The sequence below is a fragment of the Punica granatum genome, chromosome 1, assembly GCF_007655135.1.
Source record: "Punica granatum isolate Tunisia-2019 chromosome 1, ASM765513v2, whole genome shotgun sequence".
Taxonomy (NCBI): domain Eukaryota; kingdom Viridiplantae; phylum Streptophyta; class Magnoliopsida; order Myrtales; family Lythraceae; genus Punica; species Punica granatum.
This window is the reverse complement of record NC_045127.1, coordinates 45,763,166-45,903,078: the sequence shown is the minus strand read 5'-3', so window position 1 is coordinate 45,903,078 and position 139,913 is coordinate 45,763,166. Positions and strand designations below refer to the sequence as shown.

The 139,913-nt window shown below is 38.2% G+C and overlaps 14 protein-coding genes, 1 long non-coding RNA gene and 1 other non-coding gene across 23 annotated transcripts; 9 read left to right on the top strand and 7 right to left on the bottom strand.

The window, feature by feature from the left end:
• The first annotated feature begins 5,350 nt into the window (after nt 1-5,350).
• LOC116196489 (cationic amino acid transporter 6, chloroplastic-like) lies at nt 5,351-9,809 on the top strand. The gene is made up of 5 exons (XM_031526234.1): nt 5,351-5,809; nt 6,103-6,325; nt 6,817-7,147; nt 7,730-7,958; nt 8,955-9,809. Exons 1-5 carry the CDS (start codon nt 5,410-5,412, stop codon nt 9,521-9,523), a joined length of 1,752 nt encoding a protein of 583 aa, XP_031382094.1. The 5' UTR covers nt 5,351-5,409; the 3' UTR covers nt 9,524-9,809.
• Nucleotides 9,810-14,279: 4,470 nt separating this feature from the next.
• LOC116206672 (protein FIP2-like) lies at nt 14,280-15,389 on the bottom strand. The gene has a single exon (XM_031539471.1). It carries the CDS (start codon nt 15,387-15,389, stop codon nt 14,280-14,282), a length of 1,110 nt encoding a protein of 369 aa, XP_031395331.1.
• A 447-nt stretch (nt 15,390-15,836) lies between these two features.
• Nucleotides 15,837-15,908, top strand: TRNAQ-UUG. Its single transcript has one exon. It is a non-coding gene; the product is annotated as a tRNA-Gln (tRNA).
• Nucleotides 15,909-16,087: 179 nt separating this feature from the next.
• LOC116199641 lies at nt 16,088-19,067 on the bottom strand. Its single transcript, XM_031530095.1, has 5 exons — nt 18,469-19,067; nt 17,763-17,861; nt 17,541-17,585; nt 16,746-16,883; nt 16,088-16,668 (listed from the first exon to the last, which is right to left on the bottom strand). Exons 1-5 carry the CDS (start codon nt 18,904-18,906, stop codon nt 16,315-16,317), a joined length of 1,074 nt encoding a protein of 357 aa, XP_031385955.1. The 5' UTR covers nt 18,907-19,067; the 3' UTR covers nt 16,088-16,314.
• Nucleotides 19,068-19,576: 509 nt separating this feature from the next.
• On the bottom strand, nt 19,577-23,144 carry LOC116199648 (serine/threonine-protein kinase SAPK3-like). 2 transcript variants are annotated; one of them, XM_031530107.1, is made up of 9 exons: nt 22,706-23,143; nt 21,869-21,943; nt 21,501-21,602; nt 21,185-21,238; nt 20,984-21,076; nt 20,794-20,886; nt 20,337-20,441; nt 20,145-20,243; nt 19,577-20,047 (listed from the first exon to the last, which is right to left on the bottom strand). In XM_031530107.1, the coding sequence occupies exons 1-9, from the start codon at nt 22,829-22,831 to the stop codon at nt 19,781-19,783; spliced, it is 1,014 nt and encodes a 337-aa protein (XP_031385967.1). In that variant the 5' UTR covers nt 22,832-23,143; the 3' UTR covers nt 19,577-19,780. The 2 variants fall into 2 exon arrangements, with proteins under 2 accessions (XP_031385967.1, XP_031385976.1); XM_031530116.1 differs by lacking the exon at nt 20,145-20,243 and having other exon boundaries at nt 22,706-23,144.
• Nucleotides 23,145-27,755: 4,611 nt separating this feature from the next.
• LOC116192079 (calcineurin B-like protein 1) lies at nt 27,756-30,673 on the top strand. Of its 3 annotated transcripts, none has more exons than XM_031520506.1 (9): nt 27,756-27,917; nt 28,613-28,741; nt 28,858-28,940; nt 29,163-29,222; nt 29,403-29,511; nt 29,759-29,811; nt 29,975-30,055; nt 30,165-30,277; nt 30,364-30,673. In XM_031520506.1, exons 2-9 carry the CDS (start codon nt 28,660-28,662, stop codon nt 30,425-30,427), a joined length of 645 nt encoding a protein of 214 aa, XP_031376366.1. In that variant the 5' UTR covers nt 27,756-27,917; nt 28,613-28,659; the 3' UTR covers nt 30,428-30,673. The 3 variants fall into 3 exon arrangements, with proteins under 3 accessions (XP_031376366.1, XP_031376364.1, XP_031376363.1); XM_031520504.1 differs by having other exon boundaries at nt 27,756-27,975; nt 28,574-28,741; XM_031520503.1 differs by having other exon boundaries at nt 27,757-27,917; nt 28,574-28,741.
• An 84-nt stretch (nt 30,674-30,757) lies between these two features.
• LOC116192078 (pentatricopeptide repeat-containing protein At4g17616) lies at nt 30,758-33,483 on the bottom strand. The gene has a single exon (XM_031520502.1). The coding sequence runs from the start codon at nt 32,956-32,958 to the stop codon at nt 30,916-30,918; it is 2,043 nt and encodes a 680-aa protein (XP_031376362.1). The 5' UTR covers nt 32,959-33,483; the 3' UTR covers nt 30,758-30,915.
• Nucleotides 33,484-34,634: 1,151 nt separating this feature from the next.
• LOC116194193 (decapping nuclease DXO homolog, chloroplastic) lies at nt 34,635-39,121 on the top strand. Of its 3 annotated transcripts, none has more exons than XM_031522962.1 (14): nt 34,635-35,379; nt 35,920-36,167; nt 36,441-36,506; nt 36,613-36,691; nt 36,853-36,932; nt 37,024-37,047; nt 37,128-37,252; nt 37,408-37,624; nt 37,720-37,773; nt 37,866-37,912; nt 38,231-38,315; nt 38,438-38,501; nt 38,598-38,713; nt 38,832-39,121. In XM_031522962.1, exons 1-13 carry the CDS (start codon nt 34,893-34,895, stop codon nt 38,699-38,701), a joined length of 1,680 nt encoding a protein of 559 aa, XP_031378822.1. In that variant the 5' UTR covers nt 34,635-34,892; the 3' UTR covers nt 38,702-38,713; nt 38,832-39,121. The 3 variants fall into 3 exon arrangements, with proteins under 3 accessions (XP_031378822.1, XP_031378814.1, XP_031378806.1); XM_031522954.1 differs by having other exon boundaries at nt 38,806-39,121; XM_031522946.1 differs by having other exon boundaries at nt 38,598-39,121.
• Nucleotides 39,122-39,826: 705 nt separating this feature from the next.
• Nucleotides 39,827-44,006, top strand: LOC116194213 (casein kinase II subunit beta-1-like). The gene is made up of 5 exons (XM_031522974.1): nt 39,827-40,333; nt 42,140-42,358; nt 42,523-42,632; nt 42,738-42,903; nt 43,554-44,006. The coding sequence occupies exons 1-5, from the start codon at nt 40,114-40,116 to the stop codon at nt 43,682-43,684; spliced, it is 846 nt and encodes a 281-aa protein (XP_031378834.1). The 5' UTR covers nt 39,827-40,113; the 3' UTR covers nt 43,685-44,006.
• A 6,250-nt stretch (nt 44,007-50,256) lies between these two features.
• Nucleotides 50,257-53,310, top strand: LOC116214644. The gene is made up of 3 exons (XM_031550046.1): nt 50,257-51,528; nt 51,989-52,247; nt 52,770-53,310. The coding sequence occupies exons 1-3, from the start codon at nt 50,555-50,557 to the stop codon at nt 52,947-52,949; spliced, it is 1,413 nt and encodes a 470-aa protein (XP_031405906.1). The 5' UTR covers nt 50,257-50,554; the 3' UTR covers nt 52,950-53,310.
• A 189-nt stretch (nt 53,311-53,499) lies between these two features.
• LOC116214650 (60S ribosomal protein L37a) lies at nt 53,500-55,667 on the bottom strand. Of its 2 annotated transcripts, XM_031550065.1 has the most exons (5): nt 55,532-55,667; nt 54,603-54,642; nt 54,070-54,158; nt 53,876-53,958; nt 53,500-53,745 (listed from the first exon to the last, which is right to left on the bottom strand). In XM_031550065.1, the coding sequence occupies exons 1-5, from the start codon at nt 55,532-55,534 to the stop codon at nt 53,682-53,684; spliced, it is 279 nt and encodes a 92-aa protein (XP_031405925.1). In that variant the 5' UTR covers nt 55,535-55,667; the 3' UTR covers nt 53,500-53,681. The 2 variants fall into 2 exon arrangements, with proteins under 2 accessions (XP_031405925.1, XP_031405916.1); XM_031550056.1 differs by lacking the exon at nt 55,532-55,667 and having other exon boundaries at nt 54,603-54,648.
• Nucleotides 55,668-56,907: 1,240 nt separating this feature from the next.
• Nucleotides 56,908-60,193, top strand: LOC116199387 (novel plant SNARE 11). Its single transcript, XM_031529723.1, has 10 exons — nt 56,908-57,404; nt 57,554-57,646; nt 58,215-58,308; nt 58,429-58,466; nt 58,707-58,795; nt 58,951-59,030; nt 59,268-59,324; nt 59,424-59,516; nt 59,641-59,715; nt 59,791-60,193. Exons 1-10 carry the CDS (start codon nt 57,328-57,330, stop codon nt 59,878-59,880), a joined length of 786 nt encoding a protein of 261 aa, XP_031385583.1. The 5' UTR covers nt 56,908-57,327; the 3' UTR covers nt 59,881-60,193.
• A 6,989-nt stretch (nt 60,194-67,182) lies between these two features.
• Nucleotides 67,183-99,976, bottom strand: LOC116199374. 2 transcript variants are annotated; one of them, XM_031529704.1, is made up of 64 exons: nt 99,718-99,976; nt 98,829-98,932; nt 98,314-98,448; nt 98,176-98,226; nt 97,113-97,207; nt 96,899-97,016; nt 96,644-96,745; nt 96,352-96,540; nt 96,099-96,259; nt 95,725-95,895; nt 95,423-95,512; nt 95,018-95,339; nt 94,832-94,936; nt 94,653-94,748; nt 94,434-94,501; nt 94,167-94,287; nt 93,871-94,074; nt 93,531-93,734; nt 93,351-93,451; nt 92,841-92,937; nt 92,648-92,746; nt 91,995-92,159; nt 91,843-91,917; nt 91,190-91,675; nt 90,774-91,118; nt 90,507-90,638; nt 90,045-90,158; nt 89,785-89,969; nt 89,503-89,611; nt 88,822-88,965; nt 88,444-88,731; nt 87,474-88,121; nt 87,191-87,382; nt 86,954-87,063; nt 81,205-81,494; nt 80,728-80,812; nt 80,329-80,643; nt 79,851-80,204; nt 79,055-79,541; nt 78,461-78,624; nt 78,118-78,280; nt 77,732-78,001; nt 76,883-77,077; nt 76,675-76,717; nt 76,101-76,225; nt 75,511-76,011; nt 74,186-74,950; nt 74,013-74,086; nt 73,577-73,919; nt 73,403-73,501; nt 73,149-73,304; nt 72,868-73,049; nt 72,236-72,757; nt 71,656-71,833; nt 71,435-71,571; nt 70,965-71,091; nt 70,494-70,715; nt 70,054-70,413; nt 69,299-69,457; nt 68,918-69,202; nt 68,622-68,837; nt 68,444-68,496; nt 68,170-68,278; nt 67,183-67,849 (listed from the first exon to the last, which is right to left on the bottom strand). In XM_031529704.1, the coding sequence occupies exons 1-64, from the start codon at nt 99,812-99,814 to the stop codon at nt 67,475-67,477; spliced, it is 13,077 nt and encodes a 4,358-aa protein (XP_031385564.1). In that variant the 5' UTR covers nt 99,815-99,976; the 3' UTR covers nt 67,183-67,474. The 2 variants fall into 2 exon arrangements, with proteins under 2 accessions (XP_031385564.1, XP_031385571.1); XM_031529711.1 differs by having other exon boundaries at nt 95,018-95,333.
• Nucleotides 99,977-111,371: 11,395 nt separating this feature from the next.
• On the top strand, nt 111,372-112,192 carry LOC116192639. The gene is made up of 2 exons (XR_004154119.1): nt 111,372-111,530; nt 111,644-112,192. It is a non-coding gene; the product is annotated as an uncharacterized LOC116192639 (long non-coding RNA).
• A 189-nt stretch (nt 112,193-112,381) lies between these two features.
• Nucleotides 112,382-113,599, bottom strand: LOC116192637 (FCS-Like Zinc finger 1). Its single transcript, XM_031521231.1, has 2 exons — nt 113,138-113,599; nt 112,382-112,996 (listed from the first exon to the last, which is right to left on the bottom strand). The coding sequence occupies exons 1-2, from the start codon at nt 113,458-113,460 to the stop codon at nt 112,807-112,809; spliced, it is 513 nt and encodes a 170-aa protein (XP_031377091.1). The 5' UTR covers nt 113,461-113,599; the 3' UTR covers nt 112,382-112,806.
• An 18,290-nt stretch (nt 113,600-131,889) lies between these two features.
• On the top strand, nt 131,890-133,430 carry LOC116192021 (xylulose 5-phosphate/phosphate translocator, chloroplastic). Its single transcript, XM_031520415.1, has one exon. The coding sequence runs from the start codon at nt 131,983-131,985 to the stop codon at nt 133,162-133,164; it is 1,182 nt and encodes a 393-aa protein (XP_031376275.1). The 5' UTR covers nt 131,890-131,982; the 3' UTR covers nt 133,165-133,430.
• The last annotated feature ends 6,483 nt before the right edge of the window (nt 133,431-139,913 follow it).

Here is a 139,913-nt window from a genome sequence, read left to right as displayed (position 1 = left end):
AGTAAAAACTAGCAAGTCTATGGAAACTACAAACATTACTTACACTTGTGGAACTTGGCCACTCTTGGATTGCACGTACCTTCTCTTCATCAACCTATATACCTTGTGCTCTGATACCAAATGATGGGATTCCCATCAAGAATGATGAGACCCGACAACAAAAAGATCCCACCAAAAAATTGCATAATCCGAGAATTCCATGGCTGTCAATTTGACTTTCTTAAGCTCCGAATAACTATAACAATCAAATACAAACTCCACATTTTTCTCTCACTCAAGGTATGCTTCGGGATCACTCTTTCCTTTGAACGATGGAATTTTCATCTCAATACTACCCAAGTTATTATCTTCCCGATTCCTAACTTCTCTAAACCACCCTCCACGTCCCCTATTACTCACAACCAAATCCCGGTCAACATCTTCAACAAAACCAGCCCCATAATTCTCTTCATCTTCAACCCTCACTTCTCTCGATTGAACTCTTTTCCTCCTACGTGCATTAGGAGCGTTTCGTGGCTACTCCACACATGTATTCTCCATTTGATCTATATGTTCATGATGCTGCTCCAACTCCAACCTCATCACACGCCTCATCTCACTCATCATGGCCTCCATAAGTACTTTCATATCAGCCAATTCCGTAGCACCTTCGGGAATACTCTTAGCATTGTTGTGAGACATGATTGCTGCAAAATAAAGTTAGAAAAAAATGGCCTCACAATTCTCTCCCTTACGTGTTTACACTCAAGAATATGAATCACTCTACACTCGTGTTTTCACTCAAAAAAACATACATGGCTGTTAATCCTCTAATGTTCTCACCACTCTTGCCATTTTTCACTCGATAATTCTCTTTCAATTCTTTTGGAACTAAACAAACAATACTCCAAAAACTCCAACAGCAATTCACTAAGAATTCATCAAGGAAAATTAATTATCAAAGGAAATTTAAGGAAGAAAGGAAACAAGAGAAAAGGAAACTAGTATGAAGGATGAAATATATCAAAATGTTATATGGATTGAAAGATATGGAGGATTATATAGGGAAGGAAATATGGTAGAAGGGATATTATGTAATTCTGGGAATAGAATCAATGTGGATCAGTAAGAAAGAGAAATAACAACTTTAGAATGATCTTATGCAAAGAATTTAGATCAAATTGACAACGACAACTTCTTTCTTTTCTTTCGATCTTTTTTTTCAGCTCTAAATTTTTTTTTTTGTTTTCTTTTTTCACTAATAACAATCCAGAAAGAACAAATTTGACGAAACGAAACTCAGCAAATTGAAATAAAAAGGATAGGATAAACCTGATTTGGAGCCTGATGCTCTAATACCAAATGATGGGATTCCCACCAAGAATGACGAGACCCGACAATAAAAGGATCCCAAGATCATTCTATAATCAGAATTGATTGACAAACCTTCAACCCGTTGTTTAAGATATAAATAAGAACCTTAGTATAACTGACCTCAACCCGTTATTTATTGCGAAACAAGAATCTCGGTATAGGAAGACGCCACAAACGATGGTGGAAATTCGTTTGATAAGTCGATGATGAACGCCACGGAAATTTTCGATAAGTTCGAATTAGTTCTTCAAGAACCAAATAGAATACTCTCACAATTTTCGAAATGTTCCTCCTTTTAAAAATTGACCAAGATGAGTATATATAGACCAAAACTAATCCTAATCTGGCCATATCTCCTCGTAAAGGTAAGGAAAATAAAATCTAAAGTATCGATAGAGATATGACTTAATCTATAAAGATATGAAATCTAAATATTCCTAGAATACTCCATGAGATTTAAACTTTAAACAAATCTGATTATATATTCTCTTGGTCTTCAACAAATATTCTAGAAACTTCTAGAAAATGGCATTATCATGGGATTAATCATCTGCATCATAGACTTTGCTGGAATCTTCTAGAACTTGAATCATGTTGATGCATCTTTGTTGATCATATAGTTCATGTCCAATGGGCCTCCAAGAATTTGCTTGAGCCCAAACTTCTTAAATCAGGCCGTTGAGTACATCTTTAAACTTCTTTGTCCGTGCTCGGGTAACCGGTCCAATTGGAACTTGAACTAGATTCCTTGAAGTTGTGCTACGATTTGCATCACCTTTCTTGTTTACATTTGTATCGATGGATTTCAAAATTTATATTAAGAATTTTTAAAAATTATTTTATAAATGGATAATTTTAGTGAGTTGCTGACATTTATCATGTGATTAATTTCTTTTGAAAATACTAAAGAAATTCAAACAATTTTTCGAAGAACTTTTCAAAATTTATATTAATTTATTTAAAAAATTATTTAAGACATTATGCCATCAGTCATTTGTTTCAAAGTCCCAATCAAATTTTTTTATGGGATTCTATGGATACAAAAGTACGCATTTGAAAGAATAAAAAAGAAAGAAAGAAAAGAAAAGAAATGTTTCAAAGAAAAGGGATATCATATCATTAATTTCTTTTTTATTTTATTTTATTTTCTCTTGTCTCAGATTTCTTCTTCTTTCTCTATTTTTATTCTCTTCTTTTTCTTCTGTCAACAAACATCTGCGACCGTTCTATCCATTGCCACTATAGTGCATGTCACCAACACTTGCTAACAATGTTGCACAAGCTTAGAGTCCATATGTTGTCAATGTCTTACCTTCACGAGCTCTAGGTACATTTTCACTCTTGTTCCTCAAGGGTACATGTGTAAAAAGGGAGAGATAAGTTGCTTCCAATATAAATCTAATATCGATTATCAGTACAACTTATAAGTTTGCAACTAAAATTAAATTCACTCTTGTGCCTTAATGGGATCTAAAGTGTATTGTTTATTTTCTTACTTTATGTATTAAGTATAAATTATAATATACAATATGAATTACTAAAATAAATTATATATACATAAAATCAGGTCCCATCAACTGCCTTTCAATTTTATTTCTTTAAAACTTAAACCAGACCCTTAAGGTCCTTAACTTTCGGAATTTTTTTTATCGATTTGGTCTGGTTTATCTGAATTTCGAGTTATGGGTGTCATTGCAAGACTATTGGTGGAAATAATATTTCTATTAATTATTATGTAAACTTTTATTGAAAATTTGAATTCACTTCTCTATTTTTCCTTTAGGATATTCTATTGAAATGAAAGATCAAGCAAGAAAAATATATCAACTAGAAATATTTTTTTGAAATAAATTATTTTTAATTGTATTAATTTCATCTTTTTAAAAATTGTTTCTATTATTTTAATTGTACTTATCAAATTTTATTATTCAAACACTAGATTTTGCACCAGCGCTACACGCAGTGTGGAAAAAAATGTAATTCTACAAAGTTGTGTCATTATTAAAAAAATTTAAAAATTGTGATAAAATTGAAAAAAAATAATTTTTTTTAGTGAAAGAAAAGAAAAATAACTTAGGTTGAGATAAAGATAGAGTGGGGTTTAAGAGAAATAAGTAAAAAGCAGAGTGGAAGATGACCACCTATGAATTGACGGAGGAGCGAGATAAGATAAATTAGTTTAAAATTTGAGCGGTTTTATTATTTTATTCTCGCATTCAGTTTTACTTTTTTCTTCAATAGAGTAAAAAATATTGGGGATAATTTCGTAAAATTGTACAAAAAGTGATACATATACTTAGATATAATGACTTGTCATTAGTACGCTAATTTGTATAAACTTTTTAATGTTGCACATATGTAAATACTATTATCAATATAAATACATATATATGTTTCCATTGAAATTATTATTATTTATTTATTTAACTAAATTACATGAAATATTTTTTGTGAATACTATAAGTTACTTTTAATAATTTTTATTTTGAATTTAATATTTAAATACCCATGGGGTCCACTTGGTGGATTTTCATGTGTCATGTCTATAATGTCAGTGTCATGTTAGAAAAATCCATTAAAATTGATAGGAAAGTGATGGCATGGCAGACGTGATATGAAACTCATAATTTTTAATTTTTCATGGAACTAAAAGAATTCGCAATAGAAATAATAAGAAGGGTAATTTTTTTGCTTTTTTTATCACCTACCCTCATAGATATTGTTAACTATTTTTTATTTTATTTATTTATAAATTAAAGTAAGAACAAATTTCTGATTAGAAATTGTCACGAATCCATTCAAAAGAAGATACTATTAATTTACTTATAATTTATATATTTCTTATTTTTTAAAAAAAATTCTTGATTTTGAACTCATGAACATCTTGTATCCCATTAATTCTTGTATCCCTTTACAATAATATATTATATCATTCGAGTATTATGTATTTTAACATTATCAAAGAATGTTTCACATGCAGCACACATGTAAATCCATTAGTATATATATATATGTGCGCGCGCGCTTAGTATATATATGTGTGTGCGCGCTAGGTAATATTGATTGCACCCAAAAAAAAAAAGAAGTCCACCCAAAGAAGTCATTATTAGTTTAAGGAGATTATCACCAGAAAATGTCAAAATTTTGTAGAAAAGGGAATTCAAAAAAAAAAGGCAAATGTGTAGGAGTAATAACAAAAGGGCAATTTTCTTACATAAATTCATCCACATGGAGAAAAAGTAGTGTACGGAACTGGGTTAAGATGGTGATTTTGCATAGATATATAGATATAACTTTTTCTTGTTTTGGTGAACTACATAGATTTTACTTTTATCTTATTTTTACAAGATGAAAACCGTGTACGTATATGTGTTATTTGATCAATGATCATATTATCCAATGAAAAAGAAAAGAAAATTCCGCCGCCGTCCAAAAGAAAAATCTTTAACATAAAATAAAATATGGGTTTTTATATAGTGACACGTAATACTTTTAGTTATACGGTGTGGTGCTTTTAGTTATATGGAGAATTTTCTGAGTACCACATATATAACTAGAAGTACTACCATGTAAATAAATGTACCATATCACATAATTAAATGTATACCGTGCATCACGATCACATTATGTCACCATATAAAATCCCACAAACTATATACCATCCCACCACAACACCAAATGTCATATGGGAAATGATATCATAATACTATGTTATTGTGACATGATTAGTACTATATTTGGCATGTGTGGTACTACTCCCTTTGAAAAGTATAATACTTGCGTAGGACTTTGAAAATTTGTTATAGTATTGTATTCAATTTCAAAGTGAATATTACACCTTTTAAAGGAAGTACCTACCATTTCAAATGGAGTACTATATCTTTTAAATAGAGTACCACCCATGTCACGATGACATCGTATCAGGATATCATATCCCTATTAAATATTATATATACAAGGCCTTCAGCTTTCACTCTCTCCCATGAAGCCAAAGGCGCAAAAAACCTTAACAGACATTTTTCCTCTCCCTCTCTCCCAACTGATCATCTCTCTCCCATGGCTGCTGCTGCTGATCTCCCACCCAGCTTATGCAGCTGCTCCTCCTTCACATATTACCTTCACTCCCTCTCCCAGACACCTCACCGGCTCCGGAAGAGAATGTTCGCGACATGGACTCCCAACCAAGAGATGAACCAGGTGCGGCTTCGGTCGGGTGCAGACATGAAAAGGAAGCTCCAGTGGTATGAACTAACTGCCCTTGGGGTTGCCGGGATGCTCGGGGCTGGTGTGTTTGCCACCACTGGGCAGGTGGCCAACTCTGTGTCCGGACCCTCTGTCTTCATATCATATCTGATAGCAGCTGTCTCGGCCCTTCTATCTTCTTTATGTTACACCGAGTTCTCGGTCCAGGTCCCGGTCGCTGGAGGAGCATTCAGCTACTTGAGAGTTACTTTTGGTATGGGTTCGGTTTGCCAAACCCTCTCCTATATATATATGTGTCCTTCATTCCTCATTTCATGTATATACCTAATTAATTAGTTAATCAAATTCCATGTGTCACAAATTATATATGACTTCACACACATATATATGGTTTCATGCATGGACAATTTTTGATGTATTCCGATGGAATGGCACGCGCACATCGGAATATAAAAAATTTAAAACATTTCTTCCATCGATTTTACTGGTTTGCTAATTAATAGCTATAATTTTTTCCTAATCGACCGGTTGCTGTTTCATGATCAGGAGAGTTTGTGGGATATTTTGCTGGGGCAAACATCCTGATGGAGTACGTGTTGTCGAACGCCGCTGTTGCCCGAACCTTCACCAATTATCTGAGCCAAGCAGTGGGAGAAACTGACCTGAACCATTGGAGAGTTAAAATGCCCGGTTTGGCTCACGGCTCAGTTATGTTGGACTTCCCCGCCGTCGCCCTCACTCTTCTCCTTACCCTCTGCCTCTGTCACAGGTCCCATTATCTTTCTTTTTCATTTATTTGCTTATTTTTTTAATCTTTGCTTCTTCTTTTTTTTTTTTCTGTCATCCAATCTCATTTACAACTATTTTAATTGGTCTTGAGTTCAAATGCTTCTACGAGACTGGCTGGAGAACGAACAGTAGAATAGACGCAACACGCATATATGATTTGCTTGGACTGGTCAGAACGAACATTAATCTAATGTGGAAAACTTATGACGGGTTTGGCATTTATGGGGAATTAGTAGTTAGATGATATTTAGATGATATGATTGGGTTTAAGTCCCATCACAATCTAGTCTAATTGAAAGCTTGTGAAAAGTAATCCATGATCAATTGTTCAATGAATCAAATAATTAAGCATTTTGCTCGAATTTCTCTTCATGGATGCGTTAGGCCCGACATAAATTGCCTACTTGGACTGATCCAAGGAGGTATCTGTTGTGTTCAAAGAAAAATTAAAGCTTTGAACTGCGCATGCAGCACAAAGGAGAGCTCTATACTGAACCTGGTAATGACGGTGCTCCACGTTGTGCTGTTCGGGTTCATAATAGTGGCTGGGATCTGCAAAGGGAATACCGAGAACTTGATCAAGCCCAGAGGCTTGGCCCCATTTGGCACGAAAGGCATATTTGATGGGGCAGCGCTCGTCTACTTCAGCTACATAGGCTTTGATACCGTCTCGACGCTGGCTGAGGAGATCCAAGAGCCTGTGAAGAGCCTCCCGATGGGTATTGTGGGCTCCATGCTCATCGTCACTTTTTTCTACTGCCTCATGGCGCTCTCCTTGTGCATGATGGTTCCTTATGACCAGGTCATTAATGTCTTCTACTTTAGCTACTTCCAGTATCAGCTCTTCGGAGCTTGGGCCCAAGGACTCGATATCCATCAATTCCAGATCCACATAGTGAACCATCGGGTTTAGGTTGACTATTCGATCTTGACTGCTTTTATCGATTTTCTCTCATGCTTCTACTAAGAAACTATTCCATGTGCATTGCAGGTCATTCTTATTTATTATTGTTCTTTAACTAAATATAGAAAAGGAAAATGCTAAACTAAAATATTTCCAAACATTTCGAAATTTCTGAATTGGGTTGCTGTATGGGTCATAATTCAATGCAATTTTATGGTAATGAGAGTCTCTGCTCGATTATGATCATGCATGTTCTATTTAATGTCTTCACAAGACTTTCACTTGATTAGAAACATGAACATCCTAGGGCAAGAATTGTCATTTTTGCATATTTGCATTATAAATCGAAGCCACTTCATGAAAGGTTTATTTATCTCCTTTGAATTGATGAAATATGGCAAGATTTTTTTTCTTTTTCTTTTTCAGTCAATAATATGGCAAGGATTTTCTTATCTTATAGATATATAATTCGCTCAGCAGATACTCTCTGAAGTGGCATTCGCAGCTGCTTTCGAGAAGAATGGGTGGAAATGGGCGAGCAACCTAGTTGGGGCCGGGGCAAGCTTGGGGATATTGGCATCTCTTCTGGTAGCAATGCTAGGGCAAGCAAGGTACCTTTGTGTCATTGGAAGAGCCCGACTCGTGCCCTCTTGGTTGGCCCGGGTTCACCCTTCAACCGGTACCCCATTAAACGCCACTATTTTTCTCGGTAAGCACTAAGCAAAACATTCTTTTTCTCTCTCGTCATCTAATTATTACAGTGAGTTTCTATTATTACTTTAAATATTTTTACCTGGCCTCTAATAATGAGCGAAAATATTGATCAAGAGAAGTGATAGTCCAGTCCTTCAAAAGTGATTTCCCCGAATGATGCCCTTTTTGACTTCCTCAGAATATCATAACCTCATTAGCCATTGAAGACATTTTTTTCTTTGCTCTCTTTTGTTTTGTTTTATGTTGTCGGGTTCGGTTTTTGCCCTTTTGGCTCTTTCCCAAGTGGATCCCAATTGTACAGAAGCCATCAGGATCCATATGGTTTATTATTAACATGTGCGAAGTGAAGTATGAGATGTGACACATCAAATGATCTTCTACAGTTCTTTCCGACATTCCCTACCGGACAAGACACATTATTAGAGTGATTAACATTATAAATCCCCTATAAAACACAACGAGGAATTTTGTCCTCATTGGCAATTGAATACGTTAGTGGAAATTTATGTTTTCCATTGAGAATCATGTCCTTTGGGAGTTTAAACTTCAATCTTGAGATGTATAAGCTTCTGAATGTTTATATAAACTGTCTCATTTACATTATCGATCGAATAAGCGGAAGGTTAATAGAGATCAAATTCGGTCAACCTTCGTATATCTGGAAATTTTAAGTATCAATCAGAGTTTAGAGAAAAATAAGCTCTGGAACCACCACATTAAGCCTTCAAAATTTAGAGAGATAATGATATTACAATTGTGGACCCTTTACCCTTCTCTATACTTCAGTGATACGCAGTCTTAGGCCAAAGTTCCATAATCGACCACAAATCTAAATACTTCGTGATATTGTGATTTCTAAGTTTACTAATCATTGAGTTACCTAATGATGAAGTTTATCCAAAGATTTTCATGTCACAATATCGTCTGGAAAGTCAATCTATTTACTTTCTGAATTATATATCTATACATATATATATATATATATATGCAGGGATTTGCACGGCGATGATAGCTTTGTTCACTGATCTGACGCTGGTCTTCGAAATGATTTCCATTGGCACCCTCCTGGTGTTTTATCTGGTGGCGAATGCTCTTATCTACCGCCGCTACGTTATCACCGGGACTAGCCAACCCCTCCACGCCCTTCTCTTCCTCTTCCTCTTGTTGTCGGGATCACTCGGATTCTCCATCTCATGGAAGCTCGATCAACTGTGGGGCCTGACCTTGTTTGGAGGGTTCGTACTTGCCTTGATCACCTTCTTCCACTACGGCCTGGGCAGCTCCATGGGAAGTTCCACCATGTGGGCCGTCCCACTCATGCCGTGGCCAGCAGCGATATCGATCTTCATGAACGTGTTCCTGATGACCACACTAAAGGTGCTTTCGTTCCTAAGGTTTGCGATATGGGCTTGCCTGATTACTTTGTTCTATGTGCTATACGGGGTCCATTCAACTTACCAAGCTGAAGAAGTGGAGATGACCGTCAGACCTGATCCCGTGGCGGTGAACACAACCCCGTGCCTCCATCAAAATAAAGTGGACATCATTCAAGTGCTATAGCCTTAATAGATTGAGCTTGGCTTCTTCTTTTTTCTTTTTTCTTTTTTTTTGTGTGCACGTAATATCGGATCTTTGTGATTAAATTCCCTATAAGGTTTTGGGCAAGATGTAATTACATTGGTATTCCCACACCAAGCAAATAGAATATGCCGACCACCTCAAAGGAGTTGGTTTGGTGGCTTTGATGTATATTCTTTGTGAGATATAATCAATTATATTCGTGAAACTATACAGTATTTGGATGAAACAAAAGCATGATCGTCTAATATATGAGAAATGGCAAGAGAAAGAGATGGATTTGACTTTTTTATGGTCTATTCAGCCAAAAAAATGGATTTGTCGTTTTTATGCTTTTTCATTTATATTTATTTTTATTGCGATGTAAGGGCATGATGTGATGCATTCCAAATTTGAAAGTAAAAAGATTTTCTAGAGGTCAATTTCGAATTGATTGTCATCATTTGAAGTGATACTATCCCATGATGAATTGAACATAACTCAACCTTCTTTCAGAGTCTATACGCATTTTTTAACACGTTAAAAACAATAGTTATGTTTTGGACATTAAGTAAACTTTCTTTTCATTAGAAGGTCAATTTCGAATTGGTTGTTGTCATTTCAAGTTATACTATCTCATGATGAATTAAACATAACTCAACCTTCTTTCAGAGTACATACGCATTTTACCACGTTAAAAACAACAGTTAATTTTTTGACATTAAGTAAACTTTCTTTGCATTGGTATGCCTGTAAATTTTTTCCCATTCTAATCATAGTTATTGGGCTTAATTTGCTTCCTCATTAACTCATTAAGTATGAGCGTTGACATGCGGGCACACTCATATGCCACTAGGCAATTTTCCCTACAATCTTTAACATGTGGTCTTATTGAAAAGGATCCAGAACCCCAAAAATATAAATTAACTTCGATATGCACCATGTAATTTGATGGCAGTCTCAATATGCACATTGTAATTTAATGCGTCTCAAAGTGCTCCCTAAGAATAGTCGAACCGTCTCAATCCACTCCAAATTAAGTATTAACGTACCCCGTTAACGTTTGGATGTAAATAGGGTCATACAATTCATGTGTCTTTTTATCCTGTGTAGAATATGAAATTTAACATCTGCGGGACCTAGAAGATTTTTATGTTTCAAAGTCAAATTATTTTTTTGAGTGTAAACTCTGGTATTTGGGAGTACTAAGAGTCTCGACTAATCCAATTCGATTCGGGTAGGTCCACGAAGAGGACAAAACTCTCGCGGCGAGGATTTTCTCAATTCACAAGCGTCAAATCTCTTGAATCTATCCATGTTGACAAAGCCAAATTTTTTCTTCTTCAATTTGTCAACCTTACCGAGAAAGAAGAGAGGCAGTAGAGAATGTCGCTGACAACTCTTGGTTAGGAAAATCGAAGAATCTGTCGTGAGATAAAAGATCATCTCTCAAGGTATTTGGATGTTTTTATCCCTTTTTGTTGAACTAGAGGAGAACGCGCCCCCTAAGAGCGAAAATTTTAAAAAAAAAACAATAGTTTTTTAGTTAACTTGGCTAAAAATGACATTATTTATATCAATAAATTGTAATATAAGTCTCATCTCCGTACACAGAAAAGTAAAAATAATTTTATTTTTGAATCGTGAATGTTCTTATTATGGTGTCACATGGTAATGTTTTTGAAATATTAATTTAAGAGTTAATATACACTATAGATTTAATATACGGTATTATATTTTTCTCTTTCTATAATGTATTATTTTGATGATTCATAAAAAGATATAGACATTGATTTGCGCTATACGTGAAAATTATCTGGTAATTCTCTTTCATTAATTATGAGATGAATTTATGAAACTTAAATCTCTGCCACGCGATTTTTGGAGGAAACACTTTTTTTAAAAGTTTCTAAAATATATTACGTAAGTTGATGCAAACTTAAATCTAGGGAGAAAAAAGTTTAAACATCAGACAGTTATTAACAAATACAAAAGTAAATTTGATGCATTCTATATTTTTTTTTCTAAAATAAAGAAAAAATGAACGAAACTTGGACAAAGAGAGATAAAAGAGGAGAGAGGGGGTGAGAGAAGAGGAAGTGGGAGACAAATGGGACTGTTATTTGAATATATTTACAACCGGTAGTAACTTTTTATTTTTCTTTTATATAAAAATAAATAATAAACACATATAACTTATAAATGAATATAGAAAAAATAGTAGTTGAATAAGTAAAATTATGATGACAATAAACATATACGTACTGTAGACATATAAAGCAAATAATATACTTATAGAGAGACCTTAATTCTATAATATATATAAGTACTAATGAAAAGTGGAGATATCATATATAGTGTAGAAAAGAGCATAGTGAATAGAAAGACGATAGATAAAATGAATTTTGGCAAGTATTTAAAGAGAATTCATTACACTTAACTTGAAGAATATCGCATAATTCTAGCAGTTCTTTTCGATTATTAAGGAAATTTTTAATTTTTTAGTTTTAAATTGTTTTAATCATATAATACTACATGCAAATTATCTAGACATATTTCTAACATCTATTGAATATAATACCAATATATGCCAAATGCATGAACCTCGGTCAATATACATCGAATTTCTATCAAATGGAGCAACTCAAGAGACACATTTATGAGGAGCAGAGGGTTATCAAATGGGCTTATTTAAGCCACTAACGACATTTAACCAAGAGTTGGAGTTCTCAAATCGAATGCTCACATTCCGCTCTTCTGTTTTTATATATTATATATAGATTACAACCTTAATTATGTGATTGTTATTAATTATACATATTTTATGATTAGTTTTTCAGAAAAATAAAAGTGAGATAAAAAAAAATTTTCATTTTTGGTTTTATATAATATTATAGAAATTGATAAATTCTTTCTTCTTTTATCATTGTCCCTCCTAATGAGAGCTTATTTGGATTTTGAAAATGCATATTTTTATTTTCATCAGCAGAGGGGGGTAAAAATTAAAGAGGAAGCCATTGCTCTGTAATATAAGACGATTCCCGGGAGTCCCCAAAATGAAGCGGGGTGCATCCATCCAAACGTTAACGGTGTTAACGGCGTCAGTGATATCTGGAACGGATTAAGACAATAATTATCCTTGGGGAGTTCTTTGAGACAAGTTCAAATTGCAAAGTGGATATCAAAATTAAATCCGAAAATAAATCCAGCTATATAAAACCGGTGCGTCTCCCTCCATTTCCCGTCCTCTTCGACATAGGGTAAAAGATTGTATCCGACGACCGATGGCGATGGTCCACATTCAACCGTAGGAAAACAAGAGAGAGTGGGGGAGAGTCTAGTGGTAGTTCGTCTGACATCGAGTCTAACCTGGTCCAATCTGAACAAGACGACCACCGTAACTGGCTTTATCGGTTGGATAAGGGACTAGTATTAGAATGGATATATATGACTGCGCCCAAGAAATTTGATAGGATTGTCGTGCGTCGATCGTGGGTCAGTTGCCTGCTACGACATGGGGTAGTGCCGTGAAAAGATTTGCACTAGCGAAGGAGATTTCTTCATCGAAAGACTGCGTCGGTCCTTCATAATTGATCAGATCAGTTGGTGCTCCCACCACTTTGAATGAAGTGATGGCCCTCTCCTCCACTTCTTGTGGTAAACGTTTATGTGTGAGCTTCCCCAGCCAACTCATGCATGCTTCCAAAAATCAATTCGAGATATTCTTGGCAAAGTTCGATTCTAACCGTAATATTCTTTCTTCGTTCCTCTCCGCTGAGGTTTACATTCGATGTGAGGGAGAGTGAGACCGAGAGAATCTCGAAAGCAGACGATAATGGCGGTGGCAAACCCCTTAGGCCAGTTGTGGCTTTAATGGGGCCCTAAGAACAGCTGACATATTAATGGGATGGACATAATCAGTGCAAGGCTTGAGCTGAGACTCATCAGAGGTTAGCTGTGATCAATGAATTCAGGTTCCACAATTCCCAGCACATCTTCCAACCTAACTTCTCCAGATATCATACCAACCCTTCAAGCAAAATGCGATCAAGCCGGATACTACAATACCTGCAATGTGATTACTGCATTACCTAGGCCTTCAATGGGATCGAACTTAAGCCTCTGTTCGTTAGGAGGCTTCCTCCCAGTTCCAACGTGTCTTTCCGCTTCCTGGGTCTCCTTACTGTGTGGATATATGTCGAGGCAGATAATGCAGCAGCTACTCAAAGGCAACAGTGGCAAAGGTTACCTTGCTGTACTGATGTTCTCAGACCAGACAATGATGTACAGAATCATCAAATGCGACATAATCTTCACAAGTAAAAGGCAGCTCTAGTGCAATAAAAAAATCAGAGACTCCAAAAAAGTTGCAGCATACCTCAAAACCAGTAAGATCGACAACATATGAAACCCGCGATACAATTTTCGTTGAAACTTTAGTTATACATTTCCTTTTGCTGGGATATCGGGCACTTGCTTGTTTATGTGAAGATTATGTGAAACTTCGACAGCGCACTTGGCCAAAAGTTATTGAGCAGCAGAAGACAATAGCCAACAATAACCCAGAGGTGCTCACTTGTTTATATTGCTCTAATCATGAAATTCATTGATCAGCAAGAACCAGTTAACTCTACCTGGAGGGCGGTATTTTCGGTTTCAAACATCTCTGGAATCTAACAGAGCGAACCCGAGAAAAACTACATGGTAAAAGAACACACATACAAAGAACGCTACAATGCTACACACATCCCTCAACCTGCTACGTTTCAGGCGACACTGCCTTCCCCACCTTCTTATTCTCATGTACTGCCTCGATGACGGCACTAATAATCATCTGCTCGGACTTGATTATCATCTCATTCCTCTTCATCTCAAACCTCATCCGCGTCTTCTCAAACTCCCTCGCCATCTCCATTTTCATCTTCTCCATCCTCACAAACTCGTCCCCTAACATCTTGATTGATGATGCTATCTCAGTGAATGGATTGATTTTTCTCCCCACAGGAGCTTGGGCACGCCCGTTCTCCGGCCTAAAACTTGAGCTCGGTCGAAACGCCATTTCTTCATCACTTTCAACAGAGTCATCGTCATCTGAGTCAAGCATCTCATCAGTTCTCCTGTGCTTCTTCGGCCTCAACCCTAAAGACCCCATATTGCCACCGCCAATTGCCTTCGAAGGGTATCTGCTCCCATGATAATCAGGATCAAGACTATCAGCTGTTCTATGCCTGAGCCTAACCCCAAGAGGGATCGGACTAGCGTAATCACGACCACCACCATAATCGTAATCGCTAACAGCTCTATGAATTCTGCCGCCTCGATTTTGCCCGACATTGAAATTGGATACGAAATTCCTATCAATTTTGGGAGGATTCGTCGCACTAAGCCCTAGAACTACCTCATTCCTATCAGCCGGGGTCTTTGCCCCGCCTCCGAAACTGGAACCGAAATCGTAGCTCGGGTCAAAGTCATCATCTCCATCCCGAAGGTTCTTCTTGCCGCGGGTCTTTGGCACGAGGATTTCGGGCTCGGATCCTGCTTCGATGGAGTCTATGAGGTGAAACAGATCCCAGGAGCTGAAAACCCTACCTGAGTAGCTGGCGCACCGCTGCTTCTCGGCGCGGTAGCGGCGGCGGAGCTTCTCGATCTTGTGGCGGCACTGCACAGAGGACTTTGGGGAGGGGGAGGAGGGGCAGTGGAGGGCGACGACGGAGGCGACATCGTCCCAGTCGGGGGAGCGTAGGGTGCGGCGGCCGAGGGAGAACCACTTGTCGCGGTAGGCGTGGATCAGGGCGACGGTCTCCTCGTGGTTCCAGCAGGGGGCGGGGAAAGACCGGGGAGGCTGCTGCGGGGGAGGAGGGCTGGACATGACGACGGCGACGGCGGCGGCGAGGGAAGGAGATGTGAGAAGAGGAGGGTTTGGTTGTCGTAGGAGAGAGAAAGGGAGTGGTAGGGGGCAGGGAGCATAGCGGTTGGTTGTGAGAGAGAGAGAGAGAGAGAGAGAGAGAGAGAGAGAGAGTGGGGGTGAGGGGGACGGCACGGCACGGCACGGCCACTTAGCTGTAAGGGGCAGAAGGGGGATTGCATGAGGGGGCCTGAGGTGGCGGTGGGAGGAAAATGCTCCGCCGGCCGTTAAACAGGCGCCGCTGACCGGGCCCCTTGCCCCGCCGACCGGGTCACGGCCCCGCCGACCGGGCCCCGGAGCCGTTACGGAGCCACCTCTCTTTGTAACGCCTCCGTAACGGAATTGACGGTTCATTCTTTACTGGGTAGATAAATGTTTAAAGATAATATTTTCCGAAATGCACATCAAAATGGTTCCATGGTGTAGTGGTTAGCACTCTGGACTTTGAATCCAGCGACCTGGGTTCGAATCCCGGTGGGACCTTTCTTTCTCTTTTTATTTTTATATTTTCATCATATATATATTTGTTTTGTTCTTTTCCGTCGGGATGGAGTTCGGGAGCCTGAGCTGATCGCTGCTCTTCTTTTTCTTTTATTTTATTTTTCATCATATGTATATTTGTTCTTTTTCACCGGGCCGATTCATGGAGTTCGGGAACTGAGTTGATCGTGACAAACAACTACCGGTTGTATAATTAGGGATGATAAAATGGGAGCCTTGTCTCAATTTCCAGTCCCCGACGAACAGGACCTACAAGAAATTCTAAATTCTGTACAGGTAGTAGATATCTCTGATTCTGAAACAATCCCACAGAAGAGAGAACGCCGCGAAATCTGCAGCATCAGCAACAAACTACATATAACGTAATTTGTTCTATCAGCCTTGTTCTTCATTTCGATGTTAAAACGCCTTCATGACCGATCTTCCTTCTCCGCAAGAGCAATGAAACAGGAGTTTCCAAGACAGAGACGCTAATGTTGTTCCAAACATCGGACACAGTAGGACGTTGAGCGATTTTCTCCACAATGCTCATGTCTTTAGGAAGAACCGACCCGAATACAGTGTATGAATTCCTCCACTCCTCGTGGTTCGCCAGGCTTATGAAGAATTCTGGGCCTTTTCCAACCCAAGCAACTGAACCTCTTTTAATGGTGGGACAGGCTTCGGTGGGGATCTTTGGGGATGCAGTTCCTTGGGCTCCAAGGGTTCCTTGGATCAGCGCAAACGGAGGGCCAAATGGTGCCTGCCAATGAAAATTCTCAAGTTAGCAATGCTAAAACCTCAAGTTCTTTTCACAGGGTTGAAAGTGAAATAACTCACGTTTTTCAGGTGGTTGCCATTTGGATCCCAGAACAGGCCCCGACTTTCGGCACGATAGAATTGACAACCGGCACAGTGCTTCAGCGCCAACAACTCAAGAATATACTCCACCGAATGCGGGGCACAATCAGGGAAAAGCTTCACAATGTAAAGACATACAATCCATCAACTCCGCCAAACAAGTATCTTTCAATTATACTATTACAGCAACATATATACTACTAGAACATTGGATGGGGCTTCTTTTTTTTTTTGTGTCATGAGGTGACGAACGTGGCTGAGTATCCAAAAAGCTGCTCAAATTTCCAGCATGATTTGTTTGCTTTCATTATAGAAATCTCATGGAGACAGTCCCAGATAGTTCCAATCAGATAAGAAATTTATCGAGAATGTGCTCCTGAAGCGTAGTTAGAGAAGCAGACTTTTTCCCCTTGAAAATTGAAATAGTCTCCACTACATTACATATTATTCAGCTCTCCCTGACACAAGGCTGAATATAAACTATCGTAGAATATGATTTCTAGTTGAACAGGTTGCATTAAGTGGAATCTCTCTTGCTCCAAAAATTAACAATTTGAAAACGGAAAGTCTTTGACATGTCACGCTCCTTCAAAAAGGCAATTTCTCCGCATATCCATTTCAAGAAGATCATGGCTTGGTTTACCATAAAAATAAAGTCAGCACCGAAGTTGTTAATTTCCAATGCTAAATTTAACTATTGATACATGTTTTTTGCTAGGACTAAGGACAAAAATAGTATATACATGGAAATCTAGAGAACTATGAGCCACTTACCTTTATGTGGATGGTACCATATTCTGTTTCCAAGCCAATGATGCCCTGAGAACAAAGGGATAGTGAACAAACGAAAAATGGGGCATGCTTTAGAATTTTAAACTCCGAGGACATAGCCAAAACACCGAAACCTTAATATCAGTCTTCCATTCAAGAAAAACAATGTTTTGAAAGCCTTAAAAATGTTGGCCCAAATAAGACCTACTGCTTTCTTGGTCTTACCTGTCCTTTCCCAAAGATGAGCCCTGAAGTCCACTTAACCAGTGGCCCTGCTGCTTGCCTCTCTGGAGCTAAGGAATCCTTTTGTTTCTTCAACCAACACTGAAATGGGATGAAATATTTGACGTAATCGACGATGGTAGAAATACACTTTTCGGTAAAGACAGTATTCATTGTTATATAGCAACGCTCAAATTGATTCCAAGAAATTGTGCATTCTCGGGATAGTGCTACAGTACGTAACTGCCAAGTATGTACCAAGGAAGAGGCAAAAATTCAGGGAATAATCAAACTCTCATCAGCAATCGAAGAATTAAACAACTCAGCTCAAACCATTTTTCCTCAGTCAAACGCCGGAGAATTGCATAATACAACCTCATCCATCAATGCGGCCTCCAGAGGAAACAAAAAGCAGGTTCTACATGCTATATAAATATACTAGCAAAAAGTCGGCACTTCCAAGTAGACTACCCCATTTCTCAAAAGGAGCACGAATCATGCTTTCATCTCAATTTTTTTAATAGATTACTTCAAAACTCAATGCCTAAATTCTATACTGCAAGGATACAAGACACGACAGCATCACATGTTGTTACCCTAACGAACTACGTTAATCAAGTTGATCACAACCACATCAGTTCTTGGCATCGCATGATAAATGTTTCATGGGGCAAGAAGTAAACTGAGCAGCTCCTGTCACAGTAATCACCTCACCGAATTGCGAACCGCAAGCCTCCCTGTCCCCGCAGAAGACCCAGCTATCGCACAAGCAGGGACCCCCGTTCCCGCCGCACATCGCCTCGCATGCCCTGCAGCACTCCGCCGGTGAATTGAGCTTAAAATTCGCCCCCCATTTCACCGCCGGCCCCCACAGCTCCAAATGCTCGATCCCTCGGCAGCATTCGCCTCCACCACCACTCGCCTCATCGGCCGTCGCCATCTTATAGAACCCATAATCACCATCACCGTTATCATCAAAATGCGAAGAAGAAGCAGAAGAATGGGTTGTGGGTCTGCGCACGTTCGACATGAAGATGTAGACGGCGGTACAGGAGACCGCGCCAATCATGAGGAGCGCCAGGGACGCGAAACCCGCCGGCCCGGCGTCGCTCTGCCTTCGTGCCATGCGGGTGGCGCTACTATGCATAAAGAAGTGGAAATGTGGGGATCGGAGGAGCGAGGAATGGGGCGGGATTGGAGAAGAATCTGAGGAAGAGTAGTCATGGAGGAAAGCCGAAAGATAAATAAAGGCGCCGGGGGAGGGGCTTCCTCGGACCAGGCAGGCCAGTCAAGGTGGTAGAGAAACAAATGGCGACCTTTTTATTATTTTCTCCGAATTTTTCTTTTTCTTCGATTTGGCTGAAATTGTTTTTCTTTTCTTTTTTTTTTCTTGCTCTTATTTTGACATTTTCTATTTTTCCAGTTACAACAGAATCGTAAATTCTATTATCAGGAAAAAAAAAGGCAAAATAAAATGACACGAAAATTCTCATTACCGATGATGATCGAATCAACCAACACCTCTTCATCTCGGCTTGTCCCACTTCACTTAGCGCCTTTCTCATTAACACATCGTATTTCACACAAAGTAACTCTCTTGGCTCCGACTTGTCTCGCTTTCTTGAACCGCTTCCTCTTTGGCATATCATACTTCATGCATACTGATTTTTACGTTCACCCGGTGTAATTGGTTGGGTTGCATAAGCCTTAATGATAATGCCTTATCACAATCGGATTTTAAATTGTCGTCGTCAATAAGGTTTTGCCCGTTTTGTCATGAGACGAGTTTAAAATGGCAAACTTGAGTGACTACAAAGTTATTGTAGAAGTGCAAATTTTCCATATAGAGAATCTATCAAACCAACATTTGATGTGTGGTCTTAGAACAAAACCTTTAAGCAAACACTTTCATCTACTGTACAGAAGCAATCAAACCACGCTCATCCAATGCGAAAAAGTGTATATATAGGTCCATCTCATCTGCCAAATTGTCGATCTACCTCGGGGCAGCGGGTACCATTCTAAGCAACATATTCCCCGCTAACATCGATGTCGGACTCCAAGTCCTCGTCTTCATCGGGATTTGAGGGCCCAGCAGTGCTTTGAACCCCAGATTTAGAACCTTCCCCAGGAGTCCTTGCCTCCTGGATGATCCGCATTATTTCCTCCACGCTCTGAAGGGGTTTGTCCAGCTCTGTTTCGTAGTTTGTTCTCTCGCCCTCGATCAGCTCCTTCGGCAAGTTCTTTAGAAACCATGGGTGCTGCTTAATCTCCGGGATAGTGATCCTCTATGGAAGAAAAAAGAAAAAGGAAGGTAACTTCAGGTTATTTCGTATAAAATGATGGAAGGGCCTACCAGTACGTACTTTATGAAGGGAAAACTACCTTTGCGGGATTGGCAACAAATATATGAGAGAGGAGGTGCCTGCATTCTGCAGAGACGCGTATATAATCTGGTATAGAGTATTGAACGCTCATGATTCTCTGCACAGAAGTATGAGGAGGTCCTAACTAGTTAGCAGATATTTTCCTACAGAAGAAGAAAGCTTCTACTTTGCAATGGTTCTGGTTACTCACCCCTATGGTCTTGCGGAAATTTCTAGGATCTTCGGGATCCTCAAACGGGTACGCCCCTACTAGCATCACGTACAAGGTCACACCACATGACCAGACATCCGCTATCTACCAGACACAAAACCAGCATTAATTACTAAGGGACATAACTTTGCCTGCTATCATGTATTCATGTCAAAATACAATATAAAAGACACAACTGAGTACCCACCCAAAAAAAAAAAAAAAGGATACACAAGCCCTGAATGAGCGAGCCCAGGGCTCGGGAGCCTGGGCTCGAAGAGAGAGAAACACTTAACAACCGATTCTCCAAAGATGCACCAACAGACGTATGGTTTAACTTCGATAGAGCCCATCCAGATTGAATCAGAGATGGGAAACAAATATAAACAGAAACTTGGAGTTCCAAAGCAAGTATGGATGAGCAGAACGCATTAGATCATAGAAGAAATTGGTGTACCTTTCCATCATATTCCTTCCGAGATAGGACCTCTGGAGCTATATAGGCTGGTGTTCCTACGGTCGACTTAGGTTGTGAATGCAACAAAGCCGACTGCACGTTTTAAAATATATTTAAGTAGACCAATGTGGAAAATAATAGGACATTAATATGGTGTCAGAGCAGCAGACTAATTCAGATTCAGACATACCTTTGAGTAACCGAAGTCGCATATCTTAAGTCGTGGTGTTGGGCTACCATCTAAAAGTGTGTTCTCCAGTTTCAGGTCCCTGTGACAAATTTCCTACAGATGAAGAACATAAAATATTAGAACCAACAATTGAGGTAAAAGCAATCTTAAGAAAAGCAAAAAACAAGAGTAACAAATGATGCAAATAAACAGGAGAAGTACCATGGAATGGCAGTAGCTGACTCCTGATATAAGCTGCTGGAAGAAAAATCTTGCCTACCGTACAAGGACAGAGGTATAAGAAAATAGGAAATAGCAGTAAATATCCACAGGAAGCTACGTACAGAATGGAAGCAGTGAAACATAGGGAACATGATGAAAATTTTGGTTCGGATTTTTAAAAATAAAGATTCCTCGAGAGCGAATCAATCATAACGACGATTGTTGTGTGGCTCATAACAATCAAAGATTATGATTGACCTCATTCAGGAGGGCTCTTTTGTAGTCCACGTCTAAGGTTAGAATTTGGAGAAGATACCTCATCTTCACTGAACCGACCGGCGCTGCATATTCTCTCAAAGAGTTCACCACCAGCTGCATACTCCATGACTATAGCCAAATGAGTTGGGGTCAGCAAGACCTGAAACCCCAGGTTCATGAGGGCAACAAAAACCGATTGCATGAGATAAAGGACTTCTAAGCATCTTGCACACGTCCCAAATGTGCTCTGTCCCAAGTGCAAGAAAACCGAAAATCTATATCTAATTGAGGTTTTGGTTGCTCCTCTTACATATTGAGTGGTCTGTCAAGCCTAGAAATCTATAAGAGTAACACTATCCAATGTTATGAATTCTGTCGTCCAAAACAAACCATAAGAATCTTGTGAAATTGATAACACTGCTCTACCTCTTTGAACCTGATGATGTTGGGATGCCTCAGAGATCTATGATTGATGATTTCCCTCTGAACATGCTCATCAATCTGAAACAGAAACATAGGTTGGTGTTCATAATTATAATACCATATAGAGATTTCCCAACTTAATAAATCAAAAGGACACGAAAAGACCAAGTTCCGGAGACGAGGGGAAACAACTAGGAACAAAGATTAAAAAGCTAAACCAAATATTTCTTAATTATACTGAAAAAACCATACATCTTGTGTTGCTGATGCAGCAAAGCTTCAAAGTAAACTAAAAATCACATTTTGACAGTTTGATGGAATGCTCTCTTCGAGGAACATATCGGTGTCGATTCCGGTAAAACAAAAATACAGACTCAAGGACCACCGCTTGCACTGGACTATGATTGTCCTGTTTGCGTGACATGTTTTCTTTTGTCTTCAAAAAGTTCCCCTGTGGCGGATCTCAAACTCATTCAACAACACGGTATGGTATGGGAAACTACAAAAATCCGAGAATTGCAAATAAATGCACCGCATCATAAAAACCAGTCCGCGCAACTTTATTCAACAATTTGGTGCTTCTTGGCTTACTACACAAATTTAACATCGTTCACTCATTCAACTAGTGAAAGGCCACGGCCAAGCAGCTAGAAGGACATCTGCAAGAACTCTGCTTTTCAAGAAATTCAATCAAAGCTTTTTAGGCTAATCTCGGAAACTAACACTAAGGTAACGCGATCGCCATGGCCCATCCGTCGGCCAAGAAGAAGAACTCGAGCACAATCCAAGCATCACCCAACAATCATAAAACAAGAAAATCTCGCATTCAATTCCTATTACCTTCTTCCCCCTTTCAATGTATTTGACAGCAACGAGCTCCTTGGTCTTCTTATCCCTCACCAGCCTCGCCACCCCGAAGTTCCCGGAGCCGAGCTCCTTCATCGGCTCGTACCTCTCCTCCATCATTCCGCCGGAGAAGGGCAATCGTGTTTTTCCACAGACGAACAACCCACTTCTCCTCCTCTGCAACAGCACACAAACAAACAGGGCCACACAGAACAGAACACTAAACACTTCCACGCTCAGTCAAAGAAACTCGATCGACAGACACGTATGCCGTAGAGGGCTTTGCTTCAAAGTGTCGGGTCGCCTTCTGAAGAGACTTGAGGAGTGATACCGACTGGCCAGCTCAGAGAGAGCGAAAAAGTCTTACCCAGATTATCCAACACACACGCGGAGCGTATCTGCCGGTTAAAACATGCCGGAAACGCCAAGTCGGTGTGTCACTGTTCGCTGTCCGGTTTTGGCAATGGGAGAAAAGGCCGACAACGACGTGCGTGGGCCCCGCCCTGTTCAGTGACCCCCCCTCGCTTCGTTGGCGAAGATTCACACTTGAGCTACACATTTCATTGTCGGTTACCCCTACCCTTTCCTCTAAATACATATGGGAAAAAAAAAAAGTACACTAGGTATTAACATAAATAATAAAAAAGGATTATTATGACTTTATGAATACTTTTATAAAATTATAATTAAAGTGGGGCGTCTGCTTCCCCCAATTAATCTCCATTCGAATGCCTGCAAATGCACATGACAAGATGGACCTAACTAAAGGTACCGGGTTTCAAATCTAGAAAGAGGTGAAAATTTATGTCCCTTATTATTATCAAGTCAAAATATAATAGCATATTTCTCGGAGTGTACTCTAATATTCGAAAATTTAATGAAATTCAACTAATTTAGTTCGAATCAGATCAGGATCCACTACGAGATAAAACTCTCGTATCATGAATTCTCTCCATTCACAAAATTTAAATCCAAAATCTTATTTACGATGAATAAATAGCGAACTAGTTAAACTAATTCACATTGGTTATTAATTATTACATTAGGATAATTGATTTGAGGATTCTTTTCCTTAATAATTATGAAGAATATGAAGAAAAATTCTTATCACGTCGCCTCATTTTCCATTTTAAGATTTTTCTGGAGGTTTGATTGAAATTTCAGATGATATATTGGAGTGGTCTCCTAATATTTTCTCTTGCTAAACACGTGGGCTCATCCGACGCCGGACCGGAGAATTTCTCCGCCGTCCGTTGCAATTAAGGTGTGAGCGACACGCGCCATACAGGGCGGTGGGAATCAGCAGCCGGGAAGTCGTTAGTTCAGAAATATCTGTCATAGGCCGTAGCCGTAGGGCCCCCTTCGGTTGGCCGGAGGTTTATCTATCAAATTAAATTTACCGTCTCAGTTACAACCTGCACCGTCCGATCGTGCAGGCGGTGGCGGGGCTTGAAGAACATTGGCCGTCCAGATGGGGTACTCTCCCTTGAAGACCATCCAGGAATGGGATTGAGATTAACTGAATTTAATTAATATCTTTGCGTATTAACTAAAGAAGATTTGATGTGATTGGACAGAAAGCAAAGTGGTGGCTCACGTATTAAAGATAGTGACATCCCTAATCCCTTGGTTGGGTCAGCAGAGACTGAAACAGGCTCTCCCTAATTTTGGTTCAAATTGATGTTTAAAGAGGATGACCCAATTCTGCCAAAATCCAAAAAGAATTATTATGTATTATTAAGTACTAAGTACTAAGTATGACATAAAATCAGGTCCGTGTGCAGGAAATGTTGTCACGTGTCCCGTTTAATCTTATATGGCCTTTTATAAGAGAGAAAAATGATAAGCAAGTCGGATTAGTTGAGGTGATATGATGCTCTTTGATTTGCATCGCTGCCCCAAGATCGAATCGCTTTTTGCCAGCTTCTCTCTTCTGCAACAAGTGAAAAAAAACGAAAGCGTGATAATAAAAGTAGTTAAATGAGAAAGGTTGGTCGATATAGTTAAATGAGAAAGGTTGGTCGATATGGTATGTTGTTGTTTGTTTTGTCCAAATTTCCATCGTGATTTTATTGACCCTATCAGGGAATTTTTTATGATATCCTATACGCTCCTAATTGAAATATTAAATTCTAATCGACTAGATTAAATTTAAATTGATGTCGGTAGAATTAGTGAACCAACATCCTGAAAGAGACCTCTTATTACTTGAGCAAATGGAATGATATCTTAGGCTTCTGCTATTTCTATTCGTGTTTTCTCTTCTCTTTTGTACTTCTCTCTTTTTTGTTCTTCTTTTGTTCCAACTCCTTTCTCTTCTTCTCACCTTTTTTGGGGCAACGAATTCCTCCTCTCTTTTTTCATCTCCCAATTTTTCTACTATAAAGAAATGTAAATTTTTCTCTACTATAAAGAAATATAAGGGCGAAAAGATTATATGTATACGTATATATACTATATAAACTCGGCATAGTGAAAAGGATTTAGATACTGAAATTCAATATTAATGATGTAAGTCGATATTAACTCAATATGAATGATTTATTGAAGTTTGAGAAATATATACGTGCGTACTTATACACACTTATACACAAATATGTATTATAAGTTGGTAATAAAAATCTCATAATTAAATTTATACTGTTCTCAGATATAATCAAATAAGAAAATTAAACCATTTAACTCAAAGATTCATTGAAAAATTTAACATTATATACAAACTTAAAATAAATGTGCAGAAGTACGAAGGAGCGGTGATAAATTTGAGTAATTGGGTCATATAATTTGATAAGATAACTTTTCATAAATTATATCAAATGAAAACTAAAACGACATATAACACTAACGCCTTGTTTGGATAATGAGGTTTGATGGAGTGGGGGGTTAGGGTTTGAAAACCCCATGTTTGGCAAACAAAATTTTAAGGAGGGGGAGGGGTTTGGCGGGCTTCTAAACGCCACTCAACCCCATGAAACTCCCATTTGTGAATGACACCAATTCGGTGGAATTCCATGGGGTTTGATTTTTATTTTTATTTTTTGATTTGTAATGCAATTAGAAAGATATGTTAGTCCTTGCACATTATGAGATATTACATCCAAACCAACACTGGCTCTTTCTTCTACTTCATTTCTCCCCTAGCATAGAGGCTCTAGTCGTGCCGTCCATCTCGCGCAACTCACCCCAAAGTCTCTCTCGGTCGGTCCTACCCTTCCTGACATTCTCCGATAAGGTTGTTTTAGTCATTTTCATGATATCCAAATAAGGGATTTGGTGTCCTTCACTAGGCCACCTTGCCCCGTTCCTCCAAACCTCACAATCCAAACAAAGAAGGAATGTGAAATCTTTATATTTTATATTACTATCATCATAAAAACAATACGTTTTTCTAAATAAAAATTGTATGTATAAACTAATAATTCTCAAATTGCGATTTAAGTTTTCTCAAATTGTTGGTACAAATTTGCAAAAATGTCTCGAGTCGTTCTAGTCCACTAATAGCATTAAATTTCCCATCCTCAAGAAATCATTTTTATTTTCAATAATTTATCGTTCAAGTCAACATTTGAATGATTATACCTTTTTTTTTGGGTAACTAAAATTGTAGGATAATACTTTACTTTTGAAATCATTTAATTAGGATAATATTTTGAATTGCTCCATGACGCAAATCCTTTAAGTTATATATATAAATAGATAAACCGCCTTACAAGATCTTATCATCCTTGGTCGGATTCTGCAATCCGATCCTCACAGTCATTAGCACATCTTAGCCGACCTTAATTGACAACCTTGTTTATAAAAATTCAGGAAGAAATAAAATTTTAAAAAAACTTAATTAAGTGGTAAATCAGCTATAATAAAAAGTTCTAGAAGGTAGAAAAATTAAGGGCAAATTCTATAATGGAGTCAAATTATATTTTACGGTGAAACGTTAGTTTTTTTCATAGTCCTTTTAATATTATTAATGACAACATTTTGGCTCATAGATCTTTTAATGGTGTCACAAAAATGCATCGGACCACATGTAAAGTACAATAAAATTGAAAAGTCGTTTACGTGTCAATGGCGTGTCATTGACGTATCTATAAATTGAAACCCGCTTACATGTTGATGACATACTGCTAACATGTTCTACTTATATTAGATCGATTTTCTTCAAAAATTGATTTTTATGGTCCGGTTCATTGACGTGGTGGAAATATTTAGGATTAGTGGTATAATATTGTCAGCGGAAATGTTGAAATAAAAATATGAAGGATTAAAAATACTTGGGGCAAAATATATAAATAATGGACATATGATATTAAAAGTTGATGGGATTAATGGCTGAAATTAATGTTTTATCGTAGAGCACAAGTTGAAGTTCCATTGTAGAATTTATCAAAATTAATGTGAAGTTATAGCCTAATATTTTAAGTGTCGATTAACGAATTCTTAAATATCAAGCGGAAGTTTGAGTTTTACACCCCAAAGTTTGATATTTAGTCCACTCTGCACCTTGAAAGTTTTGATTGTCCTATCATGCACCCCGAAGTTTGGTAGGTATTTATCTATGCATCACGGTGCAAAAATCTATCAAATGCCTACCATACTACAACATAATCAGCAATCCATTATACTATGTTTTTCTTTAAAGCTGCTTAGCTTTAATTTTTTTAATTTTAGAACAGTCATTCACATCAGACCTAACACATTAACGGGAATCACTTTTCACGATGAGTTAAGCACGAGACTTCAAAGAGATGAGTGAATTATCTCGTGACCATGAGCCAACCTGTTGTTCGTAACTCTAATCCTTTACCCTTGCCAGCTGCCTTTGGTTGATTAAACGCGTCGAAGGTTGGCGAGATAGCAGATAGGTTGGGACAAAACAGAAGTTCAGGGATCAAAATCGGGCATAATTCAAAACTCAGGGTGCAAAATGAGATTTCTTGCCCCCAACGAAAATCAATCAGGTCCGAGGATTCTATTGGAAAGATATTGTCCGTTGGATCAAACAGCGTCTCATTGGCCTTCACCCGCCAAAAGAGAGAATCGCGGGAAACGCGGGCTGCCTTTCACACGTCCAACAAAAACTGGGGGCACTCTTCAACGACACCCCCCACCCATCTCGCCAGGCGGAGGCGGTCTCTCTAGAAAAATATCTCTCGCAGCTCTCACCGCTGCTCGGCGGACAGCTTTATCCGGCCAAGCGTCTTGGTCGGTGAGCACCAATATCTCTGTTTCCTCTCAGCACGGTGGCATAGGCAAATTACTGCCTTGTAAATTGCCTTTAGCTCAACTTTTTTTTTATTTTATTTCCCCCTTGTGCATAATTTTTGTTGGCTTTCTGCCCTTTCTGATTATAGCAAAAAGGTTTTTTCTCTTTCTTTTTGTAACATTATTGTTGGTAATTTGATGGGAACGACGAAGGGAATTTTTGGGAACGAAAATGGAAAAGCTTGTGACATTCACGTTAAATCCTGCCGGTCGATATGGTTTTGGGATGGGGTTTTTCATTCCCTTGTGTTGATGGTTCATTTAAACGGGACATGCGGGGAACAACATTGCTTTGATTTCTCGGATTGACGAGATTCGAAGGGAAAGATCATTTCAGGTCAATGAAAAAAAAACTTTTGGGTGGATTTTGGTGTCTTGGGTCTATAAATTTCCCCTTGGACCTAATTTATTGGTTTTTCGATCCATCATAGTATCGTGATGATTGAGCTGCTGGTTTTTAATACTGATTATTGTTTTATAATGATGGAGGCAATATCTTGATCAGCATTAGGATCTTTTTTTATTTTAACATTATGATTTATTCTAATCAGTGATATCGTTCTTTTGTTGTTGTTCTTCGTTTGGTTTGCAATTTTGAAGGTCAGGATGGTTCTGATGATTTATTTTAGTAAAGTCTAGGCACCAGTCTAGAAGGTGTGCCATTCATCTCCCACCTCATCCGTAAGATGGGCTGCTTCCCATCTAGACAGAGAAGAAGAAAGGTGTGGGGAATCGAGGATCCCATTCTCCTCGCTTCGCAAACGGCTTGTAAGTTCTTTAACTTATCGAGGTTTCCAATTGCAGTATAAATCTTGTTTTTTGATTACGCATTCCGTGGTTACAAGCTATATCCGATTGCTAGAATGAAATGTTGTTTTTGGCAGTCAGCGTTAGTGAAGTTGAAGCTCTGTACGAGCTATTCAAGAGAATCAGCAGCTCTGTGATTGATGATGGCCTGATAAATAAGGTAATCATATATATTGAGGTCTTACTTTCTCAGTAATTTTCCTGCATGAACTGCTGCATCGGTTGTTGTACTGCAGAACATTCTTGCATTAAAAGTCGTCACCTTTCTCTAGATTGAGTTTTATTTCTTTGCCCATTAACATGCATGTAACCATTGCACTGTACAAGGTCTCTAACTGGGGATGCATGATGTAACATTGGATTATCTTTTTTCTTCGCGCAGGAAGAGTTCCAGCTTGCTCTTTTTCAAAATAGCAAGAAAGAAAGTCTTTTTGCAAATCGGGTAACTTCAATTTTCCTTTTTTACGCCTTTCTTTACATTGATGGCTTGCAAGCCCCAGCCTAAGGGAAGAATCCACCTGCAAAAGCTCCTTGATGTATTTTTTGCAGTTTATACTATAAACCCAACCTCTTCTTCCTGAAGGATCTACATGTTTCGATATTGAAACTCTCTTAACTGCAGATATTTGAGCTCTTCGATACCAAACATAAGGGGTTCATTGACTTTGAAGACTTTGTTCGATCTCTTAGTGTCTTCCACCCAAGCGTTCCCAGAGAAGAGAAGATCGAATGTAAGTCATCCAAAGATTACCGTTAAGCTCTGAATGTAGTTTAAGCTTGATAGCTGCGAAGTCTTTTTGCCCTCCAAAACCATACACATGATTACTGGACCAATGGCTTTTGGGGTTGCCCTGGTTTCTCTTTCTCTATGAGAACTAAAACTAAGAATTTTCACTTAAAATCAAATTACTTTGCAATTAGGCTAACTCATTGATGCATTGCTATACTTAAAATTTAATGAGTGTGCTTGTTTTGCAGTTTCATTTAAGCTTTATGATTTGGACAACACCGGATATATAGAGCGCGAAGAGGTGCGTCCACCTGCTTACTGTTACTGGGATTATGCTGTCCATTTTCTCTGTCGTCAGCCCTCCTGCGGCTCTTATGCTAGCACCCCATTGAGACTGATTAGATAAAATGGGCATGCTTTCTTTGCTGGATCACGTTCATACATCTCTTATGTTGTTTTGGCAGGTTAAGCAAATGGTGTTAGCTCTTCTAGGGGAGTCAGGAATGATGTTGGCTGATGAGAGTGTCGAGATAATTCTCGACAAAGTAAGTATACTTAGCGAGATTTGAACTTGATGAATTACTGTCAGTTATAGAGTTGACGTGCTAGAATTTTTCCTTTCACATGGTAACAATGAGCTTTTGAAATGCATAGACTTTCTCGGAAATTGATGTTAACAAGGATGGGAAGATAGACAAGTTGGAATGGCAGAAGTTCGTTTGCAAGAACCCCTCTCTGTTGAAGATCATGACCCTTCCCTATCTGACGTGAGCTCCTCTATATATATACATCACATCTCAATGTATGACCTTTGAGCCTGGAACAGTTGCACTTACATGCTTCTTGGTTGCAGGGATATAACAACGGCATTCCCGAGCTTTGTTTTCAATTCGGAGCTTGATGAGATTGTCACTTAGAAGATGAGATAGTCAAAATTTTGTTGCACTTACGATTCTAATTTAGAACCTGATAGCATAGAAAGGATGAATTCGCAGATAATTCAAGGCAGGTGTAGTTTCTGTATCAGGGACTTGTGTGAGAGCGGAGGATGTGCAAACTTCAGGGCTTTTTTTGTTAGTTTTAGAATGCAACTACTGCTAAGATTTTTCTTCTACACCATCTCTATACAGACAGACTCGGAGTCAAGCTTCGGTTTTTACTTTTTTCATAGTCTTTATATGATGAAATATAACTGGTCTGAAATAAGCCTCAAGCGTTACCGATGATTTTGATTACACATAAATCAATGGGCAAAACTTAGGAATGTAACGGGGCATGAATTGTCTTACATAAGATTGAATGACCATACCTCACAGGAAAGTATGATGTTATTTTCGAGCTATCAGTAACTGAATTGATCGATAATCACAAGAAGCGACGAGAAATTAGAAAGTGCATCGAAATCTCAATCCATAAAGATCCATTTCCTGAATTCCTTGACACATTCAAGCCTCTTTATCTGAGCCTCGGTCGTGGCTTCTGATGCTTTCAGTCTCCGGTAAAGATTCTTATGGAGCTTCAGAAACTCCCATCTGCACATTCCCTTATCAGCAAACATATTCTTTTCCTCCATGAATGTAATAATCTCCATAACCCTCTCGAAGTAACCGCCTCGAATGAAGTTCACCAGCAAGGATTCACAAAGGTCCCGGCTTATCACTAAGTTTCCACTCAATATGTTCCTTTTGATATCCCCCCATAGAATTGTCACATCTCGGTACATCTTCAAAGAAGAATACCCGGACAACATAGCAGCGAAAGTTTGCTCAGTTGGTCGCAGATTAATTTCTTGCATTCTTCGGTAGGTTCTCAGGGCGTCGCCCATCATCTTGGCCTTGCAGAAGAAGTAGATTGAAGAATTCACTTCATAAACCACCGAAGGAAGTTCGTTCTCCTCCTCTCTCATCTCTTGTACCAACAATTCCGTGAGATCAGATTTCCCGATCGTATTAGAAAATTCTGCACTTCTTCGTGCTTTCTCGTTTTCCAATAGTGTTGAGACGGTCATTTCATCGGGCATATCAGAGATCAAACCCAACTTTTGCATCTGTTTCACTAAACCTTTGGCTTCCCTTATCATGCCTTTACAACTATATGCTTCCAAGAGTGAACTATACGCCGCAGGGTCGATACGCGAACCAGCTGATTCCAAGTCATCCAAAACGTCATGAGCAGTCTCAAGCCAACCAGTATGAATGCAGGCATTCACTACGTCCAACAAACTTATATAATTTCGTAAACTAAAAAGAAACCTTGAGAGCCCATCAACCTTATCATCTTTCCTGTACCCATGCATTAACTTTGCAAGAGCGATTTTACTGATATCAAGCTTCCCGTTACTGAAAACAATATACTTCTCATTTTCCACAGCAATGGAGCAAGCTTCATCCATTTTCTCCGGCTGGACCAGTATCTTCAACCCATGCTTGAGATTATGAGATCCAATTGGCACAAATTGACACTTTGATTCCTCCGTCAAAAATGAAGTGTCCCGGCCTCTGTATATATCCTGAACTAACTTGGCAGCAGAATCGATATCGTTGAACTTAAAGTGCAAGCTCAACAGGCAATTGTAAAACTGGCTGTAGTGATGAACTAACAATGGCATAGAAACTCGATCAATGAACTCCTTATATTTTGCTATCTCGTTCCTCTGACCATTCATCTCATGAATACGTGAAAAATTAACAAGGGAATTCCCGTCAGCAACAACTCCTACTCGAGCCATCAGCTCAATAAGCTCCTGTCCCTTCAATGATGATCCAAACCTCACACAAGCATCGAGTACAAGGTTAAAGATCACAGTATCGGGCTTTGTCTTGTTGGAGAGATCATGGCAGATCTGAATCAAGAAGTTTGACGCGAGACATGCCCCATCCTCTGTCTTTACCATGTGAAGAACTATTGACGACAACACATTCAAGGGTGGAAGACAGTTTTTCTCCAGAAGCAAGCGGAGAATTTTCATTGTGAGAATAGGCAATTGAGCTCTCGCCATCGAGAGAGCGAGCTTTGCCAAGACTTCGAGTCGAAAAAGACCCGGTTTTTTCCGCATATGTAGGAATACCAAGTTGCAGGCATTTTGCAGCCATTGTGGATCGGAAGAGTAGGCTAAGCCAGTGATTAATTGACTGGTGATTGAAATGTCGGGAAGGCCATACAACTTCCTGAAAGAACTGAAGGTCTTCCAAGCAACTTCAATCTTGTGATCGTTCAAGGCAGCTCCAAGCTTCATCAAGAGAGCTTCTCGAGAGGATTCTCTCGAAGATGACCCTTTCTTGCGTACGCTCGTGGAGAAATTCAAAAAACATGAAGCCCACGATAACTCTCCGTCTCGTGCCGACGCTAAAGCAGAACTTGGAGCGAAAAGGGCAGCACAGAATCGCCCCGAACAGCTCTGAGACACCCGGAGACACGCAAGAATTGCTCTTGGTGGCATAAAAGCCATCCCAGCACGATCATGGCAGCCTGGAATTTACCAAAAAGGAATTCCCTTTGTTAGCCGAGAACATTCACTCTCGGTTTAAGGATCGACCCACATTGAGACCCTATCGCTGGTTACGGCTTTGAACAGGCTAAGGCGGTGGAAGTTCGACTCGTTCATCTGGCAGAAGTCCTGGACAAGCTTGATCTATAGGCGTTTGATGAAATGCCCGAGTGAAGATAATTCACCATTTGCCCCGAGCCTCGCATATACGGAGCGGTGAGTTCGGGAAGAGCCAACATCCACCAGAATTCCGAACCCAGATCAGTCCCCCTCGGGATCAAGAATCTGCTAGTGATAGTACTCCCCGGAGACGATGATGAATTCGATGAATTCGCTGGTCGGACTTCCGGCGGAAATTCAACGGCGGGAAAGAACAAAATGTATCAAACTACTCGGGGGCAGATTTTGACTTTGCACCCCAAAGTTTATGATGGTCTATTATTATGCACCCCACAGTTTATGACGGACTGAGTTTATTATGATGGTCTATATTTTCTTATATTTTCTCTTGGTGAACATGGTTTCTCGTGTTTTTCATCCAAAATCAAAGGACTTTGAAATGAGTTCAAAGATATTACCGCTCCGTTTATTTTTAAAGTCGTGATTTAAGATTTTAACTTTAACTTTAACTCAAAACAATACACAACAAAACACACATTTCAAAAGTCAAATTGGTGGACCCCATATATTATTAAAATACAATCTCATTATAATTAATTATCTCTACATTCCATTCATTTTATATTTTAAAAGTCAAACTGGTGGGCCCCATATATTTTTGTCTTCTTCTACAATCACAATCACAATCACAAATTCGTGACTTTAACTCCGAAAACAAACGCATTGTACAGGTCTGTTTGGATTTCTAAATGCCAAATTTTAACTTTAATTTTAACTTTAACTTTAACTCAACACACTACACAACAAAAACATATATTTCCCAAGTTAAATTTATAATCACATCTCATTTGTCATTTTCCACAATCAAAATCAAAATCAAAATTAAAGTTATTTTAACTCTGAATCCAAACACACCCTACGACTTTTGATAAGTATGGAGCGATTTGGGACAATAATCCAAACTTAAAAGATAAATGATATGGTAATGGATACTTTGGAATATCTAGAGGGAGTGAAAACTTAAATTAAATTGGACTTTACAAAAGTTAAAGATCAGGTTCGCAATTCCTAATAAGGAAGATAGCTTGCATGCCTCAATTTACTACATTTAAAAAGCTCAAAATGAACGACAATGTTTTTTAACGAAGGGACTATAATTTGCATAAAGCTTGCAATTATATTTAGACTCTTACCATCTATTTGGATTGAGAGAAACAGAAGAACTGGAAAGGAAGGCGAATAGAAGTTGTATGGGAATTTTTGAAAATTCTATACAACTTTCTTTTCCTTTTCTTCTGCCCAAACAAGTTCGGTTCAAGGACTTACGGAAGAAAGCGGTCAAGATGAAGCACAACAGACTGCCTGAAGGCTGGACTATGCCTAAATAAACCTCGGCCCTGGGATGCTGATTAGCTTAAAATTCAAACTTCAGGGTGCAAAATCAAATTTCTCCTTTTCATCGTTGCCTATAATAATAAAAAGAACTTACCGGCCGAGGTTGTGGGCTTTTCACCCGGGGACCAACTCCAGCGCTAAGACCGGACTCTAAACCTCCTTTTCTTCCTGTTTGCTCCGGGTCCATGCTCCCTCCTCTCCTGGGAGAAGTAGGACCCGCATATGTAATGGTAGGGGGCTGCTGAGCCCGGAGCACGGAAAGATCCGGAAATTCTCTTTGCAACCGCACGCGGAGAGCCGCGACGACAAATACTCGGTCAGAATCCCCAGCAGAGCTCAAACGCAGCAAATCTTGTAGTTCTCTGAGCACCTCATCGGCGATGGATTTCCCCGACCAGAACCTCGACTTGTTCGGGGAGGAGGAGGAGTACGAGGACAACGACCGCAGGAGCGCCGGCGACGGGACCCCCCGCCAATCCTCTTCCTCTTCTTCGTCGGCGAGGTCGTCCTCGTCGGCAAGGTCGTCCTCTTCGGCAAGGTCGTCCTCTTCCTCGAGCGGGTCCTCGTCCGACGGTGGGGGCGGCGGAGGTGGAGGCGGTGGCGGTGGCGGCGGAGGTGGTGGCGGCGGAGGAGGACGAGAGTCCAGCAGCGCCAGTGGGAGCGCGAGCAGCGGCGAGGAAGGCAATGAACCAGACGACGCCAACAACTACAACAGCAGTACTTACAGCAGTAGAGTTGAGAGCTACTTTAACTCCGAGGAGGAGGAGGAGGAGGAGGTGGAGGAGGATGAGAGGGAGAATGATCTCTTCGGGTCGGATAACGAGGACTACTGCAAAACCCTTGCCATCAGCCCTTACCCCATTCCCGGTAAGCTCGCTGATTGATTTGGGTTGATGGGTTTTGCTTGATCGGGGTTTTACACTGCTTAAAGCCGTTGCCTTTGATGATTTGGGGTTCTCTCAACTGGGTTATCTCGCCGCCCCGCGCTGTCTTATGTTGTTCTGCCGAGCTAAAATGTTAGCGGTGCGAGTTCTAGAGAATCTCTCAATCTGATCAGAGAGAGTCTAACCACTCTGGACACACGATGTTGTTACCAACTGAGCTCAAGAAGTAATTGATTACCGGAAGTACCTCGCTGACTTCCTTTTCTGCAGTGTTTCCCTTCACGTCGGTGGAAGTGAATTCGTTTTTGTAGAACTACCCTTTGTCAATTGCATTTCCAGAGAAATCAATCTTGACCTTTTAGATCACTGAGGACATTACACGGATTACGGATGTGAGAAATGTAGTTATAAGTTGACATAACAAGCATGATTCGTGGGGATGTCTACGTTATGAACTACTTGATGTAACCGTTTTATCTAAGGTTTCTGAATCTTTCTGTCTGATTCAAATCTCCTTTTGCAGTTCTGCCACCTATTCGCAGCACTAACAACCATGCCAGAGGGACATTTGGCCGTGGCCGTTGGAACTCAGGGCATCCGAATGATAGAGGGGCAGGCATCCTTCCTCGACCTGGTCCTTACCCTCAGAGGCAAAACTTCGGATATGGGCCAAAGTTTTCTAATGGTCATCGTGATGAGCGCTTTGTTTCTGAGCTCAAGTTCTCAAAGAGCGAGGAAACATTATCAAGAAAGTGTATAGCATTTCAGGAGGTTCACTCATTTTCTTTCCCACCTTGCCCACGGTCTTACTTGTTTTTCGTCTTTTTACATTATAAGTTCTAGATATTTTGAGTTGCTGGTTAACTTTATATTTTGAGTATAGTTCATCATGCAATGTAATTATCCTGAGTGAAGAACTTGTATACCCTTCTGAAGAAGATTGATTCCCTCGTGGAGCATGTTACTTTTATGAAACTTTCAGATTCATACTCCCTCCCCTATGCGTTGTCCTTAGGCTTTTGTATTTGCTGATTTGATGAACAGCCATGTGAACTTGCTTGCTATAGCCGGGCAGAAGATGGAGATGTCTTCTTCGATGATAGGAGCTTGGTGAACACTCTGGCACCTTTTCTTCACAGTTGTGCTACTTAATTGAAAAAAGAAGAAATTCCATACTAATGGTTTCTGACTTGAGGATTTTATTTGTCAATTATAGAGGCAATTTAAAAGACTAATTACAGAAGATGTGGGTGCAGACCTGAATGAAGGGTATGACACATTTATTCAGAAAAAGGGTATGCTTTTCATCTTAAACGCACCAACAGATATGTGACACAAGTATTCATTTGAGAAAATATCAGGCTGTGGTGGTTGAAGTTTATTTCCACCTGGTTCAGTGCTATGCATATGAAGACTGATGAATGCAGGTAACTGTCTATTTTTGTCTCTGAACCAGACTTGGCTTCTGAAGGTTATGGAGGTCTTCTTGCTTGCATAAGAGACAAAAAAATCCCACTTCAGAACATGCATTTTGTGGTATGATTTTTTTTTTTTTAATATTTCTGACTTTAGCCTTTTCTTATCTCGTGATCTAACCTTGTTTCTGCATTGTGACTTCATTTTTCAGACATATCGCAACAACCTTAATAAGGTATTTCTTATCCTTCTCAATCATTATGCGTGAATGACTGTGCCATCTTTGGGATTAACATAGTCAGCCTTCTTCTGCAGATACTAGCAACTGCCTATATCCGGCATGAACCTTGGGAAATGGGTGTCCATAAAAGAAATGGAACAATATATCTTGATGTACATAAGCTTCCAGAGAGACCGCAGAGTGACTTAGACCGCAGAAGGTACTAAAACTGTAAAATTCTTGTGCTTCATTTTTAATTCTTTTAAATTGATATTTTCTTTATTCTTTCAAATTTCTTTTTGACTTTTTAGATCGAATAGTCAGTTGGTTAGTAAGTTGAGATCCCTAATGTTGTAATTAATTACTGTGAGCTAGATGTTACTGGGGATATTGCTTTGAGGCCCTTGCCACTGAGAATGCAGAAAGAGCTTACGGTGAAAGGATACACCATGTTGATGCAAATGTCGAGTACTGCTCTGTGATTAAGACCAAATTGGGTGCTCACCGAATTCTGATGGGAGCTGAGATGGATTGCTGCGATTGGACAGATGATGGCCGGAGGTTTTACATCGAGTTAAAGACTAGTCGCGAGGTTGATCTTGTGGTTCTATGATTTCTTGGCTTTTTGTGTGCTAGGATTAGTTCTCAATCTCTTATGTCTTTTCCACCATTCACCTGCTTCTGCAGTTGGATTATCATACCGAGGAAAGGTTTGAAAGAGACAAGCTGCTCAAGTTTTGGGTACAGTATTATAAAATTTTGTATTTCATCAACTGAATTTATTTTTTCTCTATAATGTAAAAAGCCTAAATTACGCGGTATCCTGGTTGCAGATTCAATCCTTCCTAGCAGGTGTTCCATACATTGTTATCGGATTCAGGTATACAGACACCCTCTTTTTTTCGTATTTGATTTTGATATTCGAGCAAAAAAATGCTTCTTTATCTTTTGAGAGGTCCAAGGGAATTAGCAAAAAAATAAAGCTCTCTAGATAAGTGCTCAATCAGTCTTTAAGTGCTCGATCAAAGTGCTTATCACAGGACCCATGCTCGGTGAACACTTTTAGGACCTAGCTGTTACTCCCTCCATGTCTGTGTCTGTGTCTTTGTCACCTCATTCTACCTGTAGAGATACAGCAATGCTCTTTTCTCTCCTTTCTCCATGGACAACAACTAGGGTGTTTCTGCTATTTTTGCAGAGATGATGCTGGGCGACTAGTTCGAACAGAGAGATTGAGAACTAAAGATATCACTCAGAGAGTGAAAATGAAGAACTATTGGCAGGTACATAAATTCTGCTGTGCTGCATCCAGTATCAGCTAATATTTCGAAGATTTCTGAGTAATATCTACTGTTGATACATGAATTTTTCTTTTCGAGTCATTCATTTTAATTTCGTGTCACAGGGAGGGGTCTGTCTAGCATTTGCAGACGAGGTCTTGTGCTGGCTCTACGGGACAGTCAAAGAGAGTAAGTGTCAGCCTTTTAGCATGTCCGAGCCCTCGATCCACTCAGTTTAGTTGCTTTCAGACATTTATCTGATGAATCAATCCGATTGTGTTTCAGATGAAGATTACATACTTCAGTTTGCTCCCCCTTTCACTCGGTTGGAGCTTCTTCAGGCCCAATCCTGCCCCGATACCATAACATCTCATGTCGAGCAGTTGTGACATCACGAGCAGGTTCCTTTCTTCATCCAACCATCAATTGCGTAAGATGAGAGAATAGATTTACATGTAATCTGCCAGTAAAATAATTCTTCTGGCCTTGACAGCTTCGGCTGTAACATTCAATACGCAGTTAGGAAGCATGAACTGCTCAACACAACTTGCTCATCAATGTTTCCACTACGACTACGACGCTGCCTCCTCTCTACTTCAGAATGAGAATTTGAGCGAAAAGAATTTGTAAATCAAGAATTGATTGCAAATTGTCTTCGGCGTGCGGATTCTTTGATGCTTTGAGCAAATGTGCCTAGGGCCTACAGAGAATATGTCCCATGTAAAAGAAAATAGTTTCCTTATTTTCCTCACACTTCAGCAGGACATTATAATAATTAATGATAAAAAAAAACAAAAGATAAAATAAAATATGACATGTTGTGGGTCACTTTCGGGGATGGGCTTGGCCCCTCCGAGATGGCTAATGGTTTGGGCGAAGGCCTCATGTCCCGGTCAACAACCGGTATGGTCCGGCCCTGAAGCTTTTCGTAGGAGGACATAATTTTGGCACGTGACGGCTGTCGGATGACGTGGCGGTTGCCTTGAGTGGGCCCCAGCCCCCAAGGAGAATGTCGACCCAAATTCTCGCAGTTGGTGCGGACCCCACCTCTACCCCCTTCCGCTAACGAAAAATCTGGTAGTTCACCCTGGACAGGGTGATCGGGTCCCTCGGTCAGTTAAGTCGATGTATTAACAATTGTGATTGACTCGACTTAATAAATACCGAGCTAGGCTGAAAAATTGATGCCCTCTTGTTGACGAATTATATTGGATTAGTTTCTTTATTTTTCCAGGAGAAAGTTAAGAAATTGGTTCGAAAAAGAAGTGCAAATACAAAGACAAAACAGCCAAAATATCTACCTGGCAACAACTTCGTCCCTCCGTCCCCCGATGATCATCAAAATACAAGCAATCGCACTCCACACGATTCCGACACGTGCAGAACGACAGTGGTGGGCCCACATCCGAGGCCCCACATCGTGCGCCACGTGTCCCACGCCCTGCGGGTGCATGTGAAGCCCGTGCACCCGAACGGATGCTCCATCCTGCACAAGCAATTGCGTAAGTTGTCACCGCCGATTTATCGGCAACAAAAATCACGTCTTTTCTCCTCCCCCTCTTCTCTCTCTCTCTCTCTCTCTCTCTTCGTTTTCTCCTTCACTGATCCTTCGAAGCTCGCGAAGACGGATGCAATCGGAGGGTTCCGCGAGGAGCTGAGAGGGTAATGGCATAGCAGGCCGGAGCCACAGCGCCACTGAGGAGCTTGTTTCACGTGATTCCGAACCCTAGATTGTGACGCCTAGGGTTTACCGGTCGAGATTTGTCGGTGAATCGAGTGAGGAATTCGAGGTAGAGGAAACATGTACAGAGACAGAGGTCCCGGTGGGTCCAAGTCGGAGGTCGGCGTCGTTGATCGAAAGCAGAGGATCAACGATGCACTCGACAAGCACCTCGAGCGATCCTCCCCTTCCACCTCCCGCGTCATCAACGGCAAGGACAAGTCCGCTCACTCCGTCCTGCTCGGCAAGGCTCCATCTGATCACCGCGATTCAGCTCGACTCAAGACCAACTGCTCCGACGGTTTACCCCTCCCTCCCTCCCTCCCTCCCTTCCTCCCTCTATAACCGATAGAATCCACGTTTGCGTAGTGTACGGATGAACATGTTGTAGTAGTTCCTGATTGTCATTTATATCCAGCTTCTCACGTTAAATTTTTCCTCAATGTGTCGTTTTTCTGGAGTTTGTGCTGAGAACAGTAGCGGTTTACTTCGCCGTGGCATCTAATGGTGCGATTAGTTTGGGAGTTGATCTATCTGCTTAGATACAAGCTGAGTTTTCCCGGAATGAGTGAATCTGCAAGTTGCTCCACTCTGATCATTTAAGTTTCTAGCTTTTGGTAATTTTGTTTTCCGTTAGGTGTAGCTCGATCTGTCGATGTCGTTTTATATTATGTTGCATGCTATGGGTAGAGTCGTCGATAGGAGGACCTTTGATTGTTGAGAATTGTATGAACGGTCTAGGGATAAAGTTTTCTTTCTTGTTTTTTTTTTTTTTTTATTTAAGGTGTAAACTTAAAATTTCTTGTCACACGCATGAGTTACTTGATAAACGGTCGTAACGTTGTGCCTATGTGGTCGGAAAGATGTCTCCAATTAATTAATTGGGTTTAATTATTCCTAGAACTAAGATTTTTTTACTCGTTTAGTTGGTAATGTCGGTTTAGTTATGAAGATTATGTTAGTTAGATTTACCAGTTCGTTAATATGGTTGCAAGCACATGCATTGCAAAATCAATATATGGGTTTTACCAAGGGAACTTTGGGGCTGATTGGCCAGAATTATCCCTGATTTGATCCGATTTAGTCAATAGAATCGATCTCAATCAGATAAAATTATTAAGTGGAGAGTTATTGCCCTCTCTCTCTCAGTTGAACGTGTGGCACCGTGCGTGCACGTAGTGAACCTTAATGCGCTTGCACGTGTGTGTGAGCCTTCATGCACTCGGATGTGCGCGTGCAAGCGATTTTGTGTACATTGTGAGTATGTGTATAGACCTAGATATTCTTACTTTCTGCTATCGTATATACCTTATCAGTCATTATTCAGCAAGAAATTTATTAAAGTGGAGAGTTAATGCTCTCTCACTCATCTGTGTGTGCGTGCGCTTATTTTGCATACACACGTGCATATGCACGTGCTTATGTGCGTATGCACATGCATGTGTGCCTGTGTACACACTTATGTTTGCGTTACTGCACACGTGATTGTGTACATTGTGTGCATTAGACCAGGAGGTTACTGCTTTATGCTATCAGGTAAACCTCATATGCTCTTGTGAGAACTGAGAACAAGATACATCCTTTTCTGATTTTCTGCAGGTCCTTAAAGCGGCCTTTTATTTGGACTCTACCACGAGCAGATCTTAGCTTAATTTTTCTGCTGCACGGCTTATTTGCTTTGTTGATAATGAGCTCAAGACATGTCTTTTCGTGTGTTAGGTGAATCAAACTGGTCATGTGAATATCTAGTTGGATCCAAATTCCTTCTCTTTAATTCCTTATAAATCTCTTTCATACTAATGGCATTACTTTTTGTAATTCTAACGCTTGAGTATCGGTTTTTTTAACGGTTTGGTAAATCTTTTGCTTTTCTGCTCTTTTCTGACTTACTAAAGTATGGTCTTTCTTGAGTACTGATTTGGTTCTTCTTGGGCTTTAAGCTTTTATTATTGTTGTAGCACATCTTGTAGTACTGCAATGCTGTGTTTTGGGGCTATCAGACACGTACTTTTCCTGAATTTTCTGTTCTCTACATTGCTTTGCTCTCTTTCCATATATGCAGCTGATCATTTATTGAACTGATTACGTGTTCATTTGTTTATTTTAGAGGAATCGGAAACTGACAGCGAAGAATCAGATGTTAGTGGATCTGAAGGGGATGACACATCTTGGATCTCGTGGTTTTGTAACTTGCGAGGAAATGAATTTTTTTGTGAAGTTGACGACGATTACATACAAGATGATTTTAACCTCTGTGGCTTAAGCAGTCAAGTTCCTTACTATGACTATGCACTCGATCTGATTCTGGACGTGGAGTCCTCCCATGGTAAGTTTACCGACTAGATTTCTGTTGATGCTTTCTGAATCGTAGCCTAGCTTGAGGTGGAGGGTTAAAGTCGGTGCAGAATTGATTTTATTCTCACTTCATCTACCCTGTCTTTTATTATCACTTCATCTATTGCTTATGAGTAAATTTGTTGGAATGGATAGGAGATATGTTTACCGAGGAACAAAATGAGCTGGTTGAATCGGCTGCTGAGATGCTTTATGGTCTTATTCATGCCCGTTACATTTTGACTGGCAAAGGAATGGCGGCTATGGTGAGATATTGCTGCTTAATGTTTTTCCTTCTTCCATCGCCTTCATATCTGCAGAAACTATATCATGTCATGTCATGTCATGTCATGTCATGTCATGCTATACAGTTGGAGAAGTACAAGAACATCGACTTTGGAAGATGCCCGAGAGTTTATTGCTGTGGACAACCCTGTCTTCCTGTCGGCCAGTCAGATATTCCTCGGGCTAGCACCGTTAAAATTTATTGCCCGAGATGCGAAGATATTTACTATCCTCGGTCCAAGTATCAAGGCAGTATCCTTTTCATCTTCTGCTTAAATTTCATTTGCCACTTCCTTTGCATGTATATATTCAGCTGATGCTTCAGATGCAGAAATTGTGTTCTCTTAGGCAAATTTCAGGCATTGCATAGAATTTATGACCATATTTACTCGTCTATTAAATTGGGGGTTAAAAACTACTGGGTGCTGAGTTTATGGTAGAACTTCATTCGAGTTGTGTGATAGATAGTCTTTCAGGAAATTCTGTCGTAATGATTATGCGTGGTCGTCACGATTACATGGTAAGAAACCTCTATTAAATTGGGAAAAAGAAGAGTACGGAGCTTCAGGACACATTGTTGTGTTGTCTTGATTACATGTCTTCGTCATAGGTTAGGCATAGATTAGTAGATAGTGCTTGGCCCTTAAATAACGGGTGCTTATCTATGTCATCTGCCATCATTTCATTTTGCCTGATTGATTCTTTATCTGAAAAGATAGTTTCTCTTATTAAACTTCACCCCTCTATCACTCACTCAGACTCGATGAACTGGTAATCTTTGTATCACTTCTCATATGGATTAAATGAGAGATCTGTGCATCATATTAAATGCCTGATAGCATGGAAGGACATACTGCCTTGATAATTAATGATTTTTTTAATTATCCTTGACTGGTGCTCAGACACAGATGGAGCCTATTTTGGTACGACGTTTCCTCACCTATTTCTGATGACATATGGACATCTGAAGCCACAGAGTGCGTCACAGAGCTATGTTCCAAGAGTATTCGGGTTCAAGATACACAAGAATTGAAGTGCAGGTCTCTCTCTTTTGCCCACCTCTTGGGTTGGGGCGGCCGCAGAAGTGTCCCGCTGGAGTTCTTTGTCCACAAGTAATACCTTCTGCTGAGCAGGTAGACGGAAGCATCATTCACCACAGCAAAGTTACACCTGGGTTGGTCCCATCTTGTCTTTGAAATTTCTGGAAAATCATAGAATTCACAAACATATTGAGGGAAGGACTAGTATTTATAATGCACCATTAGCTGCTTTTCAGTACTATAAATCTGTAACTTTTGTTCATTTTCCTGGAAAATGAGTAGTCGGCACGCCTTGAAGTGGCTTTCTTTATTTCCTATCTGGTTTCCTTTCATTTTCTTCGGTCGTCATCAGCAATCGCCCCATGCGTACTGGCTATATGAATTGGGAAATATAAATCTTCTGGACTTGCATTGGTCAGTCTTTGATCATTTCATGAGTATCGTCAGAGTTATATGTTGATCCATACTTTCATATGGTGTTGATAATATGCTCTATCAGATATATCGGGAAGTTCTGACGCGAACTTGAGAAATCTTGGTTGATTCAATATATGGAATCTGGTTTGCATGATTTTATTGACATCGTAAGTAAGAGTGGTTTTGTCCAGTCCAACATGTGTTGCTTTGTATGGTGAGACATCAGATTTTGGGTATGAATGCACTCTGATGAGCAGCACCTAATCGTGTAGGCCGGCTAAAGTCCGCATGATTACGATGATGAGTCTTTATTACTACGTTTTAATTATTAGCTGAGGAAAGGAGAAAGGAGATGATGACAATGGTCTCTAATCGAGTTGATTGAGAGGCTTTATGTGAGTAACCCAATTGACCCCTCACTCATGCATTATAAATAGCCGAAAAGAAGGAAAAGATTGTGATCGACGTTGATGTTTATTTGAAAAATAGTTAACTGAATTGACTGAAAACAAATCGTTAGATGATAATATGCCGTATCTGCAAAATGTGAAAGATAAATACTTTTTAAGGTACACTTTTAATACCACATTCTATTCTAGATAATTGGTAAATGGTTGAAATAAACATCACGTCATTTGATCTATTTCATCGTACATGGCGGTAGTGGCCGGCATCGAACTGGCATGCCATCCATCTCTCTCTTCTTTCCTCACGGCAGGAATGGCTTGACGACGATCACCGCTAGCTGCCGGTGCAGTGGTATGCAGTGTGGGTAGAGAGGCGATCAGACAATAGAACAATTCTAGTCCTTTACCTATCAAGATTTTGCGTTATCAAAGCTTTACGTCCGAGGTGACCTTTTTTACCCTTCTTTCTGCTTATTTTCTCACGTGGTAGTGAACTACATGGTAGTCGGTATGAGTGCGTTCTTCATCGATTTTGACGGAGAAAGTAACGAGATGATGTATCCTAACTCGAGTATTGCTTTTACCTTCAACCGTTAGACCTTCAATCCTCATAATGGTATGTCCATTGTCCTAGATCAAAAGCTAGGCTGCCTAGGGACACATTCCACTCGATCATAGTTGAAGGATAAATATTTCCAAAAAAATAAAAATTACAGGGCGAAAATTGCCTGATTATAAATTAGTGGAGTGTGTGTGTGTGTGTGTATTTATATATATATATATATATATATATATTTCCCCTTAAAACAAAAGTCTTACGCTGAACGACAAACTAATTCACCAAAATCCTGTGAAAGATATGTATCTGTTTGCATATGGGTTTGGGGGGGAAGAGAGATATGGCTTGGAAGGGTGAGTTTGGGACGCATACGATAAGAACAATGATGCGGGTAATGTATGGTCCATGAAAACGAAATTTTTTTGCGTAATTTTTTATTTAATTATATATTATTTATATATCACTTATTGGATTGGATGTGACCAAAATAAAGCCAGCCATATATACCCAGTCAGATATGTCCCTTGCAAACTAATTATCAATCAATTCTGATAAATATTAATGAAAGGGGATGAATTCAATAATAGCCGCCGAAATATACATAAAAAAAGGGGGGTGGGGAACTGAATTCAATGAAAATAGCCCTTCACTTGTTCATTCCAATCTACAAGTCGCCATCCTCTCTTTGCCCAAACAAGTGAAGAGTCAATTAATTCCAACATTTTATGAGCCTGATCACCCTCTGGAATTTAATCTTTTCGATTGTATGAGAGGCATATGAAACTAGAAAAATGATAGAGTAAGAGAAATGAGAGAGCACATAAAGTATCGATGTCAAATTAATATCTTCTTACCATAGAGCGTTTGGAATTTAATTTCGATTTTTCTTCTCACAATTTTTTTTTTAGGAAAATGACACTTGAGATATTATATGTTTGTCAATTTTTGACATCGAGTCTTAAATATTTCAATTTAGAACATCAAGTCCTAAAAGGTTTGAAAAAGTGTCACTTTTGGTTCTTTCCGTTACCTTCGTTAACGGAATTCCAACAAGGCAAACGACCCCTCCATGTGGCTGACGTGGCGCTTTGTGAGTGGTCACGAGTTGGTTCGGGTCCGGATGTCGGGGTAGAATCGAGTTTGAGTGTCTCCTTCTTCACCCAACTCCCTCCCCATGCGACTCGAAACCCTAGCGCCGCCCCTACAACTGCGGGCACCGTAGCACCTCGAGTAGCCCTGCCTGAGCCCGATCAATTCCCTCAGGTTCGATCTCGTCTCCTCTCGGTCGGATCTAGGACGATTCCGACCCCTAATGTCGGACGTCCTTTCTCATCCGTTCTTGAGACGCAATCAAAAAACATCTACCAGGCTTTTGATGTGGGTCTTCGTCAGGCAATTCTTCTTGCAATTGGAAGTTCTCCCGTGGAGGATGTGCTCCCAATCATATGACGCCGGAAAGCTTATTGGCAACAAAGATGAAGAGAGAACAGAGGGAGTCGGCGAACATAATAATTTCTAGTGGTTGACCATGTTCCAAAAAAAAAATGATACTTTCGAGAAAGGACGAGCACGACTGAAGTGGCTATACATACAAATCCATTTACGGATCTATATGCTTCAATTGGAACTGGAAGTTCCAGAACAAGCGGCTGATATACCACCATAATGAAACTGCCTTTTATTTTTTTGTTATTCGGATAGGATTTATGTTTCTCTCCTCCTCTCTTTGCCGTGTTGTGTTGTGGAGTTCGGTAGTGCGAGCTCGAGAAGAGGCCCGACAAGGGTGTTACGATCAAGCGGAGCTTGATGTTCATGGTTTCCAGAAAACCCTAAGATTGCATATCAATACCCTAAGATAGCAGATCGATTGTTTGTTCTTTTCTGTTTGATATGGCCACGAGTTCCCGATTATTGGTCGAGCATCCATAGAAAGGTTGACGAAAGAAATGAAGCTTTGATCTGACAGTGAATGAGAAGATCTGACAGTGAAGTTGGCATTCAATGTTCCTCTGTAGCTGCTGCTTGCTTGCTGCTTGTTCTTCTTTCACTTCCGAACCCATAACTCGAACTTCGATTGAGGTTTCACGAGCTTTCAGATTTTCCAGATCCGACCGGGAGGAGACGAGATCGAACCTGAGGGAATTGATCGGGCTCAGGCGGGGCTGCTCAAGGTGCTACGGTACCCGCAATTGCAGGGGCGGCGCTAGGGTTTCGAGTCGCATGGGGAGGGAGTCGGGTGAAGAAGGAGACACCCGGGCCCGACCCGATTATACCCGACATCCGGACCCAAACCAACTCGTGACCACTCATGAAGCGCCACGTGGAGGGCCGTTTGCCTTGCTGGAATTCTGTTAACGGGGGTAACGAAAATGACCAAAAGTATCACTTTTCCAAACCTTTTAGGACTTGTTTTTCCAAACTGAAATATTTAGGACTCGATGTCAAAAATTGGCAAACATATAGAACCTCAAGTGTCATTTTCTCTTCTTTTTTTTTTGGGTAAAATGGCCATTTAATCATATTTTTGAAATTACTTTCGGGGTTCTAAAACAATTTTGTTAAGACATGTAATATATTGGACGAGGGGACCGGATACCGGCCTAAAGACATCATCTATTTATTTCGATACTCTATCGTTATGTTTATATATAATGTCACTAACACTCTATTCTTTCTATTTTTAGACTCACAAAGAAGCTGCTCCATTTAGACTGAGAAGTTTTCCCCATTTCGAAGAATTATCTATGATATATGCGAAGGATCGAGCTACTGGAAAAGATGCTCAAGCTATTGAAGATATTCTGCAAGAGCTCGAGATTAAAGATTTAACTGGAGTAGCCGAAGAAGCGGATGTGAATCATTCAAACCCAAATGAATCTGCCAATGGCAATACCAATACCCCTACATTGGGAGATGTTTCGCGTGCTCATCAACCACCTACAGATGCAACGGCAAGTGCTTCTTTGGGAAAAAAAAGGAAAAAGGGTGAATCTGACTTCTCCACAATTTCTCAGAGCTTGAATACAATGGCAACCGAAATGAAAGAAGCTTGCATGATGATCTCAAAGAGTGTTCACTCGGACATTTATCAAGAGAAGTTCCTTGAACTTCTGAGAGCTCTTCGTAATGTTGATGATATGACTTTAGCACAAGTTCGCATGGCTATTCAAAAGTTCGGTAACCATCCGAATTATATCATACTTTTCTTTGGTATCAAGCCAGAATATCGCTTGGAAATGGTGCAGGATTTCCTTGCGAATCGCTGAAGCAAGACAACAAGGCAAACTTGTTCGTGGAGTTTTTTGAGAAATTGCTACATTGTTCGTGGAGGTTTTTGGGAAATTGGTGTTAGAGTAAAAATGAAATTGTAGCTATATCGTGTTTGGATAGGAGGTTGATATGTAACTATATTGGGATGAACATTGCACTGTATCTATTTCTCATCATATTCACTCGAGAATGTACCTTTATGTTCACTAGATTTGCATCGACCATTATCCCTTGCAATTTTGTGAGGAAATTTTCCTCCCAATTTCGGATTTCCTCGCAAATTTATTAAAAAAAATAATTAAAATTCCTTTCTGAACCGAAGTTGGGGCGACGAATGGTGCTAGAGGCCACGAATGGTGCTGCTGGGATGCACCAAATAGGATAGCAACGAGTTGGAGGACAGCGAAGTTAGGAGGGCGGCGAAGTTGGAGGGCGGCGAAATTAATTAAAATAATTAATTTTCACAAATTATTTAATAATTGAAATTTTTTATTAATTAAAAATATTAAGTTGTAAATATTATTTAATTTTCAATTATTTAAAATGTTTATATTTTTTTAATTATAAAAATAGATAATTATGCTTATTACATTATTAAAATAATTAATTTTATTAATAAACACAATTTTCAGTAATTTAATTAAATTTTTTAATTTTTAGAAATTATTTACTTTTCTTTACATTTTTTGAAGTGTTTATTTTTTATTAATTATAAAAATTGTCATTAAAGTTATCTATTTATCTTAAAAAAATCCATTATATTTATATGAAGAGGCATTTATGTCTTTTTATCATATTCCTGTTCTTTCTATTCCTTATTCAAGCCAACCAAACATCAGAATTATAATTCTCAGTTTTGCTATTCCCTCCAACCAAACAAAAAAATTTCATTAGAATTTATATTTTATTCCCTGTCTATTCTAATCCATGTCTATTCTATTCCATGTCTATTCTAATCCTATGAACCAAACGTACCCTAAAGGGAACAAAAAGATGATCCCGGCAGAGGGCAAGTAGTCCAAACTGCGGCGAATGGGTTAACCGGCGACTGCAACCTGAGCCTCCCCGGCCTTTACCTAATTGCCCTCCCCTTTCCCTAGCATTTTCACATTTGCCATTGCCTTCTTCTCATGTCACGGAAAGGATATTATTACTTCACCAAAATTGAAAAAATTGGGCTCCTTTGGGAAAAATATCCTGACATATTTTCAAGTTAGATCCTAACTACTGCGTGAATTGTGGATCCAATGTCCACGTTACTTGTTTTCTTGATTGAATTGTTTGGATAAACTCAGACCTACATCAGTGATATTGTTCGACTCAAAATCGTTCGATTTACCCGAATGCTAGAAAGATATGTAATAATCATACATTTCCATTATTCGTATAGCTTGAAAATGTTGGACAACTAAGATGCATAAGACGGCTTTTAGTTTATGAGAGAGGCTAGAAATTATTTGTTGACATCAAGATAATTTCAATCAGCACGCCCTGTGTTATATGTGAAAGTGGGAAAATGAATTTCTACAACCCAACCAGACGTGAGAATCTAGTGGGCTCTGAGAAAATAATTCATATTCCTAGAAATGTGAATAGATTTTCACGTACCAAATACACTCTAAATTTAGAATAGGTAGATGAATGAGATTATTAAAATGGACACAAAATTAGTAATGCTCCTTTTCTATGTCAAGTGGGAGAGAGGGTGGTTTAAGATGATCTTGTTAATCCAATCAATTATTTTCCATGTAATACGATACTTAATTACCTTTCCCATGCGATAATCAAAATAGTGGATAAGACTTTGCCTCAGCACATAAAAGGTGAGGAGAACATACTTCTTGTTGGAGCAGGAGTGGCAGTTCCGTGAAATCACTTAAACACCGGGGTTATAAATAATACCCTCCGTGGTCTCATCATCCAAAACTTGAAATCCTTCCATCCATCTGCTCTGTTTTCTCTGATTCTCCATCTGCAAGTGCCAGGAAACAAACCAGTGGGAGTCGCCCTTTTAGCTAAAACCGGAAAACAGCGCAAACACCCAACAGACACCGCAGCTCCAAAGCTTCGCTTCCGACCACCTCGGCCGGCACACTGATTCAACACCACTGGAGAACAAAAACCCACATCCATGATACATCAATCAGCAGCCCATCAGCAGAAAAGGGAGGATTTTTAATTGAATTGAATTCGATTCCATTTTCTTGTAAATGCATCAACAGAGAGCTGAGTTCCAGATCGGGGAAGGAACCAATCCCAGCACTCCGCCCAGTTTCCCTTCCGGTCGATTCGCCAACCACCCCGAGTTGCAGAATCTCCGTGTTCAGATCGAAAGCTCGAGAAGATCCCATTTCGGCAATGAAAGCCCCTCCTCTGCTGCCCAGAAAGCCGCTTTCTCGACTGCCCACAAGAGGTCTGTGACGTCCCAATCGCCCGCTCAATCATCTTCTCTCAGCTCCTTCCAATCGGGTTACCCCCACCGGGTTGACTTCTTCTGCTCTAACCCGTCCCCGAAGCTCTGCCTCTGCTCCTGCCGCGCTCGGCTGCTTCTTTTAATGGTGCCTCTCCTCTACTTCTTCATGTCCAGCCCTCGCCTCTCTTTCCCCCTGGAGGTCATCCCAGTGATAGCTTTCTTGATAGCGCTGCTGACATCCCTCAGTTTAGCCCTCCCTCGGTTGCCCTCGATCCGGCTCTTCCTCGCCCGATCACTGCCCGCGAAATTCGCTCCTTCCTCTCCTCCGAAGACCCAGTCTCCTCCTCCCCCGGTGGTCTGGTCAATTGGGTGCGGGCCCAAGTTACCAAAGTCCCCCAGCTCGGGGTCCTGGGTGCAGGTTTACAGCGATGGGGACGTCTACGAGGGCGAGTTTCATGGCGGGAAGTGTTCCGGAAGTGGGGTTTATCACTATTACAAGAGTGGGAGGTATGAGGGGGATTGGATTGATGGGAAGTATGACGGGTATGGGATTGAGACATGGGCTAAAGGTAGCAAGTATAGAGGGCAGTATAGGCAAGGTTTGAGGCACGGAGTCGGGGTTTATCGGTTCTACACGGGGGATGTTTATGCAGGGGAATGGTCTAACGGGCAGTGCCACGGTTGCGGGGTCCACAACTGCGTGGACGGGAGTACGTATTGCGGAGAGTTCAAGTGGGGTGTCAAGCACGGGCTCGGGCACTACCATTTCAGGTAAAGTATTTGCAGTCTTCTGTATCGGTGATCGATGATCTAGTCGTAGAGGTTACGCCAATGGATGTGGTATTGTTATAATTTGATTCTCGTTTCTCTGTTAAGCTCACAAGTTGTCTTATTCGGGCCCTCTCGATTAGAATGAGGATTTTTACAACTCATATTTGATGTCGAATAGTGCTTCTATGAATTCATACTGGAGGAGTTGATTTATATTTAGATACTTCTTACATTTTAGAGAATAAGATAATGCAGTCCATAGGATTAGTCAGAAAAGGACTCTGCCTCGATGCTTATCGTCTTTCTTTAATATTGAGAGTAGCCAGTAACTGTTTGATTTAGGCTGAGCAGAATATCTACTTTGTTGGAGTCGAAGTGACATTTTGTCGCTAAAATGCAATTTCTGCTCCTCGTTTTTCATATTTCCTTTCTCTTAACTCGTTTCCTGACGTATTTGTAGAAATGGGGACACTTACGCTGGAGAATATTTTGCGGACAAGATGCATGGTTTTGGAGTATACCAGTTTGGAAATGGGCACAGATATGAGGGAGCGTGGCATGAGGGAAGGAGGCAGGGCTTTGGAATGTACAGTTTCAGAAATGGAGAGACCCAATATGGTCACTGGCAGAATGGAGTTCTCGAGGTCCCAAGCAAACCAAGTGCTGATGCCAGTTCACCCTATGAGTTGATTCATTCGAAAGTTCTTAATGCAGTCCAGGTAACTGCAAGATCAACTCTGACAGATAATTCATTGCAATGTCTGTATTTAGAATGTAAAACAGATAGCTCAATGATGAGAACTAGTATCATTGATGCTACTCTTTTTCGAATGCTTTTGCTATGCTCTTCTACAAGTAGAAATCACCCTTCAGTGGATGGATTAGTCTTAAAAAAAAAATCTCGGTGTTTTTTTCTGCCGGGTTCTTGATAAACAATAAGCAGGAGCTCTAGCTCTTCCTCCACATAACTTCTCCTAGAACAATTTTCATACATAGCAAAGGCATAACTGACATTTGGCTAGAACCTTATGTTTTTAGATAGAAAAACAGATGTGATTTTTGGTTTCACTAGCCTTCCTTGAGATAGCATAAATAACCAGAACTTGCCCGAAATTGCAGGATTGAATAATTCTAGTAACAGTCCTAAGCGCGACTGAGTTTTTACTTTTAACTTTCCATTTTAAGAACTTCCCTATAGAAAAGCACTAATAGATGATCCATTTTTCTTTTTGCACCATCAGGAAGCCCGCCAAGCAGCTGAAAGAGCGCAGAACATGGCGAAGATTGAAGAGAGGGTGAATAAAGCTGTTGGAGCAGCTAATAAGTCCGCAAACGCAGCAAGAGTTGCAGCAGTTAAAGCTGTTCAGAGCCGGATGTATCGTAACAGTACAAGCGATGATCTACGAATACCTGTCGCCTGATCTTCCTATGAACCAGCTAGAGCCGAGACCAACCAAATGAGGAACAGTGCAAAAGTGAGGTTTTTATTTGCTGCCCTTTGCAGAGTTCCTCAGAAAACCTTTATTGTTTGTTTACTTCCTCCCAATGTATGAGAGGGAGATGAGAGAGAGTTAAGTCAATGGGGGTTTCCTGGAACCTTTCTTGGTCATTTCTTGATCATTGGCCATTTAAGGAGCAGGATGAGTCCTCACGTATGTCTGTTAGTTACATACATATCATAGTTGTCGTGTTTCTTTCCATTCAAAGCCCAGTGGCTCCATCACATGTACATATACGAAGATCAATTAGTGGATGAAATTAATAGTATGTTTTTGGTCAGCTTGCTTGGCTGCTTACGGCATCAATCATCACCACCCAAGGAAAATACGAAGTTACACATTCTTACCATTAGATGAAGACATTTTTCCTTTACATTGCGTTAGTCTCGGAGATTTTTAAACCTCAAGGGGCATTCTGCCTCCAAAAAATGGGTCAAACTTCACAAACAGGAAATCGAGAAGCTCAGGATTCTGACACTAACAAGAAGTTATAATTAACTCAAGATCCTCCAACCATAACATAATAGCTTGATCATCCAAAATTCGTTACATCCAACTCAAGTCCCAAATGAAAGAGGGTTAACTTCACCAAGACATTCAGCATTGAAAATTCTAAATAGCAAAAGATGGAACATAGGTAGGACAATAAGCCGCTTAGCTCTCGGTTTGCTCCCTCAACCTCCGAATGGTGCTCCGAACTGTCACAGCACTCGCAGTGCTTATAGAATAAAATCAAGAAACAAATTAGTAAGAGAGAAATATTTATACACTATTGCCAGAATGGATGAAGAAAAATTCACATATGAATAGGAGTAAAAGGATGTTATAGCCCAAAAAATGCGTCTTACTTCAATGTGTATGCTCCACCAGCCTTGACTTTGCCACAGTCCTTGCAGCCCCAGATTCCCACTGCCTTTCTCTTCACGGCGTACTGCAGCATTAACACTATCAATTAACTGACATTCCTCCAAGGATAACTCAAAAGAAAATAATGCTTCAACTGGAAAGTGGAAGAAAATGATCTCAATTTGCAAGAGCATACCTTCCCACAGAACTCGCAGAAGTACCTGCTGTGCTGACTAACCTCCATTTTCTTAATCTGCTTACGCAGACTTGCCCCATAACGGGTTCCTACAATTGAGAAGGAGCTTCGATTAATAAGTCCGCATCTCTCGCAAAACAAAGTACACTTTGAATTTAATAGAAAGAACAGCTCTTCCAGAGTCTCTCCACCAACTTTAAGATATAATGAAGTTCACTTCCACCCAAGAGGCTCCAGTTATCAAAGTTTTGATTGAATTTCAGGCAATCAAGAAGACTGCATGTATTACTTCAAAAGTTATGAATAACAAATTAATCTGGTATGTTACATCACTGAGAATTTAATGCCACATCAATAGCCTTGTCCGAAACGTGTCAACTGTACCTTAGAATACCAATCGGATTATAGGTACAAGTAACACCAACTCATTACACAGATACGCAAGCAGGTCCCCTAATGCATAGATAACAGGATCATATGGCTCCTCATTTCAAACTCTAAAGCAAGTTGGAATAAGAATTGCTGGAACCTACCGTACTTTCCGACGATGCCAGCCTTCTTGGTTCTCTTGGCCTGCATAAAGACCAAAAATATCATCATTATCATCCAATACGATTTTCAAATCCAATGCAGGCACAAAGGTGACATGTATAACGCAGTTCAAGAAGATACTGTCAACACAAGAAAGACATGTAAGAGAATCAACTCTAATGAGGCAAAATATGCCATGACTCCCGCGACTCCATTGAATATCTCGACTATACAGAGCCGACCCATTACTATGTTTCCATCCATAATCTACGACAGGGCAACAGGACTAAAATAATTAATGTGAATAGCTCTCGGTTCCCATCAAATAAAGGGCTCCCATCCTTTCAATAAAACTTGTGACTGAGCTGACGAGAAAGCAAAACCTAACACCTTGCAATCAAAATCCATAGCAAAAGCAGGTCTCGTCTTCAGCAGTCATAATTCGAAAGATCCTCTCGGATGTGCAAGCGAAGTTGTCCGTCCTTCCCAGCTTCTCATGCAAAATTGTAAACTCTACTCTAGTGGGGCGTATGTTTCGCCATTTTGATACTGCAGTTAGTTGATTTGGGGGGGTGGATTTGAGTATTTTAGCTTTCTGCTTTGTACAGGGGTAAATGGTACTGGTTTCTGATGTAAATTCCTTTTGTTATCAATGAAGTTATACCATTTACCCAAAAAAAGAAAAAATTGCATAGCAAACGCCCACAAATTAGCTCACTTCACAAAGAAAGCCCTCTCTTTTTTCTCGGAAACGCGTCACGGATTAGAAAATAAGCATCAAATACGATGCATTCAACCATGAACTAACTCGCCGACGCAAAATCCAGCTCATAAAAGACGGATTATGCAAGCTTCAGAGTTCAAGAAAATAAACAGGAACGAATCAAAGCACAGATGGGGAGGGGTAGAGAGAGAGAGAGAGAGGAAGCACCATTGCTGAAGGTGACGACTGCTCGAACTGCGAAGAGAGAAGCGGCAGGCACAAAGAGAGGACTGGAAGAACCCTAGCTAGGGTTTTCTACCGTTTCCGCATATAAACGCTTCGATCGGTCTCAGGCGGATCCGGCTTGAGTTATGGGCTTATTGGGCTTTCTGGCCCAACTTGGCCCGCTCAGACCGTCAGAGGTTGCCCTAAGCAAGGATTTAATTTCAAATTGCCCCCCAAAGTCGACTTGTTGGCTCAATTCGCTCCTTATTATTTTCTATCTTTTATTCTTGCCTAGTGTGTTTACCAGCAGCTCATCTAATGAATGCATGACCTACATGCTCAATGCAAGTACACCGGTGAGTCGCCTGAAAATGTAGAACAAACTCCATAGCAGTTGAAAATTAATGTTGCGTTTGGTTTCAAAATAGGATTTTAAAATCAGATTTTGATTTTGAAAAAGAGTGGTATAAATGGGATCCACCATTTGACTTTATATGAGTTGTTTTGTTTTGTTGTGAAAAAAGAGTGGTATAAATAGGGTATACTATTTGACCTTATATAAGTTATTATTTTGTTTTGTTGTGGGTAGAATTAAGTTAAAGTAGGATTTTAAAATCTTACTATGAAATCAAATAAGCTAAAGTTTCCTCACCTTAAGCGCCGTTGGTCGATTGGGAGTTCGACCATCTAAACTAGCCCAAGCAATTCTCTATCAAAGAAGGATGTGGATGCATCCTAAGGCTACTATGGAAGTGGATTAAGACCTTTTTCTTGAATTTGAAAGGATAAATCACTTCAAACACTCGACTCTCAAGGACCATATAAATCACATAAAGGATATGCCAATGATTAAATGAGTAATGTGATAAAGTGTTAAATATCTATACTCTTTTTTCTTTTTTGCCAAGTATCTATACTAGAGTGACCACATCAACATGTCGTAACACAAATACGTTCGAGACAGTTTCATTCATGTATCTTGTTCTTTCTAGTATGTTCTTTTCCTGTGTAAATCTTTTTATACAAAACTCAATCTCAAGACACATCGCTGACTTGGACGTCGGAATGTCAAATTGTGGTAGTTATTCCTTTGATTAGACTTATCTTTTTTTATTTTCAATTATTAAGAGAAAATTTAAGATAGTCTTACCTAGTGTAGTTGTCTTACCGCCAACTAATTTATCGATTTCAATAAATAAATTAGCTCACAGGGAGCAAAATGAAAGCGATGGAAAACTATGGGAGGTGAAATGAAATGGAACCCCAACAATTTAAGACGAGACAGACGGAGGGAGACGCGTGGGTGGACCCCACGTCACGCATCCTCTGCGACAATTGCGATTTTAGCGGTTTCCCTTCGCTTCCCCCCATTCCCTTCGTTTCCCTTCACTCTCTCTCTCTCTCTCTCTCGCGCACACAGCCGCAACCAAACGACAACCCATAAATTCAAAAAAGAATTAAAAAATTAAAAAATAATAATAATAATTTCCATAATTTATCAGAAAAGAAGAAGCCATTGTTTATTATTCCATACATTGCTCCGATCGGATCGTGACACCGAGTTGGACTCCTCTCCTCGTCGTCGTCGGCATTCTTCTACGAGTCCGGAGCTCACTGCGCGTTCTCCCGTTCCCCCTTCATTCTGCGAGCCGGAATTCCGGCGGTTTCGAGCTGCATTGTGAGGTCTTGCGTCGATTGCTGCAGCGGCTGTTTTGGAGGATTTCCGATCAATGCGCGTGGTTTTCAGAAAGGAGCGCCTTCGTTGAGCTGGTGAGGTTCAGAGGGTTTGGCCGTCTGAGATGGATCCGTTGTCTGTGATCAGCGAGGATCTAGCAGAGATCGATGGCCAGATCGCCGACATCTTCCGCGCCTTATCGTAAGATTGTCCCTCGTCTCTCTCTCTCTCTTTCTCTCTCTGATAAATGCCATGGCTTTAGAGCTATTAGCTCAGTTCTTCGCAGTCGCTGCGTTTTGCGAAACAGATGTGTTGTGTAATCCGAAGCATTATTGTGGTTGTTCGCTCAGAAATGGATTCCAGAAGCTGGAGAAGATCAAGGATGCGAATCGGCAGAGTAGACAGCTGGAAGAACTCACAGGGAAGATGAAGGAATGTAAGAGGTAATGGCGATGAAATGTTGCTCCTTTTTTCTCGTATTTAGCAGCTGCTCCTCTTTTGTCAAAGGAAAGGATGAGACGATATATCTGAACTCTTATGGATGGATGGATGATTGATGATATGGAGGCAAACTCCCACTGCTTTTGGACATGATCCTGGGTTACAACAGATCTCTTCAATCACAACAAGGGGTCAAGTCAAGTCAAGTCAAGTCAAACCAGTTGATCTCGTTTCTTAGGTTTAGCCATTCTGGTAATCAAATGCGGTCCTTTATTTTGTTCTCACCGTCTGCATTCTGGACCCAGTGATGGGTCCTAAGAGGGACTTTAAACCCAGAAGGGATGGCTCAATTCTGGTTATGGCAGCTCATAGCTAGTGCGTGAATAAAAATATTATCAGTTAACCTGCCAAAAGGACTCATGCTGTGCAGTTATGCTTCATTGCTATATTTCCTACAAAGGGTATAATCTTTTCTTGCCCGGAAGTGGCACTTTTGTATGCTAGATGCTGCTTCCGTTTCCTTTCTCTTTTATGGTCAGAAATAACTTTTTTCTCTCCCAATCTTCCCAGGCTCATCAAAGAGTTTGACCGAGAAGTAAAGGACTTGGAGAGTAGAAATGATCCAGCTACTATCAAGATGCTCAATGAGAAAAAACAGGGGATGGTTGGTTTGAATCTTCTAACTTTTCTTGATAAGGCTTTTTTTTTTTTTCTAGTGCTGATCATGCTCTTTCAAAATATATGGCAGCAAGTTCCCTAATTGTTTTCAGCATGTCTTTTGCAGGTTAAAGAGCTAAATTCATATGTTGCTCTTAAAAAGCAGTAAGTTGGCTTTCAGAAATTATGTAATAGATGTCTGCATGTAGATAAGTTTATGACTGGATCTCCAGTTTTTGAAATTCAACTTGAACGGTGTTGTTGTTCTTTTCTTTGAAAATATTAACTCATGTTCTATCTACTTTTAGAATCTGCCTCGTCATCTTTTCAATTGGATTTTTTTCTCTAGCCTTGCAATTTGCAAATTTTCTTTTTTGAACTCTTTTGCACTGAATGATTATACAGATACGCGACCAATCTTGAAAACAAACGGATAGATCTCTTCGATGGGCCTAACGAAGGGTTTCGCGAGGATAATGGCTTGCTGGCATCATGTATGTTCATGGTTCTTTGTTGCAAATGTAGATTCTTTCATGAATAAGAAGAGAATGCCTTGATTCATACTCGAGTCCTAAACAAAGGTTCATATCAGATTTCAACTCATCATATTGAAAGTCTTTCTGAGCATATGATCTATACATCTATGCAGCAATGACAAATCAGCAGCTTATGGATCAGGGAAACCATATGATGGACGAGACTGATCAAGCCATTGAGAGGTCTAAAAAGGTCCGCTTCTTCATATTAGATGTGTTTGCAGTGTGACTGGAGATCTGAGCTCTTTCCCTTTTTATTACAAAGTTGAGGGTTTAGAAACCTTTCATGGGATTGGGATCTTACTTGTTTATAGATGATGTTTTTCTACCCCTTGATCTCGTTTGATCAAGGTCAGTTAACAATCAACCAGGGTTATCTTACTACTTTCACCATTTGAGAAAATATATCATTTTTTGTGCTTTCTAACAGACTGTTCAGGACACGGTCAATGTCGGGACAGAGACTGCAGCAGCTCTAACGGCTCAGGTATGTCATCATACATAATCTGAAAATTTTAATCCAGTCTCTTTCGCTCTATATTCCATCAAATGCTTCATAATCCAAGCCGATTGCTTGTCTGTCCAGACTGAGCAAATGAGCAGGATTGTCAATGAACTGGACTCTATCCACTTTTCCATAAAGAAAGCTTCCAAGCTAGTCAAGGAAATTGGTAGGCAGGTTGATTTCTGCATATTCTCCTCGTTTATTTTTCATACTTCACCGAGCATTAGTTCTTCCAAGGAGACAAAGTAAGTTCAGTGGGGGATCTGTGATGATTAACTAGTCTTTGTCTCCTTTATAGGTTGCAACTGACAAGTGTATCATGGCTTTATTATTCCTCATTGTGGTTGGGGTCATAGCAATCATCATTGTGAAGGTAGACAATGTCTCTAACCTCATGTGCTTCGTTAATCATATCTCCCAAATTGCCTCAACTTTCTTTTCCTTTCAGCTCGTAAACCCTAATAACAAGGACATTCGGGACATCCCTGGGCTGGCCCCTCCTGCTCCTACCCGAAAGCTACTCTGGGAGATCCATTAAAGGAAGAATATCTGATGAGTTGATTTATTGTGCGGATGATATTTATCGATCTGAGAAAGCTTCAGTTTATGCGGAGACAGTGAACCAAAAGGTTGAGTCCATAGGTTCTTCTCGGCACTCAGGCATTGTGGAAGACTACCGTTCTACGTCCTTCGCTACAGATTTTCCTCCTGTGCGACCAAGACTGAAGGTCATTGCCTATATCAGATTTTTCTCGGATGAGAGTTGTACTAATTCACGCTGTCTAGTGGGAACTGTTGTGTTTATTACTACATGAAAATTTTCATTAATCATTGATTTTTTTTTTGCTGCATTAAAGGCTAGGTCGGGTTATTAGCCTGCTATGGCTGTTCCAACTAAGGGAATCTAACCGTCAGAAAATATTTTTTTAACCATAGTTCGCTGAGATTTAACTCAATTTGTTCACCGCTGTTCCACCAACACACTAGTGAATTAAGTCAAAGGTTCATTGGATTAAGCATTATAGGCCAGTCATTGCCATTCCATAATACATTAACATAGTGTCAAGCTTTACCTTTACGGTGAGGTTTGAATTTCGTGATGTTTAAATTGAGCGCTTGGAATTTTACCACCAGACCACGTAGCTGGTGGTCATGTGGAGGAGATATTGTGTAGTAACTAGTTTTGATATTGTTGCTTAAGTTGGTGAGCAAACTTGGAAAATGGCCTGATGGGCCTAATTCCTGATCCAGACCCAGACAAAACCAAAGTTCAAGCCCACAAAATCAAAAACGCTGTTAGTCCTTAACTTTTAGCAATTTTGTTTTTTTGTCCAAAATCTTTGTTTTTTTTTTGGCCATTCTAATACTTAACATTTCACATTTTTACCAATTTAATTCTACTATCACCTTTCTGTCAAAGGAGGTTGATGTAGATTTTGATGCCAGTAGGACAATGCCATGTGTCACAAAATATTGATTTGACATTTTTAAAATGAAAATTAAATTTCAAATTTTTTTTTTAAAAAAAGATGGCGGATGGGAACGGAGCTGCCGGACATGGAGGAAGGGGATGTGGGCGTCAAACGGTGACCTCGGTCCCACCTTTGAAGTCGTCGACCGTCGACGTCCAACCCCCTCTCCCTCTCCCTCTCCAATTGTTTTCTTTAGCCAAACCCTTCTATTTATTTATTTTTTTGAAAAAATAGCTCCCCTAACGCGGAATTTAGCCCATTCTCACCTCCTAGCACACTTTTTGAAATTAGCACGGCATAGCACAAATCGCCATTTATCTATCAAATTTAGCATTGCTAGTTTCACGGGACTTACAGAAAGGTAGAAAAAGGAGAAATTTAAAATTTCATACCCGTGAAACTAAGTCTCAAACCTACTATAAGAATAGAAGTTGATAAAATGTACCTAGTTAATATCGATTCGTCGACTGAGCGCCCCACGCGTGACGTCTCTACCGGTATCCACACCGACTCCGTCGACGAGTCTTCGATATCAGCGGTGCTAGTGGCCAACTCTCGAAGGAAACAACCAGTGCAATTCTCACAACTAGTAGATTAACGGAACTATTCGAATAAGACTTTTCAATTCAAATATTAATACACATACGCACATTCGTACATAGGCACACAAATGCATCATATGCATTATCTAAACCATTCCCCATTCTGTTGCTACTTATAAGCAACATGGGGTGGATTTGCATTTTGCATGGTTCTACGCAAATGGCCACATGGAGAGCCATATGGCTTGCCATGCAAAATGGCCATGTGTGGCCATTCATGGGATTGCCAAGTGGCTCCTTCACTTCGAGCCAATGAGTACCGTTTACGTGTTTATAAATCGGGTCCAATTAATCTAATAATCGGGTCTAATTAATCGGTAAAATTAATCTCATTAAATATCTGATTAATTTGTTGAGTATTAACTCATCTAATCTTCATTAGACAGTTTCAGTATTCAAAACTATCCCGTCGATTTAGGTTTCCATGGGGTCAAACGGTGACCCCGGTCCCACCTTTGAAGTCGTTGACATCCTATATGGGCGACGACGACCTCGAGTTGGGGGTGGGGGGGGGGGGGGTTGTTGTGTCGACCGTCGATGGCCCAACCCCCTTCTTCCTCTCCAACTGTTTTCTTTAGCCAAACCCTTCTTCTTCTTCTTCTTTTTGAAAAAGTAGTTCGCCTAACACGGAATTTAGCCCATTCTCACCTCCTAGCACGCTTTTTGAAATTGACACGGCATAGCACAAATTGCCATTTATCTATCAAATTTAGCATTGCTAGTTTCACAGGGCTTACAGAAAGGTAGAAGAAGGAGAAATTTAAAATTTCATATTCGTGAAACTAGATCCCAAGACCTACTATAAGAATAGAATTTGATCAAATGTACCTAGTTAATATCGATTTGTCGACTGAGCGCCCCAGGCGTGACGTCTCTATCGGTATCCATACCGACTTCGTCGATGAGTTTTCGAGATCAGAGGTGCTAGTGGCCAACTCTTGAAGGAAACAACCGGTGCAATTATCACAACTAGTAGATTAACGGACCTATTCGAATAAGACTTTCCAATTCAAATATTAATACACATACGCACATTCGTACATAGGCACACAAATGCATCATATGCATTATCTAAACCATTCCCCATTCTGTTGCTACTTATAAGCAGTGTTATCAGAACCGGACCGGATGATGAATCGGAAGGGGTACGGGTTCATGGGTTTATGGGTCCAACCGGGGGTTCGATGGGTCGGACCGCACGTTTATTTAAAATAAAATAAATATTCATATTATTAAAAAAATTATGATAATTAAGATAAAAGTATGATGATTTTAAAAAATATATAACAATAGTATAAGAAAGTATCTATATTTAATATTTTTTACTTCAAAATAAATATTTTATTTTAATAAGTACTTAAAAGTAGAGTTAAAAGAACAAAAAAGTGTTGGTGGCTTGGTTGGTAGTATGCTAGTATGACAAGCAAGAAGTCATGAGTTCAAATCCTTACACAATCAATCAATTTTTACATTAAATAGGAAACTCGTAAAACCCATAGAACCGGCCGGTTCAATGAAATTTTGCTTAAAACCGACTGATTCAATAGGTCCGACGGTTCAAAGCTGCGATTTCGGTTTTCAGTGGAACCGGACCGGACATGGTGCTGGTTCCCGATCCGACCGGTCGAACCGCCCGGTCCGATCCGGTTCTGATAACAATGCTTATAAGCAACATGGGGTGGATTTGCATTTTGCATGGTTCCACGCAAATGGCCACATGGAGAGCCATATGGCTTGCCATGCAAAATGGCCATGTGTGGCCATTCACGGGATTGCCAAGTGGCTCCTTCACTTCGAGCTGATGAGTATTGTTTAAGTGTTTATAAATCGGGTCCAATTAATCTAATAACCGGGTCTAATTAATTGGTAAAATTATTCTCATTAAATATCTGATTAATTGGTTGAATATAAACTCGTCTAATCTTCATTAGACAGTTTCAGTGTTTCAAAATTATCCCGTCGATTTAGTCATAGTGTGTGACCCTATAGGTTTCCAATTACGTTGACAGTAATATCAAAATATCTATTTCATTATTACAAACAGTGAGTGGCATTTAGCAATGCATCATTATTACTCAAGTAATTGGAAAGTCAATTGCTCGACAAACCTTGGATCCATGTTACTATATCTCTATTGAGTCCAAAGTATAGTCGTTGTCATCCTTGTATAGTTTAATCTCTCTTTCTTGGTTTACCGGGTAAATCTATTAGAAGAAATGAGCTCGATATTCTGACTCATTTTGGTATACATACACTTTTAGATTCTACCCACAAAGTGACCATGAAATATCGCTTTCGTTACGTAGGAGGGACAAATCATATCTTGGTCACTCACATTCCTCTCCATGCTCTGTAACATACTCAATAACTATTTTTATAACTAGCCTGTTACGGTGGCGTTTGCCAACATTAAGGTTGCGTTTGGTTTTATAGTAGGATTTTAAAATCAGATTTTGATTTTGATTTTGAGTGGAATAAATGGGACCCACTCTTTGACTTTGTATGAATTATGTTGTTTTGTTGTGAAAAAAAAGTGGTATAAATGGGGCACACTCTTTGATTTTGTATGAGTTATTTTGTTTTGTAGTAGATAGAGTTAAGTTAGAATTGTGATTTTAAAATAAAATCTTGAAACCAAACAGGCCCTAAAGCATCCGACATTACATGTAGGAATTCATGGTGACCTCAAGTCAAAGGACCACTGCACCATAGTTGCTATGAGAACTACTAATGATAGCCATGTAATAATCCATGTAGCAGTCTCATAACGGATCAGTCTAATACACATTACTCCTAATGTATACTTACGGTGCGACTTGATGTTTCCACATCCATGATCTGTGAGACTTGTTCATCAATCAACACCCACACTAGTCTAACCGCATTATTGTCGTCCTAATTAACAATAATACTTTGACTAGGGGCAATTAGAAACAGTGTTCAGTAATTATAGAATTTCACAATCAAGTCACACTTGATGTCTATTGAACTTACTATTCCAAGAACGTTATTGTGTAAAATTAATATTTAGCGCAACCCACACAATAACAGAAATGCCTCGTATTATAATGAAATACATGTCACATTACAAAATTGATGACAGATTGCATCTAGAGCATACATTAATCCCTAACAAGCATACCGTTTAAATTTCGTCAAAAAACTAATGACGAGCTGAGTTGACCTTCAAGGTGGGCCCTCTCTACAGACGTGGACACGCAACATGAAAAAAGATAACATTAAAAATATTTTTTGAAAAAGAAGGAAAGGAGAGGGGGGCAACTCAGGAAAGGGGCTCCCCTGCCAACTGCCCCTATCAGGGGAGGTCGTCGAAGACCCAATCAAGTGGAAAGAAATTGTTAATTGAGGAAAATTTCACTAACCTTATCTATTAGCTATGATATTCATAAAAAAAAACATAATGGAATATTTTAATATCTATAAAATATTAATTTTCTTAATATTTATAATATCTATTTGAAGAAAGTGTACAAATATAAAATCCTAATCATACCATATAAGCTTTATTTGTTTATGGAGTATAATTTATGACTCAACTTTACTTTTTCTTCAATTCAACAATGTAATTATTACATTTTTTAAATCTTTTTTAACATAATTATAAATTCTCTTACATAATTCTTCTTAACTACTATTACAATTAATATTCTAATACTAAATTATCTCAACTATTCATTATTTTCCTCACAATTCAACAATACAATCATTACTTTTTTTTTATTTTCTTCCTCCATTTAATAATAAATTACACATATTTTTTTAACAATTATTACAACTCCACTTAAATATATATAAATATTTGGAACGGGGTATAGTTAAACTCCACTCTATTACGAAACGCCAAATGATGACTCACGCGATTGCGTGCATAGAAAAAATAAAAAATTTAAATAATATTATACTATATATCTAAAAATATATATGTTTTTGAATTATGTGGAGAAAATAATTCTTAAACAATGAGAACAACAAAAACAACAACAATAATATATTTATATTGAGTAAATTACCTCCTTATATTTAAAAAAATTGATATATATTAATCATCTAACAAAAGTATGATAAACAAAAGAGTTACAATGAAAAAAAATTATACTAATAAAAATGTCATAAACTTATCTCCGATATCGACTCTTCGAACATTGAATTGTTCCTCAAACAATATAAACCTAACTGCATGAATTTAGATAAAAAAAATTAAAACTTTTTATGTAAACATGCGATTACTCATCAAAATAGAATGACAAATTGTTGTAAACATAAACTTGGCATAATAGAGTATAAAAGGGAGAGAAGAACCTAATGAGAGAGATTAGAGATAGAGGAAACAGAACATGAAATTTGTAAGTATATCACACAATTAATAGGATATAATTTTATATTATGAGTTAAGAAAACATAATAGGAAACACCATGTATGAATTATTTCATTTTAATCTCAAATTAGTAAATAATATTATATCGTGCATATTTCAAAATTTCCTATAATTCTAATATTTTTTGGATAAGATATATATGCAAATTATTTTCTTAATAATCAATAAAATATTCCTTTCCCTTTTATTAAACACTCTACTATATAATATAATATATATATATATATATATATATGTGCACACACAACAAAACATCTATTTAATTAGAATAATATATTGTATATTTCACTATAGATTCACTTTCCTTAATAGTATATAAGAAAATATTATGAATATAAAGGACAATTTATATGAGAATATTTTTTTGATAAACGAATATAAAAATATCTTTGGTAAGATGATGATGACCTGGCAACACAAGAGTTGCATTTTATATTTTTAAACACGTGACAACGGGAGAACTGAACTCGAAATTTTGTTATTATATATATTATACAGTAAAACACCAAAATAGATCCATGTGAATGTCAGCATCACAGGTGGTTATTTTTCTTTTTCTTTTTTGACCTTATCTTTTCTAATTTTGTGATTTCTCTTACAAACTTTAATTATTTTTTATTTTTGTTTTTGTCCCTTTCTTCTTTTCGGTTAATGGAAAAAGCACATGAGCTTAATAAAAGAAAATAAAGAGATACGAAAAGCTCCATTAGGAGACCCGTACCCCTAACCTCTTGTTCCATTCAAAAAAGTGTACTATTACACTATGCCTCTTATTTTTTGTGTCCCTTCTTTTGATTTTTCTCCTAACATTCTCCAAAAAAAGTTAATGAGAATGTCTTATCTATATAATTAACTATAGCATTTTTTGTCTTTTCTTTCTTAATTTTCAAAATTTCTCCCGCAATCTTTGGCCGTCTTTTTGTTTTTGTCTCTTTACTGATGCTCCAAAAAATGATTTCTTATCTTTTGGCAAGAGAACTTACCATATAACGAGTCTTATCGTACTAATAATAATAATTTTCTTACAAAATAATAATTCATTTCATAAAATAATTAGTTTCTTATGATTTAGTAAATGATTTACTATATTAAAGAATAATAAGTTTCTTTTCAAATAAAAAAACTCTTATTATTTAACAACTTCATCAATGATACCAACATAGATTATTTCAAACGGTTCGGCACTTATTTCTCTTAAGTAAGATCTCAAATCTCGATCTCCATTTTCTTGCTCTCTGAATAGAGGGGGAGGCAGATCAAGATGGTGGTGGCTCATCAAAAGGCCCCTGGGCGTGCCTCCGACGGCTACAGGTGCCATATAAACTGGTACACATCCTTTCATTTTAAATCAAACACACTTACGGAAACATCAACAAAAGGATAAATTTGGACTGATTCACCTCTCTCTCTTTTTGTTAAAAAAAAAAAACGAATGAATAGTTTTTCTATTGCACATAAAAATCAAAGCTCAAAACACAAGAAAAATTTGCCCCAACAGGGCCCCCCTGCGAGTGATGTAAGGAACCTATATGGTGTGAAGGGAAACAGCAAACCCCGCTGATGAAAAGAATGGGAAGCCTACCCCACACTATGTTATATAATGTACACCTTTGTGGTCTCCTCCAAATGAAAAAACCAAAAAAAAAAAAGGAAATCCCTCCCTAACTAGAAATATCAACATTAATTACTCGTGCAACTGATGATGAGGGCAGTGCAGAACTCGGTTCATCGAGAACTCTCATGGGTTTCCAGTCCGATTCACCCTTCACCTGTCTCAGAGCAACGAAGTGGAGAGCATCGCTTTTGATTTGATAAATGTGACAGGCCCATGGGTACGAATCTGGGGCAGTCCAAACCTTCTGTTCTTCGAATTCGGTCTGCTCTGCTAGTGACTCTGCCACGCAGTATACCATATCGGGCTCGGGTTCTGAATAACTTGCCACAGATACACAACCGAGAGCGACAAATCCATCTGGAGCCCGAGGATGCCAAATGGAGACGGGAGTAGAGTAGTCATCTAGACAATTCCTCCATACCTGCGCAGTTAGTTGAGATTAATTCAGCATTATACATTTCATAGGAATCCTTAATCAGTCGGATGAGGAGATCTTTTGGTCCAGACTTAAAACAGTTTAAAACATAATTCCTTAAGATTGGGTCAATCAGATAACATCCAGTTGGATCGATCAACTAATGAACATCAAATCCGTAAATCTCCACTGAATGGCAACGGATTTATGGATCAAAACCCTTCCGAGGTGGTTTCAGCAAATGGACTACCAGAAAACTCTTGCATATGATAAATGCGTGCGAAAACACATTGAGACAACCAAAAGATTAAAGATTATTCACTTACTAGATCATAGCCAACTGGAAGAGCAAACAGTTCATTTATGTTCCAGTAGACAGCGGCACAGTTCGGAGGGTGTGTCCCGACATGAGCTACATCCCCGATTGAGACATACCTGCAGGCGAGAAGTGTCCATGAATCTTGAGAATTTGCAGAGTTGCTTATGCTCAAACTCAAAATCAGTCGGCCTCATATAGAAGGGGTTTGAACATCTTACAGCAGATAACAAAGCATTTCACAAAATATATCATCCAAGTAAAGCGAGAAAAGAATCAGTTACCCCTCTGGACAAGTTGGTCTCCAAATGGTACAGATTTCATTTTCTCCCGAAACCTGAAATTGGAATTATCATATTCTACAGCATCGCCGCGTAGATCAATTGAGATAATATCCAGTAAATTTGTTCCACTGGAAAAGAAAAATAAAAAACTTTGTTGAACGAGCTTATGGAAAAGAACCTGTTTTCTACACAACGTGCATCTCCCTTTGGTTTCTCGCTCGCTGCTCCATATCTTCACGAAAGTGATGCTGTGTTTCACAAATCTCCTTTCATCTGATACTGAACTTGACGAGGAAAGCTCTCTTGTTTTAATGATAGCCTTACTCGAAGCCCGTGATTCCCTTCCCTCTGCTTCACTCCAAGCAAAGTAGACATGCCTCTGACTCGAAGGAACCTGAGAATGTAGGATTATATTAAAATAAATAAACTTGATGACAACGACAAATCTATAAGAGTACTGCAGATGTTGCTGACCTTTAGTGACACACATTTCATATCAGACTCGTACGATTTCCACATTTTCCGCACAACCGAACAGATTCTAACAGCTTGAGGTATGGATCCCTCTGGTTCCTCCTGGATGTTACATTTAATTACCCTGACGAAACTTTCTGATCTCCTGAAATTCTTCAAGTGAAGTATTAAGTGAGATGGATGGTGAAATCCTGCTTTTGCCAACTCCAATGACAGCAGCTCTTGCCACGGTACATCCCATAAGATTTTGCAAGGTTTCTTGTCCATCTTGTCGGGATCAAGGCACTACAGAGACAGCAAAGGAAGCATGATAAGCATCTCAAACACATGCATACACAAATTTATTCACATGATTTAGCAAATTTAAGTTTCGTGTATAACCTGCAACAGCATGACCCTCTTATTGCTCACCAGAACAACCCTCTTATAAGGCACAAGAAAGTGCTCCTCATAATAGTCAGACCATGCAAACTTTGATGGCTCCTTGAAAATCTCAGTGCAGCCGAAGTGCCGACTGGCTTCAGCGAGATACAGTATCATCTGCAGACAGAGTCTGATCAGTTATTGACCTACTTAAAAAAAAAAGAGTTGTAGCAAAGGTACACCAGTAATATGTAAGGGGAGTGCAATCTGAAATTGGAAGAACACAACACAAATTACTGAAATAAATAAACACAATCAGCCACCAATCCTTGAAATCAAACTTGCATTGTCAGACCATGCTAAACCAATTCGCGGCAAAAAACTTCAATTTTTCTTTCGCAATGAATCTAAAAAGGGCCAGGGTAGGGGTGACATCATAACCCTCACAGGGCATGGCCCATCATGCTAGGGGGGGACCAAGAACTGAGCTTCCAGAATGTCCATAGGTTGACCACACCTAATCCCTGATTCATTGGGTGCCACATATAGAAATCTTGCCTTGGGAAAACAACAGAGGTAGGAGGGGAGTCGAACCCGTGATGAGACTTATGTCTGCGAAACTGGCACGAGGTCTTACCAATAGACCATTGTGCCATAGTGGTACTATGGAAGGGATTTAATGATCTGGATTAGAGTAACTATTCCGTATTGATGTAAGACATAATTAAACCCCTTTTCTTTAATGTCTTTCTAGTCTTGAACTAAGAAAATACCTGACCAAGAGCCTCTCTTTCATTATAATCCCTAAGAATCCCATCAGCACGAATAGCTCGAGGATTTCTTATTCTTTGAAAATCAGTCTTGTTATTAAAGACCTCCAAGCATTTGGTACAGCTAGCACCAATTCCATCAACCGTCATTGAAAAGAAGTCCAATGCCCCACTAACTGGTTGAACAACAAAACCAAGAAAAGCACGCCCAACCCCATGGGCAAGTCCCAAAAGACCATTCTGCCTTGCACTCTCCACAGGCTTTGTTACCACTCCAGAAACCCCAAAAGCAACACCTTGCGCCAGAGCTTCAGTGCCTTGAATGATTGCATCACCCACCCCAGTGATTCTCCTTGATCGCACCTATAATCATTAAAAAATTAGACTCAAAACTCATTTCAATTTAACAGTCACTGCAACCAAAAGGGAAGAAGAAAATCCACCTGCTTTGATCGTAATTGAAGAAACTGTCCATCAGTGGAGAGCTCCGCGAATCCTTTACTGAGTGAGGCCAATGTTGAGCTCGCCATTCCTAGTACATCTACTGAGAACAATAGATGTAGAGGATTATGAATCAAATCCCTAAATATGCGATTTGTGATGGCTGGAAGAATCGAACTTTGGCGCATGAATCTGTCTTTGTGCATCACCCTCCTCAGATGGACCTGAAATATAGAGAGGACTCTGTCTGTAAGATTTGGTCGGTCATTGAATAGAGAGAAGACATTCAGCTTTTATAAAAATCAAGCTCGTGTTGTATTTAAGTTTATATTACATTCTATCTAGAAAGATACCAATGAGCATATCATAGATTAAAAGGGGTTCATTCCAACAAGCAGTTTTCTATGAATTTCAATTTCTGGTCTGTTTTAGAAACTATATGGACAGTATATCTATTGAGGGAGCAGCCTCACCTGTATTTTCAAGGCATTGCCAACAGCCGAGAGTACGGGACTCCAAACACCCAGAAGACCATGAGGTCTTTGAGCTGGTTCTGTCTCCAGTGACACCTTCAGTCTAACTTCTGAGATATCTATTAGGCTGGAAAGAAGAAAGATCATTCCAGTAGTTTCAGATACGTAGTTCTCGTGAAAAGATTAATAAAATGTTGAGAACATGAGCAAGGAAAGCACTGAACTGGACAGAGAAAATATATATAGTTGCAGTGTTTTAGGGCAAATATCACTGAAGTGCAAGAACAATTCACGAGTTTCTCAATCAATAAAGATATGCTAGCAATATTCTCAAGGATCATGTGTTCACTTCATTATTGAAACCCACCCTCGCTTCTTAGATATAGGTAAAAGTCAAATGACTGGACTGGAAAAACATTTACTTTGATATTTTATACGTCAAAGAGTTGCAAAGTAAAAATAAATCTTACTTGACCCGTATCTCTGGGTCAACTTGGGAGACACTAGATGTTCGAGGCAATCGATCCAACTGGATATTGTTGTAGAAGTCCACCACCGCCCAAATAATTGGTTCATGGATATTCAGTCTCCAACCATTTTCTGTCACCTGTCAATTCAGTGCAAGACTTATCGAATCAGGACATGTCACAATAATGAATACTAGTGTATAGAGGAGAAAGAATAACATTACCCGTATATACACATAAGGATAGACCAGAACACCATCGGGGTTCTCATTGCATACTGTAATAGTCATCTTGAACACAGGATGATGCAAATCAGTGGCTTGCTCTGGTGCTAAAAGTACTGGCATTAGAGTCAAAGGAAGCTGATTGTCGAGCTGCACATGCCCCAGTATGAGCTTGAATCTGAAAAAACTAAACATAGTTACTCTCTTCCAATGGAGGCGCAAGGGAATCAGCAATAACATGAATTAGAATTGCATAGGACTAGTGAATAGGAATCGCATTTGGAACATGAAACAGAAATTCAATAGATGTATTGTATTCATTGGAAGGAGGATACAGAGACTTGAAACCAGAACTAGTATCATCAGATGTGACCGACTTCCCAAAAAGCTTGTGATTAGTACGCATATCAAGCATGGTTTATTGCTTTCCTTCCTCAGACAACATGCAGCCAAGCATGCAATATGAGAAAACAACTTGGAATATAATGCACCGCTTAAAGACTCTCTGTAAAGCTGATGTCAACCATGGTTCAAGAATAATTCCATCTCTGGATATATAGGCAGAAAATGATTGATTTACCTGGTCGTCGCCCCTCCATCATAGCCAGTAGAGTAACAAAGAAAGACTCTTTCAAGATACAAGTACGAAAGCTCCTTAGGTCGATGATCAACAAGAGAGAGCCCAACAATACCCAACTCGACTATAAGCTCTAGGGGTGTTGAATTACTCTGCCTCGTTCCCTGCATGTTAGCATTTCCCCAGTTTCCCGTAGGAGTCAGAAACCTACTGTTGTTGTTTGAAGTTAACTCTGTCCTCTGATCTATAAACCATGCAACCTTGATGTCACCCATTTCTACAGCATGGAGACTAATTTGAAGATCCTGTTCCCCCTCGTCCAAAGAATAATGCCCTGACTTTTCCAAATCAAATGTCCAAGTTCCAGTACTGTAGTCTTCATCGACTTTAGTGTCAATAAATTTTTGCCCATACGGATCCTCCCAACAAAAATTTGTTGCCGAATGAGGCTGCAATCGAATCCAATAATATTCGCTGAATCCAGACTGGCGAATACTGATTGTTCTGCTTGTCCTGTTCTCTATCCTGCTCAAGCATGACTTTCAACAGGTCAATCACATAAAATTTGGATTCGAATAATCACTTGCATAGATGCACACTAATGGGCATATAGGTAAATTTATTTGTGACATTACCTAATTGGACCGAACATTGATCCAAGGCGGAATACGACAATGAATCGTGAGCCTTCCTCATAGCCACGTATTTCTGTGCGAATGAATTTTCGGGTTCCATCTTGTCTTCTCAAGACCAACGAAATAGTATCTTCTTTTGTAATTTCAATAGGGAATGACCAGTCAGTATCTTCCAATTGAACCTATACAGAAAGCAAGCATTTGCATGAATTAGCTATTGTCGAAGTATCTAACTTAATATAAGTCCAGTGGAAGGATGCAGTTCTAAGCACTTCACTTGCCTGAAGCTTATCAGACCCACTGGTTTCATGATACAAGAAAGATACTCTTGAATCAGATGCATGAAGAATTTTTGGTTCGTCTTCACTGCTTAACTTCAAATATATGTCCTGACCCATTCTGTTAGTGAATGTCATGTGCGGTCGGACGCAAAGCACCTAAATGATTCAGGAGAAGCACGAGCTTATTAGCTTATTTCTGCTTTTCACATGTTACTTCACCTTTCTTGAATAAGGTAAGGCATATTATGGACTACCTTTGAAGGAACAGACTGATAGGGGCTCGGTTTCGTAGAAATGAAAATCTTCATGCATTTTCCATCAGCATTATAGGCATTAATAGCCACCGATCCATCCTGTAGGACACGAAAAGTTCCATGAACATTTTCCCCTTAATAAACACAGAAGGCTGGATTTGTTTTGAAATATACCATGTCTCCAAGGGAAGACAGATCTTTAACAGGTCCAAACTGCTCTTCAGTGGAAAAGGACACTGAAAGGCCTAGCATGTTGAAATTCAAAGCAGAAGCTATTGTATAACCATCATATATCTCCTCCTCCGTTATTTCCTCCAAGCTCAGTTCGTTACTTTTCGCAGAATGAAATGGAAGAGACAGCTTCCTGGTACTTTTCTTCCCTCCCAAGTTCATAAACCGATACTTCAATGGGGGACATCTAGCAATTGAAACCCAGTACGGAGCATACACTCTAATGACTTTTGCAAGGACAGGTTGAGCTTTGTCAAAATTTTGCTCGAGAATAACATGGACAATCCTGCAAGGCACAATAAGGAAGCACGGTAAGGTGAAAAAAACTGAAAGCATCACATATAGAGCGTATCCGAAGATAAAGAGCTAAGTTGGCAACCTTCCAGTAATGACACTTCTTAGGCTCATTGTTTTAGGTGGAACTTCACGTGGGTGAGCAATAAGAACAGCTTCCTGCAAAGGATAAAGCAAAGATTTAATGCTGCAATTTTGTGTTACAAAGAGAGGACTAAGTAATGATTCAATTTAAGGATATCGTGTTCGTTATCGTACATGTACAGGAAGCCATCCTCTCTGTGGAATAAATGATAAGAACAATGGGTTTGTTATGTCGGCAGAGTAAACATTGACAACATTCCCTGGAGTAAGTATTCCCCGTGCACAAGAAATAAAATTGCCTCCTGCGTGCATCTCAAGAACAGCATACTCAGCGGAAAGAGGAAGGAAGTTGGTGAATGAAAGAGGGGATTTAACCACGATACTCCAATCCTGAATAGGATCTGAATGTATGTCTTTTGCAATCTCCATTGCTTGTATGCTTACGCAAAACCAGAGTCTGTGGGCTCCATTGGACGAAGTTCCATTAAGCTCGGTGCAGCACAGGAGTTCATCAGCTTCAGTTAGGGCCGAAACGCAAATTTCAGGAACTCCTTCAGCTTTACCTAACTTCTCCGGTGTTTCCACTACTGAACTCCAGGAATACTCACTGGAGTCAGAGATTTTAGAAGGCCTCAATTGCAACAGATACTGTCCTGACTGAGACAAAGCCAACAAAGGAATAGGAACAGATTCTCCGGGGCTTAATCTTCCCATAAAGATCTCTTGTTTCAGATCACCTGAATTTAGCCTTCTATTGCGGACCCATCTTCTTTGCCTCGCATAATTCACAGAATTAAGAGAACTCAATGACTCTGGCCACTTCAAACTTTCGACATCTGGGGCATAAACCCAACCATCAGAATTCTTTACTGATGTCTTATCTAGATGCCAATCGTCAATCCATTCCCAGCCCAAAGGTAACTCTGCGTTGGGATTGTCCTGTCAAACTCAAGAGGAATTAATAAGCATCCAAAAGGACCAAAAGAACTAGATAAGCAGTAAGAAATAACATGAAGTCAATAGGTCCAAGACCATATGCACCTAGTCAAATTTACACTTTTGCTTCTACTTGATTTATTTCTTGCAAGACAATCAGCAAAGACTAATCTTGCTTCAGCAAAGGAATTTGTTTTGTTGTCTCCTCTTCTTGTTTATAAAAAAGCTTACAAGCTTGATTCTACATCAACAAGCAATAAGGAATAAAGAAATTCTTTTCCTTTCTATCTAACCAGTTGCTCTCTCATTCTACCCTATCTTTCTAGCCACTGGTTTTTGGTGTCTCTACGAGAATATTTAAAATTACCAAGTACTTTCAATCAGATCTTTGATCTGAAAATCATAGTATTTTTTTTCCCTACGTAAAGTCCTACACAAGCTCCTAACGAAAAATTGCTTACACCAACTTGGTAAAATTCTGTAAGCACAAAATAATTCCTGCTTTATGAAAGGCCTGCAGCACTAACTGAATATGCTTCTAATGCCACCGCATGCATATTTACCTTGTCTAGGCCTCTATCAAATTCTTCTTGCTTCGGTAAAGTAGAGCTGCTAACCCAACCGATGCTCGGGTCATACTTCTGTGTCTCAAAATACTCATCTCTTTCCACTTTCTCACCGTTCATTTGTAACTCCTCAACCTCAATAACATCATCGAACTGCCTTGTACCATCACCCAAACCTTTCAACTTGAGGCACAAGTCCAGTGTAAAATCTGTGTTGTTTCGCATTGATACAAGGGATCGTATATCAACATATCTGTGATCATCCTTTACACTCACTTCACTGGCGACAACATTGTTCCCCAACCGCCAACATGCAGCAGGGGCTGCGTAGTTCAGCCTCACAGTTGTCCACGGACCTTCCTTAGTGGGACTGATTTGGATAAATCCCGATCGTCTATCAGTCAAAGAGCTGTCATCAACCTCAGATCCGGGTGAAAAGAGTATGGAACATCGTATTCTCCCCCGTAGATTATCAGTGCTTTCTCGTCCATTTGCATCCTGAACTTGGAAAAGAGTAAGAATAGCAATCTTTTGGAGTGTAGACCCAACAGATAACAGTAAGATTAGCAGCATAAATTCACACTTACAGCGGATTTGGCAGAAAATAAATCTATCCAGATTAGTTTATTGAAATAACTTGATTGATCAATGTTGTCTAGGATGTTTCCTGCTATTTGCTTTAAAGGTGCCGAGAAGAACCCAATGGCATTGCCTGACATAAATAAAATTAATGAGAAGATGTATGTCAGTATGTTCCTTAAGAAAATAAAATAATTCCTGCACAGCATAAAGAACAAGAACATACTCGAAAGCTCTCTAATATTAAACTAACCAATGGCAATACTATACATATTTCCATAAAATTTGAGACATGAAATGATTTATTTCTAAAGTTGTACTATCACTTGTGCAAATCAAAGCAAATCATATCTTTGAATGTCTCAATAAGTTCGTTGTGATACCTACTTCCCTGACAAAGTTTTAGTATTACAATAGACAAAATTTGAAGATGAACAAGTCATAAGACCAAACCAAGAAAAACTTTCGGTGGAGTTTGATATTTGGATCATTAATCCAAGGAACACTCATTTAAATACAAGCGTACATCAATTTTAAGGCCTTTAACCAACAATATTAACTAAGGAAAAAAGAAAGTAATACCCTTGCCCATATCTGTGAGAATTAGTTCCACCATGTAATTATCCTGCAAACAGAAAAACAAGATTTAAAGATGGCACAACAAGAATAGTCATTGAAAAATCAGAAACCAATAAAACCAGTAAAACCATCAACATAGTTATTCCACATACATCATGAAAAGCAAGGCCAGGATTATATTCATATATGTACATTAAAACACTCTACATACTGGGTGATCAACTTTGAAGAAGAAGATTTCACTCCAAGATATAGTTTCATGCTCAGAAGATGCAGACTGGTCTGAGCTGCTTCCATGTGTGCGTGCACTTTGGTGGTTAAGCAGCGTTTCACCATGACTTCGGTCTTGCACAAGCCGGATGGCCACCGCATACTGATGGGAACCCGTAGTGTCCCCTCTAGGAATCTACACAACAATAATATGTGCTTAACACCCAAAGACAGAACATGCAAGGATTCCAACCAAGAAAACATCCGGTAAGGTGAGACTGCAATTAAGAATGTGAATTTCTATACTTTCCGAACTTCAATTTGCAGGCACTCTTTTTTCTTTCTCAAATCTTGAAATGCATATGGTGTCAATAAAGTGATTGGCAACAGCTTTCCATGCCAAAGATATAAAACTAAGATAGATACCATGATATCCAATAGAACCAAATTTTCCAAGGTTGATAGCCATTACAAAACTAAACCAAGCCAAGCCTCTTCGTCTTACCTAGAAGTACACATGGTGAATATTAACATTAGAATCATATGTTCAAGAAAAGGGCATCTAACATATTGCCAAGCGGTTAGGATTTTACTTATAAAAAGAAAAACATAGGATTTTAATTTCTTAAATATACTCGTTGATTTCATAGATGACTACTCTTACCCATATTCGTAAAAATGAATGGTAATATTCCAAATCAGCATTACCAAATTAAAAACCAGATCATTTTGTACAGAAATTCCATATGATTCTCTTATTTTTTCTTTATGTGAAACATGGGCCTTGATACAGAGGAGTGACACAATGATACTAAATATTTTCATGTCTACAAGAATAATGATGACATACCTGTGCATCCAATATGAGCACTGTTACCATCCCTCTAATTTCGATGTTAGATTTGCCTTTCAAGTGAGCATCCAACAGATTTTTCAGAACAGGAACTTTCAGTGTCTTCATATCTCCAGATGGCATCCTTATAATATTTGAAAGTCCCCTGACCTCAGTTGCCCGAATGTAAATATCCTGACCAAGTTTATTCCGTGGGATGATAAAGTAATCCCTCTTGTGATGAACACCAATGACTGCTCCTCCACCATATGTTGAAGAAATAGATTCCTAGTTTTCAATTAGGAGTAGGGTAAGAAAATCCAGAAATCACGATTAACATATTAATACACATACTATCAATATGAATATGAAAAGTAAATGTGAAACCGAAGAAAGAAACGGACCCTTCTCCTATTGATTTCCTGGGCAAGGCTGAGATTGCTCCAGCTGGCATATGCTTGAATAATCATATTAGCACTAGAAACTGAGACGTTCAGATTCAAATCTTTCGTGGAGGTTAAACGTAATTGAGAAGCTGCACCCGGGGCATTTAGATCATATTGGTACCTGTAACAGACAGTAAAAACACATTAAGAATATCTAAGAACAATATGCTCGATGAGGAGTGAAATATAACTTCAAAGGGCACCTACAGGAGTCATCAGAAGCCCAAACCATTAAAAACTGGGAAAATAGCTAATCTGCAGTTCTGCAGCAATATGTTCCTAGTATAGAACAGAAATTTACCTTAAAAATCCATCCACAGGCTCAACAAGTGGTTCCCAGGATTCATACTTATCATTATATGACCTAGCAGAGAAGGAGAAGCTGATTGTGGAGTTCACTTGGTCTGCTTTTCCATGTAAGCTAAATCCCACTCCATGTAAAGATATATTTAACAATGGAACCATCTGCGAAATTATCAGATATAATAGGATTAGTACAAACCGCATTCCGTCTGATGCAAACAAAGAGAAAACATCAACTTAATCATTATGTTGGAAAGGAGAAATTTTTTAATCCATTGGATAAAAGGGAATCCGGCTCATACTTTTAGATACTTGGTACATTAGATAAATTATATGATGCAAATTTAATGAACTTTTTACTAGTGGTTCAGCAGGGAGTTTTAATTTGTCCTAAAACAGAGTAAATTAATCCACCAAGAGCAAAGCCAGAATTCATCACATGGAAACCATCTATCCATCCTCCTAAGTTTACTAGGCAACCCAAACTGATTACTAGCACACAGGCCATTTTGCTTTGACATAATAAAATTCACCCAACAAAGTGCCTTTTCTGATAATAGTTAGGCTCTAGGCATCTTATAGGATATCTTACCAGACCACCGTAGTCATCAAAAAGTGCAGCAGAGAAAGTTCCTATTTCAGCATCAATAACCATGTCGTCTGAACCGCTTGACAACTTAAGTTCTGCCAGCTTCAACGCAAATCTTCGTGGAGGTTTTTTAAAACCGGTGCGCACTATAAATGTCCCCAAGTCATTACCAACAGCCCAAATGCTGAATGGTTCTGCGGCCTTAGCATCAGATGTATCCCATAATCTTTCATCCAAGAATTGATCTCCACTCACCATATCACTGCGAATACATCTCAATGAGCTGAAGTCATTCTGTTTCGGCATGCTCTTACTGGCAACACAGCCTAAGGAAACAAAACCCGGTGGAGCTTGAGGCATCCAAAAAGAGATACTTTCCATTCCCCTATATCTCTTGACCTGTCCCACAAGCTGGAAGTCTACAGGAGCCCGGAAGATTTCTTCATTTCCAGCACCATGGAGAACAATGCAAGTATTTGGTGGCTCATACCTAGTTCCCAATAATCAAAAGATTAAGCATGCACAATCACAACCAGAAGAAAGTATGATAATAATCCAAACTTAAACTAGCATGTTCTTGAACTTTGGGAAGACCGATCAATTTTTAAGATTGTTCGACCAAAGGGTGGATATATAGTAAATACTTTTGGCTAGCATCTGGGCTGAAGGATGATTAAGGCTCAACATGTTGAATTACAATATAATTGCAAGGTAAGTAAATAGACATGTACACTAACTCAGGTTCGTACTATCCTACAGGACAAAGGTGTTTTGACATATTTTATTTCTTAACACATACCCTCGGACAGCAATGTCTCCAAAATACACCATCCCTGGAGGGACTAATGGGCGCCATATGGAAAGTCTCTTTCTGCAGCTTGAGCCTTGATTCCACCAAATCAACCGGAAACTAGCAACTGCCTCAAATCTATGGCCAGTCGCCTCAATAGATCTTTCTAACTGCACAGTATCAATATGACCAGGAGAAGAAGCTTGGGCATCTAAGCTGTCATATGCCTTCTGAGAATCGAGAAAACTGAACATCACGTGACGCAGTTCATATGCCCTGCCGATCAAATGGAAAGTCGGATCCACTGGGAGGAAAGTACCAACAGAGTTGTCCACGCGCCAGAATGCTAAATCAGTAGGGTATCTGCAATAATGCATCCGAGTTATATACGGAGCTTAAAATAGAACCTCCACAAAATTATGATTCATTAGTTAATACAGACTCCATTGTACAATTTAAGGGACAAAAATCGAGTAATTTCACGTACAGATCGTTGGAGCTGATCGTAATACAGTCCCTCAAGGAACAAGGAGTGACCAACGACACTGAGATGCAAGAGACAGAAGATAGTGGTGGTGGCTGCATCCCTTGTGAAACAACACATCCCAGAGAAACATAGCCTTTTGGTGCTTCAGGAAACCAAATGGAACAGTCCGTGATTTCTGCCTCAAGTGAATTTTGATTATGCAGAGCTTGCTTGGAGCTTCCTGGAGAAGGCCATATAAGTTTGAAGGATATGGGTTTCTTGACTCTTGCAAAGTTGGTATTTATGGCAAGTACTCCTTTGGTAGGTGGCTTTTCCCTGTAAAGAGAGAGTAATGAGACAAATAATAATAATAAATTACATAAAAATGTCTAGAAAGTATAGGCAATAATTTTCACCAACATCGGAGTTAGATAATCCCCAAGAATGGCAAATCCGGGAGGTGCACAGGGCCTCCAAAAGACATACACCTGATCATTTTGGGGATCTGCAAGGCAAGGAAATATATAAGAACTTCAGATCAAAGGCATCACAATATGTAATTAACTTACTTTCCAAATAGTGTGGAAGGCTATTCAAGGCTCTTCTAATCCACTATTCCAACTCTTCCAAATAAACTAGCTAGCTTGCCCTGTAGCCACTTACACACTTGAAGTATACCTCATTCTGGTGATAAATGCTCATATTATCCTTTCTTTCTAAAACTGGAAGTGATTTTCTCAAAAAGGGGCTGATGTGTTTATCAGATTCCCCAAAGTGAAGCATAATCAAAATCAGTAACAGTAAACTATCACAAATGTCTGGTGTGGACAAAACAGCATATTAATGCAAAAAGAAGCCCGCTTCCTGAAGATTAACCAGCTCAAATGAAACACATACTTCTGATTGTTCCAACTTTGTCGAACTGAGTACAGACAACAGTCATTTTCTTCGATGACATTCTCAGAAAGGCCAAGATATCCTCTTCAACTGCTAAAAACAGTCTCAAGATACTGAATGAGAAGTTCATGAACACATCAGAAACTGATAGATGTATATTGGTCTTTCCAGAAGCATTTGAATACTTCAACTTTGTGTCGAAAGGCTCTAATATTCTGATTCCATTGCTCTCCATACTAAAACCTAAAGCACTAGCATCCAACTCAAGTGCATCACCCTTCGATACAAGCCTGCAGCCGCAAAATCACACCAACTCTCTGTTAATGCCATAAGTTCAACTGTAACCCTCTTTTTAAATAAGTCCTCACACAATACCAAAGGAAAACTGTGAACAAAACATAAAGTGAGAGATGAAAGAATAGATTAACAACAAAAATCATTAGCTACTGTTAGTGGAATCTTTCAAGTATTTATTGCAATCCCTGCAAATATGGAAAAAATTTATCATTATATGAATTTTGGTGAAACGCAAACAACTGCTGCGATAAATATTTAATAGTGCATCATTTAGCAAATCTAAGTTAAAATGTTTACATAGTGATCTTAGAAGATACATATGAGGAAACTAGACATCAACCCTATGGAAGCCACATATTAAATCATGTAATTGACTAGAATATGAATTTAAATAGAAGATTATTATATTTCTTTTGAGAGTACTTTTTCAATAATATCAATCATTATGTGAAATTGAAAACTAATATTTAAAATAAGGAGGGAGGAATGAAAAAAAGGAATGGGAAGGGGGAGATTATGCATGGAAGAGGAAAAAATGAGACAAAAAAGCAAGTGCGGAAATACCGGGTATTTATTTGTGTAATTTTACAAATGTAATTAGTGGTTTATATAAATTAGAGCAAACTTAATACGGGTAATTTTGGAAAGTAAAAGTTACACCAAAATGGTTTATAATAGTATAGATGATCACAGATTTTATTGTATTTTTAGTTATTTGAGATTTTACTGTTAAGAGAGAGAGAGAGAGAGAGAGAAAGGTCAAACAAAGGTGTAATTTCAATTGGCTCATGGTTGGACATATGCGCACCCAACAAATTCCCTCATTTTTATCAACTCCATCACCTTCACCCTTGTTTTGCCTTTATATTGTTTCCTTTTCATATCATCACCACACAACACGAGAGTTTGAGATGTAAAGAGACCAAGAAAAGAGTGTTTACAGAAAGAGGAGAATAGAAGTAGGAAGAGATCAATCAATGGAATTCGACGTTTTCAAGGTTGACTTTGAAAGGCTCATATTTCAGTGCATGCACTATGATCGAATGTGATCTTTGAAAGCGCAAGAGTATGATATTCGGTTGTGAAATTGAGACTTGTGGTAGTTGGTAATTTCTACGGCGCCCAAGGCCAATCTTGAGCCAAGCAGGGGAAAGGGCAAACTGGGTTAAAGAGACTGCAGTCTTAAGCCACCCTGCAGTTCTGTGCTAAGGAGGAGCGGACAAATTATTTGAGTTCCAGAAATCTCAGCTATATGTTTATATTATATCAAAACTAGATGAATACTTGTGCATTGCACAGGAACTGACGAATAAATCTTTTAACTATTTTGGTGGAAAAAATGTTGCAATTCCATGGTTTTCTAGAGAATATGGCTCATTTAAATGTTTCTCTTTTATTTTTGTTAACTTTGTGTATTTGATATACTTGTCTAACTTTATCTTTTATCTCATTTAACTTCATACATATTTTCATTAAAAAAAAAACTTCATATATAGAGAGTTCAATATCAATTAGATTAATTTTGTTTAAATTCGTTTTGTTACCCCGTTTTTTAGAATTATTTATCAAACAAAATGATCTTAAAGATAGAGATAGCTGAGATATTTAAAATGTCGTGTAAAAAATGTTGCGTATAATAATAGTAGAAAACTCTATTTTAATAGGAAATTATATCATATAAATTCTTATAAATTTAAAAAATATAAGATGTTGATATTGCGGCATGAGAAGGCTTAGCAATCTGATGGCATGGTAGTGTGAGAAAAGGCAATTTTTAGTTTGATGAGGTGGTGGCATAATATGCCGGCTCGAGAGTTTGTTACTATATATATATATATTGATTATGCATGGCTCCAGCTAGTTCAAGTTACGATTATTCACCGGGCTTTACAGTCATCCCCATATCTATCAGTTTCAAAAAAAGCTACTAAATGGATTTGACATTTGAATGCAAAGAGGAAGATCTGTAAAATGTAATAGGTCGAGCTCAGATTCTCCCCAGCCTGGGTACAGGCATTACAAAACTAATTGTGCTTGAGAAAAAGAGATCCAAATTCACATCCTTAATACTTCCCTAAGAACTTAAGCTTGTTCCAGAAATTGCATAATTTATCATTTATTACTTGGGCTACACTAATGATAGCAGTCCAAAATGGTAACTGGTTAAATGGGAGGCAACTGTTATTAGTCACTATCTGCACATTCTAGCCTAATCTCATACTTCAGTCTCCTAAAAAAATTGAGTATTAAAAAGAACATTGGAAAACACACAAAATTCCACATCTAACAAGATGTAGGACAATTGGAGTCGGTTTGCAAATCTTGAGACATAATGAAACGAAGTACCAATAAAATGGATGCTTGGCAAGAATAAGGGGAACTAAATCGAACACTATGAACTAGGGTTCACAATTTGAAATCATGGATGAGTCACATATTTCGAAAAATGTTGTTCACAGAAGTATGGTATACTTTGATAAATGTATGAGGGCCTTACAATATCTGTGCTATAATCTAAACTAGAGTTCCATGGAACTCTTCACGGGGAATGGCACAACATACCTATTGCGAAGTTGGGGGTACCCCACCCCTTTATATATATATATATATATACACACACAAAACTACTTTTGAACCGACATCTCATGCTACCGCCTCATTAAAGTATGCTTCCAAGTAATTGGAATTCTAAGTCTTCTAATGCTGCCACATCAGCATTTTATATTAATAGACTTTTAATAATCTTTTAGGATTTTTGAATATAATTTCAACGTACAGTTTCCCATCAAAATAGAGCTTTCCAGTATTCACATCTGCAATATTCTGCACGATATTCTTGAAAATAATCTATTACCAAATACTTGCCTTGTAACTTTGTGAATATTTAAATGGGCAACTATATGATTTATTTGTGAATATTATAATCTATTAATATTATAATCTATTATTGTACACTTTATATAGTATTATACCAATACATTGAATATGCTATTTCCAGAAATAGTATAATGTAGTTGATATCGACTATATTATCACATCTAGAATTTTCGCCAAGAATATATATCTTCACATATTGAGGGAGGCACACATATTCAGAGGAATATGCATTTTATATGGCTATAGGAATTCTAATTATTCATAGTACTGCTTGCTACTTAATAAAATAATTGAAAATTTTATTTATGCAGTTGCAGATGCAAACTGCAGTATTCAGCCCAGTTTTAGTTTAGATTTAGATCCCTGGATTTAGCAGCTTGGTAGTTAGCAAGGCTTATAACATTCAGTGCAAACTATTTCTTTATCTACTTTTCAACTCTTTTGTATTATATTACTCTACCAAACTCGTCTCTTCCTTCTTTAATTTTTAATACTCCTACTATTTATTTTTACTTATTACTATTACTATGTATCTCGCCATGAAATCGATGGGTAGATCTCCCATATTTATTCCTTTTTTTTTTGTACGTGCGTCAGTGTGTGTGTGTGTGTGTGTATAATAACAAATTCTCGAGCCTGCATATCTCTCCGCCACCCACATCAAAATTAAAATCGCATTCTCCCATGTTGCCACCATCATCAGAATTCTAAGCTTTCATACCGCCATATCAGTATCTTATATTTTTAAATTTTTTAAGAATTTTGAATGATATAATTTCAATATATCGTTTCCCATTAAAATAGAGTTTTCTACTATTATTATGTGCGATATATTTTTTACATGATATCTTAAATATATCAGTTGTCTATTTTGAAAAAGTTTTGTCTGATAAATAATTCTCATATATATTAGTTAAATGTGCTATATATATTAATAATATATCGCTGATAAATACTCATATACGTACATCCATTTATGGATATATGAATATACATAGTTGAGAGATGTTTGAGGATATATCTTTTACATAATTATGTCAATAGTTGTCAAATTAATCCGAACCAACAAAAAAATCAGTTTAAATGGTGTCATATACACGAGGTTACAAAGCCAAATTTAAGCGAAAATTAGACTTACTAATTCATATTGAACTCTCTATTCTATAAAGTTTTTTATTCAATGAAAATATATACCAAGTTAAATGAGGTAAAAGATGAAGTTTAAATGAGCATATCGGATACACAAAGTTAAAAAAAGAAAGCATATAAATGAGCCATGCTCTTTAGACCCATGGATTTATAACATTTTTCTCCACCAAATTAGTTAAAAAAAAATTCATTTGTCAGTTCCCGTCCATCGCACGGGTATTCATCTAGTTTTTATTAAATGTGTAAAAGTTCAAATAAAATTAATGCAGCATCATATTATTGTCAATTAGCACAATATTGTTCAATCAGTTTGAATAATATATTTATTATTAATATACTGGATATGCCCTTTATGGTGTAACTTCAGTTTCAACAATTGCCCATCACAATATAAAGATCTTAAATTAATCGGTAAATTTATTTTCTTAACCACCTCAACACAACACAACACCCCCCCACCACCCCCCCCCCCCCCCCAAAAAAAAAAAAAAAAACCAAAACCAAAAAAAAAATTCTTTAATCTCTCCCGACCCCCACGCAGCCACCTTCACATTGAATTTCCCTTTTTGGCCAAACCCCATTGCACTTTCATCTCCTGTTTCTTACTTAATAATCAATTAATATATAATATTCTTCGTAAATAAATCTACTTATTTACTTATATTATAACCCAAAAAAAAATACATATATAATTTTACATAACACTGCCACACCGGTATAATGGGGGGACTTGGTGTCCCCTAGCAGTTACTTTTTGTTTGATTTTACCTGATTGTCCTTGATATTTCTTATTTTATTGGAGGAAAGCAAAACAGAAAAATAAATAATAGGGATAGAATTGTAATATTGCTTAGATTTTGACTATCTCCTCTCTCCTCCCTTCTTACAGGTCCCTATCAAATTTCACCCCTTTTCTTCCACTTAATCCGTTACTACTTCTCTCTCGCCTCATTTATTTTTCTTTTTCTTTATGCTATAATTTCACCTTCAAATGGTTGAGTAAAAGACAAATTCAGAAGCAAATTTTGTAAATTCTCAAATGATACATTTTTTTATTTAGGAAGTTTTTCTTTAATATCAATTACAATTTTATATTCCGGCGCATAGCGTGGGTGTAAAATCTAGTAATTTATGCAATGCCGCGCGTAGCAGATAAACGATCTTGCATGGAGATATACTAATGAAGATTATGTCATAAAGACGATAAAAAATATTTAAGAGCTACAATAACTTGAATTTAATATAATTAAAATATGACTTCGACATGTAATTTCAACATGAAATTAACCTGTGGCAAGGCGTGGGCTTTTTCTAATAATTGTTCATAACAAAAATTTTGCCAGCAATCAACATGAAAGTGGAATCATTGCAAGAAATTTTCCAAGCATAATGATATGTTAATTTAAACCACAAAAGACGAACTGACCTGGAGAATATATCCAACTGAGCATGCAAAAGTTTGTTTGAGAGAACAAGTGATTGTGACATGCCCACATCTTTCGATGTATTGTAGAAGGTTAGCTCCGGGCCAATAGCCTAAAAAAAGCACATCCATTAGCTAGATTTAAACTCATGGGATCTTTTCAGAAGTTGGAAGTGCAAGATGTTAAGAAACTAGTCAATGAATGTCATGGAACGGATTCAAAACTGAACCAGCATTAACCTGCAACTCAAGGATCAATTCTGAGGTCTGCTGCACAGGAGCACTTCGAGATGCTACGCGATTTAAACCTACTGTGGATGACTGCTTATGAGAAGCCTCATCATATTCTTCCAAGTGAACCTTGTCTTCCTCCAAAGCTGAATAGCTACTGTTGGCACCAAGTAGAATACAAGAATCCAAATACCTCCCATTCTATATAGCCAAACATTATCAAAATCTGCAATGGCATCATCCTACACAACAGAGGTGTTTGAAAAAATAAAGATGCTAGCAGGAGAGGTACCTTGATGGTCACATTCCTGAATTGAAGTCGTTTTCCGCTTCCGACATATATTATTGTCTCTGAGCTTGGTGCAGAAAGAACGGAACCATGCCTATCTTTGAGACACAATATTCCACCCTGACCGTCATAAATGAAATGCTCGAATCTCTCATCATCAATAATTAAGGGCCTCTGAGGTGAGATGATGATTTCAGGAGAAGGTTGCCTATGAGTTGACTGTTCCAAGACAATTGCATCCACATCATAAAAGGACTTTTTACCTTCTTCATTTGACAGCATATCACCAACATTGGGGGCGAAAAACTCAACAACAGCAAGCAGGAAGTCCAGCGTAACCAGTAATCGCGGCCTTTGGATGCAAACAGAGAGAAATGTCGAGTTGCTAAATTTCGCGTCGAGCATAAGCATTGTAGGATGTAATCTAACATCATGGTCTTTCAGAATATCTATATAATCTGTGCTCCGGTTACCATGATTTGTCGTTTGATTTAGTGGATTATTACCGATATCATCAGATTTTCCAATAGCCAATCTAAATTGCTCTGCAATTCCATCACGATCATCTATCACTGTGAAACCACCAAGTGACGCTGATAGAAGGCCTTCCCCTGTGCTGTTAGACTTGTACAACAGCCACACCCCACTTATCTGTAAAAGCGAGTGCGCAAGTGAATGAAAAAGTCAATTTAGGTCATTTAGCTCCTCACCAGATAAATTGTGTTACTCCATACTATACCAGACAGTAACTCACCCATGATGATTTCTTGTAAAATCACAAAGTTTAAGATTATACAAAAAGGATGATGTAAGCTTACTCAAAAGAAAAATAAACAAGCACAAAAATCTGACATCTATTTCAAACCCATGCTCCATAATTATATGTGAATCATAATGGAGCCAATCCAGAGATAAATGCCGAGATCAACAGGTTCGAGATTCTGAAGAATACAACTGAGACACAACACTGTACCTGCACAGTTGCAAGAGGTGCATCTCCTGCTAGCCCAGTACGTAGACACATTTCAGCCAGATCAATAATGACTGAAACTTTAATTACAGTCCATGATTCACCCTTTGGAGAAACAGCTTCAACCTCTGAACCTTGAGGAACAGGAAGTTTTTCACGATCAGGTGAAGGTGCCGGAAAATCATGGTTCACTGGGGGCAGAAGATTTGGTGTCTCAGAAATATTAGACTCTGCACATTCTGTGATTATCTGGTATTCCCTGCTTGACAGAGTGGCTTTCAATTCTTCTATCTGAATAAGCAAAGGTTAGAAATAAATGAGATTAATAAGAATTCAATGGAAGGCAGGGACAGCCACATTAAAATAAATCAAAAGCATTACCTTGACTGCAACTTCAATATTAGGTATTTGATGCAACAAGTCTCGAAGTGATCTCTGAATTGTGATGGAAACCCCCTTAAAATCACGGATTATGCTCTCCCCTAGTTGCTCACCAGTACCAACATTCAAGTTGATGTCCTCAACCTGTATTCAGGAGAGATAACAGCCTCTTGAGGACATAATGAGCAGTATAAAAATCTTAAAAGTATTGAATGTCATTAACAAGCAAGTGGAACTTATCAGAGAAGTTGATTAATAATCTTTATATATAGTAATTTAAAGTACTCTCAACGAGAGCCTCCGATCCATTTGTTGAGCAGCTTCCACGTAAGCGTTCTCGGTAAATAAGGAGCTAAGTGTTTATCATCCCTTCACATTCCCCCATTGACTTTTCTAATTTTTACCATAATCTCTTCCTTTCTCTAGAAAGCACTCGAGTAATATCGTAACTGAATTTTAAATTTCCCCAAAAAAGTATCCAATAAATTTACAACCTGCTTACACATCTCCCAGAAATACAAGTACCCACACAACGTGCAGGCCGAAGGACTAGTTTATAATGATTCATTTGAGTGAATTTCACAAAACAATCTTAACCTGCCATATGCTCTCCGGTGAATTCATTTTACCGGGACCAACATGAATTTCAAAGTGTAGCTGAGCAAAACTTATATTTCTTACCAAAATTGTCATCATCTCCACATGTACAGCATTTATCTCTTTTTTACTGCCAAAGTACCACCGAAAGTTGTTCTCGACTGTAATATGCACAACATCAAGCTTCAAATAACTGTGACAAAAAGAATAGAAAGAATCAACACAGCCTTCCATAATCAGCTGGAATGAAAGCAGCAAAAAGTACCCCCCCCCCCCCCCCCCCCCCCCAAACACCAAGAACAATTAAGTGAGACGCAGAAGCAAGTTCACAGACAGAACAACATGACTCAATTATGATAAACTCACTCAAGGCTCTCTGTCCGACGGGGCATCAATATTATAGGGCTCTTAAGTGAAAGATCCAACTTCATAGCAGGTGAACCCTCAATTTCACTAGCTGTAAACCATCTCTCTGAATTTGTAATCTGATCATTCAACTTGACAATGTCTTTCGAATTGCTAGGTACAAGACCCATGAAATAGTTGACAACCTGCGCAGCCATTTTGCACGTTATGAGAAAACCTAAAAACTAAAAAGTTTTATTCTTGGTTAAACTTTAACTTACCTCCTGAACAAAGCGATTCAAATACACAACACGAACTTCTGAAAGCTGTCCGGAGAGGCCATACTCATAACCTTGGTAGTCTTCATCATCAGGGCTAAATGAACTAAAAAGCAACTGCATTAAAGGGGGAAAAAAAATTACAACTGGAAGGACGGAATATTGGAAGTAATATGACAATCGAAAGATGCTTGGGTAAAAAAATGGCGCTCTTGGTTTTTCCCAAATTATCTTTCATGCGAAAAATAAATGAGGAAAGACAATGACTATCTTGTTAAAATGAGATCTAACATATTTTTTTCTTTGCTCATATTAGATCCAAGAAAGAGCAAGGTGGAAACTGGATTTTCACCTGTTCCCAAAACCAAATGGATCCCTATTATAGCATTACAATGGCAGCCAAATAATCCCATTGCCAGATATATATTGTATTAAGAGAATAAATCTAAGGAGCAAAACAAGTACCTCAACGAATGAACTGCCCCCAGGATTTCTCATGTCGCAGATCCAGTAGTACATATGATTGCTAGGAAGACTGTCATCACTGATTCTTAAGTTCCCCAGAGAAGCCTTTATGCAAAATGAGGAAGGGAACACCTAAAAAAAGAGGCATAAAAGAATTATCAGCAAATAAAAGATAAGTGCATCACCAGATATCAAAAGGACAATAAATTATAACCTAAAATATAGATATTTCTTGATTAATAGTAGACTCGAAAAGCACAAACGAACCTTAATGTCAGTTAGCAAATTATCTTGCGACAAAGTAGCAATCTTAGCTTCATTCTCATTCATCAAAAGGATCTGAGCACTAGCCATGTTTAATGTCAAATTGAATACAGTCCTGGATTTTCCCTTCCCTAACAGACCCTTGACAACAGATTCCTCCACGTTTACTGAAAGCCGATCCTCAGCCACATCCTGAGGACTGTCATGCTTCGCAATGGCTATTGGTGAGTTATCGCTGAATGACTCGCAGTTTTCATCCTCAGCATTGATTGCATCGACAAATTCCATGATGGCAAGGATAGTCGGTCTTCGGCAGAAGAACGAAAGTGTTGCAAGGGTCACGGTGACCTAAACATAGAAACACATCAGCAAATATAAGTTGAAAGTGAATATGTGCCACAGGATTAAAGAAAACTTACCTGCTTATCAATATTATTGTACAAAGGGGAGTTCTGATCGTAGATAATAATCTGGGCTTTCACAAAACTCTCAATTGTATCAGTCAGTTCAATATTTTCGTGAGTGGACCATGAGGTATCATAAGGGAGAAGACCAGCAATGCGACAAAAACTTGGAGGCTTCAAGAACATTTTTTGAGACTGGGAAATGGATACTGGCCCCTCATTCTCAGTCACATTTACTGATGATGGCAATGGTGAATCAGTTGGATCAAGCAAATTCTCAGGTGCCTCATAGAATTTATCATCTCCTTCACTGACCGTTCTTTCATCAGTATCCAAGTTCTTCGCATCATCAAAAGATGATGATGCATCAACATTTCCAATAAAAGATCTTGCCAAGTAGCAAGACTGAGAAGCAGAACTTTTGGAGACTAAATCTTCAATCTCCAATGATTTCAAGAAAGTCCCAATGAACATGTCGTTTGCTCTAAGCGAAAGCTCAACCTGTTTTTAGAATCTGGATTAGATTCACATCAAAGAGGAATGGCAGCAAAGAATGATGAAATAAATAAACTCAGGTATCCTTTAGAATTCCCTATTTGTCCATGAAAAGGAGGCAGAATAAGATGATGACAAAAGACATACAAGAGGTCTAAGCTCAGATAGCCTACCTGACCACCAATTGCCCGAAATTCAAATAAACTGTGTTCATCAGCAAGTAGAACTCTCATAAAGCTCTGCTCATGCTACAGAATTTAGTGAATGAGTTAGATTTTGCAACAGATCCATAAAAGGACAGAATTACATGAACAGTAAACATTACCAGCTTATTATAATAGAAGCAGATTTTCAATTCATCAAGAACACCCGTGATGAATACTTTCTCTAAATTGGATAAATCTACAAGAGCTTGTTCATCGTGATCTCCACTCAGAGAATCTTCATTATCTGAAGAACTTTCAGATAGACCTGCTATAGGTACAGGACCCTGCAAGACAGACCCCTTGAGAACACAAAACCGATTGGAAAGCTTATATGTTTAATGTAATAGCAAAAGCAGTCATCTCCGATGTAGTATTAGAATCAGCATAACATCAGGCAGTATTATCTTAGGGAAAGTTTTCTTTTTTGCTAATATCACAGAACATCTTCTCGTGCAGTCACTAGTTTTGGAGCCTCTTTAATGCAAAAGCTATCACATTAGCTTTCAGTTCAGAAAAATTGCCAGGAGAGTGGACCAAAAGAAGGGTTTTTAAAAATAAAAAGAGGGGAAGAAGGCGGGTTTTTATGGGTTGGGGGGTTTTTTGTTGGGTGGGTGGGGGTCGTCTAGCTCAAGACTTTTATTTGCAGCTTTCGTATGTCATAAAATATGACTGCACTAATTCCAAAGATAAAGCAAGCAGAACAACCAGAAAAATTCCGCCACTCATTGGTCTTATATGTTTCTTAATCAAAGCTCAAATGGCAAAGATGTACCGAAACACGGTAAATAGCCCCTTGCAAACGTTTTTGCCAAAGGTTCCTTGACTCCTCCATGTCCCATTTGAGGATCACTGCATTCCTATCTTCTATAATCTAGACAAAAACAAGGATTAGATAATAAAATCCATTATACTTGAGATTTGACAAGTAAAACATTATTAGTATCAGATCATCAACATATAATCACCTTGTTATTAGATCGCGCAGCATCAGAGACTGCAAGGACATAGTCTGCATTGCCCACAGATTCTGAGGGAATTTGATAAATCTGTTTGCCTCGCAAACTATAAAAGAAAGATCATTAGGTAACAAACAACCAGAAAACCATAAACAAAGAATTACCGATCGTCATCACTAGCTTAAGATTTCCATAATGTATCAATAGAAACTTTGAAAAACAACTCTTAATATTTGCATCATATATTAAAAGAAACTGTGAACCAGAACTATCAAAACCAAGACGCTCATATTGTGCAACAGGCTAAAATTCGGGCATGGCTATGTCTATAACACAGAAATTCCTATAATGGGGGCGCTGCTGATGGTTATAGGGGAATTTGAATTCTAAAAGAAAGCACTAAAGGGTCTGGGGATGTGAATCTTGGACCTTCCATTTACGATGGTCATTGAAAACAAAGAATGCCAAAACAACAATTTAGATATTGCTTTTGAGAAGCAAAGAAGTCATCAGGTCAACCTGATATACTGCTTGTAAGATCGCGAGTCAGGGCTCTCAAGTATATATAGAAAAGAACCCACTAAGCAGAGGTACGTCCTCTGCCAAACCGCTTCTCTTCCCTGCAACAAGAAAACAGTAACAGAAGTCAAGGGACCACTTTTACATCAAAATCAGACCCAGCAGAAAAGATTGACGAACCTTCCACACAAGAATAGAGGACCACCCTTCCAAATCAGCTTGACTCCAAGGCTGATTTGAATCTAATGTTTCAGCATCCTCTTTCTGAAACATCTTCATTATCTGCATCAGCCGATGGTATCGGGCTGGAGAAAAGTGAAACCCCAATGAAGGCAGTCGAACAGCAAGTCTTGTGGAAGGATATGATGGATTCTCCAACCGAATCTGAGAGAGCTCCAAGGGAATATTGAATTATTCTCCATAAACACACTATGATAATGGTACTAGCTGATATATCTGTATATAATATATGTAGGAGAAAGCATGTGATCAACTGGATAAGAATAAACAGGTATATTACCTGATGAAGATGTAAGCTAACACCACACCTATCAATGACAGGCAAAAGAGTTCTAACGCCAAAAGAGCCATTCAAAGGGTTTTGGCTCCAAGAGTAGTCACCATCAACCAAAAAAGCAGACACGTCACTCAAAACCAAATTAAACTGCAAATACATATTCCTCTCTGCAGTTGATTCCTCATCAACATCACCATCATCATCATCCTGCATATTCTCGGATATTCAACAGTTAAAATTTGGCCTTAAAAAAGTGTTCTGCAAGAAAGAAAGAAAAAAAAATGTATTGACATGTCGACCTGCGTACGAATCAACAAATTCCCCAAGTCGAGCAGAAGCTTTGTTGGATGATCATTGTCAGGACAGAAATCGGTTGGAATTGTGATCTTGGGAGCAGCAATATCAAAGTCCAGTAAAAATCTAATAGCAAGATACCACATGTTGAGGAACTATTTAGTCATGGCCGACATAAAGGAACTATATAATTGGAGAGGCTAACATCAGGCTGATATATTTTATATAATAATGACAAGTTTATATCTTGAACCATAGCCACAGTCACAAACCTTGACTGATCTTTCAGAGCTCTGTTAACCTGCTGCTGAGCACTTCGCTTGACCTCATCGATGGTCATCTAAAGATCCAAGCAATTAGTATGGATTCTTTTCTTTTCTTTTTTTATTTTTAATCAATCAGACAGCAAATAGAAACATGATCCGAGTTTGACTAGCACCAGAGGAGCACTGTCAATAGACACAAACAATGGTATTAAGTAGGAACAAAACCTGCACTGTTGCTGCAGTTTCCAAGGCTATCATTTGACTGACACCAGCATTGCTTTCAAAGAAATCGATAATTTGATCAACAGAATCCTTCAGGTACTGGCCATAAGCATACAATGTGTAAGACAACGGCAGAACTTAAAAGAGCCAATAACAGAAAATAAATAAAAGTGGAGTCAGACCATCATGTAACATGGAGAAGCTTTAGCGACCATGCTCCAATCCACGTTAGCATCAAATGGTTTGTAACAGAAAAGTGCGACTAAAGAGTCAGAAGCGGTAGCACTCTGCACGCAGGAAATGGGATAGGACTCAGGACAATGATATATGCAAGAAAGTGTTGAAAAAAAAGTAAAGAGAAATCAGACCTTTGCCAGCAGACCACTTGGTGATGATAATTGATATGATCCCAGTCTTACATCAATAACTTTAGCCTCTAGGTAAAGCTTTATAGAGCAACCAAGGTTTTCACAAGACAATGCAGCAATATCTTGGGCCTCGTCAACAAGCTTCGACGCATTGTGCTTCATGTTAACTTCCAAATAAGTATTTAGCGCATCTGGTTTATCGGTACTAATAATCGATTGCTCATCATCGGCTTCTTTATATCCTATAATCTTATTCAGCTGCTCCCAATCCTCCTCCGTGAAATGGAGCGGTTCACTTTCATCTTTATAAGATTGCCTATTCCTGAAAGACAAAAAGCACAGAAAAAATCACTAGGATGATTAAAAGTCAGGGATGACATTCAGAAGAGTGCCCAGTTTACTCACCATCCAAAGGACCACCATGACTGCTTTTCCTTCTGTTTCCTTAAGTAGAGAGCAGATTCTGAACGCTCCACAAACTTGTGGGCCAACATCCTAAAGGAGAATTAGGATACTATCATAAATCCTTTTTGTAGCAAAAAGTACAGTAGTGCCAAAATTAAACTTTACTTGCAGATATCTTACTAAAAGAGACCAAGATTTTTCACCTTAAAGCCCATTTTCTTGTCCACGGAATAAAAGGAATTTATTGAATAGCAGACCACTGAACAATCAGGGAGAACTAATAAATAATAGCTTCTCTTTACCTCCATTGAATGATGAGTTCAATGTCAAGCTCACGATCCAATTCCTCAATCTCCTCATTATCATCTACTATTGCTCGACTTAGATCAGATTTAAGCAGTGAAGCATAAAGATATATGTATCTCTTTCTTAATCTTGCATATCTAAGAACCTGCTCCCATGATAATCTGCCACTGCAAAAAAACAATATTCTTGCAGCTTCAGTATAAAATACTCAAAGCATAAGATCAAAGCAGTCTAAATCAGAAAAGACTGATGAGGTCATGGAACCCTCGTGCTTCATACAGAAAATAAAGTAACAATATTGATGATAGGTGTTGCTGCAGCATAACTATCTGTCAATCATGAGCAGAGAGAAAGCTGCATTATCAGATACCTGCCCTTCTCTATCTGATCAGAAATTGCAAGGTAAGCATATTTCCACCAAGTACGCGGACTTGATTTCACTGATACTTGTGGACGATAATGAGCATATTTCAAGCGCTGGTTAAACGCTGCAAAATTGTCTGCTAACTTTAGAACGTCCCTGTATCCATCCTGCGAAAACATATAATCTACCATAAACCACAGAGAACAGATCATCTCATCAAGGGTGATAAACACAGACAAAAATGTGCACAGCTATGAACCTTTGATATACAGAGTGTAACATCATCTAAGTTGACAGCTGCCTTCTGCATAGGTTGATCTTTCTTGGTGTGTTCATTTGGCCGCAACTTAACATACTTTGCATTTCCAGTTACAGGTTGCAGAACATAACCATGCTTCTTAAAAAGCCTATCAGCGGGTTTCCCACTGGAAGTCCCAAATCTGAAAACCTGAAGTTCACAGAGAACACGAATTAATTGTCCACTTGAAAATATATATAATAATTATTTGTTCTACGTATGTTAGATAACACCTTGTTACGAAACAACATACCTGGACCCATTCTGAGGGAAGCAACTCCTCCCATGGCTTGTCTAAATGCCATGGGGATATATTAGAATCAAGATAAACTGCAAGTCGCTCAAGTTCAACAGACTGGTAGAATAAGCAAATTGAGACACGGTCAGCATCCAGCAAGAGAAACTGTAAAGCTCTTTTTATTACTGCAATAAATTAGCAAAGATGAAGCTTCGATCTTCTTTCTGAGATCCAGCACCACCACAGTGAATAATAGATCAAAGACGGAACCTTTTGTATCCGGTCTAGTGCACCCCCGGTAACAAAAGTCTCCATTCCATTATCATCAACTGTCACAGCTGTGAGTTTCTCCAATGTTACACCAGCAGCAAAAGGGTGTCCTGGATTGCTGAGAAAGAGAAGAAAATATCAGGACAGTCGAATATTAATGATACAATATGCATAATAGACTAGTTACCTCACAACATCCTCATAGACTAGTTACCTTTCAACATCCTCATATCTGATGTGGATATTAGAAATTGAAAGCTTCAGGTTCCCAATTATCGTGCTTATCAATGAACCCAGCCAAGATTTATTCTTGAACAAAAAAAGGGTCAAAGCTTATCAAAAAGGATAATAACAAACACCCATTTCATAAGCAAAATGACAGTCCTGAGGAAATAAAACTCCTAAGAAAGGATACAAATACTTAAACAAGGGTTATGTGAAGTGGCTTGGCAAATCACTTAGCAACTTATACGATAGTTCAAACAAGCATATGGTGATATGTATTGGGAGCTCGATATAGATAAATCACAATATCTTGATGAAAAGCTCAATTAGAAGGTTAGTACATGACAAAGTTTAAGTCAAGTCTCGTGGCCAATTCCTTGTCTTTCCCTAAGTTCAGTAGGTCCATCTTAATTCTTATTCCATTCCAAAATCAATCAAACAACATTCTTAGAAACACCGTCTCTATTCACCATACTACTATCGGTCTAAAGTCAGGATTTCCTACCGAGGGAGTAAGAAAGCCACTCCTAGTAGAAATCCTTCAATAACTAACTCTATTCTAAAAAGAAATAAATATAAATATAAATAAATAAACAAATAAAAGAGCCAAGTGTAGCCAGTAAACTAATTGAAATACAAGTTTATAGTGGGAAAAACACTATGTTGATCAGTTTATTTCCATTCTTCAATATATAAGAACAAATCATTATTATTATTATAATTTACTCAAATAATTGAGACCTACAAATTGCTTCTAGAGGCTACTCACCTCCAAAGAGTCCCACAAAACAGAGAACACATTCCTAACAGTGGCCAATTTTTCTCCTAAAACTTAACCAGACGGTAAGGTGCCAATGATACATGTGCAACATGACTTAGCCTTCAAAACAGAAGTCATTCTTAACACATGGAGACTGGGCTTGGAATAGATATATCTAACGGTTTAGTAACACATTCGACAGTTTATTGCCAACAACAATCTACATAAGAACAACATCCACAAGCTATAACCTCACGACATATCCACAAATGAGAAACACCGAAGATATTACCACTTCTGTCTTCAATTGTTGTGACCTCTCCAACAGCTTCATTTCCATTTCCTGTTGCAGAAAAGGGTTGTTGGCTGCCCATCGAGATATGTTCTAATACTTAAGCAATTTGCCTGGATATGGCTCATCATGTCTTACCCGCACTCGAGTTTTCTTAGTTTCTTGAACAGCATCCTCACTAGATCCCTCAACTTGGGTTGCAGGTTCAGCCAATAGAAAAATGCGATCCAGGTACACCAACACAGGGTCTTGTCCTAGCCTGCTCCATGGTACCTGAAATAAGAAATTACTAGTTCATAATAATTCGAGATCCAGCAGTAGCTGGAATACCATTACCAGTTACCAAGTCTTTAAACCAATATATACTGCATAAAATTGACATGTGAGAGTTATTGATTGCAGGGATATATGAATTTCTAAATAAATTTAGGTCTATGCCAGATGGGTATTATCAATTATAAAAAATGACTGTTGTTGTTTAACAAAAAAGAAAAGTAACAGTTAAGTTAACCAATCATCTCATTTGACTTTTCTTCTGTATATACCAATTGTGATGGCTTCTCTTGTCTCATAACATGATCCAGACCCCATGATGTCAAATGAGAACTAAACTCCCATCCAATACGCAGAACCAAACTTGCTAACCCACTAACCTTGAGTTTGACGGATCCAAGAAATCCTGCTTTCACCTTCACAGGCAACTTCAAGGCATTGAGTGCCTCTGGCTTCAACTGCATATTCGTTAGTTCTACATCACCTGTCAAGGATAGTATGTACTCGCTCAGTAAAGGAACAAAACTAGTATTTAAAATGCAAAAAATCTCATCCAGATGGTAAAACTCTGTAAATCTCCACCACTATAAGGATTTTTCTTGCAATGGGCCAATTAGAATTGGTCGGATATACAATTAGAAATGGACCGTAGACAATATATATATATTGTCTAAATACAAGAAGACATGAGCAAGGATTTTTGCCTCGGGAATAGGTGCAGTGCAAAACAAGCAAGAGTTGTTGCATCTTTCGAGACGAGACCATGTAAACAAGTGAGTCCATAAAACTCGGCAACAATTGACAAATGAGCATTGAAATTTAAAGTTGGTGTTGTCAAACCACGTTACATGAATCTTACTCCAACAAATCACTGAATTACTATTAGATTAACTTAAAATAGGGAAACGCTCGTAATAGCTGAATAACTCGGTAGCAGATGGACACCAGAACTATCAGAATTATGAAGTCATGGCAAATACTAACTGAGCAAGACTTGCAATGGGAGCCTACAACGTGTCGGAGAATGTAAACAATGTAGAATTATCATCGAGAATCGATCTCCAAACCCGTCGGAAATTGCAGTATAAGCCAGCAATTAAATCAAACCACCCTCGCCGGCTCAATGCAGCGGCGGCTCCAGCTAAAACGATCGCAAAAACTCAAATTCAGCTCACTGCTCAAACTAATGACAGCGATCATTATCACTGCCTTCTTCCTCCTCATACACTGGAACACACTCCAGAGAGCCAAAACGAGATAGGTACGTACCTCGCCACACGCTGATTTTGAGAGCTTCTTTGTTGAGGCCCCGGACGTAATTGCCGAGGTACCTCTGCAGCAGGTTCGCCACCTGATCCTCCAACATCTTGTTCGGACAGCAATCGACAACCGCTCCGGAAATGGAAGAACTCCGGCGGCCGCTTCACTCAACGACTGCAGTGATCAAGCTGACGAGTCCCGTCGGACATGGCGGGACGGCCTGTGAAAAGATTTCCAGAAAGAGAGAGAGAGATTCGAGGCTTAAATGGCCACGTCTCCTTTAGGAGAGAACACGCTAGTAAGTGCCGGTGTGGGGCCCCTCCTCTTTTGGCCCGGAAGGTGAGCGGAGCGAGAGGAGGAGATGATCCAGTGCGGTTGCCGCTGGCCACTGGGTTTCCACTTGGCCAATCAGAAATGTTGAGACTCCACGGTCAAACAGTACGCCGGAGTCAATCCACCGTGGCGCATGCCTATTGGACAAAGTTTTACGAGCTCAGCTGGGCGGGGCCGGAGAGTAATGAGCTTTTGCTGCACGGATAAGATTAATTTACTTTCATATTATTTTATTACTATTTAATCCATGAGAGAGGCGGTGGCGGGAGACGTGGAGCCTCCGGGGGGGAGTGCACGCGGTCACGTGACTTCTACTTTGCAGCTTGTCATGCAAAGTACGCGCCGCGTGGCGCATTGTTTGGACCGCAGCGGACGTGGTGCAGCCGCGGACGCAGCTGACGGAGGGCCGTACCAGGAGGGAGCTCGATCCTTTCTAGCTGACCAGCGGTTCAATTCTTTCCTTTTCTTTTTTCTTTTTTCTTTTTTCTTTTTCGTTATAATTCCACCGTGACCAGCAATTTATTTCTTTTTTCTTTTTTTTTTGCCAAACCAGCGATTTAATTCATGGAGAGATTTTCTCGGAGATCTGCGTCGTAAAGTGAGAAAGTATAATTAAATTGTAATAATAATAAGTAGATATAAAATTCGGTGCGAGTCAATGATCAATTACAATAAATAGGAATAGATCAAAGAGGAAATTCATATATTATAAGAACCCCGTTATTTTGTCCAATTCGGCACTGCCGAACAACTCGCAGGGGCAACTTTTGTAATTTTCGGAAAAGTCAAGGGCACTTTTATCGTCAGAGATAGTCGGAGGATCTTCCTACGAATTTTTTCGGAGGAAGATCAAATTCCCATATCATAAAATATATGGATCAATTACTACAGCTGCCTTGTGCTCCCTCAAGTTTTAAGGTCATAAAAAAATCTACATATTGTTGTTCTATTTTTTTTTATGGTATTCGTTTTTTTAATTGGAAAAACTTACCATCTATATGCCCATGGTCTTCAGGAGCTCGACCCCTTTAGTCCAAATCATAAGTCTGTCCTTGAGCATATAAGTTGTATATCAAACTTACTGTTCTTTATGCATCAGGTCATTGTGACACAAGAATATTTACGGCATATTTACTTATGGAAAATTTTTCATTTTCCTGGAAAATTTTCTAAAAACTTGAAAACTGTAAAATATATATATATGGTTACTTATAGAGAAACGAAAAAAGAATGGAAGAATTTGCTTTTTCACTATCCAAATTTGTATATGAATTAGAAATGTATTTTTTTAGTTCTCCACCTTTTCATAGATAATCGTTTACATTTGTATTTTTTAATTTATGATTTTCATTCTTTATTTGCTTTTATATTTATAAATTGAATTCAAATTTTTCATGAATGATGGTTATCTCAAAGAAAATAATTTTCTAATTTAAAATTAGTAAACATGTTTTCATACTTTTCGATGAAGAAATAAATTAAAAAAAGGAGTAGAAAAATAGAGATGACAATAAAGAGTTATCAATTTTCTAAAAGTAAACAAGCCCTTAAAATTTTTTTCAATTCATAAGATCCCACTCAAGGCAAAAATAAAATAAGATAAAGAAAAATTATATACATAGAATCAATGCCGTTGATTTTACGGATGAGTCCACACAAAACACCATAGTATGCGGATCTAGAAAGCATGAGAACCTTTCGGTTTTTAGGTCTTGCGTTTTTCCTTTTATGGTCAACAGTTCTTGGTTTTTTAACACATATAAATTATTTTTTTATATTAATATAAATTAGAGATGATCCGTGCTATGTACTGGAACATAAAACAGATGATGAAAAAGAAAAGATGACTGTTATTTCTCCCGAAAAATTTGTCGAAAATTCTATCAAAACAGACACAATGGCAGGATCTGTAATTTTTGGAAAAAGCAAGTGTCATTATTTTGATCCTCGCTGTCGGCAGTTTGGATGAATCCTTTTTGGCAAAAAAAGATTTTCCCAAAATAAATTTTAATTTTGAAAAATGTTCAAATATTGTCTTGGCAAATTTAAGGAGTTCAGAATCATATCATTGATTTTTTTATATAAAATTAAAAAAGAAGTGCCAAAGAACAATTAATTAGGACGATGGTAGAGAAAACCTGAGGAGGAGAGAGAAAAAAGAGGAGAAGAGGGGGAGAGAGTGAGGGATAATATAGAGGATGTGGTAGTTATTTTGATAAAATTACTACTACACCTTTAATCATGTGGCTTTTATTAATTAGAGATATATTAGCAGGAAGTTTTTGGAAAAGTGAAAGTGAGACAAAAGCCATCCTTCTCGATTTATGATAGTATAGATAAATGAGTGATTTTATGATGGAAAGCCAACTTGTATTCATGGTAAAACATTAATTTCAACCATTAGATCTCACTAATTTTTAATCTCATACGTCCATTATTTGCATATTTTGCCCCCAGTATTTCTAGTCCTTTATAGTTTCATTTCACAATTTTCACCTAGCATACTATATCATCGGTCTCAAATCTGCTCGCCACCTTGTACCAATCGCATTCAGTCATGTCACTCATAACCGCCGCGTCACCCACGACTGTCACATCATAGCCACATCACCGCCAGGATAGAACCAAATATTTGGTGAAATATTTTTGTCTAGATAGTGTCTTACAGGACTTATCCCTATTTTGATTGAAAACAAAATAGAGGAGCATGGTCCAGGTTGGAAAGAAGTGCCTATGCATGATCCTTGGGTCTAGGATGCAATTGATCATGCTATCACGACTATCCAACAGAGGTCCAACTCGCTCTTCCCTTGTGAACTGCATGAGATCGTTCATGCAAAAGGCCGAAGCATGTGTTCCGTTCCATTATGTCTTCCGTTTCCCTTTGGTTTCCTATTTGACTAGAATTGGCATTGTTCGGCTACTTTCTTCCAGTATATAGAAGCATTATCCTTAGAGAAAAAATAAGCATATAGCGAAATTTCGTTCATCCTCACATTATCTTGCTCTTATATATAGATGGATAGATTGTTTTGGTTATGTTCCACTACAAAATATCCCCTCAACTTTGTTGATTGGTGTTGATTATTTTCAATTTAGTCCTTCCTTAGTATAGGAGCGAATATAAGTTATAGTGGTATATCATGGAACCTCATTGTCAGTAGACGAGGGCGTGGCGCCCTATATCCGGGGAGCCTGATTCCCCCGTCATGGCAGCTTGATTTCTATTTTGATCGAAATCAGGAGAGCCTGGTCCGGTTTGAAAAGTAATGCTTGTGCTAATCATGTTGTCAAGACCATCCATAAGAGGGCCAATGCTCTTCATAACTGCACGGGATCGTGCAAAGGCCTTGAGGCATGTATTCTTATTAGACTCGAATCACATCGAAGGTGTTCAAGAACTCTGCAATAGTTTAATGACATGCTACTGAATGTGAAGAGGGGACAAAAGTTCAAGGTGAATTAGCAACGCAAGTGTGCTCCTCATCTGAATCATATGGTATGGGAGCAACATCAAATAATTCGCAGCTTCCCCAGACACCGTTAAATACTTACTATACTTTTGGGGTCTTCGTCGAGCGTTTTCTAAGATTGCGTGTTTGTCGATGCTCTATTATTGTTTGTGAACTTGCAACGATTATGTCTAATGTAAAATTGTAATTCTACATTTAAAAGCTCTCTTCAACGAATGTTTTTTTCCCATTCCTTCGAATTAATAGGGATGTCTTTGAGGTTCGATTCTACCAGCAAGACTAAGATGTTTGGTTTCACAAATCGATTTTAACTTTAATTTTAAATCTACTCCACTTATTTTCAATTCAATAACACAATCATTACTTTCTCTCAACTATTTATTATTTTTTTCTCATAATTGAACGACACAATCATAACAACCCAATAAAAATCAAAACTCAACTCCACTTAATTCTAAAACCAAACACACCATCAAAGGATTCTATATTTTGGATCTTAATTTGATTTCCAATCGGAATCCGATCTATGTGTATGCAGAGATAATTGTAATTGATGTTGAGCCCATTATAAGCTCCACATTCATAATGCTATTAGTGAATACATTAATTATAGCAAACTAACAAAGATGATTTTAAACGATGTGGCTTAATGGCAAGAGAAAATATTATGTGGTCCTACTTCACCGACACATCAATCTAGCCAGTGATGAAATACCAATAGAAATTTGTCAAATCATTCATGTGGGCCCTCATTAGTCTCTGACATTTAACAGTGTTAAGTCTAATGTTTGTCCTATTTGAAGGGGAAAAAAGTCCTTCCTTTTTCCTTCATGGTTTTGTTCTCCTCTCTCCATCTCCATTGTTTCTTCTCTCCTCTAGTCTTTTTTTTTCTCTCTCTCTCTAGAATATCTAGATGCCATCTCGTCGACTCCATGGAAATCGACTGCCATCTCTTTCGTGTCTTCTCTCATCTTCCTCTCTCTAGCTAGTTTGTTCTCTCTTGCCTCTCTCGCAAGAAAATTCGAACAACATGTCATCGATCTCCATGGAAATCGACCGCCATCTCCCAGGAGACCTCAAACCTCAATTTTGCTTGATTTTACATAATACGAGTTGGGCTAGCCAACCTCCTCTCATTTTTCTTGTTCACCCGTATCTCTCCCTCGTTGTTGAAGCAAATTAGAGATACAAAGTTACGTTATCTCACTCTTATTTTGTTCTTGATTATTTCCTTTCTTAGCTATTCTAATTTGTCTGAAGTTTTTTTTCCAAGGTTAATGTAGTCCTCAAAGTGAAGACCAAAATTGGGCAAGCAAGAGAAACTTGCATGAAGATACTGACATATGTTCTTTCCATTTCTCTTTGAATGTTTTTCTTATAATTCATTCTCCATTGATAAGTTATCTTACATGGCATGCCATCTTGAATTTCTATATTAACAAAATGTATCGAGATCATTTGGGAAGGGATTGATGCACTATTTTTAATTGAGATTTTTGTGCCAAAGCTATTGAATTTGCAAATACTTTTTGTGCAATAATTATTTAGAGATATGCATTGTCTATAAGTAGTTCTTGCAATTGTTCACTCTACCCATGTTTACTAGTTGGTTTGCATTTCATTGATGAACATATTCCTCTGTATTTAAGCTCTTATCATTTTTAAGGGAAAAATTGTGTAATTTTGAAGATCATATTGTTTCACTGATGGGTATGATTCTCCTTATCCTTCTTGTATTTTCTCTACTAATGGCCATTAAGTATCTATATGATTTATATCTTGGATTTTATTTTTTTGGCAAATGTAGAAGACTCAACTCCTAGCATTATTGTAAGAGAAGCGAATAAGGACTTGGAATTACTAGTAGGTCAAATTTTTAATAGCGAGGAAGAGGCTTACAATGCATACAATTTGTATGCATTCAATAAGGAATTCAGCATACACAAAGGTAAGAAATACTACAATCGCACCAGTGAACTGCGAACTTACATTTTTTTTGTAGTTGTCGAGGGTTTGGGCCTGAGGATTCTCTTGGACAAGATCGAAAATCTGAAAGGACTATAAAGAGATGTGGATGTAGAGTTTACATGAAATTCAAAATTGAGAATGGAATATGGGAATTGATTGAGAATTTTCGTACACATAATCACTCATTTATTGATGATAGGCAAAAACATCTAATAAGATCGAGTAGAAAGATAACTGAAACAGACCAAAGTGTTCTTAGTTCTATGGCACAAGCAGGTACTAAAGCTACAAAGGCATATTCCTACCTTAAGAATGAGTCCGAAGGGTTTAAGAACATTAGTTTCACCTTAAGAGACTATCATAATTTCTTATAATAAAAACTAAGAGAGGCATTTAGTGTAGGAGACTGTCAAAATGTCATTGATCATTTAGTTCAGGAAGCGAACTTTTTTATACGATAACTTTATCTTGGACTTTTTTTTATTTTAGATAATTATTTTATTTTATAAAAGAATTTATTTTCACTTTTATTTTTATCATAATTTACAATTATTTTTTTAATTTTTATGTTATTTACAATTATTTGTTTGTAACTTTAGTTTAAATGTGAATTTCCAATTGTATGTTATTTAAGGAATGGAATCAATTATATAAATACCTTACTCGTTAAGACGAAGATGAACAATTAATTTATACGAAACACATTAGTTAGAGCAAGTACTACATTTGGCTCAAACTAACTTATAATTGGCATATTATTTTTTGCTGAGCATATTAGTTTAGGCAAATAGCAGTTTTAAGTCGAACCAATATTTAAAGCTAAAGAATTTATTATAGAATGATCATAATAATTTGAACTAACTTAACACGTAGTATCAACCATATAAAACTATGAAAAAAGTAAACGCAAAATGACAATTTGTGCAAAAGGATTAAAGATAGGTTCTTTCTGTTTAGGAAACATATATTGAATTGACAAGGCAGTTAACTTATGCACAGGGAAACCTAAGGAGGAGGGTCGAGGCCCCCAGTCCGACACCCCCCACCCCCCACCCCCCGAGTTGGTCGAGGCTTCCCACTTCTCTTTCTCCCTCCCCCAAATCCAACTCCGATGCAATATTGGCCATTTTCTTCCAAAAAGAAAAGAAAGTTTAATATTTTTCTCATACCATACATATCCATTTAAACAAACTTCTCGAATGGTTGATGCCAATACTTTAAAATATTGTAAAATTTCATCTCCTCTTTTTTACTCTTTCTTTTAAAAAAATATTGAAGAAGAATTTTTTTTTCTTTATTCTTTCTTGAGATTCAAGTTTCCAACAATCTTTTTTTTTTCAACAAAGTTATTCACTTCTATATCCATCTAATCTAAACTTTATAAAGTTTCAATGAATAACCTAAATTGAGGAAATTAAAGTATAGAAAGTATTTTAAGCTGTTTAAATTGATTAGTGCATGTTGTATAATGCAATGTATATATATTGTATGAACATATAAATCTCCATATAACATTAATTATTTATATAAATATGTACTATGTACTATAAATATATTAAGAATTTGCTCCCGGAAAAAATGATATGGTCGGCAACGAAGCACATGTCATTTATAGGATTAAACAAATATATTGTTTTAATTCATTTGAAAAAAGAAATCTTCTTTATATATTAAAAGCAAAAATTAGCTGGTGGGATTTTAATAAGTTAATATTGTCAGATTTGTTGGGTTTCTGTTTATCGGCTTATGATTTATATATTGTTTTAATTCATTTGAAAAAAGAAATCTTCTTTATATATTTATTACTTAATGATTACACATATATTGTTTTAATTCATCTGAAAAAATCAATCTTCTTTATATATTAAAACCAATAATTAGGTGGCGGGATTTTAGTAATTTAATATTGTCAGATTTGTTGGGTTTCTGTCTATCGGCTTATGATTTATGTCAACTGAGGCTTTTTGTTCTTGTCCTTTATCACTAGTAATGCAATCTCCTCTGCGTTTTATAGTGCTGGGCCATCGGCAGACGAGAAGGAAAGAACGAGACAGGCTCGCGAGGATGGATGCAGACAACTAGAAAAGGAGAGAAATGGCTAAATTTATTCGGAGCAGGGAGGAGAGGCTTAAAGCAGCGGAGGACCGAGCAGCGAAGAAGCGGCTGAAGCGCTAGAAGAAGAAGCAGAGGAAGAGGGAGAAGAAGAGCAAGGTTACATGCTCTGACGGAGGAGACAGCTCGAAAGAAGAAGAATTCCGATGATGAAGCAGAATCCGAGCTGAATACCCTTTTCTATAACTGAAAACAGGACAAAATGTAACCTTTTTTCTGTTTGATTTCTTCCATGCTCGGATAAATTAATAGAGTATCATGGAAAACAAGAAAGAGAGGAAGAAATAAACAACGAAAGCTCAAGCTCAAGCTCAAGCTCACAAATTGCATGATTGGTAAATTGCAGTGGTAATGATCAAATCGTGCTCTGACAGAAACTTCACATTGAGGAATGGAAGGAAAAAAAAAAAGTCTCCACCACAAAGAGCATATACAGCATCAAATATATCCATCGTGGTCTACTCATCAAAGAAAGAGAAAAAAAAAAAAGAAAGAATCAAGAATGTGTTCTTCCTCATAAACAAAAAACATAAAATCAAAACAAAATATACCTGCGAGACATGAATTCCGCTCCGTTTGGTTTTACAATCACGTTTTTAAAATTTTAACTCTAACTTTAACTCTACTCACTAAATAACAAAAATCAACAACACAATTATTACTTTTTCCTTTTTCTTCAATTTTTTTAACCATTCAATTTAATTTTTAATATTAAATTCTTTCAATTATCTATTACTTTTTTCACAATTCAACAATACAATCATTATTTTTTCTCAATTATTCATTATTTTTTCACACTTTTCCTCATAATTTAATAACATAATCATTACAACCAATTAAAATCAAAACTCAACTCTACTTAACTCTAAAACCAAACACACAATAAGTCTTCCTTTGGTGCACTTTGGTGGGTGAGTGAAAGGTCGCCCCGGTTTTACTTCAATACTTACACGATCGACAACATCTTATTACAACCAAAACGGTCATCTTCAAAAGAACTTTCAGATGCACGAAAAGCTAAGATCTTTGATCACGTTTCCAAGATTTCACGGATAGTTAATAACAAGGAACAATTTTTTGCAGGAAACAAGGTAATGAATGGGGAGGAAATATCCGTCAAAGTTGAGTGGAACCGAGCATTCTACAGACCCCAGAAAGCCATTCTCGAACTGAAGGGTGCGCAACAGTTCGTGGAAATCGAGGATTTCGATGGCTGTCGGGACGGTTAAGTTGAAACCATATTTTGTAAATACGTAATTATCTTGAATATAGTAACTATTTCTTTATTTTCCGATCGGCTGGAAGGGGCAAAAGAAACATCTTGTTCTTTCTTCAACAATTTTTTGATCTATAGTGAACCTCTCAATAGGATTCGAACTCAGATGAAGTTATGACCATCTGTCAGCAAAAGAAGAAAGAATGGATCTTTCTTCTATTTCTTCCGGAAGCAAATGATTATTCATCTCCTTCTCACGTTCCGTGAATAGCCAAGACGTTGAGGAATATCCATAAAGGCATTTAGAGAATCAGTCAAGGATGCCGATTAGGATTTCCTAAAGAAACGGCAGGAAAATTTTGGGGCTTTGGATGCACTCCATGATCGCACTAGATGCACCCTCGCCGGCCGTCGGAGGACGCAGCGGCAACGCCACCAACCTCGTCATCTCTAGTGTCGACACAAGCTGCAAGTCGCCATCCCGAGGAGTGGCCATCGACATGGCTGTTCAAGAACCTTATTTAGAATCAAAGTAATTTTCAAAGAAAGCCCTAATTCAGTTCAAGAAATTGGGGGAGAGGGAATTTCCGTTGAAGTAGAGATTAGGGTTTGCTTTGGAAACCATATAAACCAGTTTTAAAAGAAAACCGGTCCACTATAATCCAGCCACGTCATCCACACGGCCACATTATCCACATTAATTTCAACACGTTAGCAATCCTCCAAATTTATTTGACTTTATATGTAGCTAGATGGATTTATGACGAGATTGAAAGTTTTATAGGCGGAAATGTTATCATCAATATTAGAAGGACTAAAAAAAATAGCACTCCACTATCGAACATAAATTAGCGTTCCATCGTAGAATCTACCATAGATAAATAACAATTTCTTGTTCAGCAAGGCAAGTACAATGGGTGGAGTCTTCCGTGGCCGTGGGAGCTCGTGGTCGTAAGCATCTCAGAGCCCAGAACCCGTATCGGCCGAAAGCGATATGGGCCTTGGCCCATTTAAAAGCTCCGCTATAAGATCCACAAAAGAAGTAGCAGAGCTTGTACTTGGGCCACGGCCCATCCCCGTCTAGTTGAAAAATGACAATTAAGGCTTTGATCCCAATCATATCATAAATAGATTTCTGTCGTGATTAGTTTTCCTGGACTCCGTTTGATCTCCCCATGTCTTCGATGTGCTCGACTCTTCCTCCACATACGATGATCTTATGCCAATATCGTTCAAATCGGAGTAAATTTGCGGAAAAAAAGTTGCATGTCTCGAGCATATTTTTCATAGAGGTCCCACCATGTGACTTTGTGAAGTTAAACTACATATCTGGCGAAGGATATTCAGACGTATCGACAAAATGAAGTTTTCGATGGGGCCTATTATGAAATTCAGGGACATAAACATTCCGTGCCTAGCGAGAGATAAAACAGATTGTGAAAAAATACATATATACCACCATGGTTCTGATTAGCACGGTCCCCGCACTAGCTGCTTCCACTCCAAGCGACATGTCGATAGTTAATCCTCCTAACCTATTCATCGAGTGCAGACAACGAAATTCCAAAGGATGCTTCTTTAGAACACCCCAAGCCCAACGGCAATTTATCTACTTTTTCTTTTCCGTGCATCATAATATCGAAAAGGTCAACGAAATCGAACTAAATCGGCTCATGCTAGACTTTCAATTAAATAATATAACTTTTTCAGTCATGAATTTTCTCCATTTATAATATTTAACTTCAAAATTTTACTTAAAAGAAATAAGTGTCGAATAGTATAAATCAACTCACGATAACAATTAATCAATAAATTAATTGCACCATATAACCTAACGTTGATACTTATTTTTATATTTATCATAACCTTGATTTTTTTGCTGAGGTATCCTAACATTAATAGTTTGAGTTCAAATCTATCCCGTCGTAAATCTTCCGTCCATTTTTTATGGAATGCTGACATGACCCATTACGTGAAGAGTGTGTGGGTTTCAAATCTATCACAACCTTTTAATATTTCTCCATTTTTATCCCAAACTTTTTATTTTTTTCTCAATTTTATCCCAATCTTTTCATAATTTCTCAAATTTATCCCAACTTGCTGAGATAATATTAAGAAAACAGTAAAAGATTGGGATAAAATTAAGAAAGAAAAAAAATAAAAAATTTGGGATAAACGTTAGCATTTTCGTTAAAAATCGACGGAAATTTTACGGCGAGATATATTTGAAACCAAACTATTAACATGAGAATATTTCAGGAAAAAAATCGAAAAAAATCTAAAAATAAGTATCACGTTAGGCTATACGGTGCAATTTCCCGTTAATCAATCTACTTAGTTATTGTGAGCATTCCCATTTTCACTCATTTTCCCTTTTTTTTTTCTTTTCAATAATACTATATTCGAGAAAAAAATAAATGGAAATTAAGGAAAAGTAACTATCAAGTGGGGGGGCCCAGCTCTGGATGGTTCCTAGAATTTTCAAGAGGATTTTCCGAGTAACGCCATTAATGTCAGCGTCGATGAAAATTACCCCCACCCAAGCCAAGGGGTACGTAAAGTCGTTGCAAGTCAAACGAGAAACTTTTGACGTAGTTCCCCTTTTCTCCTCTCTTCCTAGAAATCTTCCTTCACGGACATCTTATGCTTTTCAACGCTGGATTACTGTGGCTGTCCCGTCACTCAAACAAGGTTTCTGTCCAACAATGGTCGGAACGCAGGTACTGTATCCAAATTTGAATGTAATTCAGTGAGGGTGAAGCTTCTAGTTATGTTCGATTTCCGATAATAACAGACACCCTTTCGTTTGAACATGGAACAAATTCAAATCAAGAAAGCATTTTTCTGGTTAATCTTTCTGGTCGATAAATTGATTGGATGATCAAAGAGGAAGAAAGAGGAAGTTTTGATGCTGATAATGGACAGTAGACATCATCCGACTGCCAGCACCGTCAGCCTTGGAGCAGACCAATGCGCGACTTTAGCTCCGAACAACTTGGATCGGCGAGCCAAGGTCGAACCGAGGTCATTTCGAGTTCAGCCATTATTCGATTCAGTCTGCCAGGACCAAAGCTTTGGCCGAGGCAAGCAGCTACACCAAAAGGGCATTTAGCAGCTTCAATGCCCCCGTGTTGTCGAGGCCCATTCGGTTCGAGTCAGGAAAAATGAATGCATCGCCATTCCTTAGCCAAAATAGCCGTTTAGCATATACCAGACTAATATCATCATGCGTGAACTTCGCAAGTTTTCAGGCTCGTTTCAGTCGAAGATTTCAGGCTCGTTTCAGATTATAACTGGCGACGCAAAAGTATTAGTTTTCAGGCCTGTTTCGATTGTAAACTAAGTATCGGTCCTTGGGATAGCTTCTTCTTATCAGATCAAACAGTTCCAATGGGGATTGCGAAAATGTCCATAGGCCGGATGGATGTGTTCATCATCAAATCAAACTGTTCCAATGGGGATCGATGATCTTTCTTCTTCTGCGTGTTCAGATTAACCGATCAGGTATGAAATTGCAAGGAAGACAGATTTCCAGAACTAAGACTAGACTAACACAATCGAATCAAACTGATTTGCCGGAAAAAAGGAGTAAAAACTTGTATTTCGATTTTCACGGTCAGTACTCATCGACCCAAAAACCAGAAAATGCAATAAACAGAGCCATCTCATTGAGCAAACCAAGCAACACCCCGCTCCCCTTCCCCCTACCACTCACTCCCCTTCGGTATGTAATTACCAACCCTTCCATTTTTGCATTTACAGTAAAAAAGCTTTGAACAAAAATCCAGAAAGAGGGAAACTCTCCCAAAACGGGTCGTATCATAGCTGCTTCATCTTCATCTTCTTCTTCACTACTCTCCTTGGCCCTTCTCTGTTTCCGTCAGAAACCAAAGACCTCGTTTTTTTTTTTTTTCCGCTGATCGGTGCCGGGATTCGGTCCATCGATCTTAGCAGTCTTGCATTTATTAGACACAGAAGCAAAGGGGCGCCTTCCATTCATGAAGCTGCCGCAACGGTGCTGGCATGGAAGGCGTAGTCCTGAGCCTTGGGAGGAGAGCTTGATTTCCTCTGGTCCTTTTTCCTCAGGGCTTTCATGGAAGAAGAGAGGTTCCAGTTCTTCTCTTTCGCCTCGTCCATGTCTATCTGCTCCTGCCTGCACTCTTCGCTGCAGAACGCCGTGTCCCCTCTGCATGAATCCCAAAACCCACATCAGAAAACAAAATCCCCCAAAAAGGTCACAACTTTTAAGGCAAATTTCAAGAAACCAATGTCCAAAATCTGGGAATTCCCCCAAATCAAAACTTTAAAATTTCAGAAATCAACTAACCTGTACATGAAGATGTCCCTGTTGTTCCCGAGGGGCTTCTTGCAGAGGAAGCAGGAGTCCAAGAAGTGGGGCTGGTGAAGGTGGTGGTCCTCGTACCTCGCGTCGTAGAACCTCGGCGACATCGGGGTAGCAGAAACAGGGGAGACTCTGATGTTCCTGAAGGCGCCCCTCGAGGAGCACATCGACCGAGACAATATCGGGCTGTTGCCGCCGCTGCCGCTGCGGCTGAGCTTGCCGGAAAACCCAGCCTCCATATCCGCCAGAGAGGCCAGGCCGTCGTCCTCCTCGGCGAAACATGGCCTCCTTGCAACTGCGGGCTCCATTTCAATGGCGGTTTAAAGGGTTCGTCCGGAAGCTGATTCTCCGTTAGAGAGAGAGGCTCGGGGAGAGAGAGAGAGAGAGAGAGGGACATGGGAGTGGAAGAGAAGCTGGAAGGAGATGGTTATATAAAAGCTGGGTTGGTGAGTAATTGAGGGGAAGAGAGGAGAGAGAGAGAGAGAGAGAGAGGTGAAAACAACGGCAGGTTTCGAGAACCAGTCCGGATGAATCCATTGGCTGGAGGATACTGAGCTCAATTATTTCTGCCTCTATTTTCAATTACCCCCCCGTAACTTCTTCTTATTTCGATCTGGTCCTTGTGACATTATGGACCACCGGATGTGCCCCTTGGTCCCGCCACCCATCCCATTCATTTCCCATTTCTCATAAAATGTTCCTTAACTAGAAGCCTATGGAGGTAAGCTTGGATAGGTGCAGAGATGGACCGAGAGGGATTGGAAGCGGACACTCGTCTCATCGAAATTACTGATCCGTTATAAAAACCTCATATCTTCTCTCTTAATTCTATAGCAAGTATATTATATTCATTCCTCATAATTTCACCAATTTATCTTACTATTCGCCTATGTAAAGATCTTCCTGCTCTTATTCGAGATCTTGGATCAATCCCCAGATGCGTGAGAATGGCCAATTGTTGGGGAATTATGGAGCCGATATAACCATGAAGCTAAAGTCATGCGCTTTGCATGAATCTGATCGACCTTACTTCAGGACTCACAATCGAACTCAAGTTCTCAGTAACTTAATGCCAAACCTCTCTAGACTAGACCCCGCGAAAGATATTAGTTATGATATTTAATTTCACTGTAGTTGGTCGGGTTTGAACTGATTTGCCATTTCCAAGTTATTTGTAATTAGCTGGGATCGATGAGCTGAAAAAATATTTTTTATTTTTGGTGAATGAGCTGAAAAGCATTTTTAACATATAAGAAAGTTACAATATGCGATGTAATTGATAAGTTATACTCCATATAAATAAACTTTATTTATAGTTTAAGAATTTGAAAACCATTATGTGAAAATTAATTGGGGCCAATGCTTGCCTCTGTTAAAATTAATAGACATAACACTCCGACCTGAAAAAAGATATAATAAATTAATAATTTACTCATCAAGGGATCGATGTTATATCAAATTTAATATTAAAAAATTTTTTACATCAATTTTGATATTGACCTATTAAATGTATATCGTATTGTCCATCCCGTCTGTCTGCCGTTAAAAACTCAACAGAACTCTATGGCAGAATGAGTAATATGATATACATTTAATAGGTCAAGGTTAAAATTGATATAAAAAAAAGTAAAAAATAATATCACATCAGATATTTCCATCTACCATTAAATGACATGCAGATAGAATGGATTATCTGATGTATATTTAATTTGTCAATGTCTAATTTAATATAAAAAATATCTGATTTTATGTAATATTAATTTTTTGATGGTCGAATTATTAATTTATTCAAAAAAGGTATGATCTTCCCGAAAAGGGAGAAAATTGAGACCGACAACATGAACAGTCTACTACTCAATATCCTTCGTTTCAACATTCGAGTGATGTGATATGACACAAAAGCCCACATCCGTTTGGATGAGTTGCACGCCGGTGACCTGACCAGTCCCATAAAGCAACAATGGCTTTTCCGTAATTTGATAATAAAAGGAAGGGCGGAACAGTAAATCCATGATCCTCTTATTTATAGCTGGGTCTTTTAGATCTTTCCGCTCCCCGGACAGGGTCCGTTAGGCTCACCCACGACCTAACTACCCGTGCTGTGCCTAGAATAAGTTCCAACGTCAGTATTCCAAAAACACCGGGGCCACGCGTCCACGCGACGGCACCGCGCGTCAGCACAATTGACCGTACCGCCTCTCTTTATAAGTCCGCGGTCTTGGAAGGGACACTTTCTTTTTATTTTTCTTTTCCTTTTCCTCTCAGTACTTTCCTCTTCTTTTTTTTTTAGTAGGATACTTTCCATTTTCTTTTTCATTCTTTGGTTCCAATGGAAATTATTATTATTTTCTTTTTTCTTACCAAAGGGAAATCTTATACCTGAAGTAGACACAATTAAGAATTAACACGACACGTTGACCTGCAGTATGTTTTAAGGTAATAATTATTTTTCATTATATTACGACATATATACAAGATTTTAATAGAGATTATAACCTGGCTTTATAATTAATAAAATTATAAAAAAAAGAATTATAATGGGATGGAAGATGGAACAGAGAAAAAGGTGTAAGGGGAAAAAAAAAAAGAAGAGAAACGCGACAGGGATTTTGCTTTTTGGAGCGGTACAAGGAGAGCAAGGGAGAGAAAGGGAAATGTGAAATGGGAAAATGGGTGGTCAAAGAAGATCCAACTCTTTTACTTCCTCGATAGGCCATTTCATATATCTCACTCCGTTTGATTTCGCAATAGAATTTTAATATTATAATTCTAATTTTAACTTTACTCACTACACCACAAAAATCAATTTTTCAAAATAAAAAATGTGGATCCCATAAATAAATCTACATATAATTCCATTATACTTAATTCAATTTTTAATACTAAATTCTCTCAACTATTCATTGTTTTTTTCACACTTTTTGTCATACTTCAACAACACAATCATTACAAGCTAATTAAAATCAAAACTCAACTATACTCAACTCTAAAACCAAACACACTTATAATCATCTTAGCGTTAATAGGAATTCTCATTCTTGTTATTCACTTATCCTTTTTAAGACAAAAAACTTTTATTCTGTTGAAGGTCCATTAGAATTTTATCGTTTACAAAAATGCTAAATTTCCCAAAAAGTGTGCCTAATAATCCTCATAATATTCGCATAGATTGAATAATTCTATTAAATTACAACACATATTATTGTGAGTAGGATTTTTGAATTATAAGGATTTTAAGTTGATTAAACGAGGTTTTGATCCGATAACAATGAATTACTACCAAAAAGAATATTACAATGAATTCATTCTCACAAGTGTGACGAGCTAGTGCATGCATTCCCTCGTTAGCTAGAGACATTAAATTTCCATTGGGCTTATACAGGCTCGGGCCCATATCCACTTAAAAGCTCAAGCTAATAAGTGGTGATACCCAAGTCTCATATAAACTCGCCCTCACGTGCAAACGTTGAGGAGTAAAAATGGGATTTATATCCCATTTTTACTCCTCAACACCCGCCATCACGTGTAACGTGTGGTCTATTTCTGCCTACACGTTGTCACGTGTCCTTAAACACCCGCCCTCAACAATTGACCTCGAGCCGGGCTCTTCTTCCGTGCTCGGGCAAGGGGGGACTAACACGAGGCCCACACTTTGGCTGCACTCGGACATATTGGGCCTCACGCGATGTGGATGCGCACACGCGCGTGGGCGCGCTACGCGTAACCTGGGCTCTGATACCATATTAAATTTCCATTGGGCTTATACAGGTTCGGGCTCATATCCACTTAAAAGCTCAAGCTAATAAATGGTGATACCCAAATCTCATATAAACCCGTGGATATTTTTTTTTCTTTTCCGATATGGGATTTATCCCATTTTTACTTCTCAACAAACATTCATGATCAGCACACAACAATTCTAGTTGAGAGGTCATCTCATTTTCCCTCATAGTTGACTTGTCTTGAACATGAACACGCTGCATCGTTGCTGTTGTCTTGTCATGATCTTCCGACGATCTCAACGCTCCATAAAGCCATCAGCGATTTACTCCGCATCAGATGAAAATTTGAGAAGACTTGCCATAGATTATTCTTTGTATTTTTTGAAATATTAAAATTTCCTACTAATTAAATTTTATACGTATTTGTATTGGGAGTTCAAATCGCACAAAATCGCCATGAAAAAAGTAATGTGATAGGAAAAGTCTATACTTCGGCCGTAAAACATTTTATCGTTATAATAATGAAAATAAAAGATTATGAAAATGCAAAATTAAGGATCTCTTATACAAAAGCGATGCATTTACTTGTTTACTGACCTAAAATAACGTTTAGGGGTAAGATGTTCCGACCATCACAGTTCAGTAATTTGCTTAGTAAGAGATATGCGTTCCCCAATGACCTTTTGATATTATTAGGCAAAACAAAAGAATTTGATGATCATTGTACATGAGTTTTTCTAAATCATAAATAAAATCTTATTTGTCAAAATTTTCACATATTAAATAATCAATTCTGCAAACAAAATTTCTGTTATGCACTGCATACTGATTGGATATGTATAGTATATCGAATGTCATTTCAACAACTGAACTTTCTCTATCTTTTATTAAATTTGTAAATATTAAATATGTAAGCGATAGTAATTAATCAGTTTTCTTTTAGCGGCTTAAAGCAACTATTACGTTCTCCCCTTCAGAATTATTATGAAAATTTAAATTAGTGATTACCAATTCATTTTTTTAAATGGTGTAATATAGTGTCGCACACTCTTATTTAATAATAAAAAAAATTCAATTTTAGTTCTCCGAAACTATTCATGCTCTTTTAGCTATTGATATTTTTATTTTATTGTAATAAACTCACGAGTCTCCTTTCTAACTTAAAAAACAAAAAAAGCATTACTAGCTCGTTTTTAGGATCTGCGCAAGTATTTTTCCATCCAACAAAGAATTGAATCTTTTATAGGAAAAAAAGAAGAAAGTCTGGGCTTCAAAAAAATAAAAAGAAATTGCCATACACGCTCCGACGTGGCAATCCCACGCTCCGGTCAATAGTTAACACCTGCATATGCGACACGGTACAATGCGCTCATGAGTCATGACCAACGCGAGTATAGTTTTTCCTCGATATTCTTTTGTCGTTTTCCTCTCCCCTCAACTTGCGAACCGGGGCCCCACAACCATTAAAGGTCAAAACGACGGGAAAATTTAGCATTTTCATCCCCATTATATAATGCCTTCAAATTTTCGCCCCCAAATTATCAAAGTGAAATTTTGCTCCCAAACATCGGTCCCTTAAAAAAAATTTGTACGTCCATGCACTTGAAAAATGAAAGTAGCTCATGTTTATCAGGGATGAAATTATTTTTTCTATCGGATAATTCATTCACCTCGTTAGTAGATTAGGGTTCCTAAGGGCATATTGATTGTTTAGAACAGTTAAAACACCTTCATAAAAAAAATAAAGAAATATCTTGCTGATTGACGTGCTTATCAATTAATCAAGTTGTTTAATGAGTCATTCAACATTTAAACCTGTCAATATGGTTGTACGCAATGACATATGATTGCTTATAGTTCATACCAATAAATAACTAAATTATTAAATGCCCGTGGCCATGGATTTTCCCAATGAGGAGCGAGATCTCGTTTTATGACATGAGATTTCTAGGACCAATCGCATGCCAATATGAATCCTAGAGTATAATTCGTAAATCATTCAAGCCGTCCGCTATTTGTTGTTTGTTACAATAACATTCAAGTTCGACTGGTATAACTAGCATAAGATTTTTTTTTTCTTTTTTCTTTCGTGCTGTCCCAAAACTCAGTCCGACGATAAGCCATAGCATGGCACGTTTTCGGGTTTCCCCTTACACAAGCAATGGCCACGGGCGGGAAGAATTGGATAACCCACGGTGGTTTCATCCTTTCATCTGAAAGATGAGGGACTGACATTTAAAAGTAACCAAAGCATAAGGTGTCAAAGCGATAATATTGTGAAAAGGGGTAAAAAGACAAATCGAGCAGCGTGGGACCCATCTCGTGATGATGAAGGCGTGGGATATATGATGGGCTGGCCCCATTGTCCTTTTTTCTTTTGTTTCTTTTCCCATTTTTTAAATTGAACACTTTTAAGCTTTCTCTGTACTTTGATTAAGCTCGTTCTCCGGATCCTGACCGCAGTCCGCGGGCAGCACTGCCCCCCCTGCCCTGCCCGGACCCTCCTCCCATTCCTCCCGCACACGTGTGAGCTCGATCATTGAACCACCGCATCGCCTAGGTACACCGCACGGAGCCACGTGCCCCCTCACACCACCAAGTAAAAAACAATTAAAAAGTCAATTGATCTTTTTTTACTTTTCGGTAATTAAATTATTTATTCGACCGTAAACGGGAGAAGTTAAACTATCCTTTTATTATTATTATTATTATTATTATTAATCGCCTAAAAAAAACGATCTTTACATTTTTCCTAAATATAACACGATATTTAGAAAGTAATATTAAAAATGTACGACTATTGTGTTTTTTATTAAATATAACATGATATTTGGAGCGTAGTATAGAAATACATGACATTTGTATTTTTCCTAAATATAACATAATATTTAAAAATAACACATAAAGGTAATGCCTTCAGGCACGATCTTCCTTTCTAACGTGCTATATCACAACTAAATCTGAAGGTCGTGCATTTATGTACTTTTTTTTAATGTCGTGTTACATTTATAAAAAAATGCAAAGAACGTGCGTTTTTGTACTACTCTCTAAAGGTCGTGCTATATTTTAAAAAAATGCAAAAATTGTATCTTTTTGTGCTATTTTCTAAATGTCATTTTATATTTAGAAAAAAATGTAAAAGTCATGTTTTTATAGGTGATTAATATTTTTTTATATAAAAGAAATTAAACTATTCAGCTGATAGTTACTGGTGGGGGGAGATACATTATGGAAGAAAATCTATACCCTATGGTTTACCTGCCCAAGTTAAACGACGTGGTTCGAGTGCGACGTATGCCTCCAAGCCAATGGTTTTCTGCTCCAGACCATAGGCTATTTTGATCGCGACCGGGCCAATAATTGACCCAATAATAAAAAATTGGGCAGGCATTTTCTTATTTGTCGTAGCATTGGACTTAGCTGGCACCTAATTGACATTATTTATTCCATTATTAATTACATGATTTTGTCGTTTGAGAATATTTTAGACGTACGAACAAAATGGGTTCCAAGATTTCCTTTCCTCTTTTTATCGTTATTTTTTAATTATTTTTTTATTTGCTGGAAAATAGAAAATGGAATTGTTTTGCGATGTGTCTCACATCACATGCCTCTAAGGTAGCTATTTACCTAAACCTCTTTCTTAGTCCAATCAAACAGCGAAACATATTTTAGTCCTGTTGATTGTCCTCTAATAAAAACAGTATTATTGTGACCATAATTATGTCACATGGGAAGCTCATGAAGGAATTAGGCCTTGGCTTTAAGAGACCCCAAGATTCAGTTTCATTCCACGTCACTTGAAATAACTATAACCCGAAATATATATTAAATTAAAATCATACGCATATATAACTACGATACATAGTTCTCTCCCTCACTGTCGAGGAGGTTCATGTCGTGATTTTTAATTTAGTTAATGACCAGAAAAAGCATTAATTTTGACACCTCTTTTTATTTGGCATAAACTTTATTTTTTGACAAAAAAAGCACGAACTTTGATTTTCTTGATAGGTTAGGCATTTGTGTCATTTTCCATCAATTTTGCTGACTTTACAAAAAGCGGTATTTACACGACAAATGATGTTATGCACTTCAGCAAAAAATAGAAAAAATTAAAGAAAAAAGTGAGGAAGGCATTGATCAAAGAAATGGTGAGTCATCGCCTCCAATTGGAGTCACCGGTGATCCTAGATGGCACCGACAAACCTAATTAGGGGAGTGATGGACAGGCGGAAGCGGGAGAACCCTCAAATTGGAGGTTCTTTCCCTTTGGGCGGGTGGGGCCTCTATCCCGTCCATCAGCCTTGGGGATTCCCCTGATTTCGACTGATAAGGCTTTGATTATGGTCACCACCCCTGATTGGGATAGCAGACGCCCTCCAAGGTCACTGACGACTCCAATCGGGGTTACGGTGTCTATTAGGGGCCCTCACCCTTTCTCCGATCAAAGCATTTCTCTCTCTTTTTTATTTTCCTTTAATTTTTTTTTTGCAAACACAGCGTGACACCGTGCCACGTAGTCACCATTTTCTGTCACGTCAGCAAAATTAATAGAAAATGACACAGATACTTAACTTGACAAGAAAATCAAAGTTCGTACTTTTTTTTACCAAAAAATAAAGTTGATGGCAAAATTTTAAAAATGGGTCAAAATTGATGCTTTTTTTTTGGTAATTAACCCTTTTTGCTTGCCGGAGAATTTGCTTCATTTCATGCATGGGAGGTCGAGGGGCGATGGTGGTGATGGCATAAGAGTAGGTGGAGTTCGCGAAGTGCAGTTACAAAGGATTGAAAATTTGAAGATGAACCGGGGGAATATTGGGCAAACAAAGTTTTTTTTTTTTTAAGTTGTTCACTTTATAAAATATTTGACGTTCATTAGATTTGCGTTCAGTCTGAACTAAAAGTGTATAATATACTAGACATTTTAGGACAAATTTAGCCAAATTAAAGCTTATAAGACTCCAGTATATTGGCAAACTGGATAAATTTATTGGACTTCCGCTCATCTTATAAATTTTAATTTTAATTATAACTGAAAAAGAATTTTAATGTCTTGTTGATGTACAAGTCATCACCTTAATCACAGTTTGGACAAAAGTGGATAACACGGATTAAACGTTTTACTGCTGATGTAGCCAAATTAAAACATAGAAATAATCAAATAATAGGTTGGGCAAACTTATTCGAGCACCAAGATCACTTTTTTTCCGAATTTTTTACATATATACATGTCGTATATAATATCCGGACCTTTGGGTTGAACGTCTAATGCCGGTTCATGTATCTTGTAATATAATTAATAGATTTTGTCATTTGGCTGTATATAAATACAGTTTAATATTATATGAGAGCATAAAGTGTCACCATCTTTGGAGACGTGAAACAAAAATGATGTTGATTAACATAATATAACCAATCAAAGAAGTCAAAAACAGTGTCCTATGGTTTGATTGCCCAACTCTACAAGTCATGACTACAAGATTGGTTTGAGGGTCCAATTAATTTTAACAAACCATAATCATAAAAACATCCATCGACAAATGCGCAGATTTAATCCAATATTAGAACCCGATTCTAATACTGTATGGAAATTTCATTATATGGCTGCTAATTACCTTGAAAGTGTATCCTCATTAGATCAGCATTTTTTTGTTTTTTGGGCTAAAGGAATGGCAAAAGAAGGGCAACCAACATAGGTAACTCCACTCTATGTTACTATGTAACACTTTTTTAAAAGAAAATCTTAAATGGTATTTTTTTTCCGGTAACGACATGATGAGAAATAATTAATATAATTATTAAATTCATTAATTCATTTGCTCCAGCTTCTTGATCACTATACAAGATAGCATGATTGAATTTGTTTCTCCTTTTTCTTTTTGCAGATCTAGGAAAATAATTGTGAGTTTTAAATTTTCTTCGAGAAAAAGGAAAAGACAAAAAAAAAATTGTGAGGTGCTAATAACACCAATGAGCTAGACAAAGGGGTGTAGTGCGATGACAAATGCCATCGCCTCATAATCTAAAAGTTCTAAATTCGATTCTGGTGGTGAGATTGCATGTGCTCCTTTATTAGGTTTTTTATTTTCTTGTATTGAGCCTATAGATCACTCTTGTGACCCAAAAAAAGTTCAACGTCTGCATCTTCTTGATTATGAGACAAGATAAGATAGCTGAATTTTTTTTTCAATTTTTTCCTCAGTTATAGAAAATAACTGCGAATGTTAAATTTTCTTTTATAAAGGAAGATGCAAGCATTTGTGAGATACTAAAATGACCGAATCACGAGACAAGATAAGATGACCGAATTTTTCTCTTTTTTTGTAAATCTAATAAAATAATCGTGAGAGTTAAATTTTCTTCAAGAGAGGACGACACAAAACATATGCGAGGTGCTAAAACCAATGTTCTATAATTCATTTGCTTCAACTTTCTAATCACGAGTGATGAGGCTGAAAATTTTCTTCAAGAGAGGATGACAGAAAACATATGCGAGGTGCTAAAACCAATGTTCTATAATTCATTTGCTTCGACTTTCTAATCATGAGTGATGAGTCTGAATTTTTTTTTCTCTTTTTCCGCAAATATATTGAATTGCGAGTGTTAAATTTTGGAAAGGAAGACATAGAACATCTGTGAAGTACTAAAACTAATGTGGTATAATTCATTTGCGCCAATCTGCCTGACCACGAGATGACGTAGGATGATTGACCTTTTATATTTTTTAGATTTAGGAAAATAACCGTGAATGTTAAATTTTCTTCCGAGAAAGGAAGATCTGTGAGGTGCTAAAACCAATGTGTTATTATTCATTTGCTCCAACTTTCTGATCACGAGACAAGATAGGATGACTGAATTTGTATTCTTTCTTTTTTCTTTGTAGATATGGAAAATAATCGCGAGTGTTAAATTTTCACCCAAAAAAGGAAAACACACAAACATTTCGTAAAGTGCTAAAATCAATGTGCGATATAATTCATGTGCTCCAATCTTCTTGACCATGAGAGGAGGTAGGATGATTGAACCTTTTTTTTTTAGATATAGGAAAACTTGTGAGCGTTAAATTCTCTTCCAAGAAAGGAAGACACAGAACATCTGTGAGGTGTTAAAATAAATGTGCTATTATTCATTCGCTCTAGCTTTCTGATCACGAGACAATAAAAGATGACTGAATTTGTACTCTTTCTATTTTTCTTCATAGATATAGAAAAATAGTTGTGAGTGTTAAATTTTCCTGCAAGAAAGGAAAACACAGAACATCAGTTGAGGGGCTAAAACCAATGTGCTAGACTAGAGAGCAGATGGTTTTCTTCTCCTAAAACTAGGATTCCCCGATCCTCTTATATTTTTCCCATAATTTTTCCATCCATTTGCATTATTTGTCTTTTTTTTTTCCCTTGGTTTTGGTTAGGTGGGTGGGATTTGGAGCAATTAAGAAATCAGCAGCTTGATGTTTTTCAATATTATATTATTATTCGATGTTTGATATGTAAAACTTAATTTGGCAAACATCTGATGACGACATTAGATTGCAGCTGGGAGCACTTTATTGAGCAGCAGAAATTAATTAGGACAGGAGACCACAGATTTCCATTTGATGGGAAATTCTTGTCGTAATTCTTCTCCAGTTGCTGGAAAAAAAAAATTAAAACAATCTAAAGTTATTTAATCAATTAATTTTCATTTTCGTTGGAACCAAAATGTTAAGGAGCTGTTTCACCAAAAAAGAACGACAAAATTTAAAATCGACAATCAAGCTTCCAATACAACGTTGGAGTACTAATCGAAGACATTTATCGCTTGTACAAGAAATTCAGTTGAAGAGTTTGAAACGCAATAACGGAGTTAATATGGATGATGACAGTGACAGATCGAGTAGGTTGTTAATAAAATAATCTTCTCTTGTCTAGTTAATAATAAGAAAAGATTTCTATAGAGAAAATGTGTCATTTTCATGCTTATTCAGAATCGCAAATTTTCTCTTTTACCGTTTTTGTTTGAATTATTCTGTAATTTATTTCAATTTGTCTCTATCAACATGCGTACATCAATTATGATATGTAAAGATCGAAAAGCGCAACTTGGGCATGCTATCTCTTAGCTCGATTAGTAAACCCTTAACTCCACATTGCATGTCTTTATAATTTCGTTAATTGAAATTTGTCCCATTTTTTATTGGATCAAGATCCACGAATCATTTCTAATTAGTCATCATTATTCGTACATATTAATTATTAATTAAATTTCTTTTTTAAGAAATGAAAATTTTACTCAATAATATAAAAAGCATCTCGATATATCTATAAATAATTCAATTATTTACATGCCAAAATCCTATAAATATATCTATCATTCACAAGTCAAATAGACTAAGCTTAATTTTGTCGACCATATTTTCTATCCTAGAAAATCCTCAAGTTCTACATAAAATTACGTATATCTCCTTTTATTAGTAGACTTAGGCCCCTATGTCCATAATTAATGGACTGAGCTAGGCTTCCTTATTATTTTCTTAATCCCAAACTCTTAAAATAAAATTAAAATTAAAATTTTAAAACAAAATAACAAATAAAATAGCCAAAAACTTAAACGAGCTCTAACGAGCCAAGCTCGAGCTACTCGAGTATTAGCCGAGCTCGAGCTCGAGCCTCCATATTAAAGCTCGACTGAGCTAGAGTTCCAGTAGAGCTCGACCATTTTTTTAACGAACTGAGTACAAGTTTGCCTGTATTCGAGTTCAACTCGGTTAGTTTACACCCCCTACTTCTCTCAATGTGTTAAAATTTAGTTATATATGCAAATATTATTATCTTTGTATGTGCTATTACGTGGAATATAATTTATATCCTGATTTATATATATTAAGTAAATTATTTTTTAGTTATTTATCAAATGTAATAATCTTTTATTATCTATGTATTTTAAAAGGAAGTCTTTCTTTTTAAGTTAAATATTTCAATTCTAATTATGATTTTATTAATATTCTTATAAATTTTTAAGATATAATTATATTTTAAATTTTATTTCTCCGATATAATTATATCTTTTATTATATTTTAAGATATAATTATAAATTTTATAATTATAATTATAATTGTAATCATATCTTTATTACATTTTTAAGATATAATTATATTTCATAATTTTATCAATTCTAATTATATTATTAATTATATTAATGTTCTTATAACTTTTTAAAATATAATTTGACTTTATATTCTCACCAAGTTTTTTGGATAATGCACGGATCATCACCTAGTTATTACATAATCTGGAGTTCTCCAGAGAATATATCTTTTGGTATTAATAACCAATGAAAAACGTAAAAGTTTGAGATGATAACAACAATGTGATTTATTTATATGTTACACATTCTTCCCTATATGTGGGCTACACTAGTTTTAAAGACCTATCACGCGGGGATTAATTAAACGAAGAGCAAACGCATCGCACGAGTATCAAACGTGCATTATAACACCATATGAGATCTCGAGGTGATTACAATTGTCTAATTTAAAATATTGACATTATTAAATATGCTGGTCTATATATTTATTATTCAATACTTCTCTGACGTGTGGGCTGGATTAATTATGAAGGCACATTGTAAGGATTTAATTAAATGTGGAAGAAACTTGTACATGTCATATTGAATCTGTGATATGATGTAAAATTTTTATGTGACCATAATCGTATAATCTAAAGATTAATCTTATTAAAGACAATATATAATTTATTTGCTTCTTTATTACTCAACAAAAAAAATACATTACGTTATGCAAATTATAAGTAAAACTTGTAGCTTATAATGTTAAATTCAAATAATTCAAGAATCTCAAAATTTTCTAATCGGTTAATGATAAGCAATAAAATTGATCAAAATCAATAATAATTCATTTTGAGAAAGATAATATAGTGCAATCCTTGTGTCTTAGTCAAGAATTAGGAAGTTCCAAAATTGATTCTTGCATTCCTAATGAATTTAAAGCTCCATCAATTCAATTTTCACATCTTTTTGTTAGGCTCAAGAGATTTTTCTAACCAAAGAGATAGTCTTGCAATTTAAGTCAAGAGGCAATATTGCGGTTCCCTTTTCTTTTTAGGGTAAATTTCACAAACCATCTATGATAGTTTAATTAACGATACTCGCTCCATCCAAAAATAAAACACCCGCTAGCCCTATTTTTGCTGGTATGTTAGCTGATTGGGTGGCACTTGTGATCCATTTTGATGTGGCACACCAAATATTTATTTTTCATTTTTTAATAAATAAATAAAAAAATATGTCGTACCTCTATCTCTACGCTGGTTAGAGAGAGAAAATTCTCTCTAACAAGAGTTTGGTGGGAAGAACACCTCTCTAAATGCTTCCTTTCTAGTGACCAAGATAGTGTGATTTTCCTGCAAATTTCTTCAATTCGTGTTGAGATTAATTGAATTGGCTCAATGTTGATCTCACGAAGGGTTAAATAAAGTGGATTTTTTATTTCTCATTCTACTGCTTATGGCCAAATCATTTGGTCAAATGGCTTACGCACTCTTACGATGTGTTTGGTTTCAGAATTAAAACAACTTTGATTTTGATTGTGGAAAATGACAAATGTTGTGTAGTGTGTTGAGTTAAAGTTAAAGTTTAAAATTTTTGACTTGAGAAATGTGCCTTTTTGTTGTGTAATATGTTAAATTTTTTGTAATTTTAACCCTAAAAACAAACATACCATTAGTGTTAACAAAAAATATTACGACAAGAGTAAAGAAATTTCATTATGCCCTCAAGTTTAGCATTTCCTTTTACTTAACCGTGGTTAGAGTGCCTCAAAAAGACAGAACTCAATATCCGAAACAGCGCGATGTAAAGGAATCGTAGAAATTCAATAAAAAAAAAAATCGGAGAAGTTCCCACCGCGTAAATTTTCTATTTCATGGTTGGAAATTAAAAATTATAATTCACCCTTTATTGACACGTGTAAGCAGCTGATTACCGGCACCTGTCTACCTGTACGCTTCTTATCATACGGCAAGTCACCAACGGACCTTTCTTGTTTGCCGTGCCCAACTCTTCCCTTTTCCTCTGCTTTTAGGCCACTTTACAAAAATAATAAATACTTAATTACCACTTTATTTATTCTCTACAAAATAATATTACTATTCATTCAATAAGTAAATTAAATTTCGTCTGTAGGCTTTGTCCCTCCCCAAGGTGGCATCCCCAGAGCTGTGTCCTGCGGCCTTAATTATTTTCCCCATCCCAAATATTTTATTATTTTGTTTGGCTAATTATTATAATCGAGTCATTCATTAATTCATTGAAGCCTAACACCGTCCACAGCACAAAAAAAACCATATAATTGCTCCTTTCTATAAAGTACATACATATGTGCTGCTGCAATACATTATATTACAGACAGTCGTATGACGGACTAAAAACATTTAATCACATTGTCTAATCATCCTAATTAATTGCAAATGAACTTTATTCTTCGCTGAAAGTGCGACAGGTCTCGTGGGCAGTAGTTACATGTTCCTTTTTGCTAGGAAAAATCAAAATTAAATCACTGCTGCCATAATAATAATAGTAGTAGAAGTGTAGAGCACTATTTTTATTGTCTATTGCAATTATTAGTTACTTGTGTGTAATTAAATCGAGCACTATTTATTTAGTGGAAAAATATTTGTTGACTTAAAAAAAAAAAGGTCTGATTTTGTCAGTAACAGGTAGGGGCTGGATATTCGTAGCAGCATCAAATTCTGTGTGAGATTTGGTTTTATTGTTCTGTGGAAGGAGGACAATAGTACACGTGTCAGTGATGCCTGTCGCCAAATCTCTGATTAAATGCTCACAGGATATTTTAAAAATAATAATAACTCTAATACTAATAATAATAATAATAATTTTCAATGAATAAACATTATGAGAAATATTAATTTGCTCTAAAAAATGGAATTTAATTTAATTTAATTTAACTTCATTTTATCTTTTCTCTTAATTCAATAATACAATCATTATTTTTTTACATTTTCTTCAATTTAATTATAAATTCTCTCGCATATTTTTCTTATATATTATTATAATTAATTTTTAATATTAATTTTTTTCAATTATTCATCATTTTTTTAATTCAACAATACAATCATCATTTTTTTTTATTTCTTATTCAATTCTAATAATAAATTTTTCCAACTACTTGTATCTAATCCGTTACCAAACGCAACATACTCTTTTGAAAATCAGATATTTTTTCCGCTTCTAACAAATACGCTTCTCATAACTCTGTTTACCATTCAATTAGTACATTTTTATTGATTATAATAAGAATTATTTATGTAATCAGATTCCATACTAAGTACAGGAGCCTATAGGCACATGACCTCACTGTGTTTATTATTATTTATTTATGTTTACTTTTTGTTTAAGAAAGACAACTCTTCAACTTTTGGGTTTAGCGTTTTTTTTCAGAATAGCAACAAATAATTAACAACGTGGATTTTGGGCCCTTCCCAGCAGTTCCGAATCTCCAAAATACCCTTTTCAATTAGTGTAATTAATAATTAATACATTAAAATAATAAAATTAAGTACAAATTGATGAATTATAAAAAGGGGGTGTACTTGGTGCATTTCTCTTTCGTGATTGTACTTGCCTCCATCAATGGGGGAACCACTACTATAAACTAATACATGCATACATACATACATATATATATATATATTTATGGTAGGGCTTAATGCTTATTATACCTCTTAAGTTATACGCGAATCCTATTCGGTAATTATGTCCAACAAAAGGCAAAGCAAGATCTTACACGATCAGTCCATAGATCTACTCAAATCTTCTACATTTCTTCCTTTTGTAATGCTCGTTGTTTATACTTTCATGAAAACGACGGGATCGCATGCTCGATACTATTAATGATTGCGGTCAAAATATGAATGACAGGTAAGAATGCTATTACACCCTAATCACAATCGCACCCGCTAAAGTAAAGTGTGTTCAACTTCAACATAAGATATGTTTCATGCCCCTAAATATCCCAATTACAGGTGAAATTATCAAACCGAACAAGCAGGTATAAATCGATTAGATGTGCACTCGGTATTCAGAAAATGCAGATAATAAGCAGATGACCTAGAGGTCCTAGACAACATGTGCCTGGAAGAAAACCTCGATAATAGGTACAGATCCACCAAAAAGACACCTTATGGTCTCTATTATCACGACGTACTAAGGTTAGCTCGGGTTGAGATCATTCCTTCGATTAGATCTAAACTTCTACTGAGTTTAAGAAGTCTTAACAAGATCAACTGCGTCTCGACAAGGTTTAAAGTTATATTTCTCGATTTATGTGTACCTACGTGTGATATCTGGACGCTTTGGTGTTCGTTGTCCCGAGTTATTAATTAATGATATTTTTTTGCATAGCTCTTATAATTTCTTTTAATTTATACATTTATTATATTTTTAATTATTATTTGTCTTTTTCGAGAAGATGTTCTCATCAAGCATTTACTACTTTGCAAGATCTGCACGATATCTTTGTCAAGTATTGGAAGACCAGTCTAAATCCAGTCACTCCCTCTCTCGATGGTTTATGCGACCTCTACGTCGGGGGGACCGGGGCCGGCGAGGTTCCGGGGTCTCGGTTTCCATCAGTTCATTGAATCAAAATTTTCTAGACCTATACATACGAAGCCCATAAGGCCCATCACTTGAAAGGCCGAAGCCCATCACAGATATGCCCAGAGGTCATTGGAGCCCTAATCTCTATTGCATGCATGGCCTAATTTCGTAGGAGGTTCAAGATAACTGGAGCTCGATGCAAAGGTCGCGGCCCTACGCAAGTTTTGCTCAATCCCCGTGATTAAGCGTCAAATCACCTAATTATCCAAAAAAAAAATCAAATCAAATCACCTGATAGATTTCTTTTATTTTTTCCAGTGTTTTCTTCAAAGATATGAAGAATGAAACAAGATTTTTTGTTTTTTTTTTTCCCCGATAAACAAAATTATGGACCTATATTAGTGTTTTGGAGTTATTTTTACAGTGGTGCAAGCTCATTAATTTCTTCCCTTCATTTTAAAGTCGGGCCCTTGTTGGGCTTTGTGGGACCAGGGCCCTGAATTTGGTTGACCTCCACACTCAAATCCCCCGGGGAGTGCCTCCGGGGCCAGGCCTGGGCCCTAAGGCTCGTACAGGGTCCTGGTTGGCCTGTCAAACCTGGGCCTCCACCCTGAACCGGGCCACGGGTGGGTCATCTCCGCCTTCTGCCTCGGCCTCCTCGTCATCCGGGGAAATTTTCGGTCATAAGCGAAGCCCGTAGGCTCATTATTAAGGATAATATGAGAATAGTATTTTTCTCAATTCATAAGTATATTCAATGATCATAATAGTATTAATTATTTAAGGAATCCTAGATGAAGCAGTATCCTCGTAGTGCTCTGCTTCTTCACCTACTTTTCTTCTAGTGTGTGTGTTTTTTTTTTTTTTACATCAGCTATCAAAACCTAAAGGTCTCGATTAATTTAATTCGAAACAAATGATCTATATGAAATAAAACTTTCACAACCAATAATTTTTTCATTCATAAAACTTGAAATAGAGACTTTATGTAAAGAAAATAAGTACTGAATTACTTTAATCAACTCTTGTCGATAGTGTTTTGTGATGTTTGGTTAGCTTTTCTTTGGGGGTAATGTATGAATTTTGTAACGACAGATCAGTACAAGAGAAGTAGAGACAGAGAGACACCTCTTCTGCTTTTCTCAATCTCTCGATCTTATGTTCGTGTGTTCTCATTTGCCTTTGAACAAGTGACCACACCCACTCCCCCAACCAAGCCGCCTGCTTCAAAATTAATTACAAAATTCCGTTGATTAAAATGTTTGGACCTTCCGGTTTTAATCAACGGAATTTCTCCGACCAAACTTTTCCCTTTGCCTTAATTATAATTAATCCTTACATTATTATATAATTTATTTATTAAAAAAAAGAAATAAAATAAAATATCTCAGATCTTCTTTTCCTCCTCCTCCCTTCTCATTCACTTTCTCACTCTCGGTCTTTGTGTCGGGCACTGATTGACTGAATCAATTACGACCGCCACCATGCTCGGCCTGAATCTCTCCTCCCCTGCCGCTGTCACCTTCCCCAGATCCCGCCACCACCTTTACCCTCCAAACCCTTCTCCCCTCCTCACCCGCACCAGCAGACTCCTCAATCAGATCCCCCACCTCCCCCCTCTCAGATCCTACAGCGGCGCCCACCCACTCCGCCTCTCTCCCTCCCTCCTCCACCACCGCAGTGCCCCCGTCAGGGCTTCCGCGGAGGCGACACCCGAAGGAGAAGCGGCGGCCGTGCCGGAGCCGCAGCAGAAGAAGAAGTCGACCCTGCAGCTGGGGGTGGTGTTCGGGCTGTGGTACTTGCAGAACATCATCTTCAACATCTACAACAAGAAAGCCCTCAATGTCTTCCCGTTCCCATGGTTCCTGGCCACGTTCCAGCTCCTCGTGGGGTCCATCTGGATGGCCTTGCTCTGGTCCCTGAAGCTCCAGCCCTGCCCCAAGGTCTCCAAGCCCTTCTTCCTCGCCCTCCTCGGCCCCGCCCTCTTCCACACCGTCGGCCACATCTCCGCATGCGTCTCCTTCTCGAAGGTCGCCGTCTCCTTCACCCACGTCATCAAGTCCGCCGAGCCCGTCTTCTCCGTCCTCTTCTCCTCCGTCCTCGGCGACACCTACCCCCTCGCCGTCTGGCTCTCCATCCTCCCCATCGTCTTCGGCTGCTCCCTCGCCGCCGTCACCGAGGTCTCCTTTAATTTCGCCGGCCTCTCGGGCGCCATGATCAGTAACGTCGGCTTCGTCCTCCGTAACATCTACTCCAAGCGCAGCCTCCAGAGCTTCCGCGAGGTTGACGGCCTCAACCTCTACGGCTGGATCACCATCATTTCCCTCCTTTACCTCCTCCCCGTCGCCGTCTTCGTCGAGGGCCCCCAGTGGATCCCTGGCTACCACAAGGCCATCGAGGCCGTTGGCAAGTCCTCCACTTTCTACCTCTGGGTGCTCCTCTCCGGCGTGTTCTACCACCTCTACAACCAGTCCTCTTACCAGGCTCTCGACGACATCAGCCCTCTCACATTCTCCGTCGGCAACACCATGAAGCGGGTGGTGGTGATCATATCCACCGTCCTGGTGTTCCGCAACCCAGTCAGGCCGCTCAACGCGCTCGGGTCTGCCATTGCCATCTTCGGGACCTTCTTGTACTCGCAGGCAACCTCCAAGAAGGAGAACTGATGTGATGAGACGGGACATACACAAATAGGGTAGAGTTAGTCCTGCTTCTTCCTGCTGCATACATTTTTTTATTCTGATCGATTGAAGGAGCTTTTTTGCTCAACGCGGATCAAGTGTTAATTGTTTGAATGGAGTTTTGAATAATTTGGACATCGTGGTAACATCGGTCTGATTATTGTTTGCGCTTTTTTGTCTGTGGCATTGATTCAATATCGAAAGTGTAGATTTCGATTCCTTTGCATCGAATGAATTTTCTTGGACTGCTAGTTGGGTTTGTCTCCTTTGAGTTTTGTCTCTGGTAATCACAATACATCCCCAGTGGATTGGGGCCATACCCATAACAGAAAGGCTCTTCTTTTTCTGAATGTGGAAGAAGTTGGCTTCTGGGGAGGTCGAAAAACCAGAACATCTTTCAATCAGATCCTGAAAGGCTATACACTGAAGTGGCCAGAGGGGCAGTGGGTGTTAGGCTCGTAATGAACTCTGATCTCAATCGAGTTCGAATATTTGGTGCCCCCCAAATGGTTGGAGACCCGGAAGATACACTTGGAGGTTGTTTCATCGATGTCAATGGGACAATTAGGTGATTGGCTATGCTCAATGAATTATCATAGCAGTATGTCTTTCGTTAGTGCCAAGTTATGGGGGATGTCCTTGTGCAGCTCCAGATTGCAGCGAACTTTGAGTGCCTTGCAAGGCAGCTTATGATGCAGGTGGATTAACCAACGTTGATTCAGACAATACCCCAAGAGATGGGAGGCGCTGCACAGACAACTAATCATCTGGGCATACAGCGATCTCTGAAACGGTTTGGCTGCCCCCTTTGCACTGACCTGATTTGGTACATGCGTATCCCTTTAGTTGTATTTGTGTTCTTGTTCATTCTTTTTTGTCCTAGCCGAGGCCTCACATCTCCCGTGATCGATGGGTGAAAAAGGCTGTGGAAAAATTTCTTTCTAGTTGATTCAGCTGTGACTTGGAGCAGTTTGACATCGAACGTTGTTGTCAACCACATTTGAATTGCAGAGAAATCTCAACTTCAAAGGAACCACAGTCGAGATTTGCTAATGTGCCAGCATGTGAGTTACAACCACCCAAAAAGAAAAAAAAAGCCTGTTGTTGTTATTTAAGGAAAAAAGCCCATAAATGTTCCTAACCCAAGTTTTTATCTTTGAATAGTCTTGATGGAGAATGGTAGATGTAACTAACATATGGGGCTTTTGGCCCTCATCAACGGCGGTGTTTCATTTGATTGAAGAATGTAGCCTCAGCTTGCAACATTCATGGTCTTGGTCTATTTGGCTCGAGGGTTGCTCGTGTGCTTGACGTGCTTGATGTTTCTTTCCCTGTAAGCAGGGACATAGAATCCGTGTTTGAGGCTGTCCGGTTGAGATTGTTAGAAGTGGTTGGGTTCCGTAATTAACGTTGAGCGACTTGAGATACGAAGGTCCAAACTTGACAAATCATTGATGCTATTTAAGTTGATCAATTGTACTGCTCTTCGAGGAAGAAAAGATCACTCTTATCAAATGATGAGCTGCTCCGAGATAGGCCCTCAACCTCAAGCCTACCTACCTCAGGTCCACATGGAAGGAGTACTAACACTGGAGGATTGGACCCTCTGCGACCCTTACACCAGACGTGTAAATGGACCAGTCAGGAAAAAATTACGAGATCCCCTATGTTATGTTTCGGTGGTCCGTGCTTCTTTTTCTTTTTTATGGGATGAATTAGGGATCGAAGTCCGAGTTCAATAAAAAAAGTATATACAAAGACAAAGTATAGTGGCCCATATAATATCACTAAACAAGTAAAAATCGAGCCCAGGTGGGCAAGAGCTAAATTGATGGATTCTCAGGTGGTCTAAGCTTTTCTCTGTGATGAAATTCTCTTATTTTGCCCAGTTACTCTCGCAATATCTCCCTTTTGTTCAGGGATGGACCCGGGATTTAAACCAAAGGGGGCGAGCTCCTTGAGGGGTGAATAGAATGGTAATTTCTCTAACGAGACTGCGAATATAAAGAATTTCTTTAAAATTGAATAATAATACATGAATTTCCTTTAAACCCAAAAAATTTTGGAGAGGCGATTGCGCCAAGCGCCTCCTTGGTCCATCCCCACTTTTGTTCATCTAAAAAACTTCTGAGCTTATGCATCAGTTATGTGGAGTGGATTTTTCAGAAGCCCTCCATTGAGGACCGTCAGTGAATAGTCCAAAGCCCATAAGGAGCCCATCCATGGAAGTCCATATTTTTCCATAATTTAAGAGTTGCCAACGGTTAAAATATGTAAGTCCATAGTGAAATTTCGATTTGCCCCCTTCATTATGTGCAGCATAAAATGTCCCATACAGTTGAAGTGGCTAAGCTCATATATTGTTCATATAGTTAACAGCGAATCATCTTCTTTAATTCATTTGATCTGTTGCTCAGTAGATATTTGGAACGAGCTAGAGCAGTTGTCTGAGATTCTTGAATTTGTGGGCTTGTCAGATTGATATAGAATTGACATTAAAAACTCAATCTCAATCTCAAAATCTCGAACAGAAGAAAAGGAAAAGCATATCTCCTTCGATTTCAGCCCTCCAAGCACGAATCTTCAGGCAAGTCCAATAGCTGCCCTAGTCTACCCTCGCCCGGGAAGTCTACTGGCAAATGATCAAATTTTCTTTGCAAGAAATCAATGGTATGGTATGTCTTAACTCCAAGGAGTTTAGCCTAGTGGTAAGGAGGAGCTTAAATATCCATCAAATCATAGGTTCGAAAATCCCTTGAAGCCACCGGAGCGTTTTTGACGTGATTACTCGTTTCGTGCGCCATCGGGAGTTCACGGAGTTTCGGGGATTAGTCGGGTGAAGCCCGGACACCTCGGGTTAGCAAAAAAAAAAAAAAAGGTTTGTCTTGAGGTGACCTGACCTGCACAGTCAGTCTCTCACAAAATCAAGGACTAAAAATTTAGAGAACTGAGCATGCATGGGGCATTTTGAGACTGCAACTAAATTACAGGGGCCAATTTGGAATTAATCCTAGTTCAAGGACATAATCGAACAGCCTTAACCCCAGCTATATATATTTTATATGGGTAGTTTCTTAAGCCCAGCCCATATTGTTTTCTATGCTTTTATTTATTATTTATGTTTTTCTGTTGGCAGAAAATTTGAATATGATTTATTTACTTTTTTTTTAATTTAGAAAGAAAAGGACTATTTGGATCTGTGACCCGGTGGAATTTATTGAAGGACCTACCCCGCCGACCACGGCCAATTCCGTGTCTGTTGGTTTCGATTCATCACTGAAAGAAAGTACATCAACGGGAATTAGTGCGAGCGATTTGATTCTTATTCTCCTTGGATAAGTTCTTAAGTTCGAATATTGTGAATGAAAAAAATATATACTGAGAGAACTTTACCTCTCAATTAACCGATCGGATTCGACTGAATTAGTTGGAACTCATTAGTCTTCCGATTACTAGCGTGTACACCGAAAAAAAGTACACCGAAAAAAAGAGAGTACATTTTATCGTCCTTGATAGAAGTCAATAGGAACTGTACATGGCCTCCGACACTGTTATGCTCTCTAGCTCACACATCCCATGCTGCTCCGATCACTCACTCATTCAAAGCAAAGCCCGTACCCTCAGCACTCCGGAAATTATCCCGTCCTCATAAGGCAACGTAGCTCGCATGCTGTCGTATCATCTTCTTACGAGCCCCACCATACCGAGTTGATTCTTGACTATCTATAAATAATCGGGACAGTTTCTTACCAACATTGAAGAAGCTCATCTACCATAACTCAGCTAATCAATAATACATTGTCTCGGTGGACAATCCGCGCGAACCTATTAGTAATTAATATTTTCTTATTCAGTTATTCAAAATATATATATATATGCTGGGACTGAGATCCAAATTTTTTTTAAATAATTTTTAATGAGGTATGATAGTCATGAATGATTCAATTTGGGGTCATGGGGGAGCCCGTGAGAGATTGATATACATCACATTGTGTCCACTAGCTATAATGAGGAATAGGCAAGAAGACGGGACAGTGTGTGACTAATTGATGATATAGAATTCTATTTTCTTTAGAAATTTGCAAGAAACGTTAGGGTCGTATTTACGTGAAAGTAAAGGTTATGATCTAAAAGAGATCAATTACGCATATATAAGTTAGAGCTAGGCGGAGAAGTTGGAAATCGGAATTTGTGAAGATGACCTAACCCAATCAAAGATTGGACCATTTACAATGAGTTGTCTATTCGCTCTCTTCACTCTTTTCATCGAATGGACTTTTCTATTCCACAATGGGATGTATATCACATCCGACGGATTTAAATCGATTGATGAAAGGTTCTATCGAACCTTTAAAAGAGCAACCATTTAGGGTCGGCCGCTGTTGGTTCTGCACGAATATTTTCCTCAACGTGTAGGTTCCATTTCTAATCTTGAATTATCAATTTATACATGCAATCAACTCAAACTATATATATATATATATATATTTATCTTAATTTTATTTTGGGGTCAAACGTTGGTGTTTTTCGAAGTCATGCTTTCTAGAGAATCTGGCTGCAGAAGGATACGTAAGATGGGCGGGTTAACAATGTAGGTTGATTTTTCTTTTTTCTTTTTTTTTTATATGAATTGTATTATTATTCATTGAATGAAATTAGGTTTCGTCTGTTCAGTCAATATCAAAGATGTTGTCAGATCGGAAATCATTTCTTTCCTTCTTTGCCCCCAGATTGATGTTTTTGGTTAAGTAGGCCTTAAACTTCCAACTAAACTCTTGCATTTCAATGTGCCCAAACTCCACAAGTTATTAAAGAGATCTTGGATATATAGGATCCATCACATCGTGCCGATAACAGTCCATGTTAATCCAAGGCATATACCAGAGCTATTATCAAAATCCGACTATATAAGATTCGAATGGTTTGAAATCAGTAAAAAAAGAAAAAAAGAAACTCGGAAGCCTTGTAGACGTTAAAGATGAGAGGATAAATTGATATGCTCGCACAAATAATGTGTACTTTTATTTATAGAGTTGGGATACATCCAATTTAAAAATTAATAATAATTAGGTATACAGTATTTCACAGATATTAAGGATATCGGACAATCTCTCTCAAACCATAATATCAAATTATTGAAATAGATTAGTGAGAATCCTTATTGATTTGATAGGCCCGTGATTAAATTATTCGCCCTCTATTGAAGGCATCACCGCATTTGCTTCTTGGAGAATCATCCTTCCATAGGAATGGAATTACCCCATGATTTTGTCTCGTGGAAAGAGAGAAGAATAGAGAGCACGAGAAAGAGAAGATATACCAAAGTGATGATGGACGAAATTGCAGGTATAGGAGGAAGTTGCTTAGGAAGAAATATTTAGAAGAAAATATTTAAAAGAAGTCGGGATTTATTAGGTTTCTGGAGATTAGGGTATACATAAAAAAATAAGGTTGGCAAAATTAGAGAAGGGAGTCACGTAAATGAGAGTAAGTTAGAGAGTTTTTGAAAACTTGGCTAAAAAGTATGAAAACTTTGGAAGATTTTTATTTTTGTTTATTTTTTTAATAACGAGAGTGTATGGATTTTGCTCGACTAATTTCATTTTTGGTTCTTCATCGAGACCCTACAAATATTTTTATTTTTTATTGTTCTTTTTTTTTGTTTTTAAGATAATATGAGATTGTACTAGGTAGAGAGTATGTATACATGTGAATATATATATATATATATATATATATTCATGCATAATATTGTAGATGACGCTCTTATTTATAGACGAGATACATCAAATTTAGAAAACATAATTACCCATAACAAAATATTTCTGGAATGTTAAAAATATAATGAATCTCCGAATCATATGCCAAAACGAAAAGACACCTGGATAATAAGCAAATGCTGATTTAGTTTGACAAGCAATCTTTTTTGGCCAGAATTTGACAAGCCATCTAAGGAAAATCCTTGTGACAACTACAAGAAGCCAGACATTGTTTGATTACCATTTTCCATTTCCCACCACCTCTCGTTGAGTCTTCACTTAAAAAAAATAAATTAAGGAAAAGAATTTGGAAGAATATGCATAATTGTTTGCAATCATAAAACATATACAATATTTTGATAGATAGGGTTCAATACAATGATAATCTATCTCATTTCAAAATTTGGAGATTTTTTAATTCTATTCCCGTGCATCTTGAAAATTCCTGTATCTTGTCTCTTATTCTAGAAACCATATTTTACAGTCCACAATGTCCACACGACCTACACAGAGTCATAGCCGAATAAGAACTTCAGAAAAAAAAAGGGAAGCAAAAAAGAACCGAAATAATTAAAGGGGCTAAATAATAATAATAATTGATGCAAGTGGAGGATCGAAATGGAAAAGAAGCAAAACAAAGAGTACTGTTTTAGAAGGATACGGGAATAACTTTCTATCTTCAGTCTTCAGTGGTCACATGGGGAGCCGAGGCGGAAGGCAGGCAGATCCGACAACCAAATAGCTTGAATTAGCCATCAAACGACTGCTACCTTCAGCAATGTACCTTTTCCTTTCCTTTCCTTTTCTTTCTTTCTTTTTTTTTTCTTTTCTTTTCTTAATTTGAATTTTTAATTTATTTCTCAGATCGTTTTATCAATAAATGATACTTGTGTCATCAAAAATCTTATTCGATGCTCACTCATAGGAGTATGCTCCGTCTCCATAATTGTTTCTTTCTCTGATGGTCCATATTGA

What these genes read in the sequence shown, in the direction of transcription:
- LOC116196489 (XM_031526234.1), top strand. Translation starts at nt 5,410, where the DNA reads ATGGCTGCTGCTGCTGATCTCCCACCCAGCTTATGCAGCTGCTCCTCC. An exon ending in ACCCTCTGCCTCTGTCACAG is followed by an intron (nt 6,326 to 6,816) that starts GTCCCATTATCT and finishes CTGCGCATGCAG; the next exon opens with CACAAAGGAGAGCTCTATAC. An exon ending in TGATGGTTCCTTATGACCAG is followed by an intron (nt 7,148 to 7,729) that starts GTCATTAATGTC and finishes TTCGCTCAGCAG; the next exon opens with ATACTCTCTGAAGTGGCATT.
- LOC116206672 (XM_031539471.1), bottom strand. Translation starts at nt 15,389, where the DNA reads ATGTCCAGCCCTCCTCCCCCGCAGCAGCCTCCCCGGTCTTTCCCCGCC.
- LOC116199641 (XM_031530095.1), bottom strand. Translation starts at nt 18,906, where the DNA reads ATGCATAGTAGCGCCACCCGCATGGCACGAAGGCAGAGCGACGCCGGG. An exon ending in TCATCTTTGGGAAAGGACAG is followed by an intron (nt 17,586 to 17,762) that starts GTAAGACCAAGA and finishes CTTTGTTCTCAG; the next exon opens with GGCATCATTGGCTTGGAAAC. An exon ending in ATGGTACCATCCACATAAAG is followed by an intron (nt 16,884 to 17,540) that starts GTAAGTGGCTCA and finishes TACATTGTGAAG; the next exon opens with CTTTTCCCTGATTGTGCCCC.
- LOC116199648 (XM_031530107.1), bottom strand. Translation starts at nt 22,831, where the DNA reads ATGATGGAGGAGAGGTACGAGCCGATGAAGGAGCTCGGCTCCGGGAAC. An exon ending in GTCGGTTCAGTGAAGATGAG is followed by an intron (nt 21,239 to 21,500) that starts GTATCTTCTCCA and finishes CTTGTACGGTAG; the next exon opens with GCAAGATTTTTCTTCCAGCA. An exon ending in TTGTTGCCAATCCCGCAAAG is followed by an intron (nt 20,048 to 20,144) that starts GTAGTTTTCCCT and finishes TTTCTTCCATAG; the next exon opens with AGGATCACTATCCCGGAGAT.
- LOC116192079 (XM_031520506.1), top strand. Translation starts at nt 28,660, where the DNA reads ATGGGCTGCTTCCCATCTAGACAGAGAAGAAGAAAGGTGTGGGGAATC. An exon ending in GATATATAGAGCGCGAAGAG is followed by an intron (nt 29,812 to 29,974) that starts GTGCGTCCACCT and finishes TTGTTTTGGCAG; the next exon opens with GTTAAGCAAATGGTGTTAGC. An exon ending in ATGACCCTTCCCTATCTGAC is followed by an intron (nt 30,278 to 30,363) that starts GTGAGCTCCTCT and finishes TCTTGGTTGCAG; the next exon opens with GGATATAACAACGGCATTCC.
- LOC116192078 (XM_031520502.1), bottom strand. Translation starts at nt 32,958, where the DNA reads ATGGCTTTTATGCCACCAAGAGCAATTCTTGCGTGTCTCCGGGTGTCT.
- LOC116194193 (XM_031522962.1), top strand. Translation starts at nt 34,893, where the DNA reads ATGGATTTCCCCGACCAGAACCTCGACTTGTTCGGGGAGGAGGAGGAG. An exon ending in CACATTTATTCAGAAAAAGG is followed by an intron (nt 36,692 to 36,852) that starts GTATGCTTTTCA and finishes TCTCTGAACCAG; the next exon opens with ACTTGGCTTCTGAAGGTTAT. An exon ending in TACATTGTTATCGGATTCAG is followed by an intron (nt 37,913 to 38,230) that starts GTATACAGACAC and finishes CTATTTTTGCAG; the next exon opens with AGATGATGCTGGGCGACTAG.
- LOC116194213 (XM_031522974.1), top strand. Translation starts at nt 40,114, where the DNA reads ATGTACAGAGACAGAGGTCCCGGTGGGTCCAAGTCGGAGGTCGGCGTC. An exon ending in GGACGTGGAGTCCTCCCATG is followed by an intron (nt 42,359 to 42,522) that starts GTAAGTTTACCG and finishes TGGAATGGATAG; the next exon opens with GAGATATGTTTACCGAGGAA. An exon ending in GCAAAGGAATGGCGGCTATG is followed by an intron (nt 42,633 to 42,737) that starts GTGAGATATTGC and finishes CATGCTATACAG; the next exon opens with TTGGAGAAGTACAAGAACAT.
- LOC116214644 (XM_031550046.1), top strand. Translation starts at nt 50,555, where the DNA reads ATGCATCAACAGAGAGCTGAGTTCCAGATCGGGGAAGGAACCAATCCC. An exon ending in CTCGGGCACTACCATTTCAG is followed by an intron (nt 51,529 to 51,988) that starts GTAAAGTATTTG and finishes ACGTATTTGTAG; the next exon opens with AAATGGGGACACTTACGCTG. An exon ending in AAGTTCTTAATGCAGTCCAG is followed by an intron (nt 52,248 to 52,769) that starts GTAACTGCAAGA and finishes TTGCACCATCAG; the next exon opens with GAAGCCCGCCAAGCAGCTGA.
- LOC116214650 (XM_031550056.1), bottom strand. Translation starts at nt 54,648, where the DNA reads ATGCAGGCCAAGAGAACCAAGAAGGCTGGCATCGTCGGAAAGTACG. An exon ending in TGGCATCGTCGGAAAGTACG is followed by an intron (nt 54,159 to 54,602) that starts GTAGGTTCCAGC and finishes TCTCAATTGTAG; the next exon opens with GAACCCGTTATGGGGCAAGT. An exon ending in GGTGGAGCATACACATTGAA is followed by an intron (nt 53,746 to 53,875) that starts GTAAGACGCATT and finishes TTATTCTATAAG; the next exon opens with CACTGCGAGTGCTGTGACAG.
- LOC116199387 (XM_031529723.1), top strand. Translation starts at nt 57,328, where the DNA reads ATGGATCCGTTGTCTGTGATCAGCGAGGATCTAGCAGAGATCGATGGC. An exon ending in TCAAGGAAATTGGTAGGCAG is followed by an intron (nt 59,517 to 59,640) that starts GTTGATTTCTGC and finishes TCTCCTTTATAG; the next exon opens with GTTGCAACTGACAAGTGTAT. An exon ending in TAGCAATCATCATTGTGAAG is followed by an intron (nt 59,716 to 59,790) that starts GTAGACAATGTC and finishes TTTTCCTTTCAG; the next exon opens with CTCGTAAACCCTAATAACAA.
- LOC116199374 (XM_031529704.1), bottom strand. Translation starts at nt 99,814, where the DNA reads ATGTTGGAGGATCAGGTGGCGAACCTGCTGCAGAGGTACCTCGGCAAT. An exon ending in AGATATGAGGATGTTGAAAG is followed by an intron (nt 97,017 to 97,112) that starts GTAACTAGTCTA and finishes TCTCTTTCTCAG; the next exon opens with CAATCCAGGACACCCTTTTG. An exon ending in CAAAGTTGGAACAATCAGAA is followed by an intron (nt 80,813 to 81,204) that starts GTATGTGTTTCA and finishes CTTGCCTTGCAG; the next exon opens with ATCCCCAAAATGATCAGGTG.
- LOC116192637 (XM_031521231.1), bottom strand. Translation starts at nt 113,460, where the DNA reads ATGGAGCCCGCAGTTGCAAGGAGGCCATGTTTCGCCGAGGAGGACGAC. An exon ending in AGGGACATCTTCATGTACAG is followed by an intron (nt 112,997 to 113,137) that starts GTTAGTTGATTT and finishes GGATTCATGCAG; the next exon opens with AGGGGACACGGCGTTCTGCA.
- LOC116192021 (XM_031520415.1), top strand. Translation starts at nt 131,983, where the DNA reads ATGCTCGGCCTGAATCTCTCCTCCCCTGCCGCTGTCACCTTCCCCAGA.